The sequence below is a fragment of the Poecilia mexicana genome, unplaced genomic scaffold, assembly GCF_051168715.1.
Source record: "Poecilia mexicana isolate PSO_F unplaced genomic scaffold, ASM5116871v1 scaffold_5, whole genome shotgun sequence".
NCBI classification, from domain to species: Eukaryota; Metazoa; Chordata; class Actinopteri; order Cyprinodontiformes; family Poeciliidae; genus Poecilia; species Poecilia mexicana.
The window spans coordinates 21,597,343-21,741,521 of NW_028263374.1; the positions used below are offsets into that span (position 1 = coordinate 21,597,343).

Genomic DNA, 144,179 nt, shown 5'->3' on the forward strand with positions numbered 1-144,179 from the left:
TGAACCCGTTTGGTCCCACTTGAGTTAAACAAACACTATTAATTACCGCTTTGCTGCTGTCAGTCTGCTCCTCGCTCCTCTTCGCGGCCGCAGCGGAGGAGGCAGCTCTGGTCTGCATGCTTCTGCTGCCCGTGTTACCTGTAAACAAAGCGGCGCCCTTCGTGTATCCTCCGAGCCTTGTGTTTGAGAATTCACCGCCCACTCGGTGCGCGCTTCTGGATAAATTCACAGCCACGGCTGCAACCCGGTCCAAAAGACCCCACTCTGTTATTATCATACAAGCGGACGTGTCCCAGTTCTGGACGGGCTCAGGTTTTCGGTGTGCCCGCTTTGCCTGGAGCCCGCCGGCGGACGCGCTGAGGAAGCGGAGCCGCTGAAACGTGTGGCCTGTCCCGCCTGTCAGCGAGAAGTCCCCCCGTCCGGTTGCTTTGACCAGAAACGAGCCCGGACGTTTGAAAACCTGGTCCAGAGCCGCTGCTGCCAGTCTCTCCGTACGGCACAAAAACATTGTCGGTGCGCCTCCTCAGACGAGTATAGAGTTTCTAGAAAATTAAATAAAGCGAGTTAATCAATCCGAACAACTAATTATGAAAGTGGGTGGCGGTAAACATGCTGCCCTGTGCCCTCTGGTGTCCCCCTTGAGGTCTTCTTGTTGTCCGATTAATGCCGACAGCCAATCCGGACTGACGCGCAACCGCAGATAGTAAAAACATGAGAGAAGGGAGGGGGTATTTAAAGGCATAACCATATTTATCTAATAGAGTTACATCATGATCTGAACATCAAAATGAAAGCAGTTTATGCTACTTTTACGTAATGCAAACACATTTAAATTAGCTCCAGGTGTCCACCATGGCCATTTACTAATTTGAAAGAACTTTAGTACAGTCGGGAAGCATAGTTGTATTTAGATAAAGCCATAAAGCACCATGCAAACAAGGAGAGCAAGCAAACGGCTAAGTAAATATTTAAGGAGTCCATAAGTCATCATTTCTTCGCATCACAGCAGTCATCTATCAGAGTGATCCAGAGGAAGGGTTCTGCATTTAAATGATCCCACATCCGACTTGGTCCGGATCTGGCATTCTGCTGGCACATCTGGCAAACCTCTGGCACGGCAAAATGGATGTCAACCAGACTCGGATCAGATCTGACAATGATGGCACAGTTCACATGAGGCATGCCACACCTGGGCCAGATCTGTCCATTATGGAAGTATGACAATTCATTTTCTCATAAGTCTAAAAGCGGTGAAAATATTATTACCAGGCGAAAGAACTTATAACCAAAAGAATAATATGGCAGGTTTAGCAATATAACATTTGCAATTTAAGTTTAAATTATTGTATTTATTGGCAGCTGTGTTCCATCAGAGATTACAAATCATTTTAGGAAATCAGTTCTTAAACGAAGTTCTACAAAAAAATAAAAATAGAAAAATTATAATCAATATAATAATATTTTTTATTTATTACTCTAGCCGTTGTTTTTTTGTGTATCTAAATTTTATATATGTCTACTGAATGTAAAAATGTTTTTTGTTGTTGTTTTAATTCTAGTGTCTAAAAATAAGAATATTTTTAAATGGAAATGATCGCTGTCTCATACGTGACAAATTGCAGGCTTTAGCTCCGTCTCCATAGTAACGGACTCCTGAGACGATCGCTGAGCCTAACTGTAGCACTCCTTGTGATGACGCACTCCATGTAAAAAGTGCTTTACCTGAGCTAAGGAGGAAACACTTAGTCTTAATTTTTGGACACATGTCCTGTGATGTGATGGAGTTTACTTCCAGTTGTGAAGTAGGAGAGTGGCAGCAACATTTTGTGTGTTTTGCAGCTGGAGGGACTGGTAGGCTTCATAAAAACACGGAATTATGAGAAAATAACATTGTGAGAAAATATCAAAACAACAAAGTGTCTTCCAAATAGATCATTCCTAATCATTCTGCTAAAATAATGAAAACTGGTGTGAAGTACAACAAAGTCAATGTTTTGGAAAGGCCACAATAACCATTGATCACAACCCTATATATATAAAAAAAAACTTAAAGGCAGAGGTGAAATATGAGCCAAGCAGCCTACAAACCTGGGTCAGTTACACCAGGGATGTCAGGAAGGATGGCCCAAATTTCCAGGAAACATTTAGAAGCTTGTGGAAGAAACCCCAAAACGTTTGACCCAAGTCATACGTTTAAAAGGCAGCTTTGTCAAAGGAAATGGATTTAAGCTTGAAGAAGTTTTACAAAAAATTGCTAATATATTTCTTTTGATTATTATTTAGCAACAGGATTTAGCATTTACCAAATTGCAATAAATATGCTATTGGCGTAAAACAAACAAAAAACAAAGTGTTTCTCTTTTTTAATGAGAGACAGTGAGGAAAAAAATGTTATGTATCTTTCTGTAGAATTCACAAAACCACCTGGTTTCAGTTCTCTTGTAGAGATTACTACTTTGAAAATGAAAAATAAAAACATAAAAAAGCAGCTTTTTGAAATAATCATTGTCCAAGCAGACCAAAACATTCGCATGTATTTACTATAAATGATTATGTTGATAGAGGTTGTGTCACGGGGGAAAAAAAGTAGGTGGGAGATCACAAAGTGGATGGTTGTTATCCCTGCACACAGGGATAACAACATGACTTATGACTTACATGACTCATCTCTTTTATGCAGCCTCATTGTCTGCAGTTATCTAAGCTTTGAGATGCAGTGTCTCAATTAGATAAAACTGCAAGGGAATCTACACACAGGATAAGAAATTTAACTGAATGTACAGATCACACAAATCACATTCTGAGGAAGACTTTAGAGAAAACAAACATCTCTTTATGTTCTCCTAATTGTGCAAAACTGACAAGAAGGTTTCCTTTCAAGGAAGTGGTGGGATGGACCAGATCATTTCAGCTCCACAATCTATCACAGTTCACTTCCGTTATTGTTTTTATGTTATCAAAGCATGCCGATGCATGCATAAATACGACAGTTAGTCATGTGATGAGTCTGGTTGGTTTCTCTGACATTTGAAACGTTTGGTAAATTATGCGCATCTGCATGTGAATGATGTGAAAGTCAGAATGAAAAGTGATAGTGAGTAGGAGGTGAGATAAAAAAGGGTGGGTTGTTGGCCAGAAGCTATCAAAAACGTGCCAAAGCAGTGGAGCCCTTAACGTTACTTCAGCAAAGCCACAAAATCAGCTTGTGAGAGGGTTCAAAACTGCTACTAGGTTTAACTATTTCAGGTGGATGAAATGTTAAAAAAATAAATTGTCTCAGAGCAAACAATGTTATTTTATATATAACTGAAACGCTGGAATGAGGATTAGAATTGGGGTTGAAAGGAGGTTTATAATTCATTTTGGATGGATGTTTTGAAGGAGAGTTGAAAATAAGTTTGAGATTAGGTTTGGAAGGAAACAGGGCTACATGTAGCGTGTTCTCCATTGTCAAGTTTCACTCTGGCCCAATAATGTCTCGTCCAATTCTAGCCAAGTTGGGTGTGTATCCACAGGCAAAATGTTTATGGAGAAGAACATGGGGGAGAATGTGGGAATATGAGCAGCCCGTGAGCTGTGGTCAATGCCCCAATGATGTCATTTTGTACAGTTTTCTCAAAATCTCTTGGCATATTTGTTTGCTGCCCGATCCAGTTGACACTCTTCTTTCACTATTGAACAAGACAAGGTATTGTTCATACATACAATACTTTGTCTTTAAGACAAAGTATTGAAGACAATACTCCCCAGTTTTGGCTCCCGACCTGTGAAGAGCACTTCTGAAGCACAACTACACAGGGCCTGCATAATGGCACATTCAGGTTGGGGAGGAGGGCCAGTTCATGTTTTGGGATAGTATTTTTGTTTATTTTTTTCTCAGTTTATAAGTCAGAACCTTAAGAACCTTGTCTTCGAGGCAGTACCTGGGTATATCAATTTGCAGCTTGCCACCTTGCCTACTACTACAGTCTTATCACGGATTGTAAATGGTGATTGAGATGTTGTTGGCGGAAAATCCATGGGTTTATCAATAAATGCGATCAAATCATTTGCATTTCAAAAAACAGGGAAGTACTGTGCAGTGTCGGAAAATAATGCGCAGTAACCATGACTGACACCCCAGTCAAACATGGTCACTGACTATGGTGTTGCAAGGGAGCTCCCTTAGGGACCTTTATAACATTCAATGAAAGCAACCTGCAAGTCGAATGCTGAAGAGAAGTGAGTAGCTGATGCGTCAACATGTGACTTAGAGGGAACCTGACCAAGCATCCATATATGACTAGTAGGGAGTAAGAATGTGTTGTGTAAGAACTGATTAATGCTACGCCAATAGAGAAAGGGCTTTAGTACATTGGAAATGGCCAGTTAAATAATTGTAAATGTCTCAATTTTACCATGTACTGCAATCATGTTTTGAAAATTATATAGACAAAAGTGACCACAGCTTGCACACACTGAGTTGTCGTCAAATGAAAAGAGGCTAACAGTAAATTGAAAGTAAATATTTTGGAGAGAAGAGGCAGGCATGCAGGAAATGGCCGCAGATCAGGAATTGAACCTTAGACAACCACATTGAGGACTATAACCTCTGCACATGTTGCACATTCTGTACCAGCTGATCCACACAGCATCCTCTGCTTGGTAAGACTGTTAACGGTGGGAAGCTCATTTGGTAAAATCCAGACCTAAAAATTACACTTCTAACTATAAAGTTCAACTTTAATAAATCTCCTCACGCATAGCGAAGGCTGATGTTTATAACTGCATTATATTTAGGTTTTTCTCAAGGATAATTTATGCAGTCCACTGTTCTCCAATTTTACCCTCAAGGTTTTATAAGTTCCTCTTTATTTCCCACTGAACTGTGTTATGTGGTCGTAGTCTTGTTAATCCTCTGCCTGGCAGGTTTCATAACTCTTTCAGAGTAACATTCATCCTCATCCAACCTTCTGTTTTTTTTTTTTTCCAATTTTACAGAGTAATAATGTTTAAGATACAAATGTGATAAGGAAAAGAAAACAAAATCTTTCAAAAAACCACATTGTTTGAATAATTTATAAACACCAAACTGCCGAAAAAGTTTATTTATTTATTCTTTTTACTGCCAGTGGTTCATTTCATAACTATTTACTGCAAACAAAAGGGAAATAAGTTCATAACTGTTTATGATGATTCCAGCCTATGAATAATGCATTTAGCTGTTGGCCTAAATGCGCCAGATTTAAAGATGATTGTGGTCATAACATGCTGACACAGGATGGTAGGTCATTGTGGTTGCTCCTCTGTTTTCTTTGGCATGCAATTTCTAAACACCAGCAACCTCATGACGTCTTGAAACAGACAAGTTTACACATGATGTCTGTGCTATACTGTTTACTGTACTAATGAACTCCTTGGTTTGATTTTGGCAATAATACCAGAATTGTTGGGCAGCTAAAATTCCCAGTAAAATGATATATATATATATATATATATATATATATATATATATATATATATATATATATATATATATATATATTTTTTTTTTTTTTTTAATCAAGGGGGAAGATGTGTTAGGTTCAAGTTTTGACCAGATTTCATTTACCAGACGTTTTGGCTAATTTACAGAAAAATAAACTGCTGGACACCGTTCCTATGGGACATTCTTCTACTCTACTAAAACACTGATAATATCAGGAGTTCTTTTTCCTTTGTATCCTTCTTGATCTTGATTTTCTGTTTCAACACAGAACTACAAACATGTCTACTTTCATTTTTGCCTGTTATTTTTGTAGTTGTGCCTAGACAACATGCAAGAAATACAACAGCAGTAAATCCAAGTTACATAAAAACTGTAATTGATTCAACTTCAATCAAATTTTCAAACAACGCCTTCAAAACTAAAAATTGTGGTGCAGTATATTTCTCATACATCATATGTATATATACAAGATACAATTATTTTGTCATTTTCTTTTATAGTTAATAGAATTATGCAATATAAGTATGACTTTTTGGTGCAGCAAAACACACATTCAACCCTATCTCTGATACTCTAGTGCCAGATTAAGTGTCATATTTTATAGAAATGTAGACAGCAGCTCTGCTAACATTAAATTCAAATAGTTCAAAGGAAAAAAATAAAGTCAGGATTACCAAAAATTATTAGAATAGAAAAAAAAACAGCTAAAAAATTTACAGAAAAATAATATTAAAATTTGCAAAAAATAACCAAAATTGATAAACTAGTGCAGAGAAATGTCAGGATGTCTTTCTCAACTAGAATTAACAGTGAGGGGAAATGGAGGGATTTTAATTGAACAACAGTCTGAGTTGGTCAAACTGACAAACGTAGGCGATTTCACAGATATGTAGGAAACACCCAAAGGCCTCTGGCACCTCTGATTTTGGGTCTGGATCTGAAAATGTTCAACGGTGTCTGGTTTCTACCATTGCTTAGTTGTAGGCTTCGCTGCAACACATCTGTGAGCGTTTCTCTGTCTTCTTTCAGCATCCCTCCCTTTATAAAACCCCAATGAATGGTTGGTATGCTTTTGTAACGCTGCTTCTGGATTCAATCCTTGCTTTTCAATGAAGCGGACAGAAGAACCGGGATCAGAGCCAGCTGGCCTGGATTCAGTATTGCTTAGGCACATTAGCAAAGACAGGCAACATGAGGGAGGTTAATGCAGTCCAGAACCCGAGGTTTCAGCACCATTGTTCTCCACTCAGTCTTTATGTTGTGCGTACACTTACTGTCCACTGAGAGGGCTACAGATGAAAGGGGATTTCTCTGTTCATTTGCTCTAACAACATCACAGACTGTAAGCTGATATAGATGTTTGACAAATGAGTTTTTTTTTTCTTCCATTGCTTCCTTTATTCAAATCCTTGAGCTGCCTGAAAGGCCTCTGTTTAATGAGCGTATACTGTCACACTCATTTACAACTAGTGGCAGAAGCACAAAGACTGAAAACAAAAACAGAAATGTTTACACGTGTTGTTTTCAACCATCCATGTCATTTCCCTCTGCAGTCAAACCATCACGATTCTGAGCTATTATTTCTGTACTCATGTTGTAGTAAAACTGATTGGGAGGATCATTTTGGATTTTTTTTTCTCTATAAAGTGTCTTGAGAAAAAAATAGCTGGGAATTGGCAATAGGTAGATTGATAGATGAACTGAATTAAATTGGAATAGAGGATGTTCAGAAAAAAGATGAAAAGAGAAATCATTAAATGAGCGGCCAACGTTTGGCGAAGACCCCAACAGCTGTGTGTAAAGAAAAGAGACCCAATCACTGCTTGTTGCACAACAGAAGACCGTTGTAGAGTGGATAATGCTGGCATCTAAGGGTGAAAACTACAGATATGTTTATAAAAAGTACTATTTATAAATACTATTTTAACCTAATGCTAGAAGAAAACAAATACTATTTTAACCTAATGCTAGAAGAAAACCTAATTGACTTTTTTTTTTACCATTTCAGACACCATTTAAAGTTCTCAAAATATACAATTTATTCAAAATATGTTAATGCAGCCATCAATATATTCCAGGAATTACAAAATCAGTAGTTTTTGTTCACCATTTCATCCTTAAAGACAACAGGGATTACAGGAAAGAACAAGCATTAATTCATGGACAGTTTAACAGATTCTGACCCCTTTCTTCTTATATCGCTTTATAAAGTCAAAACTCAGACTGAGTTTTAAAAAAATAATACGTGTACTCAGTTTAACAGTTTTGAGAAGCTCAAGCGCCATTGTATCTCAGGTGACATACATTTTAGGCAATGATATTCAATCTACAGTCACTAAAAACAAAATTACTTTTAGAACAATCCAATTTTAAAAAAAAAGAAAAGAAGAAGCTTTGTTGAATCAAAAAAAATGATTCAGATTGACTGATTTCTTTTAAAAAACAAACAGGCCTAAAAAATTTAACGTTTTAGATAATCCAAAGAAATCGATCTCAGGTTTGAGGGCCAACTAGGTGCATGCAACAGATTTATAACTACTGGATGACTTAAAAAAAGGGAGCTAGAATGTTTTCTGCATTCCAACCATGAATGTGCACATTGTTTATTAAGACAGGTGACTGTATCAGTTCCCCAACAGCAACAACACAGACATGTAAAGGCAAACCATGAAAACAGTTCCAGGAACACTGACACAAACATATTTAAGCACTCATCTGTACACTTATAGAACACTGTACAGGTAATTATAATGGAGAAAACAAAAGAGCATCATGGGTAAACGTAATAAAAAGGGGTGGCCATGACAGACAAACTAATCCTTAATTCTCCAAACCTTAATGCATTTTGTTTTCAACTCATCAAAGAGTCTTTGGCACAATCGAAACAGAGAGGTTGTAGGAAATCAAAAGGATTAGTCAAGCATGTTTGGAAATACAGTTTCTGAGAAGTAAGTAAGAAGGGTGGTACTATTTTTAAGTTTACTGTGAATATGACCTTTCAACAGCTTTTCATCATTGTGTTGGCAACACACACCGATGTGTGTTCATGAAACCCACATACTTAAACCAATACATATTAGTTCATGTTTCTTTTTAGCAGTTTCATAAATTATAAAAAATAAGCTGAAAATACTTTTTATTTTCAAAAGAACATTATAGAACAAAGATGATAGACATCTGCTTTATTTTGTATCTGAAAAGTCAGGTACAAAACAATCAACTCTATAAAGGTGAAAAATGGAAAAGAGGCGAAATGACCAGCATCTAGTGACATCGCCACCATGTTGACAGTTATTGAACCGTATACAAATAAATCACGCAAAAGAAATTTGGCATTATTTATGGAAATTTAAAAAAAACAAACACTGTTTGGTCTTCCAGTGGTAGCATATATTCATGTACCATCTGATAGATGGATACATGCTTGTTATGTGGAGAAGGGCAAGGACTGTATTTCCAAAAATGCTGCACTATTCCTTTACTTTCACGTCTTATTTTAACTAGAAAGTTGGCATTTTGAATTTGAGCCATTATAGGGAGTTCTAATGACAGCATTGGCTTTTGAAAACTCTTACAGTAATTTACAACAATCTCTAATAACAAAAATACAATAACTGGCAGACAGAGGAGCCACACAATGGCTACCAGAAAAAAAACGATAAAAACAAATAACACTGTTATTCGTTGAGACACAAACAGAACCCCACCCTAACGAGACAAGTTTGTATTTAACAACATGTACAGACGTCGGGCATCGCATCAACTTATGTCTTTTCATCATCTGATTGATTTTTTGTTTCTTTCCGTGTCAAAAGGTGCTCATCTCATACTGCATTCACACTCTCCACATATCCAAATAATAAATACACTCAACTTTAAAGAGCCATAATGTTTTTACACATTAATCTCATAAATAAGGAAATGTACAGCAACCAAGTTTGTTTAAATGATCTATGGGGGTGAGCACAAAGTGGATTATAGAAAATACACAGCATGATCTGTCAGTTGAGGGGTCATATAAGAGGACGGTGAAGTGTAGCCAACATGTTAGTCTGACATTTTTAAACAGTGCAGGTGATTTATGTTTGTTATCCACTGTGAAATACACTTTTTCCATTAGTCAACACTGTTTTCTGGTATTTATTCCCTTTAACAGTTTAAATGCAAACGAGACTTAAAGACGTCATGCTACGTTTCGCTGTTCCTCAACAACCTTCCTTTAACCCTCCAGCAGATTCCTTCCTGCACATTCAGAAATGACAAAAACTAGTGAAAACATCAGAGTGATGCAGCTGAACTGTGAATTTGTCCTGCATGAAAATGTTTGACCTGATAGCAATCAGTTTACTGAAAAAAATAAAAATAAATAACAAAAGGAGCCGTTTCCAGCTCAGTTTGAGGGCGGAACATGCATCATGTTGGGGAATTTCTCTACTCCACTGCATCAAGATTTTTGATATGATTAAAAAAAAAAATGCCCAACCTTGGTGAATCTACCAAAGTACTCAGGCCCATTGAACCAGTTTCTCCTGTACCTCTGAACTTCATCCAAACAACTCAACTTTGCTCTTTTCCTGCTTTGAGCAGGATCTCTCTGACAGCAGGAGAACTTGCACAGAATGGAAGTGCGACTTTTCTGGACCGAGTTTAAAGTGGACAGAGAACAGGATGTCAAAAACAGGATTACTCTTTGTTTTCTTCCTTCCTCTCCTCCTTTCCTCTTTACTTTTTCTGTTTTGTCAACAGTCACATGATCAAGAGGCTACGACACGCAGCAGCAGGTCCGCGCCTTCGGCTGCTCCTCCTCCAAGGGCTGTTTGAATTTGAGGAGGGGAGGATCGCCGCTGGCTGGCGTGTAGTAAACTGCGTTGCCGTTGGAAGAGACCAGTGGCATCCGAGGGTCCTCAGAGTAAAATTTGGCATCAGAGAAGGAGTCTGTGGAGCCGTTGCCAAGGTGGCCGTTGAACAAAGGGTGATTCAACAGTTTGGCTGCTGCCCTCTGCTTCTTTAACTCAGACAACGTCTGAGGGCGCTCCTTCGGCGCAACGTCCTCCTGCGAAGGCTGGGAAGTGACGGCCGTGCCCTGACTGGGCGTCGGTGTGCTGCCGTTGGAGGGCGGTTGAGGTGGCGTGGACGTTGTGGTTGTGATGAGGCCATTCTGTTTGCCACTGCCATCTTTGAGGATGGCGGGTGTCTTGGGCTTGTCTGGCAGCTCCACAGCTACAACAGGCTTTACCTGCAGAATGTCGATAATGGTTACTGTGATCCCTCTGCAGTTTAGTGCCATTTAGTCTATTCACACCCCTTGAGCTTTTTCATATTTCATTTCGTTGCAGCCATAAACATTGCCTGATAGACCAACATAATGATGAGGTGGAAAGACAGAGATATGGTTTTCCACATTTTGTAAAACCAAAGTTGAAAAAAAAATGCTATTTTGTTCTGGACTTGCTTTAATCTAAGCCATTCCTTTGTAGCTCTGACTCTATCTATGGTTGCTGTCCTGCTAAAAGTCAACCTCCTCTCCATATGAAAATCTCCAAATCAAACACAGATGAACATAATTTCCTAATTAGGTTACTTCTGAATGGTTGCACCAGATTTTATTTAGCTGTGTCAGAACAAAGGGGGATAAATGCAAGTGCCCACCACATTTTTCAGATTTTCATGTTTCAAAAATCAACAATTTTTCTTCGGACACAATTATGCACTTGATCTTGTCCAGAGGAAGTCAACTAAAAATACTAGAAATCCATTTTATTATGTATTTTTTTATTTCTACAAGGTACTTATTTTGTAGAAAATGTAGCTATTCATAAAACGTTTTAAAAAGAGACATAAAATACAAATATTTTAAGCGACCATGGTTCATGTTTATTAACATAACATTTTTGCGCACCTTGCAGAAAATTCCCCTTCGGTTCATGACTGAGTATTTTTAGCATGTTTTGTTTTTCCATTGTGGGTTTCCTCCTGTGTGGCTGTTGGAGGAAGTCTTTATCTCTTGACATACCAACAGTCAACCTGACATTTATGACAGATGTTTATCCTTTTTGGCGTTTTAAAATCACTAATTTTAGCATGAGGGAAAAATGCACCACAATAATTAGCTTCTTAGTGGAACAACTTCCCACCTGATTATTCTCCTGATCAGACTCTTTCTCCTTCTCCTCCTCCTCTCTTCCTCCCCTCCACACAATGGCCTCAGTTTCGTACTCCTTGCGACACAAGTTGTGTCTGTCTGACAAACTAGCTCGCCGCACCACTTTTCTGTAAACACAGACGAAGTTACAATAAATAAAATTAAAAAAAAACAAACAGAAAGTCATGCTTATCTTCCATCTAAAATCAAACCCAAACCATGCAGTAGCAGGCTTTAGAACCAGCAGAGGGCAGTACTCACCCACGACTGCCTGCGCTGGAGGTTCTCCTGCACAGTGAGGTCTTGTGTTTGAGCTGAGACTTCATGATGGAGTCATGCTTGTGTTTCAGGTCCAGCAGGATGGCTCTGAACTCCTCATCCTCACACAGATCTTAAGAAGCAAGGATGAAGCACACTGTATGTCAGCTGCATGAGATTAGTTAAGATTAATGCAACAAACAACAAGGAAAAGTGTTAGCGTTCCTTAAAACTTTTAAACCAGTTCCTAGTGTGAATAGATCCTTTATCTAAAGCATAAGGAAGTCCCTGCAGGGATGATTTGTCTTCTTTAACATACCGATGGGTGTCTCCTCTAGGAAGGTCTTAGCACTGAGACTTGCTCCTTGTGACACCAGCAGCTCTGCCACATGCATCTGAAACAACCACCACAGGAGTAAATGCTACTGACGGCTCAATGTGAACACTCATCGTCTTCATGCTTCTTGCTGTGTTTGCTTTACCTGACCCCAGCAGGCTGCCGCATGAAGAGGCTGCCATCCATCAGAGTCCCTCAGGTCCACTCGAGCCCCCGCCTCCAGCAGCAGCAGCTCTGCAGCCTGAACGTAGCCGTTTGCTGCTGCGATGTGGAGCTGCAAAGACGGATTATGGATAATTGTGAAATTTCTGTCAAGTGACTTGGATATGCAGCTGATTTGCTCTGGTGTTTATACATTGTGGAATAAAATCCCACGCACAAAGATTGTTGCAAACTAATCGCTGCAACAGAGTTTTCAATGGACCACCCAAAAAGATATCAAAAGGCTCTATAATCGGTGTTGAGTAAAGCAAAAAAAGTTAAATCAGTTACTGTTAGGAGCTTATCTGTGGTTGTTATGTTTCCTGTTTTGCTGGTTGCTATCAGGGATCACTAAAAGATCCATTGAATTCAAAACTCTTCTCATCAGACATTAAAAAAAAAAACATTTTATAGGCATGCAAAAATGTTCGGAAACGATGTGAAGATTAGATTTCAGCTGAAAATAGGTACAGTAAGTCTGTTGTTTGCTTCATTTAATATCAAAAGTTTGTTCACATGGACGAGTAAAATTTGTTCAAAAATTGAACGGTTGAAAGTCATGCCTGCAAAGAAGAGAATAGTAGGAAGTTGGCATATAATCTCCAGAAGGTTTCCAGTGCTTTTAATACAAATAACATGCGTATTTTCTTTGATGCGCCAAGAGGCTGACCCAAATCTGTTTATTCATTTCAAAACACCAAAAAAAACATGGAAGAATATTAAACTAAACCGTTTGGGTTTTTAAGAGAACTGAATTCAGAATTGGTTTATTTAAGATAACACAATTAAAACATTTTTTTCGGTTTTTCTATTCAGAGTTTGTTGTCCTCTGCAGGTGGCCTCACCTATGCCACCTATGCAGGATCAGCTGGTACTATGGGAACAACATGTAAAGCTGACAGAGACATAAAATCTCTGTTGGTTTGTTTTTGTGTGTGTATAGATGTCATATCTCTGACATACAGACTCACAGATAAAAGTACTTAACATCTTCAAGGGATAAGCAAAGCTGCACTTTAGAGCCCTTTTCTATACACCAGAGGGGGAAAGTCTAATTTGACCTTACAGATCCTGCTTTTGGATTTGCAATGTCTGTACATGGATATGCTAAACCTGTAATAAGACACAATATCAAGAACACACAATGTAATTTAGTCACTACTTGCCAACGTGCATGTAAAATAGAAAATTTAAAAGCAAGTTTTTTCTTTAGACTTTTTATTGTATTTTTGTCCCGAGTATCAACTCAGGCTTAGCTCATTTCAAACCTGCACTGGAGTTATCCTAAATATCCTAAAGCAGCACCTGGTGGTATTGAGAAATACCATGTAGTTGAAAAGGGCAAACAGAAGCATGTGAGGAATGTTGGGGTCATCCAGTTCATGGAGAGCTGATCTCTGTCTGCTTTTAGGAATATTGGCCGATGCAGCGAGCGACTGAGACCTTCTGTTTCAAGGAGGCTTATAGAGAGTTTATTATAATCGGAATGAAAAAACACAGGTGATCTGTTATGAACTGCACAGGAAACAGAGATTTCAGGCTCACAAGAGAAGAGCAGATTAGATTATGTGTGGTAGTCATTATTCTCATCTCATTCACTAGGATTCTTCCTGTTTGAAGGAGGTGGTTCCTCTCCACTGTCACCACATGCTTGCTCAGGCTGAAGGATTACAAAGTGAAAGGCTCAAAGAAATTAGCTGGGCTTCCTTTGGTTTGCTTTACCAACAGGCAATACAAGGATTTGTTGCATAAAATGTAACGTGATCTGATTAAATGACTCAGTTGTTCTGCAATTATTTGGACTGATTTGAGTTGAACTTGTCTGGTAAAGTGCTTTCAGATGACCTTTAGTGTGAATTAGCTTTTCATAAATGATTGATGTAAATTATGCTTTTAGTGGAAAAAAGAAGTTAATATTTTAAAATATGCTCTGAAAAATAGCAAATGCAGTCTGCCATTTTCTTTTCTCCTGCTTAATTTTACTTCTTGCACAGAAAAGTTAAAACTTGCTGAATATCCACAATCCATAATTTCTGCTGGGTGTGTAGCACTTACCCAAAGATTAAGGGTTACCTTGATTCATGTTTGTAAAGTAGTGATCTAACCCTGTAATTTTGATTCGTAATCAGAAAATGGTTTATAGAAGTGGAAATGCATTCATGGATCTCTATTTTACACTTAATCAGCATCATTTATTCACAAATCTATTGAGTGCAGAGTGATTCTGCACATGAAAGCCAGTTAGCAGGTCCCAGTGATCATTAATGGTTACATAAAATAACTTAATAAAGTCTTTGTGGCTCCACAAGGAGCCCTGAAAAATCTTTAAATATCTCAAGCTGTTTAGTGTTTAAGGAGTTGCCAAGAATGTGGAATTGCCTCAAATCTAATAATCAACAAGATAACATGTTTGTTATGCTGGCATGGGTGGATACGAAAGTGCTCTAATTAGCATCAAAAGGTCTTACAAGTGTAAGCCTTTTCCAGCATCCTTTGAATTGTAAAACGCAGTAGTTTTTCTGCCCAAAGAAAACAAGATTCAGATTAATACTGCTCATATGGTGGACTCCAAACAAAACAGAAATGTCGCCCTCGGGTTGCCACCAAATGTTCCTCTGCAGCTATTCTAGTCTTTCCAAAAGGTTTTGAGTGTCTATGTATGAATTTTTGGACAATTTTCTTTAAGAGCATTTGTGAAGTCAGACACTGATGTTGGATGAGAAGGTATGACTTGCAGTCTCTGCACTAATTCATCCAAAAGGTCCTCTGTCGAGTTGAGATTAGGACTCTGGGCGGACCAGTCAAAGTCCTCCGCGCCACACTGGAACATCCATGTCTTTGTGGAAGTTCATCCTTGTTTTAGCCATGTCAGACCACAAGACATGAACATCACTACTGCTTAAAAACAATCAACACAAAATGTATTTCACTGAAGAGCAAAAGATTACCGTTACATAACATCGTAACCATTTTCCGTTTTTTCTCCCGTCTTTCCTGCCAGTGATTTTAATAAGGTATGCTCCATTTTGCTTCATCATGCTCAAAAAAGATTAATAGGATGCAAGGCAAAGGGATGAGGAGGTCCAACAGACAATCTGTAGTAAGTATACAAAGCTTAACAAGGTTATTTCGGGATACTACCTTACTTCGCTATTTCCACCCAGTGATCCGTCACCATGTTTCCACATCGCAGCTAAATCCCTGATACGTAATGAAGACTTTATTTAAGTCCCTGACATTACATCCCTCTTAGGAAATTAAACGTAGATGATTCTTTTCATGCCCTTTTCAGTGCATCACTGCACTGATCTGCTATGTTGGGGAAGCAGTTAATTCAGTGCACCTCTTAATACTGAAAAACTGATTTAATGAGTAAATAAAGCTTTTTCAGTCTTTATGTCAGAGCACACTTTCTGTAAATGGCTGAGCTAGCAGAACGAGTACTGTCAAACTCTGTTCCAAAGAATCTGTAAGTTATTAATACACATAACAAGAATGTGAGCAAAAATGGCCAGTTTTATAATACATTAACATTAATTTGTTTTATGCTGAATTGAAATGGTCTTACATTGATTATTGACATGCATAGCTTTTTAATGCACCAATTATTGCTTCAAGCTTCTTTATATTGCTGATGTTCACCACAAGATAACCAGTGTATCTGTAGAGGATTTCAAATCTCAGCTGATTCGCCTTAAGAAGGTTTTAATGAGCCTCTAATGCCTGATTAGCTCGGAAGGTTTTACAGCCTCCTGAGGCAACGCTGTTGAGAATATAATCTTGAAAAGGTTAACACGTAAAGAAGAAATTCACAGAATATTTATACGTATTTTTCTAATCGTCTCTCTGTTGAAGTCCTGTGTGGAGAACTCAATTTGCGTCGGCAACCAAATGATTCACATTTTCTTCAAAACGACAGATTTACAGATCTGTTTTTTGGTTGTACTTCAGACAGTCTTTGCTTTGCTTATTTTATTTTTTTGCTTGGTGCTTATTGGACTATCAGTGTTAGGGAACTTGGATGTGTAACAGCATTAAAGTACAAAGTAAATGTAAAGAAAAAATAGTCTGAACAAAAGCTTAGGACAAAATGTCTGCTCTAACAGAGGTATAGCTGCACAATATTAGGAAACATATTTATGGGTTGATGATGTCAGTTACTATTATCCCATCTCACTCTTCTTTTCCTAGAAAGATCCATTTCAAAGAGAAACCCTCACAGCCAACCTGTTATGCCTTTGAGCAACTTCTTACCAGTGTGGCTCCCTGAGAGTCCTGTTGGTTGACCTCGTCTCCTACTCTCATCATCTCCTGGATGTCTCCCATCATCTTCCTCTCTGTGGACGCCCGTGTCTCATTGATCATCTCCTGAGTGATGCCTGTGCAAATTGCAAACAGAAGCATGCTTAATAAAACCAGGAAAATGTTACCCTCCAAGCACAGCAGCTATGATTGGCAGTAACATGTTTTTAAATTAACACAGGATGTTTCTGCAAGCATAAGAAATTGCTCCAGGCCAAATTAAACTGATTTAAAGAGACAGCAACACGCTCTACTTTTTAATGTGGTGCAGGGATGATGGCATAAATGAGTAAACTGTTTACAAAGAGAGGATAATATGAAAAAAAAAAGGCTTTTAGTTTGAATATTCAAACAAGATTTTACTTTAAGACATGGGTGCATTATTGCCTTTCATTGGGGAAGTGTATGGAAGACAAACCTGCCTAAAATAGCATTCGCTCCAGAAATAAAAAGCAGAAGCCAACAGGTGTCACCTGACCATGCATAGTTTACTGTCAGGGTCTCAGCTCTATGACCTTTTCCATGACACGGACTTGCAGAAGCCCATCCACTCATCTGAGGATCCACCTTCCTACCGAACGGATTTAAAGATAACCCTCTAGTTTATTTCACACTCTTGGCTGCAGCAGGAACCCGCATAAGACTCAGTGAGTGATTGTGAGGAAAGCTTGACTGAATTCACAATCGGAGTCTCAGCGAGAGAAGCATATAAATCAGTGCTTTTTGTTGGTTTCATGTTCCCTCACATTTTTCTTCTTTTGTATTTTCACTTGTACTTGAATTGAAATCTTTCTCTTTAGTAATGTCACAAATTCTGCATACCTGTTGAGTGATTTGGCCTTTATGAGCCACAGCTTGAAGAAAAGAGAAATCTTTTCACTCAAGTAATAAAAGAGGAAACTAAATTCAAGGACGAATAATGAAAACACAGCGGCTTATAAAAGAAATCTGGTTTTTGTTCCTCATGGAATGAGATTGTTGTAAATACATCTACATGATGGGAGAAAATATTTGGATTTTGCCTTTGATTTTGGTCCAACAGTTTCCACTACATCCACAGTCTGCAAAAAACAAAAACTCTGCACTGACAATCTGACTATAGTTGTATACAATCAGGCTTTTTATTGAAAAATTATAATATTTTGGTTAATTATCTTGTTAAAGATTCAATATATATTTCATTCACATTGGTACCACTTCTTCCCAGTTTACCTAAATGATGCACAAATATCACAGTGGAATCACCTAAACTTATATACCAATATATCAATACTCTGTTGGCACCGAAGAAGATTCGCTCACCTCATCATGCTGAGTGCTTTAACTGTCAGCAGTCCGACCGTTTTCTAATTAATTCAGCAGGGTTCTTATACACCAGATGGTGAAGCAATCAATACATTTGGACAAAAAAACAAACAAACAAAAAAAAAAAAAGGTGTCAGACAATAAGTAACTCTCTCTATCCTTGTGCTGTAGCACAATGTAAATGTTAAATCCTTCACTGAGACAAAGATGGACTATGCAAAATGACGGCCAACTTTAAATCATGCACACATTACATAGATTTGATTTGGCTGAATTTGATCCATATCTTCGAGCTTAGATAAAAGTAACACAACCTTACAGGGTAAGATAAGAAAACAGTGTGACAGTACATTAAATATAATGTATACATATGTGCAAGCAGTCCAGTGCCAGGAGTGAAACATTACTGCTATGAGACTCACAACACTTGAAAAATACGATCTGATAGCACTGCTGCCTTGCAGCCAGAAGGTCCTGGGTTTTAATCTTGGACTGGTATCGTTTTGCATAGAGTCTGCATGTTCTCCATGTGCATGCATGGGTTCTGTCCTTGTACTGTGGCTTCCTCCCACAGTCCAAAAATCATGACTATTAGAGCAACTGGTCTCTCTAAGTTGACACACTTGGGGATCAGTGTGTGTGTGCATGGTTGTGGCTCTTTATTGCTCTGTGATGGACTGGTGACCTATCCTGAATGCCTCTCGCCCAATGACTGTTGGATGTAGGCACAACCCACAACCCTGCAAGGATAAACGATATAGACAGTTGGGTGGACAGTTATGTGGTCAAGCACTTTGGTGGAAAACCCCGTAAGAGATCCAGTAACTATTGTCAGCCCATATTGTGTCTCAAACATAAGATACATGTCTTTACAGCTACACATCTTTTGTGTATTTGATAAAAATGTGACTTGTTGATGCCAGATAAAATTTAATTGAGGAAGAACCAAACCACTCAAGTTGTTTGTGTTGTGGCCGGTCAAAAGGACTATGTCTTCCTCGCAAACAGGTAGAGAGATTGCCTCATTATCACTGCGACTCATTGCAGATCATCTCTTCTCTACAGGGGGAGGATCAAGGCAGAGTCGGATCAGTCGATGCTGCATATTAAGCGCTCTGTGTGTTGGGGACAGGCTGTGTGTGTCTGCCTGTCCCCGCAGTGTCTCTGTAGATAGAAGTCTTATTCCCCACCGCTGTGCAGAGAACATTACAAGAGCAATTAGCAGAGCTGGACTCCCTTTGATCAGTGTAATAATCATTCTTCTCACCTACTGTACCGCTATCTGCATTCTGCAGCTCCACTGATCCTTTTGTACGCTGAGAAGCTCATTTTCGAGTGTGTGTTCACCCTCTTCAGACCCCCAGTTTGTTTGTACTTCCATCACTGGCTCCAAACCAGGATCTAGCCAACACAAGGTGGCATCATGTGCCCCATTTATACGGTTAACAGAAAACCAAAGCTATTAACCTTGCTCTTGTTTGCAAGACAGAGCTTATCATAACAGAGTTTTTCTTGACCTTTAATTATCTGAGGGAATATGAAGAAGATTTATGATGCTCCAGCATCCTCCTGCCTCCACACAGTGATGTTTAGCACCAACCAGCCCAGTGATTCATTTACTTGGATGCTGAAGGGCACCTTTGCATCCTTTACAAGCATGCAAACAAGCTAAACAACTTCCCACAGACCTAAATATATTAAGTCATGGTAAAAAAGAAAGTACACTCTATTTATTTTGAGTGTATCCAGGGGTTTTCCCCAAAAATTTTTAATTATGTTTTGGTGAAGTCTGAGATGTGCAGTTCTGCACACTTGGTTTTGGATTTTAATAATATCAAAGCCTAGAGAAGATCCGATAATTTATACATTAAAAGCACAGAACTGACAGAGGGATGACATCTCTTTTTAGTATGACTGTATATCACATAAAAGACACTGGTGTTAGAAAATGAGCAAAAAAAGGAGCCGAGGTTCAAAGAAAAACTGAAAAATCTTTAAAAAGCTTGAGGATTACATGAAAATCTCATTTCCTGGAGGCAGTATACAGTATAAAGAAGTTCAAGGTAGCTTGCTTTTCACCCATAGAAGTAACTGACATTCAGTCTCAAAGTTTATGTCCTTGGTGGCCTTCATTGGTTTAATTTAAATTTCAGTGTAGAAGCACATGAAACGTTAAGCTTTCATCACTTTGCAATGTCAACTAAGATGGTCCTTTCCACCTCTTTTCAGAGCAAACCAACATGTTTCCCTTCAGATTTTAGCAGTCCGCTCTGGAGATGTGATTCCTGCCACATTTCTTACAGTTCTAATCATTGTGTGTGTGAATAAATAAATTTGGGTCTCTGTTTGTGGCAGTCTAAGTTGATTTAATTTTTTTAATTACTGCTATACATATGTGCTTTATGCAAGTGCAGTATGAAAGCCAGATTATAGTATTCAAATGCACTTAGGGAGAAGGACCTCGCAGGTTTGGCTACAAGTTCACCTGGCTTGATGAAAGTAAAATTGAAGTGTTTAGCTATAATAACCATCATCACATTTGGAGGGAAGAGGGAGATTCTTACAACCCAAGAACATTATAATGTGTGAGCATTTTGCTGCAGGGATGGCAGCAAAACAGTCAGTAAAACTCAATCAGACCAGTTCTCTCTGGAGGAACAGGACAAAATTCCAGAAAAGAAACACAATATCCAAAACATCTCGCCCAAGTCATATATAAAGGATATTCTTTCTTTACATCACCACCTCCAAAGGTTCCTCAGTCGTCCCCAGAACAGAACCAGCCTTCTTTACCAAGCTGCTGAGCATTTTTAAGTCCCTGGTTCTACTGCTGCTGCTCTAACAGATGATAGCAGAAGATATTACACTCTCCACAACAGACTTATAGAAGGCATGCAGCATCTTGCTGCAGACATGGAAGGATCTAAGCTTACCAAGAAGTAAAGTCTGCTCCATCTCTAAGACAACTTGTTGCATATCCACTCCGGTCCGTTTTCCAAGTGAACACCAAAGTATTTATACTCCTCCACCAACTTTCCATGATGGAAATGGAGCTCGACATACTCATGTTCCTGAAATCTACAGTCATCTCCTTTGTTTTGTTCACATTTAAAATAAGGTGATTGTTCCCACACCATGCCACAGAGTGCGCCACCAACTCTCTGTAGTCAGCTTCTTGATAATTTCTGACAGACCTGATGAATGCAGAGTCATCTGAGTATTTCTACAGATCACAGGAATCTGTTTTGTACCGGACGTCTGACATATACAGCGTGAAAAGGAATGATGGGAGTACAGTCCCCTGTGACGCTCCTGCATTTCTGACAACCTGCTTCATTTATTAACCACCAGACATTGTGGCATCGTGGGAATTAATATAATCCTAGCTAATGCAAAACAGGAAATGCTTAATCTGATTTAATGTTGGTAAGAAAAAGGTTATGTGTCTTTAGATGTAGTTTACATAAATATCTAGCAATAGAAAAATAAGAATTCCTGACAGACAATCTCAAAATGTATTGCCCTTCAAGCACTAAGATTCCTCTGTTACAACAATGCTTGTAAAGGTCAAATATCCAAATATCTTCAAGTCAGTTTGTGGAGAAAGACAAAGACATTCAGAGATCCTCTTTGGAAGAGGAAACACTTTTCCCTCACGCCCTATTACTGCAGTAAATACAACACAACGCCATATCCTGTTTACACAAACTCCACATTTGCAAGTATTGAAAAAAAAAATTATTCAGTGTTTACTGGACTTTAAAGGCCAACTATTTCCTGGCGGGTGGCAGGAACTTCCTGCAATCTCCGTTCCTCCAGCAGATGCTCCTCGTTCTGGTCAAGTCCAGCAAGCAACCCAATGGGCTTATTTTTGCTCATTAAACTTGCAAAACTCAGCCAGATTGCTAATATATCTACAAAAATGCTAATCTGCTCTTCCAGTGGATTATATTTCAGCAAATAACATGCATCCAGTCTTAAATGCAAAAAAAAAAAATCACTGCCAACAAGATTTTCTTCCTTTACCAGCTGTAGTCACACATGGCAGTCTGTAAATGTCACTATTTACCCAAGAATAAACTAAAACATTGACAAGCCCTTATGTGGATTTTACTCCAAGCTAAATACAGCCATATCTCGCCAAAGCACATATTTGAAACACATCACACGCCCCCACTCCTTCATTCTTGCTGATCTGCAGTCTGTTTTGTCAGCACTGCTCTCCTTGAGCTCTCTCTCACTAATATCACAGACAAACTGCGCCGGCTGCAGCTGTTTACTGTGCCGCAGCATGAATATACAGCCTCCTAATCTGCATCCCATCGAGAGAGAGAGAGAGAGACAGAACACGTGAGCAGTGAATATATTAGGAGTTTACCCAGAGAGCTGGTCCTAAATCTGAGCGAGACTCTTAAAAGCTGAGTGTGGTCTCAACTCTGCTGCTGGTTTTCTCTGCAATATGTACCTGTGCAGCCCAGAGCAGGAGGAGTGTAAAAATTACTTCAAGCTGCAACACATGCTGACTGCGTCCTGTATAAATTGCAGATTTTTATATATATATATCTATATATATTATATATATATATATATATATATATATAGATATATATATATATTTATATATATATATATATAGATATATATATATATATATATATATATATATATATATATATATATATATATATATATATATATATATATATATATATATATATATATATATATATATATATATATATATAAACATGAATAAAGAGTAAGTAACTGATGGGAAAAAAGGAAAAACAAAATTAAAGGAAGTAATTTAACTTCAAAGTATAATAAAAAACAAGGCGGATGTTGGAGATAACATCAACAGTCTAAACATTTTCCATTTGAGTACTGTTTTGAAGTCTTCTGAAAGTTACAGAAAAATATTTTCCATCAGAGATATTTAAACTTGTTTAAAATCATTAAGGCTATTTCAACATCTCCTACTGGGTGTTTTCTGCAGACTCCATCTTTGGGGATTAACGGCTCCCTTCAGATTATAGCTCTGTGATAAATACAAGCACACACACTTTCTTCATGGCACACTATTGGAGGCATATGGTAATTACACACGGGGGATATTAAAATGAATCAACTCACATCGATACACGGATGGTGTGAACGCTTTAAATAGAGCCACTATGAAGAGAAACAGTTTTGGGGATTTGATCTTCATGCAGATGTTTTCACATTTTTACATCAATAAAAGTTGATCCATTGCATAATGAGATACTTGACACTTTATTTAGAAGCATGATCCACTCACATGCTGTGAATATGAAAGGACATCAATAATTTAGCTTTACCAGTATTTTAGAATTTTTAATATGCAACGTTTTCAAATTCGTTTTGTCCTTTTTTGATTTAATCCCTATATCTTTTGACTGTTCTTTAATTCTTGTATCTCTCCATTTCTATTTATGTGTTTCTGCAAATTACTCAATATTAGTTCATTTGTTTCCAGCCATTGTTTCAGGGATAACAAGACTATGTATCATTCTTCTTATAAAAAGCCTTGAAGTTGTTTAGTACTAAGGTTTAAGTTATTTAGTAAAAAATCTAGGTTTTTAATCCTATTCCCCAAAGATAAATAACTATACTTAATTACAAATCTGCAGTGATGGTATGAGAGACTTTTTATCCAGTATTTTTAAGCTTATTCCTTCCTTCTGTTGGAATGACCTTACAGCAAAGTTATTTAATTTTTTAAATCTTTTTCATAATTTTAACGTCATTTTCTTTCCTTCTGTCTTTCTATTTTCTTTGAACTTAAAACTGCTTAGAGTAGAAATTACACAAACCAAAGAAAATAGAAGACATCATCTCAGTATTTAATATTACTTCAGCAATAAGAGGATTAGTTGATGAATTATTGCAGTTAAAAAAAAAATTAGTAAGATCATCCTAAACATTAAAATTATGGTATTTTACACGATTACATAATCCTGTGCAGTCTATTCAAACCACTAATTCTAGCCAGACTCAAAAATGAGTCTCTGCTTCAGATTCTCCATCTTTTTTTCATTTCCACGCCCTACCTCTGTTGGCCATGGCCGTCTCTATGATGTCCAGCGTCGGGTCGTCCTCACACAGGTCATAGGGCATGTTTCCGTCTGAGTTGACTGCCAGAAGATCTGCACCACTGTAGGAAATGAGCAGATGAATATTTAAACCAATATATAATATTCATTTGCAAAATATACTGTGTGGATTAAACACTAAAAACGGTTTAATATATTAATGAAAGCTTCAGCTGTGATAAACGTTCTCCACAGGTGAGTTAAAAAATGCTGAAAGCTCATCGTCACACTGACCTAAAAAGTAAGAAAAGAAATAATTTGATGACAAAAATTATATTAAATAACATCAATAATATAAATACATACATACATACATACAATGATAAAACAGATATTTGCTCAGTAGTCATATATAAGCTTTATTACAGCTTTCCGTCTTCATAAACAGAAACAATGTGGGTGTGATTAGTTTACTCTCATTTCTCTGATGTTACTTTTTGTGCCTGTGCATATCTTGACGTTATATCTTCATTAAGCTGTAATTAAAGCCTAATAAAAGCCATCTCATTAAGTCCTGATTAAAAATGTCAACGTGTGAGTCACACTATCCCGGCCATTCACGGTTAATTTAGCTGACGAAGACAGGAGCTTGTGTCAGCGCTACTGGATTATTAAAAGCATTTTCATAATAAAGATGGACGGCAAGTCAATCAGTGACTGTTCTTCTATGACATCATGTCCAAGGACAGGACAGAACTCATCGATATATATGGCAAGTGTGTCCTCTTTTGTTTTGTTTTTTTTAAATACAAATCACACACTTCTGCCACAAATTGATCCTTTTATTTTGTGTGTTGGTCTCCTTTTTCATGAATATCCTATTTTTCATCACGTTATTAAAGTGGGATTGCAATTTCCTCCACTGCTAGATGCATTACCATCCATGTTGGTACCATACACTGGCTCCACAGTGAAGCCAGTGTAATTTTTTTAGACAGAAAATTGTCCTTTTTCCTACAAGGAAGTCACGGGAAATCAATTCAGGCTCCAAAAAATTGCTTTTTTGTTATCCACAGCTGCATATAAACCTAAAAACACACAAGCCTAAAAATGTACCAGTGCTGATATTTTCTTCGTGGGCCTTGTGAATCCCGGCCTTCCCTTACAGCAATTATTGCTTCTGCAAGTTCAGATTCAAACTGATTAAAAATCTCTTTGGATTTTCTCTTCCACTTGAAGACATAAAACTAGTAATGGGTGACACTAACCCAAGATGTTGTTATTGAATTTATTGCAAACACAATAAAAGTAATGATTAAAAAAAAAAAAGCTTCACAAAATCTGATCTAAAATAAAACTCACCTATTATCAAACAGTAATGTAGCTCAACTGCCAAACAGCAATTACTTACAGCTACATTAAACCAATACAGAAAAATAATAATAATCCGATTCCTACGGTCAGTTTTGGAGGTTATTGAGTTTTTTTTTTTGTTAGAATCAGAAGATGATTCATTCTTATTACAATTTTTTTATTTCAAAGCAATTATAACTGATGCAATAACTGCGCATCCCGAGCAGAAACCTAATGTGTAAATCCCTGAAGCTACCTACATTCACTATATCTAGTAAGTATTCACCTCCGTATACCTCCTTATCTTGTTGCTGCTCTGTCATGTGTATCTTAGTTCCTTGTTGCTATTGTGGCTCACACACCTGGCTCATTCGAAAGTCAGGATTCCTACATAGATTCCAAAAGCATCGTTGTTGTGCGATTTTTCTTCTGTATTTGAGCTCAAATCAGGCACCTTTCCTGTATTTTACTGGTGGTTGAGGGGCTTCTCCAGTATGTACCCTTTGTAGGCTGAGCTGGAGAAGCCCTCCGACTGCAGAGATAGCCCAGTTAAATCACTTTGCACATTCAGCAAGATATATCTGGCACTCATGCATGAAAACAGCTGAGCTCAATGCATGTAAGGAAAAGATTTTCTTTAACCCTTTAAGTATGATGATCATCTTCAACCATAGGAGTTATTAAACATTTATAATATTTGTTTAAAGGTGTTGATGCTTTAACTTATTTCAAGTATTACATATTATTAAAGACTCAATATCTGGAGTAGAGGACATTTTATTCATGTCAAAAAAATTGCAAAACGTTATTTTTAGACCCTTTAACTGAACAAGTTGTTTTCCTTTATATACTCTTAAAATTATTAGCTGTGTATTGGAAAAACATTTGAAATTTTCTAACGTCTGATCATCTTAATCACCCACAAGATTGAGATGCAGCGATTAGGCTTTTCCCTGCTCATTACAATTTATGATTGTGCTGATGTTTATGGACTGAAAATTGTGGACTTTTTATTTTGATACATTTAATGAATTTGGAATATATATATATATATATATATATATATATATATATATATATATATATATATTTTTTTTTTTTTTTTTTTTTTTTTTTTTTTCAGCTACTGATCTGCCAAATAATGGTCATAGCCAATCAAGGGAAAATTGGCCCGTTTTGATCTTTGGCTGGTTTCTCTAATTATTAGTTAAGGCCTTAAGTCCTACATTTACTTCTTTATGACAATTTACATTTGCAACCATATCTAGCTCAACCACAGATTGGGGTTTTCATGTCATCAGAGAGTTTGTGTAATGCATTTCCACTTATTCAGCTTTTTCAACACAATTAATTTAAACTACAACAGTAAGGGTCCAACTTAAAGGATCTGGAGGAAACATTTCTGGACATCAGTGGAGTTGTGCTTTTTTTTCCCTCTGACATAACATCCATTGAACTGAGGTTTCTACATGACTCACTGTGCGATGAGTATTTTGACAAGTCCTGCGTGGCCACAGGTCGCAGCAGCGTGCAGCGGCGTCCACAGTTCGTTGTCCTGAGCGTTGACGTTTGCTCCACGGTCCAACAGCAGCTTCACCATCTCTTCATAGTTGTCTATGCAACACTGTGTGGGGAAAAAGGAGGAATAGATATTCCTGTCAGATCGCTGATTAATGCAAGAACAGTTATTTAAGGATTTAGCATGTCAGAATAAAATTTAGGGTAGTGGAAAGTTGCATTATTTTTCAACATTTATCATCACATTATTTCCCCTTGGATATTTTACATCAATATTGAGAGGCTGAAGAACAGCGGGAAGGAGAAAATATGTTTGAAGCTGCTGTTTTTATTGAGTCACGTCTTAACTTGACGTGAAAACTGCTGTGCTTATCTGAGAAAAACTTTCACATCTGTGTGGCACAGACGAAGACCGACCAAAACAACAGTCAGGCAGCGTTTCTTCACAAGACTTTTAGTGGCATATTGCTGGGTGAAAAACTGGGAACACATTAAGCCAAGCTGGAGACACTATTCCTACACATCAGCCATTGTGTGGGCTGCTTCCTGGATCCCAGACAAAACTGGAAAAGCACCCAGAACTCACACCCATCCACAGAAACAGACAGACAAAGGCATGGAGGGGGAGGAAGCCTTGTTAAGCTGGGTGTGAGTGAGAGGCTGGGAGGAGATGTTTCCATGAAAACTGCCAGGCAAACTGTTGTTTTCTTCTACATCGGAGCCAGTTGATGCGAGCGTGGCCCAGTCAAGCCACCGAGCAAAGACTGAGGCAGGAAAACAAGAAAATAAGAGGCTGCAAAAAGCAGCAGTGAAGGATGAGATTACTGTGTCACAGAAGGGCCAGAGCCAGGCATGATATGAACACTCAAAGGTTCAAAATAAAAAGCTTTCTAGAGGTCTCTGTTGTCATCATCGTAACATCTTCAGTCGATGCGACTGATGTGATCTCCCTACGCTCTGTGCTAAGATGAAGTAAGACATTCGTCACAACAAAATGCTAAGAGAAACGGCTGACAATCCTGATATAAACCATGAAAGATTTCAGTGAAGATTGAGACGGAACTGAGAATGGAAAAAAAAAAGAGAAAAAATGTTAGTGGGTAAAAACAAAATACTGACAACCCCTCATAATACAAACATATCCATGAATGGGAAAGCGTAGCTGCATTAAAGTAAATGGTGACAGAATACTTTATTTTTGATTATTTTGGTTTTTTACATCTATGAACGTTGCGTAAAATGTGGCACAGACATTTAATTTAATAAATGCATAACTTTCTTTTTTAATCTAATAGGTGAAGAAGGCCTTGTTTTGAGTTGCAGGTAGCAGCAAAAGGTAGATCTACAAAGAACTGACTCATCTTTTCTCTTATAAAACAGCAAAGAATAACCCTTCATGTTGTTTAAGTTGTGATGTCCTATCACATAAAATCACAACAAAATACATTGAATTTTAGTGTGAAGATTTTCAGAGATAGAAAATATCTATATTAATGAGTTACAACATTTAATTTCTCTTTGGGATTAATAAACTATTTTTGAATTTGAATTTAAGTCCTGGCTATAAACTAAAGATGACTTCATAATTTTATCAAGATGAAGAAGTGTAATAGTTAAAGACAGGTGTTGAAAGGAGAAGACAGTAAAACTAATATGATCATTAATCTATTTAACATGTGCATTGCCCTCAGTTGTTCTGCAGCCTCTGGAAGGAACAGCAGCAGCATTTCATATGCTCATCATAAAACTCCTTTGGTGCAGAGAGTGGATGCTTCGTTTTACAAGGTTTTTACACAGAAGATGAGCTGTGGTGCAATCTCCAGAGGCTTGTCATGTCTGAGAAGTGGTAACAGTAGAAAAAAGAAAAATAAAACACAAAAGAGGAACAAAAATATTTTAAAAATTGCAGACACGGATAGACACATGAACATCGCCAGGGGGAATGCATAGAACAAGCTTGTATTATGAGTCAGATGTAAAAGATTCAAGAGGAATGTTTGGCTCAGACCATTTCCTTCTGCTCTAAAACAAAAAAAAATCACCTCTTTTCAGGGCAACTTTTGCTGCACCTGTGACCTCTGCTGTCCTACGCTCATATAAAACTGTGTCCACCTGAAACAACACTCAGCAGAAACGGTGCCATGCTCGTTCAAAGCTACTCGCACAGAGCATTTATAATTTGAAGATGTGGTGGGTGACGAACACGTCCAACACAAGCAAAGGAATGAAGTGACTGAGAGAAAAGAGACATGACAAACGACTGACTGACATGTTTCCTCTAAGCAACACATTTCCTCGGGTGTCGATGTAAATAACAACTTAAGAGTTTCTATTTTAACCCCCGAAACTGCAAAAAAGTCATATCAAAACAAAAGTCTGAGACGCTAAACTGTCTGAGAGGAACCATGACGCAGCTTCATTTGAAGTCTGTGTTGAGAATGCAAATTTCAACATAAACTTTACATGCAAGATCTCCACATTCTTAACCTCGTAGTGGTCTCTGGTTATAGATCGAAAAAAGAAAATCATAGATACAAATGTCTGAAATTAGTTTCCTCTGCAGTGGGTTTTTTGTTAGCTTTTTTTTTTTTTAAATCTTCATGTAAAAAAACAACAACTGGAAAATGAAAAAAAAAAAAAAAAAAACAGCTCATCATTCTTCTACAGCAAATGTTGTAATTTCATGCCATTTTGAAATGCTGAGCTTTGTCACTCAACTTTTATCAGCAATGGAAATCCAGACTTCTACTCAGAGCTACATGACATTATTTACTGAATATTCTGAGATCGGCATGATAAAAATAAAAAAAAGAGCAGGAAGACCACATCTGTGTGCATTCAGAAGCAGAACTGGCGGTTTAAATATGTCGACTGCTTCCTGCGCTCACGGCGGAAAGAAAAACCAGGTTCAAAGCAGACGAGAATGAGTCACGCATTTCCTTATTTCAGCATTTTAGTGTGGTCGTCTGATGCTGTTTAACTGGCAATTTCGCAAATTCATAACAAGCAAACACAATCACACTGTGGTCATGTAGTATTCTCAACGCTAAAACATAATACAACCTGGAAAGCATCACAAAAAGAGAAGAACAAGACTTTCAACAAGAACCGCAAAAAAAAAAACAAAGGATTTCAACACCCTCAGAGTCCAGCCTACCGCTTTTGCATGAAAGATATTATCAAAAACAACCTAGAAATTTGCAACCCACTCGTCAGTTAAAAATCTAGGTTAATCTCTTTCTGAAAAAACCCGAAAACCCCGGCCCACCTGCTTGCTAAATGCTAGGATTATTGCTTAGTTTTTCTACAAGAAGAAAAAAGGACTCCAATCTACAAACTTGCAAGAAAAAGGGAAGGAAATAATCTGCAATTCATGTAAAGTACTGACAAAGGGATGGAAGAGTGGTCCAAACAAAAGCTCAGATTATCCCAGTGTGGCTGGAAAACAGCAGCATCAGTCTTGGCGGGTGTCATCAGTGGGCAGAGAGGACGGCGAGGAGCAGGCTGACGAGGAAACAAGGCTGACATTTGGAGTTTTAAATGACTAAAATTGGTTTGAGGCCAACGCCGAGATGGCTGAAAGCAACAAGGACCGCACTAAAGCTGAAATAGTGATGCTTTAAGAGGCACAGGGCCAGGTGAGAAAGCTTACAGCCCAGACTGAAATGAGCTTAAATGGACTTTAAATTTTACCCGAGCTTAATAAGCGAGTACAAATCACTAAGAGTGATGGGAATCTAAGGTTCGTCTGCTGGTAGAGAAGACATAAGAAGGCCAGATTGTTAAATTGAACAGTGACAAGCAGCTGAAACACCAGAGGAAGAGTTTACCTGAACTCGAGGGCAATTTGAGCCAACCCTGCAATGTTGTTTGTCTGTCTGTAAGAAAAAAAACGCCTCTCTGAAGAATGAAGGCACAGATTTACGGCGTCTTTAGTGATTCACACTCTTTCTATGTGAACAATTTAAATATGAACATAAATTTTGCCGTATTTTGTGGGATTTTATGCTACACACCAATACAATGTGGTGCAAAAGTGCAAAAGTAAATGGAAAATAGGTAGAAGATTTTAAAAGTTTAAAGAAAATAAAGTCTGAAAAGTGTGAAGTGCATTGCTCTTCAGCAGCCTAAACTCTGATCCCCTTTTACATTACATGTGTCAAACTCAAGGCTGCCTTCAAGATAACAGTTATGTACTTAAATATGAAAGTGCTTGTTACACTTCATATTTTCAATTGTAAAATAATGAAACCCATAATTTCCTATTCATTACAGTCATGCAATAATTTGCTCTACCATTTTATATGAGAGGGATCGCAAGTCAAGACTTCAGAAGATGACGCTGCAAAGCTTGTGGGTCTGAGTCCTCAAACGCCGGAGTAACACAGAGCAGAATTACTGATGAAAAGACCAAAACCACACAGGAAAACAGAGGGAAAACTTCACAGCTCAACATGATCAAACTCTGCAGATGATCCATTACGGCCTGTGGAGTCTGTCATGTCTGCATGAATATTTCAGCACTAAAATTGCAGAAATGAATGCTTTCAAGCATGGCTCCAACAGTGATGTTCTGGGTCACCGTGCACACGCAGCCACACCGGGGTCACACACACACACACACGCAGCAAAATACAAGAGATTACAGCCGCATAACAGCCGGGTCGCTAAAATATAGGACAACATGAGGCAGGTGAATTTAGGAGCAGGAACTGACAAAAGAAAACTGCTACTGGATTAAATGTTCATGTTTACTCAGATTATCCTTCTGATTTAAAAAGTGGAACATGTCACAAATGAATCCAGCGCTGAACAGAACTGCATTAAACTCAACTTAGTTGGACTGTTTTCTTATAACCAAACTGTTTCACTGAACTTGTTTCATATCTTTGTCAAAAGCCCACAGACAGTTATATTTTGAAAAATAAAAGCAAATCAGCGATTTATTTAAGTCTGGACATGAGATGCTTTTGCATGACCCTAACCAGGCATGTCATGCACAAAACACTCTAGCATGGATGAAACCTGTAATTAGTTAAAATAATTCTGCAAAGAACATGTGGGCCAAAACGGAAAAGAACAAACTTTGCAGGTGTTGCTGCTTCTCAGTTTGGCCTATTAAGTTTAACGGTCTATTACTCTTTCACAAAGAACCAGGTGGATTTGGATTGTTTCCTTCTGTTACAAATTAAATCAACATTTTAAAACTGCATTTTGTTATTTCTCGTGGTAATTTTGTGCGGCATTGAAATTTCAAACCGTTGCTGACTTTTTAAACTCAAATCACACAATAGACCCTTTTTAAACATGGAGTTAGGGTAAAAAGGAACAGTAAACCGGGACATGAATACTAATTTTGGGGCTTAGTCTCGAATGTGCATCGTGGATGATTTCCAGCAGCATTAATCCTGCTTTGCTGGTGGCCTTTAAAATAACCACGACACAAATAATCCATCACATTATTTTGACTAGAGAGGCATTCATGTGGCTTTGGAAAAATGCTGAGGAGTTTTTATTTCTGATTGCTTGAATTGTATACTGTGTGTGTGTGTTGTGGCACATGCTGTGACCCTGGAAGCCATGTTTTTTTATTAATGTCTCATATCAGAGAGGTGAGAGCAGGCCTGGATAGATATGACAAACCATCTAAAGAAATAGATCCTGCACCTTTCGTCATTTATGTCACCTTTTGGTGATCACATTATTCCTCATGTTCTGGGGACCCAAAACTGTTCACACAAGCAGAGTGTGAAAGGTTTTCTTTATGGATATGTCCTGAAACTTCAGGAAGTGAATCCAAATGTCCTTTGCATTTGGTGCTCTCTGGACAATATATGTGTGGCAGTTACTGTGAAATTTACGTTTTAAAAGGGTCAAATCTTGAACCCGGTGTGGAGTCAAGCCCATCCAAACAGCGTATAATCAGGAACATTGGAAGCTGAAAGGTCATTCCGATCTCGTGGCCGCGTTTAAAACAGCAGCCTCACCAGTGGTGACTGATGGACTTCAATTTTCTCTTCTGCTGTTCACTCCCGGCTGGAGTGTGAATATTAGGCTTTGCACAGCCAGAGGGGAAAAGAGATATGACTGTGCCAGCTCAGGCAGAGCGAAAAGGATGGAACCAAATGAGAAGGGAGGGATGGAGACGGGATAGAAAGCAATCAACATTTCTCCTTCAGAGATCTTTAAGATAAAGAACCATTCCTGTGAAAGTCAGACACTCTATTAAAAATTAAGCTAAATCCATCTAGCATTTAGATCTTATGCTTCAAGCCTCGCTGGTATTTGACATTTTAGCCTAAGTGGAACAAACAGAACGGTTCCCCCTGTAATAGAAGCATCTTCATGCACATCCAGCAGCTTCACAGGAAATAAAGTGTTTTTTTTCCGGCTGCTGGATTTTGAGGAATCGGCTCGGATGCTGTGTAATAGCTTCTCCCAGACAGGCGCCATTTTTCAGTTTTCAGATGGAAACGTAAATGTTTGTTTCCTGACTGAAGCATTAATTCGGAAGAGAAGGAAGCTCTGATTATAATACCATTAATGATTTTAGTTAGCCTGAAAAATAGGCCTGATGTCATTGATCAATTTTCTACATCAAAATGAACACATTTTTCCAATAATGAACTCATTTCTTCAGAATTAAAAATTACTTTTCAGGAACAGAAACCCTGAACACTTCTTTCTACATGAAACCATCCCTTTTACTTTAATGTCAAGTTAGTTTGGGGGAGTTTTTCCCCCAAACTAACCGACTGAGTTGAGTAAAGCTGTTGGATGCAGGTAAAGTTAGCTAAAAGATGACTAGCTAGCTAATATCAATACATCAACTTAAGCTTAACAAGTAGCCTGTAGGCTACCGATGTTGTTGTCTATGTTCAGCTACATACATTAATTTTGCCCCCAAAAGAGCCCCCCCCCCCGAAACACATCATTGAACCTAACAGCTATTTGTAATCCATAGGGGGGTCCCAGAAAAATGTTTGGAAACCACTGGGGGTCCCAGGAGAAAAAGTTTGGGAGCCACTGGTTTAAACAGTGTGAATTCAGGGCTCTTTAGGGTGAAAGAGGAGCACCAACAAAGCATTTTAAGTAACTACAAATATAAATCTGTGCCTATGCTGTGTTTTATGTGTTTTTTTATACGCATCAAGACTCCAAAATCAGTTTCAAAAGGAGAAAAAAGGGGTGGAACAGATGGACACAGCTGATCTTACCTGATGCAGAGCAGTGAGACCGTCTTCGTTACAGAGATCTGGACTCACATTGTTCCTCAGTAGGTAGCGAACTGATGGGAAAAAAAAAAAGAGACAAAGAAACAGAAATAAATATTCAGAAAGCTTGTGACAGGCCTCCACTTAACCTATTATTACCTGTAGCATTGTCAATAAATCTGTATCATCTATTATTGTGCATCGCCTAAGTTATACCCCCTGTCAAGATGCTTCCAATCTAAGCTCAGAAGTATAAATGAAAGGTTGAGGTAAAGGGGAGGACTGGTGAGGTAGTCTGATGATGCAAAGGATCAGAGTGTCTGTTGGGCTCCCAATCCGACAGATAAAATCGTCAAACTGGGTCCTAATTTTAAAAAAATACACAGCGTGTCAATCTGCACATATGACGGATAAAGAGTCTCATCTGTTTCCATTACGCACACACTCAAATAAAAACACATATAAAAACTGTTTGAACCAAGTCACATAAAGGATATGAGCAAAGTAACACAGGAAACAACAAAAATACTCAAGATGGTGTTATTTTCACGGTCACCATAAGCACATTGTCGTTTTGGTTGCCTTTCGAGTTGAACTGAAATATATTTTCATGTCAGATTAACGTATGAAGACAGGACTGATTTGTGTTTCCTGCAGAAAACCACTGATTCAATCTGAAATGACTCAGAGGAGAAACCCTGGGTAGAGAAAACAGTACTGATTGGAGAGTTTATAGTTGCTGGATGAAGGGTAATCAGTGAAACCAACAGATGACAGTAAAATTTCCAACTTCCTTCTCTGTATTTATGTAGAACACTTTTTGCAGAGATTAAAAGATCAAAAAGCACAGAAACACTTAAAACAACAAATTAATTTGAGCTCTGACATTCATTCTGGCAAAAATCCCCACAATAATAGCAAATTAAGTTCTTAGAAAAGTAATCATAATACGAATATACATTTTTTGACCCCTAATGAAGGAACCAAGACCCACTTTTGAGTTGGTCTCGTTTCACTCCGGACCAAAGCGGATCAAAGGACTTTCCTGGTGTGAATGCCCCCCTAAGCATAACACTGTTTTCAATTTTTACTTGGATTTCTGGCTGATAACCAGCACAGAAAGCCTGATTAACAAGATCATGTTGGCAAAAAAGTTCTGTGCAAATAAACCAGCTTCCTTAAAAACCAACACTGCATACAGGTGTTAAGTTTTAAGTTTATTATTACAAGAATAGAATCAATGATATTTCTTTATTTTCACAATACGAGCAATATTCCATACTTGTATGTTTTTACTTGGATATTTTCTCCTTTTCTTGTTTTTGTAAATTAAACAAAACCATCGTATTGCCCTGCGATGGATTGTCGACCTGTCCACGGACTCTGCCTCTTGCTCGTTGCTGCTGGCGACAGGCACCAGCGTGTTGGATAATGGAAGACTAGATGACAATTAAACACTTCAAAACACTTTAAAACACCCTGATGAGACCAGATGATTTATACAGAAAAACTAGGACTCACTTTCTCTTTCTTGTTATTGTAAATTTGACAAATTCACTGGGTTCTTTTCACTTGAAAAATTCTCACAGGGAGCATTTTTCATACCGTCAATACTCAGTACTCCGTAAAATTAGTTGAGGTTTATTTTCCAACACTTTCATAGATTCCCTGATTTCTGATGATTCCTTGGTTCCTCTTCTCTTCAATATTCGGCTGTAAGCGAGCTCAGCTCTTTCATTACTCTTGTCGTTTCAAAAATTATTTCAGAATACAAACAATAACCCAGGAACATTGCACTTGCGGTAAGCCACTTATGGTTAATGAATTGCTATATTGACTGTGAAATTATGCTTTTGAGTTTTATGGTGTAAAACTGTTTTCCTTTTATATCATTGCTCTTTTGTGCTATGATACGGTACGAGATGCATGTAGTCTTTTGGCAGATTTCAATCGATTTTCAATCAACTTACAGACAAATAAAGGGGAAATAAAAAAAACATGAATTAGGCTTTCTATAATCAGTAACAATGAAGAAAAAAAAACTCCATAAGTTTGAAAATGTGTTATTTAAGCTCACAATAGAAACAATCTTCCTTTTCCTCTCCTTCAGGTCCTCTCCAAGGACCTTTCATTAAGATTAACTTTGAAAAAGCCCATATTAAGTCTCTTTAATAGGTTTAAATTAATAATAGTATGGACAAAAAACTACACACTGTTAAATATGACTGAGGACTTGATTCTCATGCAGTAAAGCTGAAGGACAAAATGAGCAGCTGTTATCAACCAGAGGCTTTCAGAGGCTGAATCCTGCGTCTGCTAGACCTTGATTAGGCTTTTTTCAAACTTTACTGTTAAAGCTCTCTTACTGCATTTTTTTTTTCCATTTTGTTAGAACATCTCCAGTATATTTCCACTATGACTCGCACAGCAGCTCAGCAGCAATCAGCCGTCTTTAAAATATGAGGTCGAACCAAACAAAATGAGCTGCTGCTGCAGCGGCTGTTGGTGGCTACACGCACTCTCTTGAGCGTCAAGGAGGAGACAGCGAACTATTACAGAAATGGGCTCAAGGTTCTGGAGTGAGCGATCGGTCTGGCAGCATCGGGTAAGTGTCACACATCATCTCTGCAGTGCTGTTTTTGTAAGTGTACAAATCTCAGGGGAGCTGCCAACATCGCCTCTGCGGCTGACATCTCCACATCCCCAGAGATCTATTGCCATCAAGTTTGTTTTCCTTAAAGGCCTTGATTACCTCCCCTCAGAGAGAATAAGACTGCATTTAAATTTATTTTAGGCTAACCTAACATGCATGTGAAGCCTCTTCGACACACATGACAAAATGGGTGAGATGCATGTGAGGTTATCTTGCTTGTTGAAATTACTTATTGTGAGTGTGTGCATGTGTGGTTATTAAATATTTGCACTTGTGTTGAATGGGAGACTGATCAAACATCTGGCCATGCTCTCACCTACTGACCGCTGCTAATGAGAGATTAAATGAGATTTAATTTGTTAATGCTTGCATAAAAATTTGTGTAGATAATACCACATGTTGCTACGTAAAGAGATGAACGTTGGCCACACGTAGTTTTATTTATGAAAATACTGACGAGATAAAAAGTTGAGATGAAACACAAAGACAACACTTCTTTTAGATGCTGAAAAAACCCTGAGGCAAAAATGCAAAAGAAACGTAGTGTTAGAAATGTATTGATGATTCTTATTTACCAGCTCAGCTGGAGAAACCATAAATAATAAACTCTCTCTTTTTCTATATTGTTAACAAGCTGATCATGTATTTACTTTAGCATAAATCCTTGTTACTTTTCTTCTTTTGGCAAATATCACAGTTCAATGCAGTTCTCCTGCTATCCACATGCTGACATGCCCTTGAGCAAAATCCTTAACTTCTGATGGATGCTGAGCACTCTGCGAGGTAGCATCTCCCATTAAAAGTTGTTTGTTTTGGCAATTTACCGAGGCAAAAGGAAACTGTGTCTGTACAAATTTATTATTTACTGCGCTCATGAGTTGCAGTCTGTGTATCGAATCCAAAACCGTCACAGGAGGATTTCAGGAGCACATCAAAAGTTTCTTTGTTCCTCCCTTGAAGCATTTCATGTTCATACACAGTTTAGCTGATCAGAGACTGGATTAAGGTGGAGACTTGCTCTACAAAGAAGTAAATCTTCCAGTTTAACATTACCAGTACACAAATTAATTCAGAGCCAATTTTCCGACTAATACCAGATTCTTCATTGCTTAATGTTTTGCACATTGAGAAGTCAATGTTGCAGGAAGAAGAAGGCTTAAATCCCAGCTGGTGTGTGGAATTTGCGTGTTTTCGTTCTGCATCCCGTTTTCTCCCACACTGCAGTGACATGTATGTTATAAATATTTTTTACAGAATTTCAGGGGGGTTTTTTATGTTTAGCAATGCATAACAAAATAGACTCTGCTTCCCCACGACAGAGTGGGGAAGCAGAGTTGATAAACTGTGATATTACAAATAAAGAAGACAACAACAATTTTATGGAAAAAAAAAAAAACTCAAACTGGCCAAAAACTTAAAAATTTTTTTTCTAATTTTAATTCAGCTGTAAAGTTGTGCTTTTTGTGGATATAAAAAATTACTTAGATAAAAGTTATCACAAATTGCACAGAAATGGAAATGTGCATCTATGTGCAGTAACAGTAAATGTTCCTTTCACTTAAGCTGGAGTGAAACCAACTCCTGATGCATTGAGCTTTACACTTTACAAAATGTACCCAGACAAATGTTCTTTTCCTTGCAGCTGCAAAACCCAAACTCCTCCACCGGGTCACCAGACAGAGAACATGTCTACATGGTCCTTAAGTCTAGTGGCAGAGTGCTTTTCACCACTGCACATGGTTATTTGCATTGTACTTGACAAAGTACGGTAGGCATTTTCCTGAGCTAATCTGAAGGCAACACTAAATTTGGACACCTGCAGCTATGGAAAGTTGCAAACTTCTACACACTTTGAACAGATCTCACTTATTTTACATGTTAATTTATGTTGTTGAGTTGCTGTCTTTCCAAAATGCTTCCACTTGGTTATAATCTCACCAACAGTTTACTATGCATTGTTTAATTGCATTGTCTAACTGGACCTTTTTCAAAAATGGAGTCCTATCACAGTACCACGCTGAGATTCACTGAGCTCCTGAGAGCAAATGTTAGCAGAAGCAGTCTAAAATCTCCAGGGCCTGGATTTTATGCACCTATGGCCAGAGAAGTGAGTGGTAAACTTCAACCCAGTGATTTAAACTGGCGGCGTAATATTTTTTTTCTGCAAGATAAAAGCGGTGTCTTCACAGTGAACATGATTGGTTTCTTTGTGCCAATACTGAAATAAATGCAATACTGCTGAATTGCATTGTCAGTGAAAGTATGACCATTGGTGCAGCAGCTAAGATGAAATGTGCCTGAGTTGTGTCGTAATAAGCATCTTTTGGTGCTGGTTGTGAGGGGAGAGGCGGGTAGCAGAGGGGAGACGATGTGAGGAGGAGACCACCGCAGTGATGAGCAAAACAGCCTCAGGAAAAATACTGAGTTTTACAAATATATTTTCTTATTGTTCTCTTTTCTCTTAATATTCATGATTTTTCCTGGTTTCTGTCCTTTAATGAATGTTTTATGTTGGGCCTCAATTTTTTAGCTGTGAGGCAGAGCAAACATATGATTAAATTTATTTTTAGCTTGTCTGCCAATGCATCCTTTTACCCTCCTGACAAACAAAAATGATTTCTGTAAAAACCCTTCTAATGAGCTTATTAAATAAAGGAACAATATATAATCCACTTTAAGAGTTGTGCTATATTACTGAAGGTATTTTTAGCTCTAACTTGGTTTATTAAGATGATGGTATTTTACAGAAATGAGGATGAGCAATTATTGTATTATTTTTTGCTATTTAAGAACAAATATAATAACACTGAGAAGTGGATGTTTAGTCTGCAGCAATGTGTAGCTGAAACAACATCAAAATTGCAATCATAAAAGCCAGAACTCAAGGTTACACAGCAGAACATTGAATTATAACGCGTTGATCAATGTTTTTCCTTCACCTATAATCAGATTAGCTGCGACAGAGATGACTGAACTTCACAATGACATTAAAATTAGTTGATAATATCTAGACAGATGACCTCTGAGAGGTGGATGTTATACACATGCATAAAACTCCTCCAACACAATCCCTAACTGATCGACCACTGAAACATCGACATGTAAGCAACAACAAACAAAATCTTTAATTAGTTTCTGCAGCAGGTTGGGTGCACAAACCAAATCTCTACAATTACAATTAGAAGTTTTACTGAACTGCAGCAGAGCAGCAACATAAAGCAAGTAACCCAGTCCATGGGGAAAACCTTGTGCAGCGCCGTCATTGACGTCCTATAAATGTGTGAACGGAAACAGTTTACACCAGCAGAACCACACTGCTGAAGTCAGACAGTTGGCTAATATAAGTTTACATTTCAAACACCTTTTTTCTCTTACTCCAGCATGTCGCCAATCCACTGAAATACTCTGCAGAGCAACGGTGACAGTTGTGAGCTAAAATGACTGAGACGTCAGCTGGAGTAAGATGCTTGGTGCTCCAAGTATTGGCTGCTTTGTAGACAAGACTTCCATAATTGAAAATTATGTTTAAATATTTCTAAATAACATTTGTTTTATTTTATTTTTTTTGCTATATTATGTTCTACTACTACAGAAAAACATCTGACATTGGATTATTTTCAAGTAGCTCTCAAGCTAACCTTTCATGTTAGCTTGAAAGGTTTCATGTTACCTTTTCAAGCTAACATGAAACACAGTAAGAAAATGTTCTACTTTTCCAGATAAGATGGTCCTTTACACTCTTTCACAATAAACCTATTTCAGGTTTGGCTGTAGAGGTCAGTGTGTGTCAGAAAAAACAGAAAAGGATATAAGGACACACACAGAAGGAAGAATGAATAGATGGATGAGAGGTACGACAAGAAGAAAGGACAGAAAGAATGGAGAAAGTGAAGTAAAAAGAACTTAAGGAAGAAAAGACATTATGGAGACACAAAAATGTAAAGAAATAAGAACACAAGGTAAGAGAGGTGGAAAAAAGAGGGGTGGAAATACACAAACAAGGAATCAAGGTAGGACAGCAGAATATGAGGTCAAAAAAGGAGGAAAACACACAAAGATGAATAAAAGTAAAGGGATAAGGAAGAGTGAGACAGGAAGAAAGCAAAGAAGAGAGGAAGGGCATGGAAATCAACAGGGAAGAAAGGACAAAAGGAAGGAAAAAATTAAGGAAGGACAGGAAGGGCACAAATGAAGAAACTATGAAGGAGGGAAGGGCAAAAAATGGAATGATACAACAAAGGAAGAATGAAAGGAAGGGCGCAATACTTAGACAATAAAACAGGGAATAAAGTCTAAAAATAGAACATGCTTTCCATGCTCTTATTTTCATTTCTCCTTATTTTCCCAGTCCTGGAACATGATGGAATTAAATTCCAGACTTTAAACAAGCTCTGTAGCACGAATGCAAAAAGTTAAACTTTTCATATAACTTTGCTTCTCTGATGGATTCTGATGTACTGGAAGAGAAAAACCGAGTTGGCAGCATGCAGCAGGAACATGATTCCTATCTGATCCAACACCCAGAGGGATGGAACAACAAAAAAAACAAGAATAAATAAAAAAGAAATCATCAAAATGCAATCCATAGCGACCATGGTTCACCATGGCGACTATCTTCCACCCTACAATCCAGAAGCACAACACTGCAGAAATGTTGTGCACGCCTTCCTGGGCAGGTCCTGTATGCTCTTATCAGGGGAGGAGGTGGATCTGGATGAGATGCTTCCCAAAAGATAAAAGGTACATCAACAAATAATGACGCAGGAAAAGAAGCCCTCCCTTTCCTTCCTGTTATCTTACTGAGCTTCTACAGCGACATCTGTTTGCGCGTTCAGCTGTGTGCTGGAGATGAACCCTCGCATTAATCGGGTCATAACTTCTCAGAGTGCTGATTACTGATAAGACCTTATTAACAAACTGTCCTGTAGGCTCTGAGATCAAACAACGGTCATGATAGTTTACAAATAATACATTTATAAAATCTTCTTTTTTAAATCAGTAAATGTATAAAATTCAACTAAGTATGAATGCCAAGAGAAAACAGGATGTAAAAAAAAAAAAAAGGAAAATCAGTGAGATGATTCTGAGCAACAGAGGAAGACAGAAGATATTGTGAAGAAAACCAAAAAGAAATGAAAAAAAGTCTGGAAACATCCTTCAATAAATGGATGGGTCACCAGTCAATCACATCTGTAAGTGTAAGGTTTGGCAGATAACTGGAGAGTGGTCTCAAAAAGATTTTTTTTTTCTAGATTAACTGAAGCTGAATCTTTTCTCTACTCTCCAGTAAAAGATTTGAGTGTTCAGTGAAGATAATAGCAGGGATCGTATCTCCTGTATTTGGCTAAGAACCCTGACTGAAATAGATTCTCTTGAAAGCTTTACACTCACTGATCCCTGATAACAGAGTATTGAAGGTACAGGAACAGTGTATCCCAAAAGAAGACATGATCTTCTACTTTGGATTTCCTAATGAAATAATTTGATTTCACTTTTGTTTTCCTGTCCTCTATAAATCCATTACATAATATCTAAAAGAGGCAATTATTTCTAAGTCTTCACATGGTTTTCATGAGAAATTCATTCCACTAATTCAACTCGACCATCCTGTTTTGGAGCTGCCTGTAATGCATCGCCAGCAACCACAATGGGAGGCAGTAAATGCATTAACGCTGCCTTCAATTTGGAAGTTGAAATACGAATTGCTAATTGTTCTGGTGGCTAGTTGCTATCAGCAGCAAAAACAGATAATATGCTGTACAGTATTTCTCCTCACAATCTAAGTTAAAACACAAAAATACTGTTGACTGGTAATATCTTAGGAAACAATCAGCACCACTGGTCATAAGAGTTTTAGAAGTGTTAATAAATGGATTATTTTGGCCATTTCCATTAACTCTTATTGTGTTTTGTAACTTTGGATGCTAAACTTGGGATAGCTTGGTGAAAAAAACGATTTCTCCAAGGTTTGAAATAGGTAGCTGTTATCACAAGGAGACGGTAACGGACCAAATAATGAAGAAAGCCACCAGAGATTGTGCGCACATGTTGCTAAGAGACAGTGTTGTTAACAGGTGGCATAATTTTAGCTATTTTACATCATTCCACTTTTATCTATCATTTAATTAATTTAATTCTAAATTGCTAACTATGTTTACAATTTATCTGAATATTTGTGTAAAATAATTTTTTTTTTAAAAAAGCAAGATATTTTGAAAGAAATGTTGGTTTGGAGAGCTTTTTTTCTTTCTATCTGAAAATTTCCAATTTACTAAAGTTATCTTTTTATAAAATTTGACATTTGTTTGATTATGAAACACTTTTTATTAGTCCATCCTACAGTGTTGGTAAATCTGAGATTTTTAATTTATTTCTTAAAAGTTTTAAAATTTCCTTCAGTATTCAAGCCTGGGGCAGTGATAATTAATTATCAAAAACATTGTTTTCCTTCTTGATGACACAACAGATAAATTGCTGTATTCATTCATTTCTTCCAATATAAAAATATAAGAAGAATTTTTCTCCCACTGTGACCCTGAACTGATGTGGAGCTGATGTCCTGCAGGTTTATTTTACACTCTCTCTCTCTTTCTTTTTGGTCCTAACCAGGTGGTTAAAAATTGTGCTTTTGCTGCTTCAGCTTCAGAGTCCAACATTTTGTTCTCGAGGGTCAGAGCCTTCCACCTGCATGAAAGGAGCTGCAGCAGCTCTTCATCTTCTGCAGGAATCTGATGTCTGGGTTTATTTACTTTAAGAAGCGAGACTCTGTAGCTGGAGCTTCCACAGTTTGAAAGTTTTTTTCCTATTATATCGTTCAGTATATTAAAAAGTTGCCATTTTCAGCTGGATGTCTGCTTTCAAGTTAAAATAGCCTTTCTAAGATAACTTGGTGTTCCTTTGGCTTATTTTCAGACTCATTTACATTTGAAAAACACATCAAAGAAAAAAAAATTGCCCCAATTATGCCGTTCACATTTTAAATGTATTTTTTCTTTTTATTCCTGGCAGTTTTTTTTTTAGCCAAGAAGCTCGCCTAATGTGCTTTTGGCAGCATAATAAATCGGTTCAAACAATTTTACTACAATTTACTGCAAACAGGAAAAGGCTGATCCACTGCACACAATGATCAGTTCCCACAAAAGAGACATGTTATTCTTGGAACAAACAAATAGCCCTAAACAATGTCCGTGCAGCGTAGCTTCTCTTAAGGCAAGGTGGCCCTCTCTGCATTCCCATCAGCTGTGCAGAAAGTAGGCCGCGCTGCACGTACATGCACCGAGTTGGAGCTAAATGACATTGGTTTTAGTAGGACGAAAGCAGAGGAAGATAGTTGGTATAATTAGCAGGCGTTATAATTATCACCCACATGATAAGCCATCAGGAGGCTTTAATTGTAGTCCTAACATATGTAGTTGGACGGATGCATGGGAAAGAGAAACTAAATAATTTAAGAAGCAGCAATGCAATACAGTAGGATTTTATTAGGTTACTGTGTGCAAATTATCTCTGGAAAAACACAAACGTGAAATAATTTGAGGCTCCAATAACACTGTGCATCCACAGATAAACCTAAATTACTACAATCTTAGTTGTAATTATTTGTACTAATAATTACATTTGTTTGTAATATTTTTGGTTCTACTTAATCTGTCCACTTATTTATTTATTTTTTTTAATCAGTGGACAAAATCTGCATCTGGGAGGTGATGATCAGAAAGTAGTGCCTCGGATGAGTGGAATTAATGTATTAAAGAACTTTAAACTTAACAACTGTGTCTTTTACATGAACTGGAACTGAGCACAGCTTCCCTGGCATCATTAAATGGAGATCTACGAAGGAGGGAAGGACAGATGTAAACTGATAAACTTTGAGCAAATTTTAACTTCGTAATGCAGAAAATGACATTTACTCATAAAGGTAAGAGTGTATTGTTTCTTACAACTTAAGGTATTAGGCTGGCATACGGTTGAAAGCCAGTATTTGCATACACTGCATAAAAAGACACATTACCTTTATTTTGTCATTAAATCAGTTTAAATGTTTCCTGCTTAGGTCAGTGAAGATTCCAAAATTTCTATTTTCTATATGCAAGAAAGTATTACGAGAAAAAGCATGTTGCATATGAGCAGTAGTTTGCAGTTGTGCCATGAGTTTGCTTTATCAAGTGATTTCATTTTGCAGGGTTGTTTTATTGTATGCTATTTTTTTTATAAGGGCAACTTTTGAGATGGTCTAGCTGGATTTGCGATGCTCACTTTAAAATATTAACTTTGTGTCCTTAAACAAGAAATATTTACTTTCTGCTCAATTATTTTCACATGTTGCACACCAGTGTTGCATAATCCTGACATCACCTTGCTGAACTTGAGTGAAGGGGTAACACCTGTGGTCATCATATCACAACACGCAGTGCCAACAACCATGACTGGTTTGTGGTAACGTCTCATTTAGTTCGCTCTAAAATGAGGAGGTACAAGATCTTAATTTTTGATGCCTTCTTAATCAAGAATTATATTTCGGGCAGCGTTTGGCCACTTGAAGAGATTAGCCACTTTTGAAATGACAAATGCACTTAAACACTTGTAGGGGCAAACGTGCCACTGAAGGGTAAGGGCTTTTGGGAGGCCGTTTATTTTTGGGGATTGTTGTTTTGCATTGATTGACGGCTCCTCGGGGTGTAACCAGCTGTTCATCACAGCTTAGCCACTGTTGTCTTTGCACTGCTTAGATTTGTGGGTTTGAATTACCAAGTAAAGGTGGCAGGAAGTCTGTGAGTGTGTGTGAGTGTGTGTGTGTTTCAGCATCTGAGTTTCTTACCTAATATACTCTCTTACTCTGTGGTTCATAGTTTTACATTTTGTTTCAGGGCCTTAGTGAATAACATCCTTGCAAAAGCTGCTAAGGTTTTAATACTTAAAGAAAAAAAACTAACTTTTTAGAGTTTTATCATTTTGAAATTTGCAGCAGTCCCTTTCTAGTCTGTCACAGTCTAATCCTTATTGGATAATCCTGAATGGTTCGGCGGGATTTATAGCTAAGGGCTGTTCAATCACTAAGAGCAGGTGGACAGACTTTGGAAGATGTTACGGGTGCTTTAAAAACGGGGGGAGAGCAGCAGGGTGCTGAACAAGCATTTGGGAGATTGGCAGCAGGGGATCAACCCACGACGCACGCTGACATGCCTTCGGCAGGCCAGCGCCAGGCAGGAGGGCTTCAATCACAGTCACTGATAAGATGGAGCCCTGCTGGTAGATTTATCCACCACTTGCTTAATGTGGCCCCATTTCAACTAATGTTTTCCTCTTCTAATGTTTCTTCTTCCTACTCATTATCAATAAATCAGGATTCTTTGGAAGTTGAGTGGCATTAAAACAAGAATCTCTTTATCTTCTGTTACATTAAGTATGTTAAAACTGACCTGACCTCAGTCAAAATGTGATAAGATAGTAAGATATGTTTATTTAGGGGGTTTTTCACGCACTGTAAAATGACTCATGGCAGCCATGAAGTTTAGGTTTAAATAAATCTTTAAAAGTGATGGAGAGTTTCTCAGGCGTTTCTGATTTTAATTTATGAAAGTGGGGTTTTTCAGGAAAAAAAAAATAACCTTGGTTCTGTCGGACCTTTTACTGAACTAAATAAGAAGTCATGTTGCACAGTTTGTGACAGCTGAGTGGCTCGGAGCCACGGCTGCACAGACCTCTCCGTGTCTGCCTCAGTTACCATGGAAATAGGAGTTAACTCAAGAGTCAGGGTTTTCCCAGGAGAGATAACCGATGTGAAAGAGACAAGGTGATGGAGAACTCAGAAAGCCCCTGTGCAAGGCACCACTTGTGAGAAAATGGCTCACTGAAGTAGCAAGTAAACAATGGAGTAATAATTATGCCAACGATAAAAAAAAAGACGCTGAAGTGAGCAGATTGAAAAGAAGGATTGGATGAAAATAAGACATGCAAATTAAATTGCAGTGAAGACAAAGGCCCAGTGGAGGAGGGACCGTCAGTGGCATGCTCACGCTAAACAAATAACTCTTTGTTGCTTTGATATAATGAGAACACGTGTTCAGATATGAAACTAAATAAGCCAACATTCTGATAATTCTTCGCTCTAGCGCATCCGGTTCTGCTAATTGACTCAGCCAGCCACTGACGCCATCTCCCAAACATCTAACCTCCTAGCAGCACTGGACATACTACCCAGCAATCAATCATGCTGCTTCCACTGTTACGTTTTTACTTTTCCACAGGACTGTCGAGTCCAAATTACAACTATGAGTCATTTCTCTAAAGAAAAAGCATCGGCTGGGAGGAGACAGCAGTGCCGGGCTGTGCCGGGTGAAGCGATTAACCCTGGGGGGGCTGGGTCTCATGAGAGTGAACAGAAATCTCTGAGGCTGAGGGGCAAAGGAGAACAGCAAAACGAGAAAAAGTTGAGTTCTGCTGAGCCAAAGGCTGACAAGAAAGCTCCCTTAATCACACAGGATTGGGAGGAAGGAAAGGACAGGTCGAAAAAGGAGGAGAGAAGCAGCAGCTTTATAACACTACTCATGACAGGAGGGAACGATCAAACCCCCTAATCAAGGCAGAATTTGACAACCCACACAAGGTTATCTGTCATTGTTGCAGCCCTACTCGAGAGCATGAAATGCAAAATCCCACTTAAGTAATCAAGCTCCAGGAATGTAACATCAAATCAATAGTGATGATAAGGACGATGATAAAGAGGGAAGAAAGGGTGTAAAAGCATCGGTGAAGGAGTCGTGATTTGGCTTTATGTGAATAATTATGTGTGAAAAAAAAAAAAACCCACAAGAGCTCATCCAAATTAAATCATTTGTGAGTTAAACAGACATCGGTTTGGTCAGTGTGTTCACCAGCAGGTTCAGCTCAACCTGCAACCATCTTACGACTTATAGTGCCATGATTAAATAAAGAGTCTTTACAGGTTTCAATTAAATACTTTGACTAATCAAAATACATTTTTATGTCAAACAATAATAACCCGAGTAGACATAAAAAGCAGTTTTTAAATTATTTAAAAACAGAAAAAAAGCTAGTGCTTTATTAAATCCTGACTTAATGGTGATTAACCAATTATTTTATACCAATTTCACAACAATGACCGACTCCACAGAATAGAAATCACTTAAACAGAAACAGTCTGACAACATGAAGTTTGCTAAAAGATCTCAAAAAGCAACACGTCATCGCCAGACATACAAAAAATGCTAGAAAAAAACAACTAGCATCAATCAATCGTAAAAGGGCTACAAAGCCGTCTCTAAGATGGCTGCCGTTATTTGTGGATAATGGAAGTCATTATACACAAATTGAGAAAACATGGAACAGTGGAGAGCCTTCTCAGGAGTGCCTGGCCACAAAAAGAAGCTATGCACTAGCTCTAGTAAGTTATGAAATAATTAGGTTTAAAGGGTAGTTACTGTTCACCCAGAGCTAAGTTAATAAAGCTACTTTTAGTTTAAATTAAAATTATGTTTGATAAAATGTATTTGATCATCTGAAACTTTGAAGTCTGACAAGAAAAACAAATTAAGAAATCTATACCAGGGTAAAGAGCATTTTATACTTCCCTCAAACTAATTAATAGCAATTATTAGGTAACAGAAAAGTTAATTGTTAATAAAGAATCAGTGAATTTCCTCTGAACTATCAGAATTTATTTTTCCTTCTTCATAAAAGGCTTAAACCACTAAGAACAGTGAGAATGATGTCTTTAAGTCCATCAGCCAACAGCCATCACTCTGATAGTTGATTCTGAAGTTTAGTAAGTGCCAAATTAAGGAAAATGACTTGTACATTCATGCAAAAACCTGTAGCACTTTTGTTTTCACATTCACACGTTGTATTGCTTAAAACATGCAATTGGTCGAAGCAGAAATCAGCAGCTCCAGAACTCAAAAGAAACCTGGAAATCAGCATTGGCAGGAAAGAGCCTGATCAGTGCATTTCTAACAAAGCTAAGGAGCATTTGCAGCTCAGATCCCCACAGATCACTGCTCAGCCTTGTTGTCATTTGTCTTACAACACATGACCCAGCTTACACAGCGGCTGTAAGGGGTCACGCCAGCTTAGTCAGACATGTGAGCAAACAACCTCATGCTGTGGATCAGCAGTTAATTCATACTAAAGGAAAATCTCACTCCACAGGCTTTAGAAAGTCGCTGCTATCCAAGATGGGTCAAATAAAGTCTGATGTGTTTGTGCTTCAACAAACAAGTCAATTTTAAGTTTACTGATCCAGGTAAGTTAAAGTACATTGAAAAAACTCAGATCCGTGATGAAATTCTTCTTCCATGGAGGCCGATTGAGATGATTCTTTTCAGCCATTTGTTCAAATCTAGTTGTGTTATGTTTTGTGTCGAGGCTTCCTCCTTTTTCGCTGCTTTTCAGTTGAGTCCTTGCACCTGAGCATTGTTTTGAGTAAAAAGGCTTTTAGGTTGTTAACCGACTTATCTTTGACCTATGAATTACTCAAGAATAGAAGAAAAATAAACCCTCAAGGATTAACCAGTGTGGCCTGAACTAACAGCAAACTCTACAAGTAAAAACTTTTAAATTAAACTTCAAGGCAAACTTCGATTTGCAAAGCATAAATAAATGTTTAGCTGAGAACTTACGACAGATGCCTGCAAACCTCGACACATAGAAGCAATGTTGTAAATGAGAGGAAGTCAAAACTCCTTCACAACAGCGAGAAGTAAATGATTATATTAATCAATTATGTAATTTACGTTAAAAATGATTCTGCAAGCAAAGAGTGTAGAATATGCCTGATTTAAACAGTTTTGCAACTTGAAAAGACCAACATTATGTATTTTACCATCCTTTCCAATTCCTGTTCATCCCAGGAAGACAATAAAAAGAATGTAATAAGTGAGGCGTATCTCCAGACTTCTAGACAATCCTGTAGATTTATAGATGTGTAAAATGAGCCTGTGTATTACCAACCGGATCAGAGGGCTTTACATCAGATCCAGAGTTTACAGGGTTTAAAGGCACTGAAAAGGAGGAGATGGATGACAGAATCTGAGCATCTTTATAGGCTGATAAATGTGGTTCAAAAGTTTATCCTTTTATATCCGTGAGTGACGTATCTGAACTTAACTTCTCCTTTTTTGACTCACTCCATCATTATCACTATAATCAAACAGATCAGACACATTGATGTTGCAACACAGCGACCTACATCATCATGGCAGAGACCCGTTTATCTTTCAATGCCAGACCTGTGAGCAGCTCCGTTTCATGTTTTGGAGCTCATTTCTCTTTCATCGTGACACGATAAAGACATCGTTCCAGCAACACACTAAGAGACTTTATTACAGGTAGACAACACGGGATACTTCTCTGTGATTCGTCTCATTACTTTTACAGATCATTTACTTAATAAATCCACTAACAAGAGCAGAAGAATAGAAGAGGAGTCTGAAACTACCTTTGAAATGAGAACTGGAAGTGACAGGAAGCTGCAAATGCATCTATCTGGCAACAGAAACAAAAAAATTTATCTTTGCTATTCGGTGTTGCGTAGTTGCATTTTAAAATCAATATATGCAACAAGTCTAAGCCAAAATAAGTTGTTTTGAAACTGAACAGCGTCAGTGAGGCATATAATCCATTTTTATCAGGGTGTTATGAACTCTATTATAATGTATGGGATGCTTCTGCACAAGTTAAAGCCAAGCTGATGCAAATGAACTTCTCTTTTCAGGACATTTCTGAGCAAGGTGTTCTTCGAAAGGAACAAAAGCTTCTGCTTGCGTGTCCTTCATCAGTCTGAAGAGCTGCGTTCTGGCAGCAGGTAGCAGCAGAGCAAGTCGTAATAAAAATGCATTTCAAAAAGGATGAACAGTTTTCTGTAAAAGCTCTAGCAATCATTTAACATAGGAATTGTGAAGTTTATCTAACTGGTGAGATATGCCTCTTTTTTTAAAAAAACTTTTGCAACTTTAATTTTTTTTTTTTTTTTTTTTTTTTTAAGTCAACTACTAGGATGGTCTAAAACAATTTTTCCCCAAAGTGACAACTAAGCATTTCGCATCAGTGCTTCATATAAAAGCAAATAATGGACAAAAAGAAGAGATGTACCGCATACACCGATAAAAAAATAAAACTAGATATGCGATTTGCAGCATGATACATAACCTCAATGCCACCACCTGGTATTAAATCAGGGTTAATGTTATGTTATATCTTTAAATATGATACCCAAACATTACATAAAGACGCTGAGACCAACTTTCAAACCACGGATACAGAAATAGGGTACGAATCAGAAAAGAAGGGTAATATTTATGAGGATTTCAATGGGATTCCAAAGAATAAGGGAGTTTTCATCTGAGCAGTACGGACAGGAGTTTTTAAACCACACTTCTCTCTCACACAGAAAAGGTCACTAACTGTGCAGAGTTTATGAAAAAGATCCAATTAAATTTCTCAGATTTTCATTCCGTTTTGTTACTGCCTCGGTGAAGGATGTTTGTGACATTTTTCCACTGGTATTTGAAATGAGAAGTGAAGATAAACCACTGTGCGACATGTTTTAACATGAATCTGAAAGCTGACGTTAAAATCAGCAGAGGAGTATAAACATAAGACGAGATGGTCTGTGTTTTGGTGATGAATTTCCCCCGTGCTCTGTGCACTCCTTCTCGTCTTTCACTTTTGCAAGACTTTTTGATGCCATTCTGCTGCTGCCATATGCCTGGGAGCAGCTAAGCCTATTTTAGGCCTCTGAGGAGAAGCCCTGACCACTCTAATAAGACAGAAGAAGAAGACAAAAGCTCCTCTGAGACCTAATTTGCACGCAAATAAGAAAAAAAAATTAGAGTGAACCACACGAGTACTTTCCCTGTGGGAGGTGATACACACTTGTGGAGTATTTTTTTTTTTTTCGTATCTACGGTTGTATTTTTATGGTGATGATATGGCAGGAAAAAAAAATACAGAGAAAAACCAAAAGTGAAAAGCCACACGTCTAAAACTGGAATGTGGATTTTAAGGGCGGCTTCTCGGGCTGCAAAGTTAGAAGTTATGAAGTTTCAGTGGGGGGCATAAGTGGTAATTAGACTGCAGGGTGTTGTCCTTGAGAGTGGGTGGTTAAATGGAGAGAAGGGTGGGAAGAGGACAGAGCTGCAAAACAAAGAGAGTTCAACGAGAGGCACGTCTGGAAGATGTGTGGAGTCACATAACAATGAGGATACTTCAAATGTCCAAACAGTCACTCCTTAAAAAGGTTCTTCACTGGTCTACTGATTCTGCTTGCCTTGCTTATTCATAGCATTGCAGCTACAAACACTGCAGATAAACTTGTAAATACAGCTGCAAGTGTCATTTATGCTTCACAGTTTTGGACATCTATACTGCCTTATAATATTCTTCACAGAATATTATTCTTTCTGAGAATCTTTGTGAGACTGAAGGGAAAGCATGAAGATAATTTTTAAAATATTTTCACAGATTCTAAACGGGACATTGATCTGTACTTTGACTAGGCCATTCTTACACACGAATTAAGCTTTGATCTAAACCTTTCATCTGGAGCTCTGCATTCTTGTTTACTGCTATGCTGTCTTCCCTGCATCATGATACGACCACCACCATGTTTCACAGTTGGGACGGTGCGTTCAGAGGTCAGCTTTGCATGTAGAAACTATCAACTTTCACCTAATTTCATCTATTTCAGCATCTCTGCAAATTTCTGCAAGGCTTGTTGGGAATGTTAAACACGACTTTCTTCGGCTTTCTTTCAACAATCATCTTCTAGTTCTTCCGTTAAACACAGATTTGTGAATGACGAATAATCGATGTGACAACACATTCTCTCTCCAGAGCTGTAGATCTCCTGAGCTCCTCCAGAGTTTGGGTTGATTCGTCAATTAAAACTCTACTTTCCTGGTCTGCTAGTTTAGATGGATGCCGATGTCTGGGTAAGAACGCAGCTGTGCCATAATCTATCCTCAGACGGGAAGATGGGACTCTGTGATGTTCAACACCTGGGTTATTGTTTTCTAACCTCATCCTGCTTCAGTCTTCTCCACAACTTTATCCCTGACAGACCTGCTTCGTTCATTAATCTTCATGATTCTGTTTGTTTTCTGACGTTCTGCAGCAAAGCTCTGAGGCCTTCGGAGAACAGCTTTATTTATACCGACATTGAAACACACAAAGGTGGATGTTGCCTGAAATCAGAAAAACAATACATTAAAGTTTGTAGTCGTCATATGACAAAATGTGAAAATGTTAAAATTATTGTTTTTTAGACATTTAGATATATTTTATCTGGAATTTTTCTGTTTTGTCATTTAAGAATTTAACGCGTCTGGTCTTCAGTTTTCATCTCAGGGATTAAACCACAACAGAAGGACTAAAGTAAAGCTTTGTTGTCCTCATTTGAATAGAAGAAGGTGTGTCCAAGAGTTCTTTGCAGCTTTACAGTAGCAGCATTAATGCTCACTTAAAGCTGTTGCCCACAAAGGATTATAAAGATTAGAAATGTTTCTTCTGAGCAAACATTATCTCCATATTTTTCCTGCCTCACACAAATGTTTATGATGGTTGGTCTACAGGAAAACAAGTCATAAATGTTTAGTTCTTCGCAATAATCAGCCATGAAGATTCACAGAAATTACAGAAGCATTGTAAGACCCTGCTCTGCTAATGGACACTTTGGGAAGCAGGAAGTGAAAGTGCTGTTCACCATCTCTACTTTCACCACCCACTAAACCTCCGCTAATCACCACAAAGAGTCAGCTGCATCCAAACCTGATGATGATGAACGGCAGCTGAATAAATGTCTGTTTTCTTCTTAAAGGCGTAGTGACCATGTGAACTTCATCACACAAGCTGCTGAAATAGCAACCTGCTTTTAAAGCGAGGGCATTAGCTCAGTCGATACTGCGTCTTTGTTGCTGACTGTCCACCCTGACCCCGCTGCTCTTCAGTGGGACGGCGGAGAAATCCCATCAGACTCAATGGCCTGACAGCCACACAGAGAGAGGCCGGGGTGATTCACAGTAATTTCACAGCCATCAGCCCTCGACGCTGTGAGGGGGCGCAGGGTTGAGGAGGCCGGGGGACAGAGAAATGGTCTCTGACATCCCTGCTGCACCTCCATCAAGCTATTTTCTTCCTCTTCTCTGCTGTGTTACTCTTAACTAGCAACAACAGACCAAAAATATTTACATCTCTGACGGATTTATGTCTAGATTCCTCTTATAATTTCACCAACCTTTGTCTCCTGACTGCAAATAATATTGACATGTTGGGATTAGGGCGACGGCAAGGAGGCTTTCTCCCTCAACTTGGAGTTAATCACCAAAGATAAATGATCAAATTACCTGTAGACGAAAAAAACTGGCCATAAATAGGGTTAGATAGCTCCAATGCTAATAAAGGTTGTTGTAAAATGTTTGTAAAATCTTTTTACACTCTACTGAGAGACATCTGTTCAATCTTCCACCAGAAACAAAATTCTGGGTCAAATGAAATTCATTTAAATTTACATTTGCCATAAATAATTGTGGTATGACATTCCCTGGGGAAAATATGGAACTACTCATCAAGATGGTCGGTTATTTTACTTTGTAGCAAAATGTCTTGTAGCACAGATAATACACTAACTTATTACATCTAACAACTGAAAAATCTATCTTTAGTAAAAGATAAATATTAAAGTTAACATAGCTCAGAGCAAATTAAGGGAAAAATGTGATATCAACCTTTAATTTGCATTTCTAAAACAAATATCTGCACTAGTCTATATTTGTATATTTCTACAGCGTTTCTGTTAAAGAAGCAGGGAAGATGGCGACCAAAACTTTAAAGGAAATCTAGGGGATAATGACATTTTGTTATGTCACCAGCTTGAGGCAGGTTTGTTGATTAATTTGTTTCTCAGGATGTCACATTATGAGTGTGCAGTAATAAACGCACAAAGAACTCTCTAGAGTGCAATAATGGTTGGCTAATATATTCCAAGCGTTGCAAACTTGCATTTCTCACAGCAGAAGATGCTCACATTGGACACAAATGGCATTGGCCAAAATACAACAAGGTCACAGAGTTTAGGAAAGATAGACGCCATCAACCAATTTTCTGATATAGTGCAGTCCCACCAATAAATATGAATGCTACTTCATAGTGTGAGGCAAGTCTAAAAAAGTCTGAAAGTTTAGCCATAGAATAAAGAAAAATATCTGACATATACTCCTCAGAAAGTAGTCTATATTTCTGCCTGAGCTGGAGATGCAATCTAAAAAAAAATGAACTCAGAAGAACATATGAACCCCTCGGAGCATTTTCTGATGGAAACCTGAGTAGTTTGGACAACATGCAGCTCTTTCAACAAGGACTCAGCCTAAACCAACACGTTGCAGAGCAGCAGTAGCCAAATCTGTCGTCTCATCAGCTATTTAAAGAAATCTGTGAGATTGGGTTATTAAATTCAGTTTGCACCGTTTAAGCAAACTGAACATAAAGCTCACAGTCACAGTATTTGCCTGACCACTTTAAAATCACGTACCTACAGATATGTTTTTTTTTTTTTTTGTTTGTTTGTTTGGTTTGGACAGAGCAGAGCATGGTTTTAATGTAATTTAGAAAGAATATGTTCAGGGAAATTAATAACACATATTTTCTGAGGCCAAAGCAACTCAGCTGATTCTGTCATTTTAATTAGTCCAGATCAAGTACGATTCCAGTAAAATAAATTCAAAAACCTTCTATTCAATAGGACTAAACATGTTGAGAACGATTACTTTGAGCTCCTTCCACCCTCTGCTGACCTAATCTTACAGAATCTCAGTGCGCTTGGCGTGGTACTATCAATTCATAAGACCTGCTGTCAAGAAAACACGGACAGCAGTGGCATGTGGTGTCTCACCTGATTTACTCTCCAATCTCACCTGAATGGAAAATATCACACAGACACTATGGTTCTTCTCCTAACTCATCCAAATGTCTCTGAAAGGCGGATAAAAATGTTGCCGAAAACAAGAATTTGAAGAATAACACAAACACCTGGTAGTGGTACTTTGAGCCTGAAATAAGGAATATGCATGATGTAGTTATTGCTTTGTTTTATGGTCCGGTTGCAAACAAACACACGAACTTGAGTTTGTGTACATATTGTTTGAAATATACGTCTCCTCTCTGGCTGGAGAGTTTACTCCCAGAGCTCCCAGAGCGGAAGTACTAATGACAGGAAAAACAAACACACACACACACACACACACACACACACACACACACACACAGAGAGAAACACACACAGAGAAACACACACATCCATTAAATACGCACCACTACACAGATTCAGTTTTTAACACTTTTAGCTGTTTTAATGCTGTGCAACTCAGAAGTTCACAACAAACAGCAAGTGATTCAATTATGAAGAATGCATACCAAAAACCAGCATTATGTCAACACTGAGAGCAAAGGGAGGAAGTGGAGAATTACAGGAAGCAACCCGTCTACTCCTCCAAATCACAGATTAAATGTGAGTCTCCTTCTGCGTCTCATCTCATTATAGCCTCAGTACAGTCAGCCCCAGGTCGGTGTCTCAACCTCTCTGTTTTGTTTACATTTGACTAAACACCCTGAAGATGCCATCTGCTGCAGCACGTGGGCTTTTAAAACTTTTTATTTGGAGACGTGTTGTACTTTAATGACATTTTAACCGTGCAGAAATGAATGTTTAAATATTTATTAGCTTCTCTCTTTTTCTTTTACTTCTTGATCTCTTTACAAAAACTGGAATTGTGTCTTTTTGATTTCCATCCTTCATAAGTATCTTTTCTCTGCTTATAAGTCACTCTTTGAACACAAACTTTCCAAAAAGTTTGATTTTCTTTTAAATGGGTGAGTGTTATATAATTTCCAAACACACAATGACACAGCACAATCAAGTTACCTTAAGTTGTGTTAAAAATGCTGTTTATATCAAACATAGCCTTAAAGAAACTTGACCTTGCAATTTAAGGCCTTGAAATTGAGCTTCTGTCTCTTTCTCCAGCTCTTTCTGACACTCCACATTCAGCGCTTCATCACAACACTGCTCCTCCATTATGCTGTTTACAACCATTCTTAGGAGCGCTGAACTGAGAGGAAGTTTGTATGATAAACTCAGCAGCAACGCAGATCAACCAGGTGTTTGTTAATTGCTGCTGCTGCTGCTAGTCTGGAGGAGCTGAGAGGAGAGGGCGAAGGGCAGGGATGATCTGTGAGGCAGAAGCTTAGCTTGGAAACTGCAGCTCTGAGGAGAAACTTTGGATAAGCACCCCTGAATGGTTGCCATGGAGATTCAAGGATTTTGCAAACATCCACAAAAGAATCAAAGCAACACTCCAGGTATGAGGGAATAACATTATAACATGAAATAAAGCACTTTAAATATGTTTTTTTTGGCACCAGTGGCCTTTTGGAGCTATTGACATTTTGAAGAGAGAGAGAGAAACAGAGGGCAGCTGAGTCAAGGACTGTAGCACCTATATATGGGGCACATGCTCCACCTTCTACACCACCAACACACAATGGCTTTTTTTTTACTTAAAAAAAAAATGTCTGAACACATTCCCACAGTAATCCCTTTAACTACTATTTTGTTTTCCTTTCTTTACATAACCCTAACTGAAATCATGAACAAATGAAACGTCGTTTCTGTTGTGAAGCATTTCTGTTAAACTGGTCGGCCCGCCATGCACAGACTGCGGGAGCAGCACAGCGTGTGGAGACACGACGCCTGATCGAGCATTTGGGGACCAGAGGGAATGAGAGGGAAGATTATCAGGCTCCCGAACCAGCCAGCTGCCACTGGAGCTGTGTGGGCAACACTACATCCTGCCTGTCTCCCTTCTGCTTTTTATCTCCATGCCTCTTTCATGGTCACCCTCATTAAACAGCAGCGGTAGCAGACGTTTTTGTGCCCAGGCACTGCCAGCAGGAAGGAGAACTGACAAAAGCTTCTGTGTGTCAAACGTGCAAAAAACAGAGCCAAGACATCTACTCTCGATGTGTGTCAAGTGTGAAAATGAAGAGTCACGTGCATGACGTCGAAAAGTAACTTTGTTTAAATATGCAGGATATACTGCTTGTACAATATTCACTTCCAGTTTAAGGTTTCATGAGAAGTTTGAAACCACTAATAAAGAGGTTAACTCGAAGTTGTTTGAGGCAGATGAAACTGCAGTTCATGAAAAATGGCAACAAAGCTTAGAAGTAAGAATAGTGAGCAAAGCTTTAAGACTGAGAAAAATATTACACAAAGTGAAAAATAATAAGATCCCTGTACAGGATCTGGATAGATGCCCTGCCCAAATTCACATGAAAACCCTTAAAAGCTAGTATGAAACAGTGCTAAAAAGAAAGTTCACCCTAGGGTTGTTTTCCACAGCTCTCTTAAGGTTCTGAGCACAGCATTTCATCAGGTTATAGTCTGGACTTTGACTAGGCCATTGCAACACGTTGATTCGTTTAGTTGGTTTTTTTTTGCATTTGGTTGTAGATTTACTGCTGAGTGAGATCATTGTTCTATTTCATGTGCAACTTTCATTCCCTCCCCCCCTGTGTTCGACAGTACGAGGTGTTTGGTTTTTATCTTAGCACCTCATCTATTCAGGCTCGACTTCACAAAACCTAAATTATACTTCTCTCTAAATTGTTTTTAGAGAGAAGTTTTCTCCCAGCAGCATTTTCACTTCCATAAGGTTATAAATCTGCAAAAGATTTTCTCAGTAATCTGTTTACATCGACTGTAAAACAAGTAAAACTCAGTGACCGATGAACACAAAATGATTCAAAACACACAGTGTGTGTTTATTTATGTTCATTTAGCTGCGACGTCTACCACAACACGTTTCTCAAAACAAAACTAATTCTATTCATTTGGCCAGTGCTGTATGTTGGACCAAAGTTAAACTATGATAAAATATGACCTTCCTATGTATTTTTAAAAAATTTGTAAAAAATAATGTAGCAACTTTAAAGGGCGTGTTAGTCTGTCCTTTCATGAAAGAGTGCCTTTTAAAGCTCTCTGATGAGCTAAATGCTTTGAAATCATCTTCCTTTGGTTTTCCATGTGGCGATAATCCCTAAAAAGCTGCGCCTACATCTAAATGTTTCCCTACTTGGAAGTGGACATAGATTATTAATTACCCTTCTGTGCTTTTTCCAGGCCAAACTGAAGACTCAGAGGAAAGTTGGAGCTGATAGGCTAAAAGCCCTAAAGTGACTTTGTGTGAATTGCACCCAGCAGAGCAGCCCAACAACACTCTTTAAATGTTCCCTAAAGCATTTCCAAAAATCAATCCGACACCACAACTCCAGTAACAAACAACAACAGGGTCTCTACCGCAAACGGCATTTCACATTCCTAGGCTGATGTGCGTGTTTCTACAAGTAAATGCCGTCTGTCCTGTTATTATAATTATTACGTAAATAACGGAGCCTCGCGGTGGCTTTTAAATCTGTTGAGACAGTTTGCAAACAGAAAGGATAATAGTGCCACTGCAGGCTGGTTTTGTTGTGATTAAAAGAGATCAAACCACTTTCAGGTTAAAATGACATTAAATTAGATGTCATATATGAAAGATAGCAGCATGTTATCATTTAGGCATCACAGACTGGCTGCCAAGGCATCGTGGGACAGTCTCTACTGGAGGAAAACAATTATTATCTCCAAACAGAGGGGGATTTTTTAATTAAAAGACTGGCAGAGTTTCATCTCAGTGTGACAACTCCATTATTCTCACAATGATAAAGCGGACTTGTGGCAGAACAAATTTCCAGAAGCGTTTTCAGCGTGCAAGCTGAGCTAATTGTTTTCCTGACATTTTGATACCTCTGAGATGAACAAGGTGCTCAGTTCAGGAACAAAACATGACGGGGCATTTTAACACGAGAGGCACTGACAGACCTGCTGTTGACTGGAACTGGGTGATTTTCAGATCGATAACCAGGTAACAAAAACGTGATTTTTTTTTTTTTTTCCAATCAGTGAATGAATCATACAAGAACATTTCCATAAGAACTAACACTCTTAAATCTTTGGCTGTCATTGCAGAAAGAAGAAAATCCTAAAGTTAATTATTTTGAGCAACAGTGAGAGGTTTAAAAATGAAGATATTTAAATGTTATAGCATGTACTGCAGACATGCTACAACACCTTTATATTCTGTAAATAATGAGCAGACAAAATTCTCAGGTTCTCTTCAGATCCTGCAGTGTAGTAAAGGGAACTGCTTCATCAATATATTTCTCTAATTATAATTTAATTGTAATTTCTAATTAGTTAAATCAGCTCTTCTTTAATATCCATGAGCATTACATTGGTGAAGACTGGCCTGAATTTTGCACATTTCCGTATTTTTATTCTGTTTGTAAAAATAAAAAAAATAGAAGTTCCAGTGATTTGTCTGATGACTAAACCAGATGATATTTTAAAACTCACACAGTTTAAAACTCTCATATAATATAAATGATTAAAGACCCACTTACAGTAGAAGAATAAAAAATTATAAATGATGTAAGCTATAGTTCTTCATTTAAAAAAAATGCATTATAATGTCTATTAATTTCTGTAATTTACAACATCAGTTACCTTCATCGGGATCGTTCCTGGCTGAAGCCTCCAGAAGAGCCACGCTAGCAGCGAAGGACACCCGTCTCTTGGACTCTGACTGCTGAAGGCTGTTCAAATTACGACTCTTCTTGTCAGCCTTCCTCTTCTTGTTCTGCATCTCCTTCTCGTACACGGCCCACCTCTTCAGCTGCTGGGTACGGCGCTTCTGAGCCGCCCGCAGCCTCTCCAGACTGGGCACCTTGTCCAGCTGCTGCAGCTCCTGGATCAGCTCCAGGTGGTTGGCCATGCCGCCGGGTGGGATGGATAGCAGCGGCAGCGGCGGATGATGAGGATAGTGATGGTAGAGGGGGGGAGTTGCTGGGAAGGTAGGATTCTAGCGAGGTCTACACCTTCGGCTATGGCCTCCTCCCTTTATCCTCATCATCATCCTTTCATCACCAGTAAACGACCTGAGAGAGCAGACAGAGAGAGAAAAAGTGTTGTTAGATGTCACCCAGAGAATGTTCATAAATAACTGAGATACGCCATCTTGTAAGAGTATTCAAGCTGCTTGAACTTTTTCAAAGTTTGTCATGTCACAACCACAAACTTCGTTGGATTTCACAGGAGTTTCAAGTGATAGGCCAACTCAAAATAATACAGAATTACAAACCAAAACAAAAGCAACAGATGGTTTTATTTTTTTCCCCCAGTAATAGTCTGGAAAGTGTGGCATGCATTAGCTTTTCAGCCCCTTTGAGTTTAACCTCTTTCACTTAAATTTCAGCAGGAGGTCCTCCACGGTATGCCCCCAGTAGCTTTGCATTTCTAGACCCTCAAGTTCAGACGGAGTGGGTCTGTGTGCATACATTTTCAGGAAATGCAGCATATTTTAACTGGGGCATGAATATGTATCTATCTAAATCATTGTATCTCTGGCTCTATGCCTTTTTTTGATTTTCTTGCTGAAATTTGGACCTACTCTATTTCACCACAGGCAGGGCGTGTTCAAGGATTTGTCCAGTCAGTTTTCTGTTAGTCATGTGTTATACGATGAGGAAAATTGCATCTTTATTTTCTTTCAATGAGGTAATTTCCTTTGAACTTAGATATGTGGAGCCCAAGACTCACGGCTGTGAAATTTTAACAGATTGTCCCAACGTCTTGGCATGAAAGCGACTGGTCGCACTGGTTGTGATAAGGGGTGTTGGACTGATGCTATATACAAATGTACACCACACTTTTCAGATTGTTAATTGTAAATAAATGTTAAATTGTTTTCTCACTTATTGAAAGTCTACCTGCAAAACTATGGATGAAAAAGAAAGAAATATGGTTTCAGGGGGGGAAAAATATCCCTTTCACAACAAAAAAGAAAAATTCTTCATCTTTATTACTAAACTGATCACTGATGGCTACTACAAATTTTTGTTCACTTTGCGAGCTTTTACGGATCTGTCAGCTATTCTTCATCATGGTTAACCGCTTCCCTAGAGCTGAAAGCACAACACAGAGAAAAAATTATAACCGGGGGGGAAGAGTGCTACGCCGAGGAGCAGAAGAGCCACAGAGGAGATTGTTTATTTTTCTAATTCAGAATAATAGTTTTCCATCCTCTTTGACAGTAAGTCCACTAAAGTGTTTCTGGCAAGTGAGAGCTTCAAGGGAGGCTGGAGAGAGCTCAATCAAACTACATGGAGGAAAGTAAACATCTGAAATATGAAGCCATAAGACTAAACAAAACGCCCCTTACCGATCACAAATGCCGAAATCACTATTGTAGAAAAGCTGATGAACATTTCCTCAAGTCTGCAGCCGCTCAGTAATGAAAACCACCCAGTTCTCCAGTATTCAGAGACAAAATGTTTCACAAAGCCACCAATAACTGCCTCCAGTCTGCCGTCAGACTCATGTTTCCTCTAGACCTCATACCTAACTGCTAAAAACATGGACAGGAAACACGCTGAACAATCACTTCCTACAGCATAATTTTCAGTTGTGGGGGTAACGGCGCACAAAGTCTATGTCAGGTTTCTTTTCTAAACTGAATCTACGGTAAAAACACTCAAAACTTCCACAAATTAAACTAAAACTTAAAGTTGTTTTCAGGGTCAAGATGTGAGAATGTCCTTGATTTTTTCTAACATAACTTAATGTTCAAATAACTCAGAGAGACACAAAAGCTTTTATGCAACAAATGTATTTGACATTGCAAATGATTCATAAGGACCTGGGTCACAACCTGAAGGCCAAACACATGAGGATTAGCAGCAGGGTCTCAAATTATTTCTGCTTCAATTTGAAACGTAAGCTTTGAGCAGAAATACCATCGAGTACACAAACTGCAAATGCAGATAAACAACCACCTGGACAATTTTTATTTCTACAAGAAATAAAAAATAATAATTACATCTGGTTTAAGTAGGTACAGTATTTTTTCCTGGTTAATTGAACTACTTTGTTGTTTGTTATGCATGAGATGCAAAAGCTGATAAAAAATAAACTTACTATTTAAATAGCTTGGATTCTGACTGGACTTGTGCAACTAACAGTCATTTCAGCTTACTGGTGATGTTTAAATCACTTGTAGAGAATATTTTAATCAAATTAAAGGAACTTCAATTTGAACGTGTTTGGCAATGAAAAAAGAATTACATATTAGCCAGTATTTTGAGGGCATTGATATTACTCTGTTGTTTTGCCATAGTAAAACAGTATTAGTTTAATAAAACTGAGATCTTGTGTTCTTTTTTTTTCAAAGATCTTTGTTTTCTGCAGCTGGAAAACAAGCCAACATTCTTGTAAGTTAGGAAAGTGTAGGAGCCTTCTTTCAGCCAGCTACTTAGCAATGTGCAGGAACAGATGTGAGAATGGATTTTTTTGTGAAAAGGCCCGTGACTTCAGCACTTTATCTTGCATAAACAATATGAAAATGTATGTGTAAGTGAAAAAAAACCACTTGAAATCTCTATAAACTTTTAAAAAAAGAAATTGGGAAATTAATTAAAGGAGATGAAAGAATAAAAACTGCTAACGTCAAGCAACGACATCCTAAAATGCTTTTATTTACTTCTCTGCGTTGTCCTTCCCTTTAACATCATCTTCTCGCTCTAGTATTATTAAATCCTATAAAGACCCTGCACTGATTTTGAGAGCATTGCACACTCTTTCAAGACATTACCTGAATTCATAAATAGTTATTTTCCTTTTTGTGCTCTCATCCATTCTGCAGCATAAAAACAGACTCTTGAGCCTATCTTAATGCTCCATTAGCGCTAAAGAGGAAAAGCACCATGCTGAGTGAAATAGACTGTTTGGAAGATGATGTTTGGTGCAGAGAAAAGGTCACATACATGCTCTGCACCTGAATTCACCTGGAGCATATTCCATGCTTAATCAGAGAAAATGAGAAGCACACAGCAGAGAAAATGTTTCTCTTATATTGTTCAAGAACAAAGAACAAATTGCTTTGAGGTGAAGTTCTAAATCTTTGATGTAAATTAGAAAATGTAGGGCTCAAAAAGACAGATATTCTTCAATGGTCTATGCTGGGAGCATTTTAAAACCCCACTGACTTTAAATGAGCTTGCCTAACAATAAAAAAAAAAGTCTCTGAATGAGTGCCAATGCATTATTGTGATTTATGAATAATGCAGAAAATGCAGACAAATAAATTTCTGTGACTCAAACCTGCTGATGTCGATAAAAACACGCCACATAAGATGATTTATTTTATTTTATTTGAAGAGGTTAAAATTTTCACCGCTGCAGACAAAGTGAGTTAACTTCAGGCAGGATGAGTGACGAACAAGGAGGCGGTCAGTGTTTGCTATAACTGTCTTTGATGGTCAAAACCATCAATGCTGGGAATTCAAAAACCAGGAGCGACTGCTGATCGAATCAGAGGGAATCAGAGCAGAGGTAATGATGTTACTCACACACAAACACACAAGTGAAAGTGAAGCCAGAGCCACAAAAAAAAAAGAATGAAAGACACAAACAGACCCATACAGACGAATAGCTTGAGCAATAATCCGATGCTGATGTTCAAAATCAGTTGTCATCGTTGGAATCAAAATGGGTTTTTTTTCCCCATCATTGGTAGCTAACAAACAAGTATCAACTTCCTACAGGAATGAATACTGACATGCGGTCATCATTTATTCAAAGAAGCTGACTTTAATGAAGGAAATGCTTAAATAAAAAATCATGTGCTAAAATTTCAAGAGATCAAAGTGTTCAGACCAAATTCAAGAAGATGCTCTTAGTTAGCATTTCTGTGCTGAACTTTATGCTAAGTAGAGGAAACACTGAAGAAACGATCTGCCTGCTCCTTTGTCTGGTTTATGTGGTTGGTAACATGATAAAGGTGTTTAGCAGGAAAGACAAAGGTTCCTTGAATGTTACATTTTGCTGTTTCTGTTTTTGTGATATTGCTTCACTTTGCCAAAGAATTATTCACTTTTTTTCTTTTCTTTTTATTTCATATCATAATATACGTATTTTCGGGACTATAAGCCGCACCTGGCTATAAGCCGCAGATATCTCTGCCGCGCCAGGTTTTCCACAACGATGCAGCAGCAGCAGAGGGGGGCGGACACCCAAAATTTGAGTCATAACAGGTGAATTGAATATCACATTTATTACGGTTGAAAAAGAAAAAGCTGCCAAGTTTAGATTTAGCTGAACTGATTATGAGGGCATATGAGTTTGAAGATAAAAATCTCCTTACTGTCTGCTACTAGCATGTGCTAAATGAAAATGGGCGTTTTCTTCTTCTCCTTCTTCTTCTTCTGCTTCTTTAGATTTCAACGGCAGCTTGCATCCATTATTTCCATTATTGTTGCACTACTGCCATCTATTGGATCCTAATATCTATACCTCAAATTCTCATAAAGATACCAGAATTATTTAAAAAACAAAAAAATCTTCTTTTTCCCCTCAATGCTATTTAACTGATCAACAATATTTTCAAATTTCAATTCCCTATTAAAACCTAATTCCGTTTTAATGGGCAATTTCTTCTTTTATTTCTTGACTTCCAATGATTTACTTCCTGCTAAAGAGCCCCCTGGTGGTTGAAGAAAAATCCACATATAAGCCGCACTGGAGTATAAGCCGCATGGTTCAAAGCGTAGGAAAAAAGTAGTGGCTTATAGTCCGGAAAATACAGTATATATCCAATATTTCACCGCACTGGATTGTTGTGAGGACTAAAAAACAAAAATCACTTGCTGATATCACAACAAATGTTTGGTTCCTTTTTAATTTCTACATAAACAGAACAAAATAGCAGAACTACTCAGTAGATTAAGGATGATCAATATGTCAAACACCTACCGTCACCTAATCACGGTTTTAATACAACTTCAGTCAATAAAAAAAAGAATTCAAGCCAACGAACGTTGTAGAACAGATTTAAAATTAAAGTAAAGTAAAATTCAAATTAATCATTATTGAACTATCAATATGCACAACACTACGATTCCAAAAGGATGATTAAATGTAATAAAGTCTGATGGTAAGCAAAAAAAAAATAGGAAAGCAGTGAACCAACACCTTCTACCTACAAAATATCTAATATACTTTTGCAATATTAAACCGGACCCAATTTTGTGTTCCAGGTTTATTTGCTACCGTTGCTTCCAAGCTTTAAAAACCTGATGAACTATCTGAAGACTACCCACACATTTGAAACCTAAGAGTGTAGGACGACTAACAAAGTTTTCCAAGAACAACAGATTTCTTTTTTTTTTTTCCAACATTAACCTCCTTCCATCTGGCAAACTAAACATTGTGTAACCACACAGCGGCAGACAAAGAGCTGAAGTAAACAGCAGTGTGATCGCATGCTGCGCCATGGGGAGTAAAAAGAAATTTCCATTTGATGACTCGACTGATGGGCCCACATGCTGATATGCTGCTTTGTTTCCGTTAGATTAAAACCAGGTGAGGAGTTAAATTTAGACAGCGCAGCTTTGTTTCCCCTGCAGGTAAAACAAGAATTCAGGAAATAATTTGTAAATTCAGAAGCAGTTTATCTCGCCACTGGCTCTTTAAAAGTGCTTCAAAAAAGACGCGAGAGAATGAAAAACCTGACATGATGTCATGGCAAGAGGCAAAGACGAGCTTTTTGATGTTATGTAAAACAGGGGAGCTGTAGGTAACTGTAAGCCCTGCAGCGACAGCACAGCCGTTACCCGCGGCAAAGGCAGCAAATCACAGATTGACCTCAATCAGCTCCCTGGCTGCAGCCATGAACGTTCCCATGCACTCACTTTGCGTTTCATATTATTACGTAAAAGCCCAAACCTAAATGCAATGCTGATTATCCTCCAAAAAAAAGCAGGCCAGACCATGGGCACAAAGCTGCTGCTATCAGTAAACAGTTCCTGCTCAAAGAAACCTCAGAAAAACAGTTGCTGGGCATTTTTAATGGCTGTTTTGTTTAATCTGGCTTCATAAATTGGCAGCTGCAGGACACAAAGCTTTGCTGTGATCACAAGGTCAACCAGAAGGCAAACATCGCTACGGACAATAATGAATGTTAACATAGTAAAAGTGAAAAGCTCCTCTACATCTTTTCCCATTTTCTTTCCCATTTATTGTGTCTTTGACATTTATTGGCACCCATAAAAGTAGCGTCTATTTAAGTGGCATAATATCCCAAAAGTAAAAGTAAGAAAACTCCTACCTATAATTTAAGCTCAATGAAGAAAATAAATTACACAATAGGATATACTTTTTTAACAAAGTACCATAAAATCACTGAAATTTTTTAATATGCATCTTAGTAGATCAGAGAACACTCACATAGTGTGTTTTTCACTTCCTGGTTTCCTGGTGTATAAATATGACACAAAGGCCTATTTTTGTTAGACACTGTTCAAAATGGGAAAGCCAGGAGAACATGCCATTCATGTCAGGGTACAAGTTAGCTTATGGGAGAGTGTAGGCAGGAAGACAAAGTCTTATCCAAAGCTCACCTTTGGAGAAATACAGTGTCTTGGCATCACAAGTTCTCCATAGCAACCATTAGACTCCATCAACGTGCCAACCTGTTGTTTAGCAGCCTATTCTGTGCTTCCATCTCCATAAGCATGTCAAGTTTTCTACATTAACTGGAACAGCATACAGTAGGTACTTCAGGACAGGTGTAAGGCTGAGCGTTTGAGTGAATACTCTGCAACACAATCAAAGAAATGGCTCATTACCAGCATGGTAGCATGATAACACACTGAGTAGGTAATCAAGCGTTACTGCAGCTGTGCTGAAGCGTCTTAAACAAGCACTGCATGCTCTTGAGGACTCGAGACCAGCATAAAGCAAAATATGAACATATGGAAATGTGGAGAAAATCCCTGGATATTTAAAATCAAAATCTGGTGTGTTCTGTCACCATCAAGTCTTTCAAGAGGATAGTGAAAAACAACACAAATGTGATTCATCATAGATAAAATCAGCCATCTTTCATGGCCGTCTCCGTCTCCTCATCTATATCCTCACATGAGAGGTGATCTGAGAAGAAGAAAGCATGTGAGAGGAAGCAGGATGCTGGACAATTAAGAGACTGTGGAAAGAGGAATGATCAAACATGCCTTTCTCCATATGCCTTAACTTTAAAAAATAAAATAAGACTGAGCACTGTCTTATTTGCAAATGTATTAACAGCACCAACAATTGTGGCACCGGTTATTCTATAAATAGAAAGTTTTTTTTTTCTTTTGTTTTTTTTTCTTTCCCACTGAATTAATTTACTCAAATTAAAGTTTTTTGGGGGTTTTTTTTGGTTTTTTTCCAGAAGTTTTCAGGGAGAAATCATGCTCTTGCAGTAAAAGATGAATTTCTTTGAAGACCTTTCACCAGGGGACCACTAATTGTGGAGGTTGCTGTATATTTTTGTCTCAGCTATAATTGACCTGCCGGTTAAGTCTGCCTGTTTCTCCAAGATTAAAACTGTAAAAAGAAAGTCTATTGTGAAACAGAGACAGGCCCCTAAACACACAGTGAATGCAACATTTCCAAGCCGGTGTTTTCTTCCACTCATAGAGCTTTTTATTGTAGCTAAATTTGCTGATTGATGAAACTGAAGAAAACACAGCAGATTACAGAGGCTCATGAAGCATTATGATCCATTTTTATCTCACTGACAATTATACAGAATGAGTTTTCACTTAAATGACGGCCAGCCATTGCTTGTCCGTTAGACTAAGACTATGATATTGAAACTTAAAACAGTAAGTGCATGAGGGCGTCTTTACTTTTACATTTTTTATATTTCCACACATCAGCTAAAGTCAAATTGATCCAGACTTTCCATCTACATAAATATGATTTCACACGGACGTTAATAAACTATAGAAACATAGATAATAGCCTTGAGTGCGTCAAAACACTGATGAGCATTAAAGCACCACAGGATTTCCTGTAAACCTCTTACGAACACTAACTGCCCGGCTAAAATTCGGTCCACTCTGTGCTGTTTTAGTGATCCTATTAGTCTTGAGAACAGAAAAATAAACCCGATGAGGTCATTAAATCTATTCAAAGTATCCAGGATTGAAAAGAGCTTGTTCTAAATCTTGTTCTAATAAAACCTTTTGATTTATAATCAGCAGAAGCTGCTTTTAAAAGTGCTCAGTATGTTTATAGTTAATACTGATCAAGTTTCATTAGTATTGGCTGGGGATGCACAAAAAAAGAAAACATATCACAGTGCAATTTTAGTTTGGGAGCAGGAATCAAGGATAGTAAGTCCATAGCACACAAATTAAATACTCCTTAGAGATTTGGTGACCCCAGCAAGTTACTATTTACTGCGTTTCTCTAACAGCAAGCATGAAAAACTGCAACGCTGTCTGTGTGTTGGAAAGATAAATGTGAGTCTTCATCCAGTGTTAATCGTTACAGTTACAGTTGTTTTTAGCTCTTTAATTATTGCTTTCACCGTACATGTGTGCAATTTAAAGCAAGTAGCAATTTTCTTGTAGTCATCCTGTGAAGATCAGCAAATTCCACATTTACTACAATTTCCTAAAGAGAAACGGCCCTGAGAGCAATGTCATGCGTATAACAGAGGAGACAGAAGGTAATTAATAGCTAAAAGATCCAAGGATCTCTAATAAGTAAAATATAAATTAGAAAACTTCAGCTTTCTTTCATTTATGGAAATTGGTACATGCCAGTAAGTGTGGCAACTAGTTATTCCTTATAAAACAATTAGCATTTAATTGATCAACTGTTGGATTTTTCTACATTTTTGAAGTGTTCAATTAATCTCCTACTTTGGGGTACCAATACAAGTAGGCAGTGCTGAAATAATGACTGAAAATGGATGCTTTTCAGTTTCTCATCTTTTATTTTGGTTTCAGGTGTGCATCTTTATGATAAAACCTTTGGGGTCAAACTTTGTTTCTCAGGATGAACCTGAAGCCACAACAACTATGACTGACTCTACCATGGACTGTGAGCTAAAAGAAAATTATAGTAAAACATAAAAATTAACAAAAACAAAATATTATTGTTGTATGAGAATATTTGGGCATGTTAGGCATAATCGTTGAAATACATTTTTTCCAAGTTGGCATTTTCTTTAGAAAAATGCCTGAGTAATCTTGTCAGTTCATGAAGAGACAATGGTAATAACATGTTGAAAAGCACCACAATTGTAGGGGTTTGGATTAAAATGTCTAACCGGGAAAACACAAATAAGCAAGACATTTCAAATCGGATGCATCTTGAATGCATCAGATGCATCCTGAATGCAGCATCATGTACTTTTAGTGTTTCTGAAGTGTTTCTGAAGGCAGCTGCATTCAGAAACACTTTTCAAGATGTTCTGTGTGAGCTGTGGTCAAAAAGTATATTAATTTTCACATAAACATCCTCCTTAACATCTGAAAAAAGAAACGCTTTCTAAAGACATTTCTCTGAAAGGGGAAATTGCTTCCTGACTCCAAAAACACCATCAGCGTTAGAGAACAATGGAGAGAGCAACAGAGTAAAAGGTAAAAGGTCATCTTACTGCATATTTATCAAATTATAAGAACATATCTTTTCAAAATAACTTTCAAATTGCTTCAAATGGAGCCCATATCTTTACCGACTCTCCATTCAGTCACTTCTATCCCATTAAGAATGTATGACATCATTTTATAATGTTTTCTTACTGAACTTTCTTCTGACTGTGATAAAGAGCCATGAAGTGGAAAAGCTGACCTTTTGGTTAACGCAAACTGCAGAAACATGCTGCTGCCAAACTAAAACTACTCCCCTCATGGAGGCTGTGACCCCGTCAATCAGCAGCTGCTCATGAAGAAAGCTGAGAACAGAAGGCAGCATGTGTCTGTGTTATGTTCTCAGGATGTTCTGCCCTACATCTTGATAAATATGGCATTTCTCAAGCAATAACATGGAGGATTAGCTTGACAGACTACAACTGAAACTGAGATTAGGATGACTACTACAGTGTCACGTTGGTTTCTGACTTCAATGAAAGGTTTTAAAAAGATATAGCAGTATTTTCCATCATACAGTTCTTACCGTTTAAAGTTTTCGAATGCCAGATAAATGCTATATTTCTCTAGCATTGCCTCTCCCCCTGCTTGTTATTGTGCACTGCTGATCAGCTGGTTGAAAGAAGGATAGTACAGTTTTCACTAAGTTAAAAGAGACACAAACTGAGTTGTTTAGAAATATTTCCATAAAATCACCATCGTGACCTGGAAACTGAGGGAGCATCATAATTAAGTGTTGTTTCATAACTTACCATAAAGCAGCCAACTGCAGGCTTGCTACTAGATATGTAACAGTATAGGTTTTATGAAAATGTGTAAATAAAATAATAAATAATAAATATGCAAAACATAGGTAAGTTGGTTCACTAACAGACAAGCAAACTGTAAACGTAATTATCAAAATCACTGTTATGATCAGTAGTAGTAATAGCCATAGCAGTAATCATTTTATGCTGTATTTACAACCAAATTTGATACTTGCTCTTTATTAAGTGAGGTCACGGATAAATTAGTCTGCAGGCTGAACCCAGAGAGAACCAAGCATTCATCCAGCATGTTTATATGAGTGAAAATAGAATGAAGATATTGTAAGCAATTTTACAGTCTTAATAATGTGTTTTCTGAGGTTCATAGGGCAGAATATTCATGCCCAAAGCTGTTATTGCAAAGGCATCTATAAAGCAAAGTGGAAAAAACTGTGACTAATCAAAAAAGCTCTGCAATGTTTTTATTTCTTGCATGGTGGACTGGAAATTCACATCTCGGTCAAAGTGATGCATGACTATAAAAAAAAATAAAAATACCACACATCACTCAAATTCTTACTCGTTTACTATATTTGTTTTTAGTTCAAATATAGTTGTTTTTTTCTTTTTGTCTGAATTAACCAAGTCTAAAATATCAGAGGTATTTTGCCCTCTCAGGTCTACAGAGACCAGTCCACATGTTTAGATTTAAAACCAAACATGGTGAAATTATTTCCATGAGGCTGCCGAGCGCTGATATCAGCTTTGCCACAAACCATTGTTGTTTTTAAATACCTTACTTTTTCTTGAGAATTTACTGTTTTATCTTATATTTTAAAATACTATTTAAACTTTGGATAGCCTGTGTTCTACACATGAACTCTGATATCTTTGTTTATTTGACTCTCTGAGCAGCTTGAATAAACTCTGATTAAACAGAAAGAGTAAACTGCAAAAAACAAAGATATGTTTTTTAATAATCCAATATCAATAATTTCCATGATGAGAAAATTTGAAAATATCTTAAAGGATTCCATTTTGAATTTAAAAAAAAAAGCACAGAAATGGCTGTCAAGTTCTGTAAAGTGGTGTTCTGTAAAGTTAACACAACAAAATATAAAAAACAACAAAATAATTTTTTTTTTTAAAAAAAACACACACACACACACAAACACCAGCTGCTCTCTGCATCAATATTAATGTTAGTAACACTGTGTGACATTTAGCGGTGAAGAGGCGTGTGCTGTGTCAGGACGCTCCGTGTGCAGAAACAGAAGCCTCCACTGTTGCAGACAACGGCTTTGTGTGTCCAACAGTGCATGTTTCTGTCTGTTTTATCTACATGCCTGTCTATTCATGATAGTTGTACAAACTCGTGTATGTCATTACAAAATGTAACTGCAGTGTGTCTGTTTGCAGACTCAGCAAAATTACAGGAAGCAGAGACAAACTGTGACGTCTTCTCATGATGCGTGTGCCCCCTGAATCTCTGGGCCCCTTGTTCCAGGTCAGCACTAATGGCTACAGGTCGTATTAGTTCATTTATTCACTGCACTAATGCCACAAGCTGATTGTAAATCCCACCAAGACCACTCACTGAGAGAGTTACAGCTGTCACACAAATGATGCACACAATCCTTCACTCTACAGATATGCAACTTCCTGCTGGCTCTCTTAAAACAAACGCATGGACTTTTGTCTGGACTGTATTATGGAAGACAATTTTCCTCTCAGTCACACTAAAAAATAAGAAATGCAAAATTGGATTTGTGCAAGGACTCAATGTGAAATTGAGGCGTTATATCAACTCTTTACAGCAGCTCTGGGGGAAAAAACAATGAGATTATTTCATGAAGCCATTAGCATGGAAAGAGCACTATCCAATTTCATTTTAAGAATGAGCAGGATAGACTCTCAGAAAAAAAATCACATAGCTTGGCTGAACCTAGTTGGACCACAAATACTTTCAGAAAGCTATGTCTGCTTTCATTCATGAGCCCTAAAACACAGCAACATGCACCAAACATAACAAAATATGCAGAAATCGAGACTGTGCAGTCATTTCTGCGGCAGATAACAGTATTTTGCTGATAAATCCAGCACCATACAATCACAGACATGCAGCATTTTCCTAACGGCTCGTGGAAATTGAGAATTTGCAATCAACACAAAAGGGCTAACCTTTTACAGGGAAGTAATCCGTATTAATCGAAAGAATAATGCAGTCTGCAGACTGGGCCTTTGCAGAATTTAAGTATCCATCCTCTTTGTTTATCATCTCACACCTAAAATGCTGAGAGAGGAAAGCTGTAGGATCTCACAATAAAAGAGGGTGCAGTGTTGTTTATTTAAAATTTTCTCTAAAGCTTTAAGATATTTAAAGCTTTTTTATATAACTGTGCAGTCATTTCATAACATCATGACATTTCCACACAAACTAATTTGTCCAAAGTACACAGAATATGCTTCATCAGTAGCAGTAAATTGTTATTAGTTCTGACTGAGTAATTCAGTCAACTGCCTGATGATTTCTTTTTTTTTTTTATAAGTTGAACTATGCAGACATAAGACATAATTTGGTCTGCTTGTATTTAGACTTATTCAATTATTCTTACCCATAAACATTTTAAAATGTCACAGAAAAACAAAGGTCAATGCGTTTGATATTTTCCATCCATGCTCCCCTTGAAATCATCATGATGCCATCAATACCATAAATGAGTGTGGAGATGGAGATCATTTTGGTTTTATATTCCCAACGTTTTTTCTAAGTACAGATGCTCCCAACTGTGCTGTTGATCTCTGCAACTCCTCTGCTTCTCTAATTAATGCTAACTTTGCTTGGCCTGTATATGTAGGTGGAAAGAAGCGTTCATTGGTTTGCAGTTGTGCCACACTGTTATATAGAGATCAAATTTCACACATGTAGACTCTGTTTTCTACTAGGTGATTTCTGAAGGCAATTAGTGGCATTGGATTACAAGGGGCTGAATGCATAGCACTTTTTTCACATTTTCAATGCATCACATTAGGTATTGCTTTTCTTCCAATTCGCAATTATGCACACCTTTTTTTGAATCCATCGCAAAAAAGTTCCTGATGTAATGTATTGAAAGAATGACTGTAAAGTTGTAAAATGTTATGAAGTTAAAATGCGGTGTTACATGAAGTTTTGGATATTAAATAAAGAACTCTGAAGAGCATGCTCTTTCCTCAACAAAATCATAAAAACAAAGCCGCTTGATTAAAAGCTGCCACAGGTTGACATATTATGACCTTCTCATAATGTTCCATTTAAGCATTGTTAAAATAATTGACAATAAGCGTAACTTTTTATTATTAAAGTGTGACACCATCCTCTAAACTTTCGTGACCTTATCTTTTTAATAACTTAAGTTTCACCCTGCTGCCTCATTATCACATACAACCAATTATCTTGAATCTTCCAGCTGGTGCTGAAAAAGCTTGCACAAATATCTGGAGACGCAACGCGTGGTCATTAGAACAGGAAGGACTTGGTTCTAGCTGTTAAGACTCAGATTTTGACCTTTCTGACCGCTGCGTTCATTAGCCGAAACACGACCCCCAGACGTGTCAAGCTGAAGCCTCTGAAGTCAAGCTGACACAAAGCAAGTCTGTGTTCAGAGAGCAAAACAGCTGCACAAAAATCACACCTTCAGCACAAAGGTAGGTACCATTTCTGCATCACTGGTCCTGTGTTTGTGGTTTACAAAACAGTGTCACCGAGTGGGTTTGTCATTAGTCGATATGTATTCCATGCACACCATACACAAAATCCTTTCCCAAGCAACAGCAGCAACAGATTTTTCCTCTTTCACGAAAACAAAATACCGATTAAAATCATCTCAACCAGTCGCAAAGGAGAGAATAGGGACAATGTAGCTGCTGTGTGAACACGTGGCAGAAAAGCTAAGCAGAGCTGATTCAGCCACAAACCCCTACAGAAAATGCTCAAACAAGCGACGCTGCATTGCACTGCATCCTCCTAACAAGCCGGCTGCATGAAGCTGGTGGTTAAACGTCAAAAGGTCCATTTAGATTTCAGTCGGTATGATTGGTTTGGATGAATGATTGAACTCACAAATATCAGAAAACTGATTCCCTCTTAATCTTAAATCCATCAGAGTCAAAAAAGACTAATAATCTGAACTGCTCAAAATTTGACCTCAGCATCTAGAGAACAGTGGTCACACATTATGATGCAACCACCTCCATGTTTTAGTATTGGTTTCAGAAAAACATACTGCATCTTTTGCTGTTGTGCCCAAAAGTTGAAGTTTGATTTGATCTGTATAATTAGGATGTGATGGTAGTCATAGTAACCGTTTCAAAATTTTTGTCTTAGTATATGCATGATGTTTTAGGTACTGCCTAAAGTTGGGTGAGTTGATGAATCTGATTTTGTTTTTTTGTTTTCTTCAAGAAAATAGTTTGATACTTAAAAAATAAATAAATAAATAAAGTGCTGCTATTGGTAGCAGAAGTTAAGAACCGTGTAAATTCACAACACAGCGGGCAAAAGAGAGAGTTGATTAGTTGCAGGTTTCTGTGTCGAGGTTCTATTATGACTTGAACAAACAAAAATGCCTGGCCAAGGCCGGAGATCACTTCAGTGAAATTTATTATGCTTTTCTTCAGGTGAACAAAGAGGAGAGGTGCAGAATATATACAAATGACATCCAAGACAACAGGTTAAAAACAAACAGCAGAACCGTCAGTGCAAGAGTCCAACAGCTTCAGGGTGACTTCTCAGGAGTCCAATCACACACCGACTCCCTGTGGCGCAGAGTCCTGGTTTTAAAGCCACAGGCTCCGCCCACAGGAAGACCAAACAAGCAGAAAATACTAAACTCAACTCTAACTCAAGTAAACTCTTAAAGTATACAAAGTAATAATAATAATAGTAATACTGAGAAAAAAGAAATATAAATAAATAAACTTGTGATCAGAAATACAATACTCAATTTAAAATAAGTTCGTGGTTGTGTGTTTGTGTGTGCAAAAGCCCTCAGTTTAGTCTCGTTTTTTGACATTTTTGTCATGTTTAAATTATGACAGAAATGTCATTTTTGTCCTAAACATATTAAATAAAAATCTTTATCAGCACAATTTGAATTGTTGTGCCTTCCCTCATACTGATCGCAATCCTGCGAAATTTAAAAACACATCAGAATATCAAAAGTACTCCTGGAGCTGCCAAGCCTCCTTTCGTTCATCCTTTCTTTGCTTTAACTTCTTTATCCCTCTCTCTGTAAGCGTCCTCTAAGAGGACGTTTTTATTCTGTCTGGATTACTTGTCCTACTTGGCGCTGGGCGTCCTGGTGGGGCGAGAATTTATTTCCTCTGGTGGAGTCTTGATTTAAAGCGCTCAGGTCAACTTGATTCTGGGTCATCATCTCCCTTGTTGTAGCGATTCAGGGCGTAGGCTGCCTGCACGCTGCGTATCGAGAAAAGCAAGGTGCTCTGTCACCAATGGGATGCCATTACTGACCAGCTGCCAAGGAGAGCTAAAGCGATCAAATGATTACGCGTTAAAGCCCATAAGTATTTCAGCTTTAAAAATATGAGGGAAGAAGCTCAACTCTGTCATATTAACTTAAAAAGTACACAAGCTGACATAAGCTGTTTACCACATGCTTGAAGTTACTAAGGCTGTAATCTCGAATGTGTCGTTCTCTACCAGGACTCATCCGACAAGGCCTACTGACCAACATAAGTGAGCTAAATTTTAAACCTTGCAGATCCAAACTTACACTAATGCAGAGTGGATTTCTCCATGTTTGCAAACACAAACAGCATAAATCCTCACTTCATGAACTCAAGTTTGAGGTCAAGTCTTTACTATCACTGCCGTTGTTGGATAAAGTGCTTTGTTGCCCGAGTTCGGTATTTAAAACACATCATCAGTCTTTGACATTATTCTACGTGGCTTTGAAATTCATGCTTTTAAGGTGGCATTGTAATGGATTTTCCAGTCACACAGTGCCATTTTATAGAACCATCAAGTAGTTATGTTGCTTTCCGCTGTTATAAAAATGCTGTCATGGTCAAATATAGCTTTGAAATTTTACTTTGGCTAGACGGCTTGAAATTGGGCCTCTGTTTCTATAAGAAGCTCCTGCTCTTCCTTTGCCATCAGCATGTCGTCGCAACATTTCTCTATTAAGCCTTTTACAACCATTTTTATGATCATTGGAATGAAAAGTAGTTAGTATGATGAGCTCTGTACATTTGCAGGTGTTTGCTACTTTCTAATTGTTTTGGATAGCACAACTGCAAATAAAAGTTGCAAAAGTTCTGAAATATGTCCTTTAAATGTGAGAAAATATAAATTGATATGCAACATCATGGCAGTAGTAACGCACCCTGCTGTGACTCAGTGGGACACTGCGAATTTTCTTCTCAATAGATATGCATGCTTTACGATATGGAGGCACATCACAAGCAGAACACATGTTTTAAATATATAAAAGGACTTTGTGATCCAAATAGTCTTCACATTTAGACACATGTGACGTAACTTTTTCCATTCAGAATCATGGCAAGATTGACAGCACCTTAAAGAATCCATCCATATTTAGCTTGGTTTGTTTGTAACTAAATATAAAAGCAACGTAGATTCCAACCTATTGAGAAAATACCAAACAAACCAAGACAGCTCTGCATTTTGTGCCTGTGAGGGTTTAACAGCTCTCTCTTCAGGACAAGCACAGGTGTCACCAGCCATTAACTCAAACAGGCCTCCAGAAACACTCTAAAGAGGCACTGAAATAACAGCTCAAATTATCATATGCCTCCAGTAATGGCCCATCTGCTGAATGATGGAGGAACATAAATGTTTAGGTGGCTGAATGATAAAAGCGGCCAATAAAATCTGCTAAACTCTGAACGTCCCATAATGTCAGGTGGCTGCCACTGCAGTGGGCGATGCGCAAGAAACTGCTCTCAGTCTGCTGTTGGGCGTTAATAAACCACTAGAGTGCTACATTTCTAAATTCTTCCATCAAACTGATTTGATCTGCCACATCCATCTAGTCAAGCTGGAAATAAGATGGCTTCAAGCAAATAAATACATTGAAAGCATTTGGAAGAGGGTAATCTAACTGAAGAGTGTGCGTTACAACAATAAATGTAAAGTTGCAGCAATCAAAATCAACAACATAATTTTTTTTTTTTCTTTTGCAATGTAAATTCAAATGACTAGTGATTGGATACATCCCCATCACTGATTCTGCTGAGTATCAGTGGGTGTGTGAGGAAAATGTGGCAAAATCAGTAAAAACATTACATGACCCAAAACACACCAGTAAATCCACCACAGACTGGCTGATAATTCAGAAATGGAAACTCCAGGGCAGAGTCAAAGCCCAGATTTTGATCTCATTAAGCTGCTGTGGGGCGACTTGAAGCAAGTAAAACATGCAAGAAACACTTTAAACATCTCACAGCTGAAGGTTTTGAGGAGGGCAAAATTCCTTTGACGGATGTCGGCACCTCAGTGAATTTATTTCACCCAAATGGGGATAAAACAAGCTTTTAAAGAATTAGGGTGTCATTAGTTTTTCCTCAAACAGATTTTTATTGTAATCTTGTTTTAAAGAGTGTAACAAGGTAATCTTCAACCCTTTCATGCATGAATTATGATCTTTTGTGTCAGAATTTTTTTCCATTTATTTATTTTTTATTATTTTCTTAAGGCATAAAAAGAAGGTATTTTTTTAGGTGATAAATTGTAATTTTCTCCAAATACAAAATTGTTATTTGAAAAATACATCAGTAGTATTGTTCTTAAGGGGTTATCTGATGTCACAATATTTTTTTAACCTGCAAGAGTAGTCTACAGTAGAAGGAGGGACCGGGTCAGTCGGCATGCTTTTTTGTCTGTCGGTCATATTGGATTTAACAGAACTAATGTCTTGCATTTGCAACTGATGGCCAGTAGTTGATAGTGTATTTTATGATGAATTAGTGTCCAATTTTATATGCATTTATAACATAAAAATTCACAAGAAGCACAAGAAAATGGCTTTTAGATAGCTGTCTGCTGTAGTAACCACTATGCATGAAAGGGTTAAAATTAAAAGTCATTGGACTTTTTTTCCTGGCATATCAATTCATTTTTGAGCATTTTGTATCAAAGAACAGAATATAAAATTTAGATTTGTTTTTCCCACATGTATGTACAAATATAGTTTATAAGAGATTATAATGATAAGGTTATCAGGCTAAAATTACAAAAGGGAAAGGATCCTTTGAAAATCTTACGCATACCCATTACAAATATGATTACATCCAAGTTGTATAATTATGTTCAATAATAGTATACATCCAAGCTGGTTGATCAGGTTTTAATGGCTTAATCAATATATAGCAGGTCAATGGAGTGTTCAAATCCCGCTGGTCACATTGTCGCTCAGCTTGTGTGTCATTTATCGATGATCTTTGAGCTTTACAGTCTCCCGTAACCTCAAACTGAATTTATGATGCTGAGATCAGATTGATGTAGAAATGGTTCACTTTTTATCTGAAATGTTTCGTTTTTCCTCTGAATTCTGGTTTACATATTTGCAAAATTTGTTTATCAAGTTGTAGAAATTTTGCTCCAAAGAAACATATTGCTAGCAAAAACCAAGAGAATGATAGGAAGTTCAGTGACTTGTAGAGTCTATTCTCATACAGAACTACAAACATTAGATTACCCTTTTCTTTTTGAATAATGTGTCAAACAAAACAAAGATGTGATTTAAAATAGGAAGTAATACCAGGATTAGTCTTAGGCAGAATTTAAACAAGCTCTAACAAGCTTTGATAACCCATCTGCAAATATCCTTTTGAACACGGCATTATCCAGCTTTTTTTTTTTCTACTCTGCTTGAAGTCTTTTCCAAACAAAAGAAATGGCCAGAAGCCACATATAGTTTGCAAACATTGCATGCAGAAGCATACATGCATTTGATTAATGTATCTGAGGAAATACAAACATTTCTGTTTACCAGTGTGGGGTAGTGGAGTTGTTTAGTTTCCGCTGTAGAAATGAGAGGCGAGCATAAACTCAATGGAAAGCACGCGGTATTTCTGCTGTCAAACAGTAAAGGTAATCTGATTATGACTTTTGAATATAATTTAAATTCTGCAAACGTCCATAATTGTGGTGGAAAATTGTCATTTTGAAATGTGAATGAACATAATGTAGGAATATTCCTGTAAGATGACAATATGCTAATGCAGACCATTAAACCAACAAGCAATTATTTGACTATTTTTAACTATCATTGTTCCCTTTTCTGTACTTTGAGCAATAATGAATCATCCTGAAGGAACAATATTGTTGCAGTTTTGAAAGTAATGTCATTAGATTAGTGCAAACCACAACTAGGAATGCTTAATGCAACAGCTAACTGGTGCCAGTCAGCAGACCACTAATAGTCTATTTTTTTCTGCATACGTTTTAGGGCTTTTAGTGGCCAATATTAAATTAACCCACTGTTTTAATTCACATTCCTTAACCTTTGAAGGAATTGAAGAAGTGCTTGGTGACAAATGAAATATGTCAAAACTACAATGATAACGGACAAGGCCAGTACTACAAGAGTTTTCATAACTCATATTTCTGAAATGAAGTGTGATAATTGTGGTTAACAAATGCAGTTTAGCAGACACTGAGAGCAAAAAAAATGACTTTTTACTTTTAAATGTAACATTTGCTGGACTTTAGCAGCAAATATTAATTTGCTTTCAATTCATGGCTTATTTGAAAATAAGCCTTTTCAAAGAAGCCACAGAAAGGTTTATTTCATGGCCTTCTCATGGTCATGAAATAAGCCATTACTTATTTCATGGCTTAAATAAGTCATGAAATAAAAACATATATATATTTTCTTCATCTGAGATAGGAATGTAATGTGGTTTTCCCCTGAAAATGTGCACCACTTTGAATATTCAAACCCAGGGGACTAAGAAAATATCAGGGAAAGTTTTTAAAACGTAAGTTTTTAAGACTTGCAGTGAGTTCAAAACACCAATATTCTCTCTGAAGAACAGAAATGTGATATTTAAATCAGTTTTTTTCTTTTTTAAACATGTAGCATTTCTACCCAAGAGAAACGTTTGTTGCACTGAACACATTAAATTAATCTAAGACATGGTCTTTATCTATCTATCTATCTATCTATAACATCCCACTTGTTCTGTTTCCTCGAGAGTTGCTATTTTTTTTATTTTGTTGCACTTTATTTATACGCAATGACAATAACAGGAATTCTAATTCTACATGTCAACGAAAATAAACTTCAAATGCAATTATTCCTAGCTAATAACCATTTATTGCTCCTACACATAATGCACCCATGCTCAGTCTTAAAAGTATTAGAGTTGTTTTCATCTCTGAACTCATGTCCAATAAAAAAAAAATACTTTCATTTTCATTTTATTCAACCTGTAATTAATCAAGTAGGATTTGCAACTAAAAACAGCAAGTTAGCACAACGCAACCAAGAAAAAAATGCATAAACAGTAAGAAATAAAGTGTGAACATGGTCTGCTGACAAAAGTTAGCCTCTTTCTAAACTCTTCTGACAGCACAAGTAGCTATAAAATAGTATCCTGTTTTATTGTCTTATCACTGCCCTTTATCACTACATAGTGAGTAAAATTATTTTATTTCCTTCTTATAAACAAGTGTGATAACACCAGTCATTTGATCAGCTGTGTTTTCCTTTGACTTCCTTCACCAGCAACTAACAGATATGCCCCTCTAAAACAAGCCTTCATTATTATTCGCTTAAAAAACTTTAAAGATGTCCAGTAATCAAATAGGAACATTATAAACTTTCTGAATTGTACATCTTTAAATGTAATATATTCCACAAACATATTATGAAGAACATTGAATTTTTTTTCATTAAATGAATCAAAATCAATAACGTCAAAACGTTTGTCTGATAAACAGCACCATGTACTTTTTTTCAGTTTAATAAAATCAGGCTGAGGCCCATGCTTTGACTCATAAATGGAGATAATTATGTAACTCATCCATCTTGAGCACACATTTCTTTCATATTTATGTGTCATAATCCTTAAAGAACTGAATCAGTCAAAATCGATATAAGCCAGGAAAAGCCTGATCAGTGCGTCTGTCAGCTGTGTCTCATGCTCTATGTAAACAGCTGTGCTCAAACACAAATGACACACTGAATTAGCAGCTTAAGTCTTCAGATCTGAATCCAGCTCTCTGCATTCCTGCTTTAGAGTCCATTAGGCTAACTCTAAGGAAATATAATTTACTTCCTCTCTGCAGCCGTCATGTTTTGACAAAGATTCATGGCTTGGCGTTGGCCAAAAACCGGTTAATTATTCGTCTCATGCTACTTTGGTATATGTGGGCTCCATTTGCTTATCGTCGTCTTTCTTCTTTGCTTTGCTGTCGTTCCTTTTATTCTTGTGCTACTTTAAAAAAAAATGTACACCTTTTATTTCATCTGCCCCCACATGTCTATTGCTTTCTGTTGCATCAGTAGAACAGCATGCATTTCTGAGGGGGTTTACAAAGGAAAAGACAAAGGTTTAAAGCCTTTAAAATGACATCCAGCGCTTCCACAGTTGAACCTTTCTCAGGAAGACATCCCACTGATCTTCTGTCCCTTTAATTGGACAGTTTAACGTGTGAGCAGGAAAAAACTGGACCAGTGTGGCGTCTCTGGACAGTGGCAGAAGAGCATGTGGCAAGGCCTGCTGCGCTGTTCCTGTCCTGGGTGGAGCCATTTGTCAATCTGCTTCAGACCAACCAGAGAGTCATGTTTATGTTAGACGTATCTGTTTATTTTTTCAAAGGGTTTGACCACAACACGCCTTGGCCCAGAGGGTCCACGCTCTCCCTCAGAATCAGCCAATTGAGTCACTTGAGGAAAACAAAAGGTTTTATCTCATTCCATGTTTCCTATTTTCCTCTGAATGGTTACTGCTCATCTTTTTGTAGCCATTGCACTACTCGACGTATTTGGAGAGCTCTCCCAACGTTGAGTCATTTCACTGCCTAATGATGGTTTGAGTCCTCAGCTAAGACCCAGTCAGACTAAACAAGGCTTAAACACAGCCAGCCTGCAGTAAGTGTCACTTCTAATCCACTGCGAAACCAAGAAGTCTGCACACTCATTCCTCCACCATCCCGGTGTCTGCAGGCATGAACAGAGCAAGAGTAGGAGCTGAGCGTGCCAATTTCTCATTTCAGTTCTCAGAAAAACAAAGATGCATTTGTTACTTTCAAAGAGGCAAAGGTCGAAGCAATGCATGAGATTATACTGTGGATTTGCAGTCTGTTATTCCCATCTGAGCAGCATGATTCTCCTGAATGAGCATAATCTGACTGAGTTCAAAGAGTTACGATCTTGATATTGCAATTTTGCTCTACTCAGTATGGATGCTTTTGCTGAAATAATATCTGATCGACTTTATAATTCTACAATCCATCGTAGAGAAAGAAGGAAAGTAGCAGTCACGAGGGGTGCTACCATGATGATGATGTTGACAGCAGGCTATTGAACTCCTCTGGGATGGGAGATCAGATATTTGTGTATCAGATTAGGATTGGTGGAGCTTGGAAGTCAGGGTCAACGTATTTTGGCTCTTTGTGTTGCCTCGGCCCACCATTGAGCATTGTTTGCAGTGTGTGTTGTAGGAGGCTGCTGCCATCCGAGACTGCAGCAACCACAAGTAGCATGTTTGGTCTGAAACAAAAGCCCCATTTTGGATCTGAACACCAAGTGATTTCACTTGCAGAATGTTTTTTTTTAGGAAATAAAACTTAATTTTCCATGGTTAACCTCTCATTTATAAAAGTCTGTCCAAAGAAAAATGATGGTGCAAAGAGGAGTAAAGCCACATTAAAGAAGGAGAAAGCCTCAAGTGTGTTGATGTATAATCTGCATAGGTGGTAATCTTCCAACAGGAAGTGCAAAAATGACTGACCACATAAAGAATACAGCGAAAACATTTAAGTAAAATTGCTCTCCTGCCACAAATAAATTTCTAACTTTTGAAAGTTAGAAACGTTACCCGTCATTAAAAGTCAGCAAACAATTTCCAGCTTGATCTATTTGTGATGCATTTTCTGTTCCTCTAATGCAGCCAAAAAACATTTCCTTTACAACTGAAAAATCTACAAGCACTTCTGACCTCCTCTAAAAACATTTAGAACTATCTATTTTATTAGTTCAAACACCAAATATACCTTAAAATGTTAGCACTACCACAGCAGGTAACACCTACAGTCTGCTCTTCGGGGTACAGCCAATCAGCACCAACGGAAATTAATAGTGCTCATTTACCCTGCAGTTAAAAAAATAAAACTTTAGATATTGTCTACAAAACAGTCAGCAAATTTGCAATTTTCTTTATGAATAACTTGGAGTTACGTTCCACAGAAAAAAAATCTGAATACTGAAAAAGGTTCAGTATTCAGATAGTTGCATCCAGTCAAAGGATGCAACAATCTGATTAAAACCGAATAAAAGTAGAAACAATCAACAAAACTAGAAATCTGCAGCAGATTTCTAGTTTTGTAAAGCTTTGACCTGCTGATACCAACTTTAGCAGTTTCCTTTCCTTTCCCTTTATGAACTGCAATATAATAAACAGTCATGATCCTACTATTAGAAGTTATTAGTGATGTATGAGGAGGAGAGGTGATGTTATCCGGCATGACTGTAAAAGAGTGAGTATCTGTATTAAAAGAAAAATTAAGGTCAGGCACATTTTGTTTAAAACACCTCGATAAGCTAGCTTTATATTGTTTCTTAAGAGGGGCTACAATGTCAAGAATGGTTTCCTTTAAGGAGTCCAATGCCGTCAATCTTGTTTAAAAATGTTGACATGCATTTTACAGAGGTCCTTTAAACAGGACAAAAATAAAGTGGACCAAATTTGTGTGGGACTAAAACCAAAGTACTGAAAAAATAACCACAGGTCTGTATTTATGGTCTGCCTGCACATTTTTTTTTTCTTTTTTTCAGATCAAAGCAGAAACCTCCACGGATACAGGAAGAGTGTGTATAGATGTAAACACTGATACCCTATAAAACATGTTTGCTTTCAACAGGAAACGTACACACGAATGTGTTCCCAATCATAAAAATTTGAAAGGTTCCTAGACGTAAAACAAGATTTGGGAAGCAGCTGTCAAAGACCAGGACTCAGCAGCACAACAGAGCTTTCATGGTTAACAGTGTGCATCTGTGAGGGGTGTGTGCAAGGGGAAAGCAAGCATTGAGTGAAGCTTAAAAATGGGGCAAATGGCAAACACGCAGGAGCTTCTTAGCTCAAACACGGAGTATACACGGTGTACAAAAAAGCAGCATCATGAGAGCACAAACCACAAAAAAACCTTACAGACACACACACATTGCAACAGCGGCCTCGGCACAGCCAGGCACAACCAGGCAATGAAGCATGCGGTCAGTGTTATACCAATGCGTGCATGGTGCAGACAGTGAGGCAAGACAGAGAAAAGCTAACATTAAAGGGCCCATCTCTATCAAAAAGCGCACACAGAGACACAACACACTCAGTCCTGGATGAATTTTGCCTTTGAAGCTCAACAGCTGTGTTCATCTAGATAAGAGGCAGTCTGCTCATCAGGAGAAGAGAGCCATAATGCACATGGATTTAAATAGAAATTATACTAAAAGCAGCTTGAATACAATGCTTGAGAAAGTTTTCTTCTGTATTTATAATAAATGTAGTAACACCAAGCTAAGCCAGACTGTCTGTCCTCTACACAATGTGAGGAAAAAACTTTTTTCAATCCCCCCACGGTCAAACACCTTCCTGAACAAAGACTGCAAGCCACAATCTCCATGAAGTCACTTCCTCTTCACTACCTCGCTTCGCTGACTCCCACTGGTGGCCCACTCTCTCCAGCAGACACACACAGTGAGCTGTACACACAGCGCCAGGTCAGCATGAAACCCTTTGATGCACTGAGGACAATGATTATGCATGAATCAAAGTTTCATTTTTGCCATAATTGGAGACCCACCAAGTTTTGCACGGATGTGAGTATGCAAAAATGGAGGTTGACATAGAGCTGATGCATACTCTTGTAAGACAAACAGTTTCATGTTAAGTATGCTGAGGTTGGGATTTTACAGATTTCCTGCACTCTAAGCTGCAACTCTTAAGACTTTCCAAGTCTGCATATTTAGAAAAGAAAAAGCAACAGTAAGCAATGGGCTCATGAAGTGAACCTTTGCTTTATAGAATATTAGGCAGATGGTGACAAGAGACTGAATATAATTCAATCTACCCTGGACAGGGATGTGGAGCTGGAAATCCAAGTGAACCACCAATTAGAGACAAGTGTCAGACACTCTTCTCAGCTGAGCAGCTCAGGGAGTGCAGCAGAGCATCAAAAATCACTCGAGGCAAATTTAGGGCCGTTTTTAGAAACTCACTGTATGGGTAACTTTGCTGTAGGAAAGCTAACAGCTCTATTACTGTTATATTTGATGCTGTTTGATAGAGGCAACATTACTACCCTGTGAACCTAGATGTAAGGTGAATATCCATAGATTGCACCATCCAAGGTGCTTGGTGAACTCAAGAGAAGAGCAAGACTGAAGGTCTAGAACAAGTTCTTCACCTTTTGAGCATCAATCTGCTTGGGATCACAGACCTGCCATCATTGTTTGGTAAAAACAACTGACTTAAAATACAAGGAGGTTAGTCAAAAGTAAAAACAAAAATGTCCCTTTTTATATGAAGTATGTAAATATCTGGTTTTCAGACAAGAAGGGATTACTTGGTAAAATTAGTAATTTCTCAGATTTGGTTAAAAAACAAAACAGAAAGTGGTCAGACAGACTCCCAAGAAGCCAACAGCAGCACTGAAGAAGCTGGAAAAGATCCTAAATTCAGATTAAGTCATGCATGTGACAACAAACATATATATATTCTTTTAAATCAGAATTAGAGATTCTCCCAAAAGCTTTAGGGAGAATTGTGAGATGCAACTGAACTTGAACAACTCTAAAAGGTGTGTCTGTTTGTACAACACTCCATCATCATAACAATCCCAAATCCACAGAGAAGCAATGACTTCCTGCCAATTTCCCACCAAAAACTCTTCAGGTGGAGGGATTTTATTTTCTCAGCAGCCCAGTGAGACGAAGCATAAATCCAAATCAACAATGAAATAGCTTCTACAGAAGAAAATTATAGTTTGATGAAGGCTTAGTCTGACTCTAGAAGTAAATCCAGCAGAGAATCTTTCAGGTCTGCTGAAAAAGACAGTCGGTATGAAATGTCCTCCAATTTTGGCAGATTAAGATGTTTTGCAATGAAAAGTTAGAAATATTACTGATTAAAGATCTGGCAAGCACAAAGACTGCTACATGAAAACATTGCAGACATACACAAATTAAAGAAATCAAACAATAACTTTGATGGTTTGAATAAACCATCAAAGTTAAAGACAAATTAACCATATCAGAAATTACCAAGATGTGCATTTTTGGATCCTCTTAGGCCTTAGTAACTGTCCTGAGATTTTCCTGTCTCTGTACTAACACCCCAGATTAGCAAATCTGTGCCTCATCGCTGTCTCTAATCAGATTGCTGATCTACTATAATCTCTTTTCAATAGCGAGCAAACATATTGGTTGCAGGCCCTGCTTACAAAAGACTTATTTAGCAGCAGGAGGTCAAGGAAAAGATTTTGCAATTCCTACAAAGGAACAAACAAATGTTTGTGCACTTATTTTCACTTCTTTAACTAGCCTGTTAAACATCCAGTCGCATTCAAAGTGTTCAAAGACAGGCCAATGTCTTTTGCTGTGTCTCCACGGATACTTCTGTTTCAATATTTTATAAGTACAGCCAAATCACCATGTTGGAATAATTTAACATCACTACGGCTACAAAACTACAGAGAATATATTACGAAGGCAGCTTATCAGTGAAGAGGGAGTAGTGAAGGAGAGCAGTGGGGCTCCTCAGAGATCAGAGGCTGCTCACTCAGACACTCAGAGGAATCTAATTCTGTCATTACAAAATAGTTTAGAAAGACTAATGATTTACAGCTTTAAATATCACAGCAGTCTGGAGGAGAGACTCGGTCTAAACGGTGCTACAAAAAGATATTAAGATTCTATTTTAATGTTAAGTTTTGAAAAAGTGTGAAAAATAATAGATAGCTAGTTTGAATCCATTTCGGAAAGACTGAATCAGGGATTAAATGACTTGGAGAAAGAAAGTCACCACCAGCACAATATCAATTTCAGTTTTCATGCACAAGCATGCATTCATTTTGTGAATGTTGCCACAACCCCTCAAAACCACAGGAGGATCTTTAAAAACGGTCCCTGAGTTAAAAACCGTATGCACTCTTACCAAATCTAAATGCCTGAGGAATTATGCTGCTCTATTTTAGCTTAAAGTCAGGGCCTGCATAGTGGTCAAAATAATTATCTGATGATTTTTCTCTTAATACAAAAATACCTGAATAGGCATGCAAATTTATAAAATCCAAAATGATTTAACAAACATTTTCACATTATTCACAAACAATTACTTTAATAACAGATATGAACATGTTTAGAAAAATAAAGGCGATTGATCTACTAAAGGTTTCCTGTGGTGTCCCACAAGGTTTTGTTCTGCCCCCAAAACTTTTTATTTTTTGCATAAGAGATTCATGTAGAGTACCTACTGCTCTAAGTGTCCCTATTTGCTGAAGACATATTATGTTGTTTGGGTGAAAGGATGAAACAGCTTTTGTGTGGACCAGCAGGAGAACTGATAGTTTTAAAGGAATTGTTTGAATAATTAAAGTTTAATTATAGAAAACACAGTTTCTAATAATTAGTAATGGTTAGATAAAATTTCATTCTTATGATTAATTAATTAATGAATACAATAAAATTTAAACCAATTTCCCAACTTTATTTTTACGCAGGACAAGATCTGCTTCAACATTAGCTTGCATTTCAGACATATGCAGTGTTCAAGCTAAAATGACAAATGGTTTATTTTGTTGCCTTTGCAATTAGACCCTCATATATCAAAGTCATAGGTGCACTGAAAACAGACCATACAGCAAATAAACTGAAACCCTTGAGCGTGAAAACACGAAGCACATTTCTGACAGCAGAAAAAGATTAATGCAGCCGTAAACCATCAGTCTTCATGCATTGTGATGCGAGTCTGTGGGACATTTCAGGTATGTTTGCATGCATCAATGCCAATCATCGGTGCAACACACTCGCTCAGCAAATATGCTGGCAGACTGCACGCCTCTTTCTCCAACAAGAACCAACAGCTGGTGCAGATGCTAAGAGAAATTACAGGGGGAGCAATGAGAACGGCTTAATGCATCAAAGATTTAAAAGGCCACCAAAGCCAGGAAGGCCTGCCACCTGTCTTAACTAAATCTACATCAAGGGGAACAGTAAGCTCAGGATGTTCCATGGATGCTGGAGAGTGAACAGAGAACAGAGCAAGATACAGAAGTTCACTACTTAAAAGACAATCAGAAGAACTTGCAGTACTCAAAGAATTATGTTGCAAGTTCTGAAAATGTTAACATTTTTCATTCAGCAGGAACAGGCAACCAATGATTTAAAAGGTATAAACAATTAAATATCAGATTCATTATTTCAAACAAATTTCCTGCTTTGATTCAGTTTTCCAACTGGTAAGGGGGTAAGCTGGATAAGGAAATTTCACTTAGCCCTAGAAATGCTGCTCTACAGCAATGTTTTCACGATGACAGGATAATTAGAGCAATCTACTTCCCACCCACAGTTGCACAACTTCTGTTATTCAAAGACCAACTGGATTTAAGTTTGCATGCAACAACATCAAATAAACTTCAAAAGCAACCATTCCAGCACTGCTGCAAGAATCTTTGATTTAAGGCAAATAAAAAAAAAACAAAAGTCCAACAGTTATATGTATAATTTCTAAAAGAAAAAAAAAATGTTTTGATCAGTGAAAACCTCCACAGATTGGATGCAATCGCTAAAAAAAACTAAAGAATGTCTTCCTATATTGAGATCACACAGAAAGTTCAACTTAAAAATAAAGATTTTTGAAAGAGGTCAAAATAAATTTCTAGATTAAATGCTCCCTTTTTAATGGCTGTCCTTTAAGTAACGGAAAAAATGACTTTGCACAGCAACAAATGGCAGTAGGAACATTTTATAGGGCATTGTTCGGCTTTATGGTCAACTAAAATGTGAAATAAAAAGGGCAATGTTACAGACATTAAATCATCCATTCATTTAGCTTTAACCACTGCTCCTAAAACTGAAATCAGTCCTATAGTGATTTTGCTGAAATGGCTGCCTGTAGTTTCTCACTGCATTTAAACCGTTTTTTATTGAGCCTATATTAAGTTTAAATAGCTCCTACAGCACTGAAGTTGGATGTCTGAGGTTTTCATGACATAACCTGCATGTCATAGCTCTGTCAGGTTGGACCGTTAAGAGGCATGCTTAGGGTTGCTGCTTTGTAGAGTGGTAAAACTACTTACCAGAGTCCTGAGGGTACACCATCACACCGTAAAAAAGAACACTTTCCGTTCTTTACACGTTGGTTTTCAAGCTTGTTTGTCTAACGTCTTGTTTTTAGAAACAAACTGATGCAAATGTCTTTCATTTAAAGACATGCAGCGATAAAACGCAGCCAAAAAGGGTCCGTCACACAAACCAGTCAGACATAGACACTTATCCTCTGCAGAGGAAGTTAGCTCTTTGTGATGATGCACAGTGCGAGTGCCTTTTTCATTTGATGTGTAGGTAGATGCTGTTTTCTTCGGAAACGTTTCTGTTGAATCTTTATTTCAAGGAAATCAAAACGCTAAACCCTACGATGTTCAACCATGTGTCGCAAGAGCAGAAACGTTAGACACAACTAACCATTAGAAATTAGGTAGAAAGACACTGAAGGTCATGTTGATAGATATTGACAGACTTAAACTCTTCACTCAATTTATGTCAGTATTTGTAGCCGTAGCTGAAGCATTTCAGTCACTAAGATGTAGATTAGGATAGACAGAAAATACAAGAACTATCCATCCAGATGGTCAAATATGTTATTGGCAAAGCAGTGGTTCAATGCACAGCACATGAGATATAATAAAGTACCAAAAACATGGATGAAACTAGTTGTTTGTGTCCATTGTGATATTCCACACACTCACACTGCAATGATAGTTGTGATTCAGTAAATGCTTGGCTCTAATTATTCTGTTTAAGAAAAAAAAAACTGAATGCAAAACAATAAGCAAATTGTACAGCAGCTACTTAGAAAATGTAGTTTGGAGTCCATCAGAAAATAAGAAGATTACAGGATTACTTCCATTTAAGCATTGAAGTAGAACTGTATAGATTATCAAATATCAATATCACAATCACAAAGGAGAGTTTGGATGTGCCATGTACACTTAGCATTTTCAAATCAGTGCATCCTTAGTTTGCATGCCTTAAATATGTTTCAGCAGTTTGAAAGCTCTCCGACTTTCAAAAGCAACGATTAAAACAACAACAAATCCAGATTCTAACAAACCAAGATCTTGATGCTTAGTGGCAATACAGTGATGATAGAAACAAAAGAGCAAAATGAGGGAAATGTGGGCTAAATGCAACCAATTTCATCGTCACATTAAACACCCTGCAGCCCTAAATAATCTTTCTCAGATTTGTATTAAACTTGAAAAAAGTATGAGATTGCAAGACGCTGGCTTATTTATACACAGAATATAAAGAGTAAGAATTTGGACATTTTTACTACTATTATTTTAGCATTTGACCAGCTGATCACCAATCAGAGGCGGCCAAAGGGGGGATTGCTCGATATGATTGGTGCTTCTCATACTATTTTGAATTTACAGTAGCTTTTAACGGCTAGCTTTTTATTCCACATAATAAAGTTTGAAACAAAAAAAAAAATAACATAGCTTAAAGTAGTAAAAAGATAACACTAGCAATTACATTCAACTACAAGCGTTTGTCCCGACTGCTCCTCCGCGGAAGAGTTGAAGTTTAAAACCAAACAAAACAAACATCCAGTTGATGAGCGGCCAGCATCTTAAAAAGTGAACTATCTGCGCAGCTCCGAACATTTCAAACAGCGTTTACCCGTCCCAGCAATCCAGAGCCCCACAGCATCAGGGAAATACTGTAGTTGTTGCAGACAGAGCCATGTGTAACAGTACAGTGGCGTAGTGGCCGTATGAAGGAGGAGATGTAAGAGCCGCTCTGCTAATCTCAGACCGTGCCGCTGAATGTAACAGGCTGCGGAAGCGGCGCTTTTCTCCGGCTTAACTACAGGTTGATAAACCGTTTGTTTACCCACGAAGGGCGACAAAGTGAGCTGTCCGAAACTGTTTCCAACAAGCCGGACATGCCTCCCTCTTCCAGCCTGCCTTCCTCTAGAGAGAAAGGGGGGGAAACCCACAGCTTCTTCCCTCAGTTATAACCGGTCCGGAGCTCACCCCCTTGAAAAAAAACAAAAAAAACAAAACTGGCAGCATGTTTGAATTTCTGCACTCACCTCAGTCCGGGTGAAGATGTTCACATTGGACGGGCCGAAAGGACGGCGGTATCCAACAGGGTTAAACTTGTCCCGTTAGAGAAGACACGGCATTGCTGGCACAAAAAAAAAAAAAAAAAAAAAAAAAAAAGAAGCTCAGAGTGTGTGTGTGTGTGTGTGCGTGTCTGCAGGGTCGCTGCCTCTCCTCGTTTCAAGTCACTCCTAGGGGGCGGGGTTGAGAGGGAGGAGGAGACTGAGGAGCGGCTGCAGCTCCAGAGACAGGCAGGAGCGCACCTAGCGGGGCCACACACCCCTCCGGGAGACCCAGAAAGGAAAAAAAAAAAACTCACACAGTCGTTTTTCTAATTACTTCTATGTGTTTAGGTTTGAAATTAAAACAATGATAATTACAAAAACCCATTTATACTGACAGGATGAAATTTTTAACAATAGCTACCGTCAGAGTGATTACATTTTCATCGACCTGGGTGTTTTTTCTGAGTTTTGGGATTGGAAACAAAACTATTGATGTGTTTAATGCTGCATCCCATTTATCTCAGAAGTTGAATCCCAGAGCAACATTCCAGTTAACTTAGGCAGAGAAGTCGGGATTCCAACATGGTGACATCTAATTTGCCATTGTTACAAGCACCATTTTTAAGCTACTTCTACATGCAAACACCACTTTTCAATCATACAGTTTAGAGCTGCAGGCGCTCTAAACATGTAGCACTGATTTTAGACGCACTCTTACAAGTGTGTGTCGTGAAATAAATTCTGTTGTTGATGTGAAGAGCAGACACACTAGGTCTTAAAGTTGGCGTTTGGAAAATTCTCAGACTTTCCAAGTGAGTAGTTTGACTTCAGGGAAGGTGTTCCAGTTGACTTGTTTGAGTCAGAAGTCAAATTTCCTAAGTTCCTACTACAAATTGAATGTAGCTGACTGACCACTGCTTTCACAGCAGTGTCTGGAGAGAGGTGTGTGTGTGTGTTTACTCTGAAAGTCAAAGTCAGGGGGAGTTTGTGAAATTTACAGATATTTAATAAGCAAAGCCTGAAAAATGTGACTGTGCCTTCTTTCTTACAAATCTTGAATTTGAGGGGTTTTTTTTTATTTGTGCCTTGTAAAATATGCCATAGAAAACCATAAAATATTACTTTGACTGCAGGAGATACTCTATCTCTCACCACAGATGACTGTAAAAAAATACATGGGTGATTTCATCTCTTTTGCACTTAAAGTGATCAGACTGCATGTAAAGTTTAGAGAGCCTCAGACAGTTAGAAATGTGTGGATTATGGAATTTCCTCAAATATAGCTACTCAAACCGTGTGCTATTAAGAACAGCTGTATATCTATCAAGATAGGAAGCAGAGTAGCATCATATAGTTTAATAAAGATAAATTTGGGGACTGGAGGATGTTGGAATGGCCTCATTGGGGTGTTCAAGGTGTTTTTCCAACTATTAACTGATATGTTCTGACTTTAAGTTCAAATGGAACATATGAGAAGAAAACAACGTTAGCTTGACGCCAAGAGTGTTGCAAAACATTTTAATAAGTAACTACTGGCTGGAGAACCCTCTGGTTAACTCCTCCCTGGCATGCCACAGATAGCAGGATGCAGCTGTTGTGATTGTTGGGAAATCAAACTGCTGTCAGTTTGATGTGCCGGTATAAAGTTTGCAATTCTGTTGTTGATTTTATTTTATTTTTCTTAAAGACGGTTTACCATCAAACCAATTACAGCAATTAAATGCATCAAACTGGTTGTTGTAAAGGAAAATAGGGCAATTTGTAGTACTGGGAAATGTTCTCCCACTTTTAGAGCTGTCCTTTTACTTATATATCCATTTTTCTTTATAAGTATTTTATTTTAAACAGAATTTCCGCCATTTGCATTGTATTAATGGTAACACATCAAACACTCATCAGTCTATAGATCACGTATAAAATCATATATGGCTCAGCTGTGTTTTTTATTTAAAGATAATGTTTTTTGGGGGGATAGTAAATGTACTTATTTCATTGATACCTTACAAAGTAAGCAGAGAAAATCACAGATATGCTGCTAAAACTTCAGATGGCGTAGTTTAATTTACTTTAATTTCGGCTGTAAATTTCTTACAGTAAGTCCATCTGGTAATACTCCAAGGCTTAACAGTCCAGACATGCCTTCTGCTAAGATGAAGTTTTCATTGGAAAGAATGATCTTTGATCTACAAAGAATAAAATTTTTATACTCTGTGAGGCGGCATAACTGGCCTCTTCCTTCCTTTCTCTTCTGATTATTAATCATTTAGTGACTTCATGCAGCTCCGTAGAGGCGAATATGTCAGAAGTGTCTGTCTGAGGACTTAATGAAGGTCATGAAAAGACTTTGAAGGACAACTGCACAATGTCAGATATTTATGAATCTCAGGCTCAGAAAATTAAAAATGAGCATTTTATTCAGCAAACAGAAAAATTAACAACAAAGTTCTCCCATCCCTCACTGTGTGAGTTAAGGTGTAGGTAGGTCAGCTGTAACCGTTGATGGAGTAACATGATTGTTCATATGTGTTCACCATTTCCTCCTAAACCCAATTCCCAAGGTCCCAGAGCAGTTGGAAGTGGTCTGCAGATTCAAGACTTTATTTCCTACATATTTCATGGGTTTGCACTTGGCCCACTTCTGTCCAGAAGCAGGAAATATTTAGTTTATGTCAGCATAAAAATTTGAAGTAGAAGATATTTATTTGAGATTTTTTTTATTTATTAAATCCTAAACAGAAGTCATATAGCTTTGCTTTGTTTTCCTTGAACACCACAGAATAATTGGAGAAAAGTGGGAATAATGGGTATAAATAATATAATGTGCTCATTTTTCAAACTAGTTACCTTCCTAGTGTTGTTTCACCCCATTATTTTTTATCAATATCCTGTGATTAACTGATCATTTCACTCCAATGATCCGACTCATTTTCATCTTCCCAGAAAGAAAGTAACTATTTTTAAGAAATAATAATATCTCCCTAAATCTTAAGGATGGTTGATTCTGCTCCTGCTCATGTGCTTGGTCAAAATCACCACAAAGTTATTAAATGATCGGGAACATATTCGACACTTGAGATAAAAAGTTTCCACAATGCTGCAGAACTTCTGTTTCAGGTGCTTTTTTAGAAGAGATTAACTTTAATTAATGAACTTTAATTCTGTGATAACTTTAACTTTAATCCTATGATACACATCTGTGTATGTAAACGTACACAGACATTTATTATAGATTGACTGCAGTTCCAGTGGAGTAGTTTCATCTCAGCACATGTATGTTTGAAGTCAATTTTTGCAGTAGTAAATGGTTGGGAGGTAAACTTGTTTAAACTATCTATCTAGTATTAGGCAGTGTTTACATCACCTTTCATTTGACTCAACTGTAAAACACTTTCCTCAACCTAATGTTTTATTTTTAATGTTATAATATAAAGTAATTTGACTAAGCATTGGTATTTATGCATTGCACTGCTAAACATTCTGATGCCAACAATTTTTATAGGTTTTTTTATTAGTGAGCAGCGTGATGGATGGATGGGCCATAAACTACAGTACTGACATGCATTAATAATTTCCCTTTTTCCCAAATGGGCATTGGCCCTGGTTTAGTGAAATATGTTGGTGATTTAAAATGTTAAGGCGTCATCATACGGCATGTCTTACATACCCAGTGAACAAATGGCCACTTTTCTGTTTTCACTACGCAACACTAAAAGCTCCCTTTGTTGAGAGACCTCGACTTCTTTTCTTCTTTAATAAATATTTTGATCTAGGAATAAATATTCAGTCTGTCTTCCCACATGCAGTTTTATAGACAATTGTATTGAAGTATTTTATTAGCATTAGGTCGAGAATCAAAATTGTTTTTGAGTTTCTTTGCCGTTTGTGTAGATTTAATAGTTTAAGTCATTGTTTTGTTAAGTTACATTCTACTTAGGGGGTCTCTTCTTTTCTGCGTTCTGTGTGTTTATTTTTGTTCAGATTCTGTTTTTTCAGCTCCCCATTCTTCACATCTTTCTCTATTTATAGATAGAGCCCCATCTAATTCCCACTCTGTGCATGGAGTCACAAAGTTTTTCTGAGAGAATATTTATGTTAGATTCAACATAAATGTAATTTAAAACCACTCACTCATTTTTCTCAATCTTGGTTACTTAACACTTAAGCCAGGTCTCAAAATCCAGACCCCAAGGGTCTGTGTCCTGTAACTTTTAAATGTGATCCTGGTCCAACACACCAGAATCAGACGACTAAATCACTTCCTCTTCAGCCCAGTTCAATGGTTTCCTGCTGGTGCTTTAATTACTCGATTCAGTTATGTTGCGGCACAGACACGTTCAGTAGCTGCAAGACGCCAGCTCCTGGGGACTGGACTTTGAGACCCTTTCTGTGTACTAGCACCTGCACTTCAAGTTATTTAAATGCCTGAATTTCACTGATGTTTCACCTAAAGCTCTTGTCAGGTGGGAATAAGTCTGTCTACATATGTAAGATGGCACAATCTGGAGCTTTATATGGTCAACAAGTGAAAGGAACTAATAATTTTAAGAAGAACTCAGATCCTTATGGTTCTACCTTTGTCAGAAACTCCTCAATGGAGACTGTTGAATACTGGGATCATTCAGGACTTCATCTTTGGACTTCAGTAACTTTGCCAAAATAATAATAATAATAATTAAAAAAAAAAACAGCAGGGAATGTATTTTCTGAAGCTGCTGAAAATTCAACCTGAAAAATTAAATTATTGTGCACTTTTCAGCAGCCATCATTGAGTCCATCCCATCCTCATCCATCACTGTCTAGTCTACTGCTGCAAATGTCAAAGATAAAAGGATGCTGTAGTTTAGCTGGATCCAGTCTGCATTTCTTATGGGACTTGTAACTAAGACTTTACGACAGCAAGGAAAGATTGAGGTTGATCCCCCACTACATGGGAAGAGCTGCTTGATCTTCACTGATAAGAGGCTGAGGAACCAAAACTACACAGCCTGGGAGAAACCTAAGTTTTAGTTTGTTTGTTTGTTTGTTTTCAGGGTGTTTTTGTTGTTGTTGTTTTTTTATTGCAATTTTTAACAGTGTATTTGACCCTCAAGGCAAAAATTTTACTTTTTTTAAAATTCAGGCTATATTATAATATCATTCATAGCTTCATTCAAAAAGCTATGAATGATATTTTTATTTTATTATGTGCAGAAATTCTGAATGCATATATGTGTATATTTACATTTGATTATGCATTATGAAAATGTTGGCACTATACCTTTGCTGTTTTTCTGCACCATCCACCAAAAGGAAGTCATACGGCTGGAAACCGTGACTTTGTATTTTGAACTTATTTATAAAGCTGGAAAAGGAAAAAAAAGGAAAAGACAAGAAAAGAAAAGACAAATAACACAATTAATTTTCATAATGAAAAACACAAACTAGGCAACCTCCTCAGATATGGGCTGTGTGAGCTTGATTGGATCAGGTGTAACTGATGACCAGCAATCACCTCCATGTTTTACCAACCTTATTCTTATGGGTTTGTGTCGAATATAAAAGCATGTACAAACATGATATACAAACATGTATATGTTTTCTCATCAGTCAGCCAGATTATGTAACCAAACATAAAAAAAAAACAGATTTTAATTTGAAAATATAGCTAAAATGTTGTACATCATAATTCATTACAACCAAAAATGCAGGTCGTACCAACAAGATTTTTGAGCCCAGTTCTTCACAACAATCAAAATAAACAACTAATTTAATCATAATAAACATAACAGCTTCTGTTTTATGTGAGAAAGCACTTTTCTGCTTTATATACTTTAAGAGCACATTAGTGTCTGAGCAGTAAAGATGCAAATTTGACAGCTGCAAATGGCACACTTTGTCATTTAGCTCCAATGGGGGGACTATTTTCTGCAGGCAGAAGAGTTTTTTTTTTTTTTAGTCGAGAGGCTTCAACACTTAACTGTGAATGTGCCAAACTGAGTGTGCCTGGAGAATAGTTGATTTCTCTTGTGGTTATATTTGTCATTTATCCAGGCAAAAGTTTCATCAAAATCAAAATATTATTTTTTAAAAGAGACCTAAACAGTAATAAATTAAAAAGAAACCTGCAACAAATAAAGTACAAAAATGCACCTGCAAAAAATAAAAATAGCCTGAATGAAAAAAGAATAAACTGAGATTCAAATTATCCAGTAAAATTCACAGAATAATCTCCAGCAATAATCATAATCATCAAAGTAACAACAAATATCCTCCCTGTAAATGTTCAAATATTATTTGTTCATAGAGATGGAAATTTGAAACTTCTCCAGGGAGAGATACCTTCTAAAAACCCTTCTCTCCATATAAACTTGAAACATTTCTGTATATGAAATAAAATAATAATATTGAGCCTAGAAATAAAGCCATGCTCAAATATGACCCAGTTCAAACTGCATGACAAAAACACAATATTGACTTTACAGGCAGGTGGATAAACTTCAATTAACTGTCCTCTCGAGTTTACATCTACAATGAGTTTAAGTATTTAAATATCTGAATAAGGAGGTTTATGCATTGTGTATATTGGTACACAAATTGGCTTAAATACATATATCTGTATTTCTATGTGGTTGTGAGAAAATGTTAATGAAAGTGTACAGGATTAAACAAGCATTTGCTTTATGCTGCTGCTGTTTTGGACTTGATTTTATAATTATTTACATATACATGCAGTTTACTCTATGAACTGCACATCTCTGAATTAAAACTTTATCAATTTATCAAGAATTTATTTCCTATAAGGCTGCACAGTAAGTGACTTTAATACCTCGACTCATTTAGCTGTCAAAAATAATTTTATTAAAGACATTCTGTATATTTTCCTGAGCACAGAGATCTCAGTATGACACTATACTGTGAGTATTTTCTGTAGAAATGTCAGTATTTTGCTGGCATACAAAGATAGACATGCAGGTAGATATAAGACTGTGTAACAGTATAAAAGCTTAAACTTCAAATGAGCAGCAGAGCTGGAGAATTGCTCTTCTTCACTACCTGCAGGCTGTATGTATTCAGTGTGTGCCTCATTCAGATTCTGCCACTTAAAGAGTGTTTCAGTGCCTCTTCATCGTGTCACAGAGGCAGTGATTATCCATGTACGGCGAGTCACGCTGCGAGGAACAACATTGCATCTCTGGAGAATATTTTAGTTTTTATTCTCCTTAGAAATGTTTTACTGTAAACCATATTATGCTGTGATTTTTTTTCTTACTAAAACCAGCCTTCCATTTTTGCTGTGCTTCCTGTGCAGATAATACAATGACTTAAAATATATCACTATGAACAGATTTTGATCATTAATATCAAAAGTATTTGCAGACTACTAAGATTCTCGCCTTTTTACGTCAGTGTTCAAAAACGTAGCAATACACTTTCAAAAGTTTGTGCACTGAATTATCTTTGGGAATAATATCAAACTTTAGATGGAGTTTGGGTTGTTCCAGTGCAACTTCTTCAATAAAGCTTTGAGAACCTACCCCGCTGCTGAGTGGGAGAAATTATTTTACAGAAAAAAGTTGTCTTCATAAAGTGGAAAATGATCTCTATGAGTTCATCCAACTGGCTATATATATATATATATATATATATATATATATATATATATATATATATATATATATATATATATATATATATATATATATATATATATGTAATTTTTTATGTATACATATATGTATATATATACATATGTATATGTGTGTGTGCGTTTTAACCTATCTTTCTATGCAGTGTAACCAGCACAAAGTGAGGGCATGACTCTCTCTGCTGGAGTTATGGTGAAATTACACACAGAAAATTTTACATTTTGTTTGTTTGCTTTGTTAAACTCGACCCAGGTCGTCTGTTCATGTCATTTAAAAGTACGATGCAGATGATGCTATTGTGTTTTTTCTGTCTGATCTGGCGATTCTAACATTTGAAGCCCTGTCTTTATTCTTTTTTTTTTTTTCATAAAAACTACAAACCAAGGTTTAGACATCAACTGCACGATACACACTGAGACAGAAGAGGGCGCAAGTGTGACGTTACAACACAGTACCAAAAATTGTAAAGTTGTACTGATTATTAAAGTGTGTCCCCCAGTTTTTGCCTAACAACAACTGAGCAGTAGCTTGAGTAACCTGCTGGACAAAAGAAAGAACCTAGAAATTAGAATATACAGCAGACTGTAGCTAAATGCTAAAAACTTTTACATTTAGCCTTTACTTTAGCATGAGCCACGTTTAATATGAATTGCATTCACAGCTGGGGAGTTGAAAATATTAGAGCATAAAAACTGTTTATCAAATTCAAATCTTTGTAATTTTAGGAGCAGCTAAATGAAGGAGAAGAGTTGATGTATTTTCTATTTTCAGAAAAATGCCAATAAATCATCTTTCAAAAACATTTTCTGTTTAACCTTACCATGTCTTAAAATACATGGTTTTAGGTGTTCTCCCCCTCGTATGTATTATCTTAAAGATTTCACATTAAAATAAAAAGAAAATAAGGCTTTAGAAAGGAACTCTGTGTACTAATGAGACTTCATGAGTTCATAGAAACATTCTAAATTCTATTGGACACTGATGTATTCTTTTCTACGTCACTGTGAAATCATATAATTCCCCTTTCAAATGTCAACACACCCCGAGCTGCTGAGTTCACATGCCACCAGTGCACTTTGTGCCCTGTTCAAATCAGGGTTTAATCCCATTGCAGGATATTACTCTGAATGAAAAAAAAAAAAAAGATTTAGTTAAATATAGCAAGGATTGTTTGCGCAACTTGAATAGCATCCATTGTGTGCATATTTATGTAAGCACCCTTCTCCTGGTAAACCTCTTGCTTGTAAACTTTCAGCTTCAAAAGAATCCAAAGTGAAAGCTGTTAGAGATTTTTGCCTGGATGCATTTATTTCTGCCCTGCAATTTACAGTGAGGCAGTGATGAATAATTCATGTTTCTGAACAAAAAGTAGCTTTTATTACCTGTTGTCAGGTTGTTGCAGCATTCAAAAAAATATTTCCCAACCATAAACATTTGCAAGAATTACCTCAAATAAATGATCTGATGCAAACTCAAGGATAACTTAATGAGTTTTTATGAACTGTACCTAATTCAACTAAACTTTACCACAAAGCAGCAGGAGCCCTTTTGTGGTCCCTGAGCAAATAAGAAAACAAGGATTCACGTGCTATAATCACGTGAGACAGAGTGAGCAAGATGACAGATGTCTGGACCATTTCCTGGATTGACTGGTGTAAAACTGAGGACTTTATGGAATTTAAAAATCCAACTTAAAGCACACGTAATTGAACATTAGCAATTTCGCAGCACCGCAAATGACCCACTATTTTCCTGATAGTGACATATCAGTGATTTATTGAGTTTTAGAACTTGGCTGTTAAAGAGCCTGACTATGAGCACAGGTTGAATGGAATATTTGTGGTAGGTTTTCAGTCAGCTGCCATCTTTGTTTTATGATGACACATGTCAGAACATTCCAGCGCATACACAGATGTAAACCAGTGAGCTGCAACAGTAAAGCTACATATTACCAACCAAGTGGTTAACCAAGAGATTAACCCCACACACTTGATCTCTCCTTGTTGTTTTCTCAATGGTTTCAATCCCACATTGTGCCATCTATTACATCTTACAGAAGTGCCTCCCTGCAGGGGATGCAATCATCTGCAGGCATGTTCTCCACTTCCATGGCAACACACAGTTGTCGTAGGAGGGAATGCAAGCTGAGAGCCATGGCAAGCTAAGTTATAATATATTAGTAAAAAAAAAAAAAAGGCTTGTCTGAGCAAAGAAATAATGCCCAACTAAATCGCATTATCTGTGAGATTTGAGTATTTTTATTATATTTCATAAGAGAAATAAACTGAAATGTAGCTGTCACAAGTGCATGTGAGATAAATAGTTCCTTTAGTGAGATGAAATAAAAGGAGGTTGGGATGAGTGGTCATGCCCCTTCATAAGTTTGGTGAAGGGGCAACATAAATATAACACTCAGTTCTTTCTGTTCAGAATGAACCATTTAGTTTTCTGGAGAACATGAAAGTGCATTAGCATGTTTCAGTTCAGATATCCCGAATGTAAGTCTTACTACAAGTGAGGATTTTCTTCTCATTCTTGTAAACTGAGCTTCTTGCTTCAGATATCAAGGACATTTTTAATCTATCAACACCAGATTTGTCAAATTTACCAGAAGAAATTTCAATTTTGTATGTCTACAAATTATAAGTTAGATATTCAAAATGAACATATTTTTCAGATGTTTTCATTGGCATTTAAAGCCAAGCAACATTGATTCTTGTTTTCTGAAGTGAAAGCCTAATATGCCACTAGACGTCATTTGTACCAAGAATAATAACATGTTAGGTGCCTGAAATATTGATGTTGAGTACAGGAAATAGTATTCAGGGTATCTGAAATTGTTTTGAATTTAACTTAAAACAATGAAGCAGGAGTGCCTGGAATTCTGACTGGAAATAACTAATATATTTTGGAAACAGTTTCATTTTTGCTATCTGAAATGGTCATCAGGGATGCCATAGTTGTGTGATTATATGCTACACTGGCCTGCCATATAGATTTTCAGGAGGCGTAGCAAAAAGGAACCTCTTGAGGGTCAGTGGGATGAAACAATGGCAGGAAAAGAGTGGGATGCTTTTCTGGCCTTCTGTGATCTTTACTTGTTGAGTTATTTTTTGTATGCCTATCTCAAACACACACATACATGAACTGTAGCTAACAAGACCCTCTGTGAGAAGGCTGTGACAACAAAAACAGGATGTCAGAGGGAATTTATCTGTCCAGGAGGAATCTCTTTCCACCCAACAGCTGCAAACAGTTACAATGCCTACGAGGTACTGAAGAGTCACTCTGAGCTTTGCAGTATGTTAGGAATGAGATGTCTGCCCAACAGGCATCACAGGTGCATGAACATGTTTCCGTGATGATGAATGATATACTCATTGAAGAAGTGAAACAAATTCCAGGGCACACTACTCTCTGACTCAAATGGAAACACATCTCAGTGCCTATTATTTTTGTGTGAGGTAATGAACACCCAAGTTCAGGATATTTTACATTTTGTCTCTATTTGTGTTCTAGTTGACAATAGTCTAGTGGTCTCACCTTTATCCAACATCAGCATTTGTCAACTCCAGTTCTTGACTTGAGTCATAAATCTCTCATGACTAAAACATGAATTATGCTTTATATATATATATATATATATATATATATATATATATATATATATATATATATATATATATATATATATATAAGTACATCAAAGAAACATTAGCCTCAGTGTGAATCGGACGTAGGTATGCATTGTTTGAAGATAATATGTCGTTGATCATTAGCAAACTCGTAAGTCAGACAAAATGTTAATAACATGCACTTGATTCAAAGCTACTGTGAATTGTACTATTATCATTTTATCTTTACATGCAACACAAAGACACAGCTCTACACTGATGCATTGAATTCAACATACTGTTTGCAAATCTTCTAACCACCGTCCTGTTATATTATCAGTAGTAGTACTACATGAGAGATTTCTGCAAGGCAAAGCAGTTATATACCACTGTATCATCAAAGGTCATGCAAATGTTTTCATTTTACAGTGAAATGCTCAAGCCTTGTAGCCACAGAGATAATAATATCAGGGCTTAATTTGCTTAAACTATATGGTACCTGATCTACTAACATATCTTCAGTGTGATAAATTTCCGGTCAGACGGCTGACACCAACAGAATCCGTTCTTCAGAGTCTACTGCATAAAGCAGCACAGATTAATGTAAAATGAATTAGACGTAAAGCTTTACCAGTGAATCTTGATCACACACATACATGAGGAAAAGGGAAAAAAAACTGAATAAATGAAGTAAAAGTTTAATTGACCAAATGTTTTATGCATGAGGAGAACATGCAAACTCCATGCAGAATGAACCATGATTCAAACCAAAGACCTTCTTGCTGCAAGGCAAACAGTGCATCCAACTATTCCATTGTAAAACCATATAATAACTTTTATTTAATTTTAGGTGTTAAATGATTTCAAATATGAAGAAAGCTGAAAATACTTCAGTATGGTTGTTTTTGGCATTTTATTCTTTCTGCTCTCTTTTTGATTCGCAGCTCCTCATCCACTGTGTGACATTCATCAGCTTAAATTAAAATGACACTGAAACACTAGCCAAAGCATTACTTTTGATGCACTGGTCTATTTGGTTATTTTGGATTAATGATGGTCTTTTCTACTCTCAGACTAATACAAATAAATTACTCAGAACACATTTTAGCCAGGTTAGGTTTATATAATTTTTAATTTTACAAATTAAAAATTGTAAACATATTGGCAACTATTTGTATTCACTTCCATGTGTTTAACCCCATCCAACCTCAGAACAACACTAGCTTCCCTGTCCTTGGTTTATGTCCCCACAACATGATGCTGCCACCACATGATTCGCTTTAGCTCATCTGACTCATTCACACCTTTGCTCTTTGCTTGCTGTGTACTCTAAATGAATTGTGAAGAACTAATGATGACTTTTTTCTTCTTCTTCTTGACACTCATTATAACGGCAAGTGGCGTTTGTAGGGGAAAAAAGAGAAAGAAAACGCATCAATTTAATTTATTTAAGTTTATTTATTTATATTTTGCCAGACTGTGGTGCAGGCTTCATTACAGTGCTAACAAGTAAAAAAAATATATATTTTTTGTTTAGTGTTTTAACCGCACGCAACAAAATTAGTAAATTAACAGAATACTGCTATGGACCCAGCCAGCATACCCATGTGGGCCCCATATGGGAAAAAAGAGGGCTGCCAATATGGGCCCCAAATGGGTTTGTCCACGGGTTCCATGGTGGCCCCACATGGGTTTGCCCAGGTAGATTTAAATGGGTGCTGACTGGGTTTTCAGTGGGACCCAGATGGGTAACTTACATGAGGCCCATCTGGGCCCCACTTGGGAGCTTTCATGAATTTTTACCTGGGCCCCAACTGGGGCTAAACTGGGCTAGAATATGGGTACCAAGTGGGTTTGTCCACGGGTTCCATGGTGGCCCCACATGGGTTTGCCCAGGTAATTTAATTGGGTGCTGACTGGGTTTTGAGTGGGGCCCAGATGGGTAACTTACATGAGGCCCATCTGGGCCCCACTTGGGAGCTTTCATGAATTTTTACCTGGGCCCCAACTGGGTCTAAACTGGGCTAGAATATGGGTACCAAGTGGGTTTGTCCACGGGTTCCATGGTGGCCCCATATGGGTTTGCCCAGGTAATTTAATTGGGTGCTGACTGGGTTTTGAGTGGGGCCCAGATGGGTAACTTACATGAGGCCCATCTGGGCCCCACTTGGGAGCTTTCATGAATTTTTACCTGGGCCCCAACTGGGTCTAAACTGGGCTAAAATATGGGCACCAAGTGGGTTTGTCCGCGGGTTCCATGGTGGCCCCACATGGGTTTGCCCAGGTAATTTAATTGGGTGCTGACTGGGTTTTGAGTGGGGCCCAGATGGGTAACTTACATGAGGCCCATCTGGGCCCCACTTGGGAGCTTTGATTAATTTTTACCTGGGCCCCAACTGGGTCTAAACTGGGCTAGAATATGGGCACCAAGTGGGTTTGTCCACGGGTTCCATGGTGGCCCCATATGGGTTTGCCCAGGTAGATTTAAATGGCTGCTGACTGGGTTTTCAGTGGGGCCCACATGGGTAACTTACATGAGGCCCATTTTGGCCCCACTTGGGAGCTTTCATTTTTACCTGGGCCCCAACTGGGGCTAAACTGGGCTAGAATATGGGTACCAAGTGGGTTTGTCCACGGGTTCCATGGTGGCCCCACATGGGTTTGCCCAGGTAATTTAATTGGGTGCTGACTGGGTTTTGAGTGGGGCCCAGATGGGTAACTTACATGAGGCCCATCTGGGCCCCACTTGGGAGCTTTCATGAATTTTTACCTGGGCCCCAACTGGGTCTAAACTGGGCTAGAATATGGGTACCAAGTGGGTTTGTCCACGGGTTCCATGGTGGCCCCATATGGGTTTGCCCAGGTAATTTAATTGGGTGCTGACTGGGTTTTGAGTGGGGCCCAGATGGGTAACTTACATGAGGCCCATCTGGGCCCCACTTGGGAGCTTTCATGAATTTTTACCTGGGCCCCAACTGGGTCTAAACTGGGCTAAAATATGGGCACCAAGTGGGTTTGTCCGCGGGTTCCATGGTGGCCCCACATGGGTTTGCCCAGGTAATTTAATTGGGTGCTGACTGGGTTTTGAGTGGGGCCCAGATGGGTAACTTACATGAGGCCCATCTGGGCCCCACTTGGGAGCTTTGATTAATTTTTACCTGGGCCCCAACTGGGTCTAAACTGGGCTAGAATATGGGCACCAAGTGGGTTTGTCCACGGGTTCCGTGGTGGCCCCATATGGGTTTGCCCAGGTAGATTTAAATGGCTGCTGACTGGGTTTTCAGTGGGGCCCACATGGGTAACTTACATGAGGCCCATTTTGGCCCCACTTGGGAGCTTTCATGAATTTTTACCTGGGCCCCAACTGGGGCTAAACTGGGCTAGAATATGGGTACCAAGTGGGTTTGTCCACGGGTTCCATGGTGGCCCCACATGGGTTTGCCCAGGTAATTTAATTGGGTGCTGACTGGGTTTTGAGTGGGGCCCAGATGGGTAACTTACATGAGGCCCATCTGGGCCCCACTTGGGAGCTTTCATGAATTTTTACCTGGGCCCCAACTGGGTCTAAACTGGGCTAGAATATGGGCACCAAGTGGGTTTGTCCACGGGTTCCATGGTGGCCCCATATGGGTTTGCCCAGGTAGATTTAAATGGCTGCTGACTGGGTTTTCAGTGGGGCCCACATGGGTAACTTACATGAGGCCCATTTTGGCCCCACTTGGGAGCTTTCATTTTTACCTGGGCCCCAACTGGGGCTAAACTGGGCTAGAATATGGGTACCAAGTGGGTTTGTCCACGGGTTCCATGGTGGCCCCATATGGGTTTGCCCAGGTAGATTTAAATGGCTGCTGACTGGGTTTTCAGTGGGGCCCAGATGCCTCATTCCTGTAGGAACAATGGGGTCTTTCTCACCTAACCTGAAAGTGAATTACATTAATAGATATACAATCTTAATCAACAAACCAAAGTATTAAAATGCTTTAGCACAAAACCTGCATTAAAAAAAAAAGAGATGAAAAATGTCTTTTGGTCAAGGTTTTTATTTGGTAATTTAAAATATTGTCAGTTTTTTTTAACTCGTCAATTATAAGAACTTTATTAACACAGAGCAAATGATGCCACAAGAAATGCACTGGTAAAAGAAATCTACAAAATTATTCATATTGCAGATTTGAAAATAACAAACTAGTTTAATATAACAAATGTATAAAAATAGATCTATATGTAGATATATAATTATCTATGTAACTAGATTTCTAGCTATGTAAATATATATTTATCTCTATATATATAGATCTATATATCTAGATAGTTATATTTCTACATCTCGTTATCTAGATAACTATGCATCTAGTTATGTAAATATGTATAGATACATACATGTATATAGATCTATATCTAGATATGCAACTATATAGATAGATCTGTACATCTATATATAAATACATATAAATATATATCAACACACACACACACCTACATAGCTCTTTCACACTACATTTTTGTCAAATATTTTTAATAACCTATATGCCACACTTGAAAGCTCTCATACATCATTGTAACTGTCCATCTTGGAACCTGCCCACCTGAGTCTGAGCTGGCTGCCTCCCTAGTCGCTCTAACTTTTCTATTTCCACCTCTGTCCGGGGCTCCAGTAACCCACTTCGAGTGCCTTTTCCGTATCTTTGTGTGATTCCGTGGATGGATCCATTTCTTTTAAGTGCCCCTAAAAAACAAGCAAAGGTAGAAATTGCATTAGTGTTTTACTTTTAGTACAATGTAACATTAATGAAATGTGCATCTCTTCCCCTTCAAGGGGCAGAAATGCTTGCAGGGATCTGCCAAAATCAAAGCACTCTCGAGTCATTATTATTATGTAGATAGAGGTGTGCAGATCGATCAGCAATCATAAGCGGTTAATTTCCGTGAAAATGTGTTTGATTGGTGATCGCTGATCACGGCCTCTTGTTGCAGATCACCTGTATCTCATTCGCAGCCTGTGTGTGCAGCTGATCTACTCTTTCCGTCACACTGCGCACTTTTTAATTTTGCCAGATAACATGTTATCATTTATGCCTAAAGTGAAAAAATAACAGCCAATCCAGATGATCGGCAGCGATGGGCCCCATGGGTGATCGGTATCAGAATTGGAAGCAAAAAACCTGATCGGAGCATCCCTAGTACACACACTATATTCTTATTGTAAATTTAAAATATATTAATGTATATAAATCAACTACTGACATAAAGGTTCTATCATGGTCTTGTATATTTTGTTAATACTGTTTGAAATGCAAACAATATTACCTTCAAATTTTGTCAGCAATCAAATCTTTAAGTTCTTGAGAGCACAGTGAAAGAATACTATGTGAATTAAACCAAAAATTGAAGTCTCAGTTTTTAATCTAAAAAAAAAAAAAAAAAAAGATTACTAAAAATGAACAAAAGGCATAAGACAACCAAAATTAACAAATGTTCAAGAAAAAAAGTGAATATAAAAACTGATCTTTACCATACAAAACATCAGAGACGCAGGTCCCGGAACTTGTTTCCTATGTCGGCCAAACAGGTTGAACTGGAGGGCCAATTCAGGGGACATGAGGAATCACACAGCTTGTTGTACTGCATCATCTAAGGACCCTCCTCCTATTTCTGCAACCATGACAACCTTAAGTATAATGACAATTACAAGACAACATTTTAAAATCAGGACGCATGATACATTTAGTTTTTATTAATTGATTTGTTATTGTTTCACACATATATAGCTTATAAGCTTACTTTTATACATGGACAAAATGCCAATTGTTAATGTCTGTATCAATTTAAGTCAATAAATTTTGAAGGATTAGAAGGAAAAAGTAAAGCAAGGAGAACCAAATGGGTAAAAGAACTGAGAGCAGCTCAAATGACAACCAGGGAGAAAGAAGATCTAGAGCAGTGGTTCTTAGCCTTTTTTGAGGTACCGAACCCCCCAGTTTCATATGCGCATTCACCGAACCCCGCTTCCCCCCTCCTTGCCCCATCCCTGTGCTCCTCCGCAGCACTGATTGGCTAAGCAATGTAACGTGATCCTCTGCAGCAAATGATGGCAAAGCGGCGCATCACGACTTTACACAAGTTTTTTTCCCTCCGCGGCAGAGGCTCCGCCGAACCCCTAGGGTTCGATCGAACCCAGGTTAAGAACCACTGATCTAGAGTTGTGTGTTACAGAAGTCCCTGTTCCACGTTACCTTCTACGTCGCTTTTCTGGAATATCATTATCTGTTTGAAGATCTGATGTCACTTCTGCCCTTGCAAGCCTTCTTCACGCTTCTCCATAGTAGTCTGTAGAAAATAAATTTTTTAAAAAGTATTAAAACATTGGTAAATCTAAAGCTCCCATTTGCATTGACCAAACAAATGGCTAGTTGAGACCTAAACACCCACTTGTCATGTTTTTTTGCAGTGAAACGATGACAGAATAACACGCTTTAAAATGTCACTTACACAATAAAACAAACATGATTTTAAAATATTTACTACTATGCCTTCATTCTATTTAGAAAAAAGCTTTTATGCCAAATATACTGAAACCACATGGGCCCCATTTCGTGTTGCCCATTTCTGTCCCATTCTCAGTTAGCCCACAATAATGCTGAATACAGTCTACATTTAGCCCAAATGGGCTGACAATATGGGTCCCATTTTAGGTTAAACATATGGGCCTCGTGTAGTTAGCCCAGACAAAACCCATGCCCATCCATCATTACCTATCTAGCCCACAACGACACGATTCAATGCAGTTTCATGAAAGAAAAAAAAAATTAAAAATGCACAATTAATGGATCCCAGCTATGCATGCTGGCTTAATTGGCTGCGAGAAAGATTGTTAAAAACCCATGTACACAGAATGAAAGCGAAGTAGTTACTCTTTATAAATAATGTAAGTGGTTTTATCGTGTCAAGGTACTTTAAAAGCAACCTCCGCTAGCAACGTAGATTCATTAGTGAACCGATTTATTCTGCCGCGTTGGCGCTCAAATTTACCGGTGAATGGCGCCGCAGCGTATTTGAAAATGATCTGGCCCAGAACAGTTTGAAATCGCTCTGCATCCAAATATTCTTACCTCAATAATGGCAGATGACTTATTGTGTGTGTTTTACAATATTAAAAAAATCACCTAAAAGAAAAACAAACAAAAAAAAGAAGAAACAACTAATTAGGTCTTTCGGGGTACTCCGGTCATCCGAACCATTACGAGCAACAAATGTTTTAACTAACGATTTAAAATCTCTCCCTAAAATTTGACACAATACAGACAAAACAGACAGAAGTGTACTTACAGATTCTTCAGGGAACCTGCAGACTCCACGCCAACGGACTGATGGGACTACGTTTGATTTTGAAACCGCATATCCATCCGCCGTTAACAATTGTACGTTCTCCAAGAAACACGAGATTAATTTTGAGAGTAATACATCGGTTTAACAAATGTAAAACCGATGTAGCACTCGCAAATTTTCTCAATAAAAATAAATAAATATAGTCGTCCTTATTCAAATGTGTTTTGGAACTACTTTCTTTAGTGGATGTGTAAAGTGTCTACTTCAATTCACCAACCTTTATTGGCAACGGTGCCAGAGAAAAAATGAACAAAAAGGTTAAAAAGATTATTGAAAAAAGATTAAAAGATATAAAAATAATAATTAATAGAAATATTTAGTTTTTTTATTTTATTTATGCTGACAACTTGGAAAATGTTTACAGATGAAAAAACAGATGCTAAAAATTTTACTCTTGTCTTTCTCACTTGAGTTTTGTTTGAATTCATTTTCTAAACATTTTGTAATATTTTTCACGATGATCTGATCTGAACTATTTCTCCAAATAAGAATTAAGTCCTTCTGTGAAAAAGCTGCAATGAACACTTTGGATGTCTGAACATCCTATTGATAATAAAATAAAATTAAATTACATTTAAAAAAAGAAGCAAGGACAAAAGTCCACTACTACCTATTTTGAGTGAGCAGCAGAAGATTATGCATATTTAAAACAGATAATGTCACAAAAATGTTAGGACATCTGGACTGTTCTAGTGTAAAATAATAAAAAGAAAAAATGCTAGGACTTCAAAGTGTAGCTTGAACAATACTGAACTGGTTTAAAAAATAAAGCATTGAAGCATATTTTGGTCTTCTGGAAGCCTAGTGTAATGTCGGTGTTAGTAAATGAGCCAGACAAAGAAATCATGTAGTGAGCATGGTTCAAATACAATACCTCTTTATGACCTCCAAGATGAGGTAACCATCCAAGGAGAGCTTTTCATTTTGTAGAAAGCTTATACAATTGCTTCAACAATTTACCTTTTATCAGCTCCAATACAGGCCAACTGAGTAACAATTTCCTTAGCTAAAGGCCATCAATCTGACATCTCATAATTTTTTTCAAAGTTTTTATAATCTTGCTCTTGCAGCTTTTGCTTTTGACATATAGTGAAAATTTTAAAAGTGACAGGGTAACCACATTGTCTAATCAGATTTTTTTTTAAATTTTCCCATTACCCCACATGAAAAAGGATTAAGGTCTACATTTTCCTACCCAGGTCTAACCCAAGTATGGTCAGCCCATGCTTATGTCATGTGGGTTCAATGTGGTCAGCCCACATGGGCTTCCCATGTTGGGCCCATGATACTGAAACTACATGGGCACGACATAGTGTTGCCCATATTTGCCCCATCCCCAGTTAGCCCACATAAAAATGGAATGGGGCCTACATATGTATGCCCAGGCCCAACCCATGTACAGTCAGCCCGTGCTTATGTCATGTGGGTTCAATGCAGTCAGCCCATGTGGGCCCCACATAGTGTTGCCCATTTTTGCCCCATCCCCAGTTAGCCCACATAAAAAGGAATGGGGCCTACATACACATGCCCAGGTCCAACCCATGTACGGTCAGCCCATACTTATCTCATGTGGGTTCAATGTGGTCAGCCCACATGGGCTTCCCATGTTGGGCCCATGATACTGAAACTACATGGGCACGACATAGTGTTGCCCATTTTTGCCCCATCCCCAGTTAGCCCACATAAAAATGGAATGGGGCCTACATATGTATGCCCAGGCCCAACCCATGTACAGTCAGCCCGTGCTTATGTCATGTGGGTTCAATGCAGTCAGCCCATGTGGGTCCCACATATTGTTGCCCACTTCTGCCCCATCCCCAGTTAGCCCACATGAAAAAGGAATGGGGCCTACATACGCATGCCCAGGTCCAACCCATGTACGGTCAGCCCATACTTATCTCATGTGGGTTCAATGTGGTCAACCCACATGGGTTTCCCATGTTGGGCCCGTGATACTGAAACTAGATGGGCCCCACATATTGTTGCCCACTTCTGCCCCATCCCCAGTTAGCCCACATGAAAAAGGAATGGGGCCTACATACGCATGCCCAGGTCCAACCCATGTACGGTCAGCCCATACTTATCTCATGTGGGTTCAATGTGGTCAACCCACATAGGTTTCCCATGTTGGGCCCATGATACTGAAACTACATGGGCCCCACATAGTGTTGCCCACTTCTTCCCCATCCCCAGTTAGCCCACATAAAAAAGGAATGGGGCCTACATACGCATGCCCAGGTCCAACCCATGTACGGTCAGCCCATACTTATCACATGTGGGTTCAATGTGGTCAGCCAACATGGGCTTCCCATGTTGGGCCCGTGATACTGGAACTACATGGGCCCCACATAGTGTTGCCCACTTCTTCCCCATCCCCAGTTAGCCCACATAAAAAAGGAATGGGGCCTACATACGCATGCCCAGGTCCAACCCATGTACGGTCAGCCCATACTTATCACATGTGGGTTCAATGTGGTCAGCCCACATGGGCTTCCCATGTTGGGCCCGTGATACTGGAACTACATGGGCCCCACATAGTGTTGCCCACTTCTGCCCCATCCCCAGTTAGCCCACATAAAAAAGGTATGGGGCCTACATACGCATGCCCAGGTCCAACCCATGTACAGTCAGCCCATATTTATCTCATGTGGGTTCAATGTGGTCAGCCCACATGGGTTTCCCATGTTGGGCCCATGATACTGAAACTAGATGGGCCCCACATAGTGTTGCCCACTTCTGCCCCATCCCCAGTTAGCCCACATGAAAAAGGAATGGGGCCTACATATGCATGCCCAGGTCCAACCCATGTACGGTCAGCCCATACTTATCTCATGTGGGTTCAATGTGGTCAACCCACATGGGTTTCCGATGTTGGGCCCATGATACTGAAACTACATGGGCCCCACATAGTGTTGCCCACTTCTTCCCCATCCCCAGTTAGCCCACATAAAAAAGGAATGGGGCCTACATACGCATGCCCAGGTCCAACCCATGTACGGTCAGCCCATACTTATCACATGTGGGTTCCATGTGGTCAGCCCACATGGGCTTCCCATGTTGGGCCCGTGATACTGGAACTACATGGGCCCCACATAGTGTTGCCCACTTCTGCCCCATCCCCAGTTAGCCCACATAAAAAAGGTATGGGGCCTACATACGCATGCCCAGGTCCAACCCATGTACAGTCAGCCCATATTTATCTCATGTGGGTTCAATGTGGTCAGCCCACATGGGTTTCCCATGTTGGGCCCATGATACTGAAACTAGATGGGCCCCACATAGTGTTGCCCACTTCTGCCCCATCCCCAGTTAGCCCACATGAAAAAGGAATGGGGCCTACATATGCATGCCCAGGTCCAACCCATGTACGGTCAGCCCATACTTATCTCATGTGGGTTCAATGTGGTCAACCCACATGGGTTTCCGATGTTGGGCCCATGATACTGAAACTACATGGGCCCCACATAGTGTTGCCCACTTCTTCCCCATCCCCAGTTAGCCCACATAAAAAAGGAATGGGGCCTACATACGCATGCCCAGGTCCAACCCATGTACGGTCAGCCCATATTTATCTCATGTGGGTTCAATGTGGTCAGCCCACATGGGTTTCCCATGTTGGGCCCATGATACTGAAACTAGATGGGCCCCACATAGTGTTGCCCACTTCTGCCCCATCCCCAGTTAGCCCACATGAAAAAGGAATGGGGCCTACATATGCATGCCCAGGTCCAACCCATGTACGGTCAGCCCATACTAATCTCATGTGGGTTCAATGTGGTCAACCCACATGGGTTTCCCATGTTGGGCCCATGATACTGAAACTACATGGGCCCCACATAGTGTTGCCCACTTCTGCCCCATCCCCAGTTAGCCCACATAAAAAAGGAATGGGGCCTACATACGCATGCCCAGGTCCAACCCATGTACGGTCAGCCCATACTTATCACATGTGGGTTCAATGTGGTCAGCCCACATGGGCTTCCCATGTTGGGCCTGTGATACTGGAACTAGATGGGCCCCACATAGTGTTGCCCACTTCTGCCCCATCCCCAGTTAGCCCACATGAAAAAGGAATGGGGCCTACATATGCATGCCCAGGTCCAACCCATGTACAGTCAGCCCATACTTATCTCATGTGGGTTCAATGTGGTCAGCCCACATGGGTTTCCCATGTTGGGCCCATGATACTGAAACTACATGGGCCCCACATAGTGTTGCCCACTTCTGCCCCATCCCCAGTTAGCCCACATAAAAAAGGAATGGGGCCTACATACGCATGCCCAGGTCCAACCCATGTACGGTCAGCCCATACTTATCACATGTGGGTTCAATGTGGTCAGCCCACATGGGTTTCCCATGTTGGGCCCATGATACTGAAACTACATGGGCCCCACATAGTGTTGCCCACTTCTGCCCCATTCACAGTTAGCCCACATTAATGCTGAATGGGGCCCATATGTTTAGCCCTAATGGGCCAGCCCAAGTGGGTCCCATTTTAGGTTACCATATCGGTCCCATTCAGTTAGCCCAGATAAAACCCATGCCCACTCATAACCCATGTAGCCCACATCAAACCCAAGTGGGGCCCACCTATGCATGCTGGCTGGGGGAGCCCGGCGTTCTGAGTGACGTCAGACGTAAAGGCGAGAAGGATCAGGAGATGTTAGTGGAGAGCAGAAAGCTTTCTCATCTCATCTCACTTCCATCTGGCTGCTGTCACGGCTCTCTGCAGGACTCGTCTCTGCTGTTAAACCTCATGGAAAACGTTTCACTTCACGCTCAGTCGAGCCTTCACTCACCGTTTGAGAGGACGGTGTTTTTCCATGTAAGTAAGCTGCCATGTTGACGTTTCTTATAGTTCTCAATGTGTTTTAGCATACATTTTTCATAGTTAAGTTATTATTTCAAAGTTGCATGTTGTTCTGTTAGTTGTTGGCAGTTTAAGATGGACTAAATATTTTTGTTGTTGGGCTAATTTTACCGTTTTGCATTGTACTGCTCTGTAGGCGTTTGTGGTTGCTAGGATGTAAGGATTTGTTGCTAGGGGCGTTTTTTGCGCCTGCACGTGCATCTTTACAGGAGCGAGAGGGTTCAGCGGCAGAATAAAATGCTGATATTATATTTGACTAATAAATTGAACTCTCTAAAATTAGTATATTTCCTATGGCTTTTTTTTAATATATGCAAGGAAAGCAACTTTTAAGTATCCTATTTTTTTCTTAATATTTTTCAATTATCTTTTGTTTTATTTTGAAGGTAGTAGGTAAGCATGTTTTGATGCTCCAAAAGGACAATGTCTGTGTCCTTTTTCCCAGTGCTTTCAGTATATTTTAATTTTAGCTTCCTTTATTTTGTAACTTAACTGTGATCTGATTCTACACCTGTGCTGTATAAAGTTATCACTTCTAAACTGCTTTAAAACTGAGTGGTTTTAGGTCCCAGACTTTGGCCACTTAGAACCCATTACACAGGCTGGTTCATGTTGCAAGAAATATTATTGCTAGTAAATTAACGGAGTGCTTTCCAGACATTTCACTAGCAAAATGTCATTGTAATCTACTACTATGACTAATTGTACACATGGTTAATGAACTAAAAAAAAGGGCATAATAACACCATCAATAAATTTAGCAACCACAAGACTATGGATATTCATTTTGACTATTTTTAAGTAGTTATAAATGGCTGCAATGATGGCATGCTGTTAGGAGTAATTTTAAAATTAAATTGGTCATTTCTTGACCCACACTTGTTACACTAAGTATAGGAACCATTAAATTAGAAAACTCCTATTTGTTTTTAAAAACCATTAGTGTATCTGAACAGAGAGGCCAAAGGGTGTGTGCTTCAAAAACGAAACAACAAAAGTCAACGCAAATCACTGAGTTGTTGTAATCTACTTTAACTCCATATGGCACGAGAGGAGAAGGTTTCCCAACTGTCATTAGTACCTTAAGCCCAGCAAAGGTCAGTCAGGCAACTTCTGCGATACTTCTGTGAAGGTATTTACGTGGACACAGTTGTTTTTGTTTTGATTGACGCAAGGGGCAATCTGTTTGCAGAAGAGAGACACATTGACTAATCCATCTGTTAGTTGGCCTTTTTGACGTGGACAGTATGGCTTACCAGGGCATAATGAGGGAGGTAGTTTTCGGGGCAGCCCAAACACTTCACAATTTAAAAAAAAAAATATCACCCAGTTGTATCCCAAATAATTTTTACAATGTTTCTTCACAAATCCTGTCAATTGGGAGTAGATGGTGTTAGTACAGTTAGTAGCTAATTTTGCAGCTTCATTTCACAAGGTATTTGAACTGATAATCTTTAGTTTATATTTACAAAATATTTGTTCTAAAGTGTTGAATTTGGGCAAAAATCCAAGCAGGAATAAGGCTATCTCATACTTAACACTGCCAATATTGTTCAATATTGCTAATTTGATGATGTGCCAGTGGTGGAGAAACAACCTAACATTATAGGAAAACTTCAACATTTTTTTCTTTAGACTACATTTAGATGGGAAAGGTGTGGGTTGAAAATGTATTGACTTACCTAAAATTTTAAAAACTAAAGACTCCTTAGGTTCCTTGTAAAGATTCTTGATAGACATGGAAAAAAGTAGGGTAAATTACATAATATTGTTTTGCAAAACAGAAAATGGTACTACTGAAATAAGTAATTCCAAAAATATGCAAACATTCACAATCAAAGTCAGGAAGTGGGTTGCCTTTATCTCTAAACATATTGAAATGAAAACTTTTAACTGAGCAAATTTAGAAAACAATAGTGGAAGAGAGTCGCAAGTAGCATAAAATAATGCGATACTAAGACTACTTCAAAATTAGGAGACGAAGCAAAATCAAAACATAATTAAAGCATTGAGAATACAAGATTTCAGAGCTTGCTTTTTTAGGTGTAAAGGCATTTAAAGGGTGTTGACAGATGACTTTTAGAGTTTGTGGAAGAATGTAATGAAAGAGATATGTTTCGAGGAAGTTATTATTGTCTTGATCGGTAACGAGCGATTGGGCTACACACACCTGATCTTGTTCCAATTGTTTGTTGATATTACCATGGAAGTGTAAGATTACAAGAGAACATGCTCATCCACTGTTTATTTGCATGACTTTATTGTTAAATTATAAGTTGTTAGAATATAACACAGGAATAAAACTCAACACTAAAAATAGAGGAAATTCCTAATCAAGTGTTGAGACAGGAGCTGATGCCATCAGACCAGAGGTAGTTACTATCTAAACCAACCTGGCCGGAATAACTTTGTCATAAGACCAGAAATCCAAACTGTAACTGAGAACAAGATATTTAATCTGTCTTTGTTTGAAAGACATTAACCACAGGTGACAGTGTTTGATGGCACTTAGCAAAATGAAGTAAAATAAAATGTTGGGCTTCATGTTGCAACATGCAAAATGTAGAATCGATTTGTTTATATGAACCAAGTTTCTCTTCATTACAGTTCCCCTCTGTGCTTCCAGAACAAGTTCAACTACTTTGCCTGGATGAATGAATCAATGTGCAAAACTTTACTGTCGTAAAAAATTATCCAAGGACACACGCACATCATTGTGGGCGTGTTCAAGAAAATAACTTCCTGCAACTGAGTGTTATCTTCGAGTACGTATGCTTTAGAAACGTCTTGTGCTTGTCATCAAGAGTCTCATACTCATGACTCAGGAATTCACAACATTCAATTTTCTAATATTTTCTGTTTGCTTTGGCTGTCAGATGAAAAGCTTTCTTGTTCAATCAGTTCAATTCACTTTATAATCTCATTTCTCATATTTTATCTGTTTCAGTGAGTTTTTTTATATTTGTGAGTGAGCATGTACTGTACACTGATGTGTAAACAAGCAATTTGCATAAAAAGTGGCATTTGGTCATCATTCTCACTGTGTCACCATTCACTTGTTAATCAGACCATCTGGAGGTGTTCAGCCATCCTCTTAATATGATGCATTACTGCTGTAGTTTGGTACATGTATTGAAACCTGTTTTTAAGAATAAAACACATAGTTACTGACCCAAATCACAAAAATAAAAAGCATAGAATTGGCAATGAAAATAATCTTTAAGAATTATTTGCCTTGTTACAGATATTTGATTTAGCTTTTTTTTCTGCCATACTAAGATTTTTCACATCATCACATTTTATTTCATAGGACCACCAGACTAAATTTAAAAAAGCTGTTTTCAAATTCAAATTTTATTTATTAAGCAAATAAAGACAGCCAAAATAACCTGACCCAGTAAGCTGCTTGCTAAGGCAAGGCTAAGAGAAACAAAATCATCAACTTCTATAAGTCAGGTAAGGGTTACATATCCATTTCTAAGACTTTTGGGCTCCTGTAAACCAAAGTGAGAGAAATGATCCATTAATGGAGAACCCAGTAGTAGGAATTCACAGGAGTGCCTATCTTAACAAAATAATCCAATAATGCACTGACGACTTATTCAGGAGGTCACAAAAGAATCCAGAACATCTAATGCCCTCCAAACCTCACCTGCTTTATCTAGGGTCGGTCTTCATTATTCAAAAACAAAGGCAGACCAGGCAAAATGACACCAATAGGAGAACAGCTAAAATAACTACTGACCAAAAACAACACAACACCTCTGATTGGTTCTGGAAAAGGTTTTGTAGGGGTCTCTTCAACCTGATTGGGATGCCACTGCATGATTTTTTCAATGTGGTTGAAGAAAAATAACTCAGTAAACAGTTGGCCTAAATTCTTTCAGGCTGAGGTAAAGTATTTACTGCAAATTACTGTAAATAATAGTGTTGAGAGTCGTAAGTAGCAGCAGTTGTTGCTGCCAACAGCGGCACTAACCAGTTATTAGTTTTATAAGGCTATTACTCTTTCACATAGGGACAGGTTGGTTTGGATAGCTATTTTCACCCTGTGTTTTGACCTTCAGTTAATGAAATCATTGTTAGAAAACCTTTTTCTATATTTCCTCAGTTTATATTTGTCCAATAATGCAACTTATTTGGTGTTCTTAAAAACAGCTCAAACAGCAAAGTTGACAGAAAAGTCATTTTTCAGGCCATTTTTTTGTCTTCTTATGGTCACATCCTTCCAGTTCTTGAACCATACTATAGTTATCTTTGATATCATTGATTTTTTTCTGTGATCTCTATTGCTTCCCTTCCCTTTAATCCCACAAAGGCCCTGCTTGCCAAGAGGTGGATGAGCAGGGCCACGAGACCGAGCGAGCTGTCACATGCCATCTGCAGGGTCACGTGAGGATGTGCCCTCACGTTCTACACTCTACTTTCCCTCTGAACGTCTTTGTGAGCTAAGAAGGATTGTCAGACAAGGGCAGGAGGGGCCTGCCAGGGCAGAAATGACAGTCAGAGAAAATCCAATAAAAAAGGGAAAAAATGTTTTGGACATTTGTGAAAGGCGAGAAAATAGCATATCTTGATGTAGTACAATTAAAAATGAACACTTAGTTTAAAATACACTGGAATTTTGACTAATAAAGGAGGCTACTTCTACCTGTAGCTGACCAGTACTACTTAAACACAGACAGAAACAAGATATTGCAAATAAAATGGGGATTTGTCAAATTGATTGATTCGGCCTGGCCCTTAGGTGAAGTAAGTAGCAAATTAGTTTAGGCTGAAGGACCTGGTGAGGATGGCAGTGTTCCAAGAGGCATCCTTGTGGTCCATATAATCTGTCCTGATCTGGTCATTAGAAAGTACCAAGATGACAAACAGGTTTATCAGTCTTACCAGATGTCTCTCAGTTTGCAGCAGAGATGGTATGATATTGATGGTTGTAAAAAAAAAAATCACCTAGAATTTAAAAGTGGTCTGAGTGACTGATGACTTATTTAACTTTGTAGAGCAAAGACGAACATGGTGCAACACCTTCCACCTCTCGTTGTGTACTGCCAGCCAACCAGGTAAAATAAGGTTACAACCAAACATATTTGGCTCTTTGGAAACACCTAACACTGGTATTAATTAATGTTATTTTAAAACTACAATGGCAAGTTTTGAACTCCATTTCTATTAAGTAGGTATAGCGAGCTACCTGAACAGACATTCTGGCTAATTACAATACAAGCAGTTACATCATTTTACACATATTTTTAAAAATGTTTGGTGATGAAACTGGAATTTTTGTTCAGGGTTATCCTGGCAGAAACTCACACTGACTTATGCATGGAGTTAGCATTTAACATTTGAAATGATGCAATGTTTTGTGTTAGGAGGGGGCATTCATCGTATCATTTATTGTGATAAATTTCTCAGCATGATAAATTTTTTTTTCTGAACAGTAGTATTTGTGACTATTATTGCTGTGTCATTTGGTCAGTCATAAAGTTACCTAAAAAAGAAGTATTACCACTTTTATGTTTATCTCAATAATACAATAAAATATCATGAAATGATTAGCTTGTCATGAATATTGACCTGAATTTACAAAACGATGTTTTTAGAGGAATGTTTTGTTTTTGTTTTTTTCATTCATATCCCTATTATATCCTGTTCTAGGCATATGTCTATGTTCACAGCCAAAGAGTGAGAAGCAGGTTCATCCTGAGCAGCGAGCTACTTCATTTCAGGGCCAACTCAGACAAGCAAGAGTGAACACAAATACATTCTTTACAAAGGGGAATTCTAGAGTCAGTAATAACATAACAAATGTCTTAAGGCTGAAGAAAGCCGTACTACAGGAAATGTACCAGGTAAACATTCAAAATCACAGAAAGACCCCAGCTGAGATCTGAACCCTGAACATGTCAGGTTTAAATCAACAGTGCCTCCATGCAGCCCTCTATCACTTATAGCTTGAAATGACTTCAAACACTAAAGAGTAGCAGGGACGTAAAAGAGGAGTGTCACAATTCACTGTGTTTGTATTAAACTATATAAGTGAATGCATCAGTAAGAAGTGGGCTGTATATTAAACCCCAGAAATACATTTAAAAATAACACCTAACACCTCTTATTTACAACAGAAAATCAATAGGTTATTTTATTAACAGTATAAATAATTGTGGCTTATTTCATTACACAATGTCATTTGTACCATTTTTGGCCTATAGACTAATAGTTCAATACAGTTATAAAAATTTGCTCCCTGTGCAGAATGTGATAGTTTTGTCAGTCTGCTCTTTCTAGAGTAACTCACGCTGATGTTAGCTAGCTATTTTCTTGGGATATTGGCTCAGATAGAGATCACGTGATGTGCTGTTTAATAAACAAAATGCTGGTAGCCCACTAACTGCAGTTTTTAAATGGCGGTATCATACTGAGAGTGATGCGCTGTACTCCTTTAGTTTTTTTCAGGAAATCTGAAATTTTTTATGAACAACCAAATGCTTTTTTATTCGTAAGAAAAGAAAGTGTTGGAGTCTTCATTTACCCATCTGACAGGCAATGCCCAGCAACAAGCGCAGCTACACTATGCTTCCAACACCTGGAGAAAGCTCCAATCATGTCAGCACTTTTTTTGGCATCTCATTAAAAGCACTTTAATTGTGATAACATATTTGGTATGTTTTACCTCTTTTTTTTTTTTACTTAGAAGTACCCCGACACTGGCAACTGGCTTGGATATAGAAATATTTGTTATACACATTCCTCTTGATGAAGCATAGAGCTGGAAATACATAAGTAGTCTGGAAAAACAGAAAAGAGGTTCATAAAGGGTTACTACTCTCTGTTCGATCTACTGAATTTCCGTCCCGGCTATCAGTCATCGATTATTTCCCTCTGTTTGTCCTTGCGCATCATCAAGTCAGCTACTTAGTTTTTCTCCCTTTTCTAGCACCCCTTGTAGACCTCCTTTCCTGCTTCAGGATATGATGTAGTGACGTTCCTGCCAGCACAAGCAGACTGTCCTTGTTCTAAAGTGTTTGCACATAGAAGAGATTACAAGGAAACAGCTTGCCAAGGGCAGGCAGCTGCTGTTTCCTCCAGTTTTCAACAATCTGGGGGGACAACTGCAGGATGCCATGGGGAAAAAGTGGCTCGGCGGCTCTGCTGCTGCTCGCAGGGAAAACCCTCTGGCGGGCAAAAGCCAGGTAGGATGAGGCATTTGTGGTCTAACAACCAGGTTTAGATTAGGAATTACTTGGACAGGGCTTCGGTTTGATGGTCCCTGTTATTAATGTTAGAAAAACTATTTTTTGGAGGGAACCTTTATTAAAGTATATGTAAAACTGCTTCCATGTTTCTGATCCATAAAAAAATCAGTCACTCTGTGTTTGTGGTTCTGCATAATTGACCGGAGCATACATATGCTGTCAAGAGTTAAGGATAAACATTTTGTTAATCTTGTTTGTGTAGCCTTAATTGTTACATTCTCTGAAAATTAAGAGGCTTTGTTTGGATTTCATCCACCAAGCTTAGTCTGCTGGACAAGCTGCTTTTGCACGTTGTTTATAGCAGTCCCTGAAATTAGCTGTTTGTTGTGGTTACCTTTTGTTATTCCTTACTGCTCCAAGTATGAAGATGGACAGCGTTATGCATATCCATTCTTCTCTGGGTGCCTGGCTTCCTGTTGATTCTTTGTGTTTCTGCAAGGTCCATTCAACTAGAAACAATCCCAAACACCCTGACATTTTCAGTAGTCCGTTTTTTTTTTAGTTGGCGCGGAACATGTGCTTTGTTTTGTGGCTCATGTCGATATAGATTTATATGTTAGTTTAATTTGCTGCCTGAAGTTTAGCTCAGTGTTGTTCTGTCTTTATTTGTTACAGCTCTTACAGAAGAGTTTCAAAAGTTTAAAATATCTGGCATGTTTGGCATTCATGTGCATTTTTTTCTCTTGAGTCAACACCTTGTAGAACCACCTGTGACTGGCTGGATGTTTGGAATATTATTTACAAAAAATTTCAAGCTCATTAAAACAGAATGAAAGATGTCTGTGAATGGCAAGTTTAAGTCAATTGACTTAAATTGATATAAACCCCTTCCACTGCAAACGTAACACGGTAGCTGTATATTTAAGGGCGTTGTCTGATTTGAAGGTTAACCTCTGCCCCAGTCTTAAGTTTTTTGCGTCCATTAAGAGTTTTCCACTGGGTTGACCTTCTGTTCTGCTCCACCCATCTTTTTATTTACTTTGGTCAGCTTCTCTGTCCCAGGATAAGAAAACACTGTCACCAGCATGATGCTGCCACCACCACCATGTTTCACGATGGAGATGATGCGTAGTCCCCATTGTAGGGGTGTGCTATGTCTCCTAAGATGGTTTGGTGCCATGTTTAAACTGGACCTTTTGTTTTAACAATAGTTTTCATTTGACACATTTTTGTAAAAATACAGAGTTCATCAATAATAGTTCTCTTTAAGTGGTTCTTTGTATTGAACAGTGTAATGTTCAGAGTTTGGGCTGTTGTTTTATAACATATCTGCTTATAAAATTTTATCATATCTAGCTGGTGTGTTTTAGACTTCATGTTAGTGTTTGTTCTGTAATGTTCTCAACTGAAGTCAGAGACATTAAGAGAACAGCTGTGTCTATGCTGAGATTATATTAGAGACCGTATTTGCTTATTAGTTGACTTCTGTAGGCCTTTGAATGTATTGGATTTGATTTTGTGATAAAATCTTAATACAAACTGAATGAAAGATCCAACAAAATCATGGTGTGTAATTACACCATGACATAGAGGAGTAAAATGGAAATGTCCTGGTGCACTTTTCAGTTTTTTATTTGTAAAAGTTTTGAAACCAGGTAGTAGTTTTTCCCCTCACAACTGCTTCCTACTTTTTTGTTGGCCTTCCACATAAAATGTCAATAAAACATTTTAAAATCAATTTATTTATTTATAATGCTTAATTATTTATATCTCTATTTATATTATTTATTCTCCACACCACAGTGAAATATAAGAACACAAAAAGTACAGTATGATTACCAATTTAAAAACTAAAAATAATCCAGTGGAATCAGCTGTTTCAGTTTCAAGCTCTATTATAGCATATTTCAGACAGGGGGTGTATCAGAGTGAAGGTCACATTTGTGACAACATGTGAAAGTGTGAAGGTTACATTATGAATAATTTTACAAGGTACTGTTGTTCCAGACAGGACTGAACAAAAATAAAGCACATACATTTTACACTATTTATCTTATAAATAGTGTAAAATGGAAAGAACAAATAACAGGTCTTTATCTGAGTTGGTAGGAATGCTTGTCTGCTGACAAGCCCATCTAGGGACAAGTGCTGCAAGTTAGCTTTTGCTATAAGCACTGTGATGCAAACATGGGACTGCTGTTCTGTTCAGTTTGCCTATGTCGATGTGTTTCTAATAAACCTAAATTAAATTAACCAAGTGTTGGGGTCATGGGTCTCTTACATTTCTGTTTTGGGGTTTAGAAGCTTAAATCTTTGTAAATCCCTGGTACAGATAACATACCTGACTTTATCTGAGGTCTGTGTCTCCGGAATATTTCCCCATGTTTTCAGTTTCTGCTTAAAAGGTGTTTGTTTACTAACATCAGAAAATTTTGAGCAGTAATACTAAGAATGGAAAATAACAGATAAGTGAAAAGTCAGTGGTTTGGTGATGTTACAGGGAACAGCGGTTTTCTCTCAGGCAAAGTTGACAGACCTGTAGCACTTGTGGAACTTGAGAAACTTTAACGTACCTCTAACGGCTTCATAGTTGTTCACATACTTCACCTGGACACTCTGCAACCTTGGAGACATTTTTCAGTTGTTTATTTAGTTTCAGGTATGAGATTGAGCAAGGATATTTGTCATGACATCATAGACTTAGTACATTTTGTGACTGTCTACATATAAGGTAACAGTTTGATTTAACTCATACCACGGTTAGCTGTCACCTTTTAGGTATGTGGATTGTTAATGCTGATTAGACTTTTTTTTTTTTTTTTTAGAATACTTTATTTTGGATTTTTAGTAATAACATCAGAAGTATTAACTGACAGGACAAAATTGGTTCACACCTGATTAGACATTTCTCAATGAAAGCTATAAAATTATTAAAAGGTTTTTGTTCATTCCTCTGACTTCATCTTTTGATCTTCTTGTTTAATACAACAGATAACATAAAGTAAGGCATTGTTCCCTTGATGAATGAGCTCATGAAAAGCTGTCGCTGAGAAAGACTAAAAACCTTCTTGAAATGCCAAACATTAAGTCTGTCAGCTTTCATTCTTGTTTTGAGATAGTTTGTGGTCATTAGAGTGAAACAAGGCTCGTCTTTGTTGTGCTCCAGTCACAGAGTTTACAGGGAGGCAAGTTACAGATTCCAGTTTGAACCAGAGAGCGAACCAGAGAAGGCGTGTCTCCACTCAAAGTGGCAGGGGGAAGGGACAGGTGTGAATGTTTTCATAGTAGGAGCCTCGTCACTCGCCCTAATGCATTCCAGCCTGCATCACTTCAGCTCAAAGGAACTCCTCAAACCACTGACAGACGTAGATCACTCTCACATGGTGCCCGGTCAGTGACGCTGGATAAAGCTAGATTTTGTACAGAGATCGTAATTCCCGGATTGCTTTGGCCGTGTGGACATGGGAGGCAGAGAGAAGGTAGTGCTGAGCAGAATGGAGCCCAAGATGCATTTTTCACACTTCAGGTTAAATACTTTCAAGCTTCGGCTAGACCATAACCCTACGTGTGAAAAAAAGCGCATGAAGAAGACAAGCAGCAAAAAAAAAGCCAGGTGGGTGTTCTAAGGAGAGTTATTGCTGGAGAATGTTTCTGGAGAAATGTATACATGTTTGGTTTGGTGAATCTCTGTTATACAAGTGAAGTTGCATAGATGGTAGCTGGAATGATGTGTCATGAAGCAAAAGAAGTGCAACATGAGAAGAAAGCCCAGCTGTAATGTTCAAAATTTAAATTGTGTGCTCCGTTTTATCCAGTCATTTACTTAAATAGATGTCAAGTTGTTGTTACATAATGGCTTCAGAGGTTATTAAAGAAATATTATGATCCAAGTGTTAAAACTAAAACTTCTTTGGTGGTGGGGGATGTTGTTATTTTTGTACCTACTTTTTTATGCATATTAGTCTTATATTCTTATTCAAATATCACAAGCTCTACTTTATAGCTTATCTTAATCTTTTGTGCTGTTGATTTCTGTTTTCTTTTATATGCTAGGAATATACTCTACTTTTAGCCTGACTATTGCAGGAATCATGATAAAAGTTGAGAAAACACTTATTAACAGTGTCATTTAAATCTAGATTTAATTTTGGATTATAATTACTTATGACTATGTGTCTAACAATTTAATTATGCAAGCATGCATGTTATTTAAGTGTAAAGAATATGACTGCGTTTCTGCTGGTCATCCTTACTAATTGTAAAGAGAACAATAGTGTCTAAAAATAGCACTATTTTTAGTGCTATTTAGCTGGAATGATTTTTTTTTTTTTAAATTGAAGTTACGAACGTAATATAGATTTATTTTTTAAAAAAGAGGTAAACAGAGACATTTTCCTTTGAATTAATTTATTTTAATGCCATGATTGTTGATTAATTTAATTAACAATCATAGCATTACAAAATTAATAGTTCTTGAAATAATTACTTAAATTAACTAGATGGGTCAGTGTAATTGCTACAAATCCGGTTCATGAAAACTGCATCATGTTTGGACTGACTTTAAATGTTGCTAAACAAAACCTGTTATTTTTTATCTTCTTGTAGATTGAACTGTGGGGATTTTTTTTATCATAGTTATGACTAAACTTTCTCTTTGGCTGAAAAAGTTTAAATCTGCTTATTGCTGGTAGAAAATCATAGTAATTAGCATTTTCTCAAAACTGAGAGGTTTGTAATGCAATCATAGCGGCCAATGCAATGTCTGCAGGTCGTTTTTATTAATGAGGACTTCTGAAGCCTTACTGCTAAAAGTTAATCAAGGTTGAGTATCTTCTGCACTTTAATTGTGCTTCTTAAGCTGCAAATCTGATTGCTATTTTAGGTTTAGTCACTTTTAGTCAGCTCAGTGTGAGGGGAGATTATAAATCATGGAAAAAGGGTGTTTTAATTGGCTGATGAGATAAAACCCTGCTCAAAATGTAACTATATAATAGTCAATTTACTGGATTGACTGACTTCCTAATAACTTCAGTTTAAAGTAAAGGAAAAATAACTGCTTTTTGGTTTTACTAGAAAATAGCCTTCTTTATTATATATAAAGTAGGCTTACCATTGTTATTTCTTTTTGACTATTCATCATTACTTTGATATCTAACAAACGTTTTATTGAAATTTAAATTCTGTTGAAACTCAACCTTCCCCCCTCCATTTCTGCCACCATGAAACTGGTCTAACTAACTTGATTGCATCTTGCTTTGGGTCACTTGCAGCTAGTATTTTCATGCATGCGGATCCTCCTAAGAATACAATAGAGAAAGCATGCCAGTTATTTTCTGCCTCTCATTCCAGACGAAGCTATAATTGCTTTGCTTCTCAGAAACCCTATGGTTTGGACTGTTGCCTGAGATTTGCTGAATCAAAGGGTGCCTGACTGAGCGGCGCATCAGCAGAGTGAATCAGCAGAACGTTTCCTGTGTCTGATCAGGAGGTCACATTTTAACGCCTGGGAGTCTGCCCAATTGTTGGTGGGGTGCTTTTGAAAGGACCCTTACTTGAGCAGTGCATTTGTTAAAACAGGAAACTTTCAAGCAGATTGTGTGTCTACAAATCCTAATTACAGGTTTCAGCTATTGGAGCTTCTGTTGTCGGGAAATATGTGTGTAAGATGGAAGGGTGTGACCTTAAGGAAGGCGATTTCATGTTGTTACAGTGACATCTAGTGGATTTTTTGTGGTACTTTTCCTCCAAGCCACATTTTGCAAGAACAATAGAGACCCCCCTTTGTGTCCGCTCTCGCCATCTCTCTCCTCTCGCCGCTCCTACCTTTTGTCTCTCCATCTTTCTGGTCTCTCCAGGCTAATCCATCTTCTCTTCTCCGCCTCTATCTCTTTCATTTCCCTTGTGTTTTTATGTGCCTTTGTGTCTCAGCTCATTTGTTTGCATGCATGCGTGTGACTTCTTTACGTGTGTGTATGTCTGCACCAGAGATCCCAGCCCCACCGAGATGAGCGTGGAGCCCTGGGCCAGCCCGCAGGACCAAGCAGCCGCTGAGCACGCTCGCAGCAAAAACTCACCACCAGCACAGGAGCAGGAGCAGCCGGATAAACTGTGCCTGGAATCGTTCTGGAGCGAGGTTGAGACCATCCGACAGGGGTGTGGCGAGGCGGATCTCGACCCCACCAGGAGAGACTCCAGACAGTCAGAAGGTAATCACTGTGATTCTGCTGCAGTCTCCTTAAGGGTTGAGAGAAAGAGGAGAAGCAGGATTTTTTTTTTTATTTGTCAGCGTTGTAACGAAATAGTCTTTCTGAGATCCACTGAGCATCCATATTGTGCATTTACCATGGCAACGAAACAGGATGTTTGCCTCATATCAGTGATGAACACCATCAAACACACTGAAGAAAAGGAGCATTTGAGCAGAGGACAAACAGCCAGACACAAATGCTGATTTAATTCATGTAAATTTATTTTATCTATTCAAATGGTTAGACCCATTTTTTTGGCTTTCAGTTTACTCTTTTGATGTTATGTTTTTATTGATTACTACTAAGTTAACATACTGCACAAAAACACTGTTAGTATTTTAATTGAGGCTAAACTACTTTGTGTAGACCAGTGTTTCTCAACCCTGGTCCTCAGCGCCCCCCTGCTCTGCATGTTTTAGATGGGCCTCTATTCCAGAACAGCTGATTCAAATGATTGCATGACCATCAAGTACTGCAGAAGCCCGTTAATCACCCAGAGATACAATTCAGGTGTGTGGCAGAAGGGAAATACCTAAAACATGCAGGACAGGGGGGCGGTGAGGACCAGGGTTGAGAAACACTGGTATAGACTGTATTTAGAGTTCAAGACAGCTTCCTTTTTACATATTACTAGTTTCAAAGAATCCATGAACAGTTTGATGCTGGATTCTTAAATTATTTTGCAAAAAGACAAACCAGTTTACCAAGATTTGAATTTAAATTGATTAATTTCAGTTAACTTATAAAGCTCTAAGGTATAATACAAACCAGTGAAATAAGGTGTATAATGCTAATTGGTCAAGTTGTCTAAGGAACTTATCCTGTTGCATAATGTGTGCTCATTTAAACTGTTACATTCTCAAAAGAACTAACAGTTTTATGCTGTTTCAGTAGTTTTCAATGCTTTTAGAATGAGGTGCTGGAAACACTTTTTTCATACTTACAAGATAATTGGCTGTTTATCTGTATTTTGATATCGCAAACATAGACATGTCCTGGTTTAGAAACGATGGGAGTGCCAACAATCACTCCTATAAGGTTTTGAAACTGTAGGTGGGTATGATTGGGATGTAAGCCACCAACTGGAGGTTGTCTAGCCAAGCAGAGAGTCAACAAATTAACCAGCTAATATTGGCTTTATTTACGTTACTCTTTACAGAGAAAAATGACAGAAAGGTGTAATTTTCTGTACTGTAAGTGTGTTTATTTGAAAATGAATACTACTTTTAGCAGGAGTTTGTACTATATTTTTGCTTAACTCAAACATGTCTTTTAAATAACATTATAATAGTTAGAATCAGTATGTTGTATTATTCATGCAGCATCAGGATTAATAGTTGCATGTCTGTTTGAAATAAAAGCAGTTAAATTGTTTTCTGGAATCTTACGCTGTACCCTGCCTGATGTTCTGCATGCTCAAACATTTCTTCATCCCCCTCATTTCCATTTCTTTTGGAACATATTTACATCGCCATGCCTTCTTGGTCTTCGTGTCTTAGAGGGGGAACAGGAGGAGCAGTGGCTGGCCGATGCTGGCTTATCGACCCTTATCAGCGAGGACAGCGAGGATGTAGACAAGGCCGTGCTGCTCTCCACTCTGACCCGGACGCAGGCGGAAGCTGTTCAGCGTCGCCTGGATTCCTACACGTTATCCCGTCGCAAAAAGAACAAGCTGCCGCCCAGAGACGTTCGGGACATCTTCAGCTCCCCCATCGCTCAGGTAGCAACGCAGAGAGCATCGCACAGCTGAAATGTTTTTTTTTTCTTTTTACTTATTCTGTGCTCCATAATATAACACTCACACTGATTTATGAGATGTCTATTTTCAGCATTACTATGAAAAGTATGACATCAAAGCTTTTAGCCTGTTTGTGTCAGAGGCAGTAACACAAAAAACAAGCTGAAAAGAAATTATGCATCTAATTTTAGCATTAATTGAGAACCATCAGAGACTTTTTATTCCAGTGTTTTGTTCTGTACACCAAGACTGACCTATAACAATAAAGGCAAATCGCATGTAAAGGCCACTCTTTGTCCTCGGGGCTTTCTGTTCGACAGAGGGGACAGGAACCAGGTTCCTCAGATCATTGTCAGGGCTTTATCAAAGGAAACACCCTGTATTCCTGTGTGCATTTACTTCCCTGCAGCAAACCAAGTAATACAGAGTTGATATTTAAAACTGTGGATGAAGGATTTTTGTAGTAAGTCAAACCTCTGTCCCTCCAGGCCCTGCTGCCAGAGTCTCAGAACAGCAAAGACCTTCCTCAGAAGAGTATGGCATCAGTTGCCAAAATGCCTTTCTCAGGTAAGAACAATTATAATCAGTTGAAGGGGAAAAAAAGAAGATATATAATCCTTTCAAAAGGATGTGCCACACGTCTTACAAATTATCTTGAGCTTCCTGAAACATTTCAATGAGCTTAAGGTCTTCTGATTTTACTGGTTCAGATTAATCCATGTTTAACCTTTCAAAGTGTTGTGCCCCTGTGATGGGCAAAAAATCCTTTAATTATTATATAATCAATTCATTATAAAAAAATGACTGACATATAGTCAGGACACATAAGTGTCTATCTACTTCCTTATCTCGTACACTTTGTTGTTCTGTATGCTGAATTTTCCTTCCTTGTACTCCCTTGCATCGCACATGCATTCTGAGTATTTTTCCTTTAAGACATTACTGCAGCAGACTTCCTTCACTAAAATAATAAAGCAACATGTTTGTGTGTTTAGCAGTGTCACCGGAGCATCAGCGGGCTGCCCCTAAGGAGGAATTCCTCATCACTGACATTGCTTACTGTGAACAAGCCGTGATTTTCATTAAACAGGCCAATTTTCCACTGAACAACATCCCATACAGGAAAGAAGACGGCACCCTGCCTGTGAGCTTGCTTTTAATATTTTTTTGTAATCCTTTTTTTTGTTTGGTTTTTGTTTAAGGAAGTCTTTTTAAAATGCCATTTCCGTCTGGAAAGTTTACCTGCCACAATTAAATGTAAGAAAAACAAATACTTTAAAGTAAAATGTCAACTGGAAACTGTGACTTGTACCTAATGGCTTTTCGCCAGACTGAGACCTGTGTTTTGAAAGAAACTATTTAAAAAGTAAATAACTTCAGCACATTATACCATTATGTACTACTGCACTGTTTTCACTGGCTCTATAACTGGATTTTCCAGTGAAAATCCAGTTTTAAAATCATTAAAAGGCTAAATGTATAACATCAGAATGGGACTTTTAAAGCAAGTTTATGCAAATTGATTTAATTTATTAAGTGTATGTTTGAGCTTTTTTAAGTTAATGTTTGGTTGGGAGAGCTACTATTTTTGTGCTTAGTGTTAATATATCAACATTTTAAAATTTAAACTCAGTCAGAATTTCTACTATGTCAAAAACCTATAGTTTAAGATTTGTATGTTCTAGTTTACTTCAAAATCTTTTTGTGTCTGTTTAGCTAAACTAGAACTCACTAGTCGCTACTAAACGTATTGAAGAATTGTATTTATTTTTACAGAAATTACTCTGGGCTACAGTCCCAGCTTGGATGAATGGGATTTTGAGTCATAAAGGGTTTAAATTCTTATGCAAATTTGACAATAATATTCACAAATATTGCTACAAGTCATTTTTAATCCACTCCTGGTCAGGATTAGATAATGAGGTTAAGATCTTAAGAAATTAGCGGAAAACAAAGGAAGGGTTGTTGCGTCAGAGTCCAGCGGATTTATGTTTTTCTGTTTCAGGCTAAATAGATTTCCTCTGAGTAAGAGCCGAGTTGTGGGCTTTGGTGAACTGATGGTGCTTAATATGACTGGAATCCTCTCTTCTTGTCATTTCTTATTTTTTATGCATTGTTTATGCTTCCTCTGTCTCAATTTTTCTTTTTCTTTCTTTGCGTCCACTGTAATGTCCATAGCGGGTGATCTGCCCTAAGTGCCGCCTCGGAGTGACTCGTATTCAAGATCTCTCCCACGCTGACATGAAGAAGGTTCGTCAGTTGGCTCTCATCGACATGACGGCGCTGTGCGACCTCTTGGAGCTGGAGGTTAAAAGGCACAAGACTGGGAAAAGGAAAATCGCAGGTGTGACAGCTCTGCTGAATTAAATGCTCACAAGAAACAAACATCGAAACTGACTCTATAGATAGGATTTATCCTCTTTGTTTAAAGATAAAAGCTTAGTTAGAAATGTGTCTACTTTTAGTGAAGTTAGTTACTAAATATGGAAAATAATAATATATCAGAGAAAATCCAGCTCACTCTTCTCTTCTGTTGTTTTGGACTGAGGTTTTGTGTACGAACCATGGGCGTAGGTTTGGGTAGGGACGGTAGGGACATGTCCCGACCAATATTCACGGGATATGAAAAAGTCCCGACCAATTTTTGCCATATTGGCTCAAAGAACGTGGATCTACGATCTTTGATTAGCAGCAACAGGCGGTGCGCGGAACGGAAGCTTCTTAGTTTGACATTTATTGAGCCTCCGAGACCGTGTCGGAACGGTGCTGTCGGGGTGGGGGGAGGGGGAGTCAGTTGAATCGTCGGACGTTCTTTGATTAGCTGCAAAAGGCGGCGGCTAGCTGGGCACACGCGTCTCCTTCTGAGTCTCCGAGACCATGTCGCCACCAAAAAAGAAAAGGACAGACATTAGAAGTTATTTCGCTACGCCGGCTGTAAGTACAGTGAGTGGACCCATAAGTTAGATATCTATCACGCAACGCATTTGTTGTAAAGTCCGGTGTTTAGTAAGGTCAGCACTGAATGTGAGGTAGAATAGGTCTGTTAATGGGCTCTTTGCACCTCAGCTTCCGCGTTCGGGGTAAAGCGGCTCGATTGTTTCCGATCCAATACAAATATCATTTACATTAGGTGCTTGCAGGGCTTGGCCAAGGTTAGTACATCGATCCGAAGCTCCAACAAGTCACCTGGAGAAAGGTTTTAAGATGTTCGCCTCGTTATACATTCACTGACATGAAGGTGAGTTTTACTTAAACTTTGTGGCTAACATTAACGTTAGCTTATGCTAGTAGGCAATATTCTCGGACATTGTTCTTGTAAAATGTGCTATTTAAGTATCTAAACATTCTAACGGACAATGTATTTATCTTATTTTCAATATATTATGTGTGTTTATTGTCGTTAGTGTCACAGACTAACGGGGAGGTTACGGTTCGGACTTTTTACTTCCGAAGCCTGACGGAGCTCAACAAGCCTCATAGCTTGACAGTAGCGCAGCTCTGGTGACAGAGATCTGGTTCAGCTGTTCAGGTTCAAAGTTGCTGCTTTTAGAAAAATATGACCGTGTTGCTTCATGTCTCCGTGTTATTTCGTTTTATTACCTTTGCATGTTTCTTGTTCAGAGCTCAGATAGGACGGTGTTTACAGCAGGATGTACAGGCGGATCAGTTGCTCGGCTGTCTGGCTCTGGTCTGCTCTCTCGTTCCCATAAACTCTTTCAGGCTGAATATAGAAGTGATTCCATGGAAATAACTCAGGGAGGCTCCTTTATTTACCATCCGTATCCCCGGTAGTTTTAGGCTGATCCGGAGTGAAGTGAAGGCTGCAAACTTTGCTGTGCGGCGGTAGCTGGTAGCGACAGATATTTACAAGCCAGGATCGCTTGGAAATTAACGAAAACTTAAAAGCCCATTATATTAGGAAGACACCAATGTTAATAGTATTGTTTTTTTTTGCATCTGAAATACGACTTGGTCTTTTCTACCAGTCATGGTAACTCAAAGCGGAAAAAAGTGAGCCGCATTAGCTCCTGGAGATGTGACGTCAACGCCTTAGGTGCAAAGAGCCCATTATGTAATATTTTTTCACATAGGATGCTCAGACAGCAGAGCAAGGGGCAGAGCAGAACGATGGAGAGGTGGCTGGAGCTTCAGGGCTCCAGGTGAGGTGTTAGTTCTCAGATATGAAATATACTGTGAAATTATCTCAGTAAATATGGCATTTGAAGTGTTAGTCTTAAATTAAGTTAAGCTAGTGTGAATACAAACCAGGTTATGCTTTGTTTGCTCTATAGGAAGCAGTCAGTGTGAGTGCCAAAATGTTCGGTGCTCTTGTCTTGGGCATTTCACTGTGCTGCCGGGGGGCGGGGGGGTGTCAAGGTCCCCACCAAGGTCCCCACCAAAACCTAGACCAAACCTACGCCCTTGGTACGAACCTCACGTTTGATGTTTCAATCTGTTACAGAGAGCACGCTGTTTGGGGTACCGCTGTCCATGCTGCTGGAAACCGATCAGAAAATCAGACCAAACACCTCAATTCCTCTCTTCCTGCACACGGTATGTGTCTGTCTACTGCTCACGCATAACTACGCTTTTCCCTTTGTTGCTTTGTAAATTAATAATTTTGGAAGCAATTTGCCTGTACTGGCACACAAATGAACCAGAAAACTTTAAAAATCCGAGCACTTAGTGGTTTGACCACACCCTGTCTGTAGAGGCAGTTACTGACTCTGACCAGCAGAGGTGAGCAGGAGAGTCGCAGATTTTGATGTCTGGTTCTGCTTTTTGTGCAGCTGCTGTCGTTTCTGGAGAAGAAAGGAGTCGATTCAGAGGGGATCCTGCGGGTTCCAGGATCTCAGTCCAGGATAAAGGTACCAGTTCTCACCCATTCAAAATGAAGTGACCCTCATGCTCGTCAGAATACTGATTATTTCTGTGAAATGTCAAAAATGCTTAAATGTCAATTGGTTTTTCAAAGATTAACTACACCTGACATTTACCGTAACAAGGCCCAGTAAGACAGTATCAATTATACTTTTTTTTTAGCAGCCGCAGCCAAGTGGCCCTTTACTATCCTGTACTTATTTTCTTCATTTTAATACAGCAGTTAAATGAGACCAGCCACCAGAGGGCGCCAGTTGGCACTAAATCACTGAAAGAGAGAATAACCAAGAAAGACTGATAACCTAAAAGTGTATTTGCAAACAATGCTGTCTTTGAGACTTTTATTAGATATAAAATTTTTCATTTGTACTACACAGCATCGACTAAGCTCAAAATCTGATATTGTCCCTGTTTGAAGACTACTCTTTATCACAAATACATAAAAATAATGTAGTATTCCAGTTAACTAAAGTTCTCAAAACTAGATATTAAAAGACAGTTTTTATAGGACATTATAAGAGAAATCAAATAAGGCGGTGAACTTTTTTTCTATTAAAAGCAATTAAACCAAAAATGGCAAAGACGCATTGCAAGACATAACTTTACCTACACTTCTCTGTTTATTTTCATATTTGATGTTTTATGATGCTGATGTCACTCGCTGTCTGCAGCTGCTGCAGCAGAATCTGGAGGCCAATTTTTACAGGAGCCGTTTCAACTGGGATGAAGTGAGTCCAAATGATGCTGCTGCCCTCCTGAAGAAGTTCATCCGAGAGCTTCCTGACCCGCTGCTCACTGCAGAATACCTCAACACCTTCAGCGCCGTCAGAGGTCAGTGGGCTTTAATCGGCAGATCTAACTGGGTCTGTTGCATATTTGTAATCCCTGTTATGTTCCTTTTAAGATGGTGAACAGTACCAGAAAAAGTAAACACTTGACATTGTATTTGATAGTATCTCATATGTTGCTGTATAATATAATGATATGCAATATTTCTTCTTTCTCTTACCCGCACAATAATCTGATGGCCACATTTCCTGACTTCTGGTCTGGGTTTTTGTAATCACTTGCGTCTCCTTTATTGGGATGGCGATCCTTTGTGGTCCTTATCTTTTCTGTTTCAGCTTAGAAATCAATCTTAAGATGAACAAGTTGATATCTTTAAAATACATCCAGTTCACCACAAATACAAAAATGCACAGCATCTTCAAAATTCAGCTTTTTTCACAGGGGTTTGACTCTATTAATAAAAACAAAACAAAAAAACTGATTAATATTAATTTCATCTGACTGATGGCAGCTGAGCTGTGGTTTGTAAGCAGGATCAGTGCAAGTGATAAATGACTCATGACCACAGAGACATAAGCTAACAATCCTAATGGCTACTGGTCACAATGCCATTAATCTCTGGACATCCCATTACTCTTAGTCAAACACAGAGGAAATGAGCAGTGTGTGTGTGTGTGTGTGTGTGTCTTTGTCTTTCTTACCTTGTTGTTTTGTTCTCCAGACATCACAGAACTGAGGCAGAAACTGCACATGTTGAACCTGCTCATCCTGCTGCTCCCTGAGCCCAACAGGAGCACACTGAAGGTAAACACATCACAACTCCTCCTGAAGACTTTGATTGATGGCTTCACAAAGAAAAACACATAACATTTGTTCATTCAAGTGTCGTTCTTTTGAGATATTAGTTTGGTGCTGTCACAACATCTAGCTTGACAGACAGGGAGATGAGTCTGGAGAGGTATAGACAAAGTAAATAGAGTTAAGGAGCTTTATTCTATTTCAGGACTTTATTTCACTTGTGTGAAAGATTAATCCATCCATTTAAATTGTTTTTGTACTAGTAAAAATCTGCAGTGCGACATACATTTGTAACATCTCAGTATTAAACAAAAATATAGCAATTACCTGTTTTCCTGATATTGCTCTGACCTACCCTCCTTTTGACATTTGATAACTTGTAAAGTTCTTAATTTGAACGTTGCGTTTGCAGCAATAATAGTGTCTGTAGTGAGTAAAACACTCTCAATGTTCCTTTTAGTCAATGACCCCAATGTGAACTTTTAACAGTAAATAGTAAGTATGTTGGCTGTAACCCACTGCAGTGTTTTTGACGGAAACATGACCCATTTAACCAAAGCATGTTTCATGTCTCTGTTTTAAATGCTCTCCTCTGTTATATAATGTTCCACATCTGTCGTGACCAGCTTTTACTAATCCAGCTGCGTGGTCAAGTCTACGTATAGCAAATGAGAGGAGCACAAAAGCCACCTGCACCAACTACTTCAACTCCACTTGAAGCAGCTGAAAATAACTTGTGCCTTAACAAACCAGTTTAGCAGAGTTGATAGGATTCCTTCTCATAAACAGTTCACTGTAACATCATCCCTGCCTCATTTAATTGGGCTCATTTATGTTTCGTTTCTGCCAGGCCCTGCTGGAGTTCCTCAGTAAGGTGGTCAGCAGAGAGAAGAAGAACAGGATGAACCTGTGGGCCGTGGCAACCATCATGGCTCCCAATCTCTTCCTCCATAAGGCCGTCCCGAGTCGACTGACGGATGGGGCAGAGAAAGGACAGGCGGAGAAAGCAGCTGATGTGATGAGGCTTCTCATTCGTTACCAAGACCTCCTCTGGACGGTGAGAAGAATTATTTACATTAGCCATGACACGCCAGTTGTCCGGTGTGAATCTACACCAACTTATAGTTTGTAATAGGATTCTAAATGCTACAAGCTGTTTGAAAGCTTACAATTCTGGAGAAAATTTTTAGTTTATATTTGGCATTTTATTTCACTTTCATATAACTAGGAATATCCTATATATTAACAGAAACCTGTTTCTGCAGCTCATGGGAGGCAGTTTGTCAATAACCTTCCTCAGAGTAGAAGTGTGCTGTCATCTGCATAAAGAAGCACTTTTTCTGTAAATTTCTTCTCTACATTATTAGTAAAAGTGGAAAATAAAATGGAGCCTTGGATTAAGCCTAGGTGGACTTCTTTTTAAATGTAGAGGGTTGTTTGGGTGTTTGTAATCTTCATACAGTGTTTATTTGTAGGAATGCTGATTCATGTTGCCCGTCTCTCCTCAGGTTCCAAACTTCCTCATGAGCCAGGTGCGTCGGCTAAATGAGAACAGTAACCGGCGCTATCAGTTCAAGAACCTGCTGAGAAAGATCCAGCCGGACAGCAGAGAAAAACCAGAGAAAAACTCAGAGGTGAGCTTGTTCAGCAGCTCTGTTGATTTTAAAACATTGTATAACCACTGGAAACCCTTACAACGTTTAGGTTGTTCTCCAATGTTCCATCCAAACTAAATATTTGTTTCTGTTCTTTAGCCACGTCGCACTATAAAAATCCAGGTGGGAGATTTGGTGAACGGCACGATGGAGTTCCAGCTCAACATTAACTGCAGAACCTCGGACCTGCTCGCCCAGTTTTACCGCCAGTTCCTCCGCAGCCCGGAAAATGGAAAGGGGAAAATGCGAAGGTGTGAGACTTATTCACGTTTTAAATTACACTCTCAAGTCATCGAGCTTTGACACATGAGATAGAATCTAAATCTTCCTGCTAAGATTTAGATTATTTTTGTGTCAATATCATGTCTGATGTTTTCTGTAAGAATTTAACTTGTACGCATTATATAACGCTTTACATAATTGTTTCCTGTTAACAGAAACGGCTCAGTGGGATACCCAGACTGCGCCCTGTATGAAGTAGGAGGGAATATTGGTGAGTTGTTTTTTTTTTTTATGCTTGTTTTTCTCTTAAGAGCAACGATGGCATTTGCTTGTCTTTCTGCTCACTGAACTGATGAGAGTTACAAGGTGAACTGTTCAGGAGATAAAGAGACATGAAGTGTGCATCTGCAGTCATCAGAGCAGATAAATGCTTATAGGCATGTCTGTGCAGTCCCATTAGTGTTATCTGTGCAGCAGAGAGGATTTTTTGTCAGTTTTATTGCATTAGAAAAATCTTTAAATTGTATTGTTTGGACTCACATGAAAGATAAAATGAGTTTAGGTCTTTTTTGTTACTGAAGATTTTAAATCTACAATGTAAATTAAATTTTCCATAGTAGTGACGGTTCTGCTATCTGCAAATTCAGACAGCTATGAAGTTTGCTGTAAACTCTAATTTGCGGTTAAGTGTAGTTTTGTGTGTATCTACAGGAGAGCACTGTTTGGACACCGAGACGCATCTCTTGGACCTGTACAACAGTAACCCTGGAGGTGAATGGGTCATCAAAACGAAGCCCAACGGAGGCAGAGGGCAGTGACACGGAGCCTGCTGGACAACTGATGGACAGATCGAGGAACAGATTTCAGAGGAGAGATGAAGATCTCTTCTTAAAGGCTCCTCACAGCCCCTGCTCTTCCTCTGAGCAACAAGCAGGAAGGGGGACAGATGGAGCCGACAGAAGCATTTATCTGCCTGGAGCAGAGTTGAGAAATTCTGATCCCTGCTTTTTGTCTCCCTCTTTGCTTTTTTTGCTCCGTCTTCTCCTCCTCCTTCCTCTCTTTGGACGATCATTTCATTGGTTGCTGCACTGCTGCAAGCAAAAAGCTGCTAACATGACTCATTACTTCAAGCGGAGAACCTGCTGCACAGAAAACAAAACGGAACAGCGAAGAGACGGAGGGAGTAGCCGGACAGTTGGCTTTGACGTATTTTCTCTGAAGCAGTCGTCTCCAGCTACAAGCGAACAGATGGGGATGCAGGGAACCTCTGGCTATCCTGAGCCCTCCACTCGCCTCGACTTCACCTCATACCAGCTTCTGCTCCACATACACGTTTTTGTGGTTTTACTCCAAAGGGAATACAAGGATTTAGGGGTTTTCTGTATATATTTTAAACAAAAACATGACCCAGGTAACCAAGATGTGTTAGTATTTAGTTAAGGTAAATGTTTTAAAGAAAAGCAGAACAAAAAAATCTTCCAGCAGATGGAGGTAAAATTTTACAAAAAACAAACAATGCCTTTATTACTAGAGATGCACAATTTTTCTTCAGTCGGCTATTATCAGTGAACTGCAGGTCAAATACTGGGAAATCAGATTATTTCCCCTCCATTTCATTTAATGCACCAAACTAAGGACTTTGTCTAGATCCTAAATACAGTATTAAAAGTGATTCAAACTGAATTCGGTAGATCAGATATCAGAGAAATTTGAAAATTGGTATTGGCCAGGAAAAGTCTGACTGGTGCATCTCTACTGTATTAATTGACTTTATTGTTCTGCTTCTGCAAGAAGGGTAATAATAATTCAAATCATGTCAGAGAATTAAGAGATCCCTTCAGTATTGCCTGTCGTTGTTCATGATTTAGAAACAGAAAACCCCTGTGTCTTTATTTCCTCATGCCAAACAGGATGAGAAAATGCTAAAGATGGAGGGCAGAAGAAGATAACTATGAAATGTTCTTAAGAATCATCCAGATCAATTAGTTAATTAGCCTCATCGATCACTTGTGTTTCTCAGCTACTTTGTTGATCCGTGGCATTCAAAGAGAGGAACTGACTGAACTGACACCTTTTATCCATGAAGCTGGCTCAACTTTGGACCTAAAAATGATTTTGCCTCATCGACGTGTTTGGTGACAGATTTTGCACCTCAAAAGGGAGTCGTTAAGGACAAGCTGAAGCTGGTCTTCATTTGTCATTTTTGACTACATGAATGAAGGAAAACGGTGCCGAAGTGACTCTTAAGGCACACTGACACTATTATAATTATGAATTTTATTTATATGATTGTAACACAGTTGTTGCTTCGTTGTGAGTGTTGTGTTAGATAGATACTTGAGGAAAGCTGGTCCAGACTCAGTATGGGATCTTTCATACTTTTTAAACAGATCTCTTTAAAGCTGTAAGTTGAATGCTTTTCCTGTGTAAATGTGCCGTGATGAGAAGCAGGACTGTCGCTTCTTGAAGCTTTTCCAAACACACACGAGCACCAGATGAATGTTTTAACATTTTGTGCCGATCGTCAGAAGGTAATTGTTTTTTGCAGCCGGAGCCATGTTGTGGCGCCGCGGCCATTTTGTACGGGGAGAGTGTCTCTCAGGCTGCACTCGATAAACGTGGTAGTGACAGCAGGCCCCTGCACCAAAATCCATCAACGCCCTCTGCTCCATCTCTGTCAGCTCCCCATAATGGGCCATAATGACGGCATCAGAAACGCACAGAGGAATCGCATCTCTCTGATAAAGCAGAGGGTAATAAATGGGTGCTATAAATTCTTCCCCCTACATGGACTCAACAACAGCACTCTGTTTGCGTGTGTGTGTGTGTGTGTGTGTGTGTGTGTGTGATGGGCTTCATTACACATGTCCAACGGACCAGTCGCCCAGTCTGCACAGGCACAGTTCGTCGCTTCGGCACAAAGCTAACTGATGGGACGGCCTTCTGCTGAACGGCATGAACAGACCACAAAGTGGTGTCACCTCTTCTCAGTACAGGAAACTCTTTTTGTCTTTGTATATACATGAATGTGTGCGCGTGTGTGTGTGTGTATGAAAGAAGCTCTGAGACAGTATTATTAGCAGAAAATTGAATGAACTTCTTGCCGATTTCTGGTGTAAATCCTAGACGTCAGCCAGCAGACGTCCGAATGTATATTTAAGCTCTTAACAATGTTTTTAACTTGTCTGTGAAAATACTTTTCTGTAGAAAGGAAAAACTTTTGAAAACTGTTCGATTTTTGGCAATAAACGTGAGCCTAACGCTGTGCTAAGCATGATTTATTTTTTCATTATGAGTGGAGGGGTATGGTGGGAAGATATCAGGAAAAGCCTCATTCATCAACCGTTTGCATTTGTACCTCCAGAGAAAGCAGAAAAACATGCATGTGTGAAAACAAAGGAGATTTAGAGTGAAGTATTGGTTTATTCTGCTTCTCTAATCAATAGAGAAATTAACCTTGTAATGTGTTTGCGGGTGGAGCAGCCAGAGCTGCTCAGGTCTCTGATTAATCATCAGGAGAGCTCCTGGAAAAAGAACATTTGTGACCAACTGCTTCATCAACTTTGATTATTCAAGGTCTCAGGCTGTCCATGCATGAGCCAGGAAGACAAAAGAACCAAAATGATTGTGTCATTCCGCTTTATCCTTACAAAGCCTGAACTCTTCCGCAGTTTTAGTGGCCCTGTAAGTTTTACATATAAAATAAACAATATCTTCAGGCGTTTATTTTACAGATGTGTTCATGTTCTCCCTCCTTGTGTGCTGCGTTCTTTCTTTTTGCCTTATTGAAAGCAAACCAAATTGCATCCAGCTCCTGCAGCCAGCCTGCCAGACGCAGCCCCCTTCGGCCTGCTGCAGATTTAAATTACTGTAATCAGCGGATGAATAGCAATCAGCAGCCTTGTATGAACTGCTGGCAGAACGCCTGACCCCCGGCTCTCTCCACCAATCAGACAGCAGCATCCCATTCATAGCTAATCACCACGTGCGTTGATAGCTTCACCACTTACCTACCTCACATGTGACGGAGGAAGCTCTTCTTCTCTGTCTTTTTGTGTCGTTGCTGACCGGATTGATGGGGGGATAACGTTTAGAGAAGAAGCTCCTTCCTGAGGTGGCAGAGTGCGGTCTCCGAGGAAAAGAGTTCAAGTCTTTATAGTTTCCTTCTCCAATTTTGAATGTTTCGTTTCTATGTTTTTTTTTTTGTTTTGTTTTTTTTTCTGGTAATACTCTCAAAGTTTTAACACGGGCAGTTGCACAGGGCGCCATTAGGGGGTTGGGTGGTCACATGGGCAAGTATTAAATAAAAAGGTTTTTATTGCATTTTTCATGTGCAGTCAGTCAGGAGTTATCATGTGTTGGCATTAGAGTGAGCAGGTTACCAGGCTAGGCTGCACAGCAGCTCCCCCCTCCCACATTGGAGAGGATTTCC

At 38.3% G+C, this 144,179-nt stretch overlaps 3 protein-coding genes and 1 long non-coding RNA gene across 6 annotated transcripts in view; 1 reads left to right on the forward strand and 3 right to left on the reverse strand.

Annotated features, from left to right (window-relative positions):
* Window positions 1–687, reverse strand: part of mims2 (mitochondrial inner membrane scaffold 2) — a 9,453-nt gene extending 8,766 nt beyond the window's left edge. The window contains exon 1 of the mRNA XM_014997652.2: window positions 47–687. Coding sequence (XP_014853138.1) covers window positions 47–508 — 462 coding nt within the window. The 5' untranslated portion in view covers window positions 509–687. The remainder of the gene's footprint in view (window positions 1–46) is intronic.
* A 6,794-nt stretch (window positions 688–7,481) lies between these two features.
* On the reverse strand, window positions 7,482–93,110 carry ppp1r16b (protein phosphatase 1, regulatory subunit 16B). 2 transcript variants are annotated; one of them, XM_014997650.2, is made up of 11 exons: window positions 92,711–93,110; window positions 60,421–60,851; window positions 34,154–34,224; window positions 26,897–27,042; window positions 24,084–24,187; window positions 16,660–16,784; window positions 12,350–12,478; window positions 12,187–12,262; window positions 11,871–12,000; window positions 11,602–11,737; window positions 7,482–10,703 (listed from the first exon to the last, which is right to left on the reverse strand). In XM_014997650.2, exons 2-11 carry the CDS (start codon window positions 60,686–60,688, stop codon window positions 10,230–10,232), a joined length of 1,659 nt encoding a protein of 552 aa, XP_014853136.2. In that variant the 5' UTR covers window positions 60,689–60,851; window positions 92,711–93,110; the 3' UTR covers window positions 7,482–10,229. The 2 variants fall into 2 exon arrangements, with proteins under 2 accessions (XP_014853136.2, XP_087861867.1); XM_088005741.1 differs by lacking the exon at window positions 92,711–93,110 and adding an exon at window positions 62,135–62,291.
* Window positions 93,111–107,988: 14,878 nt separating this feature from the next.
* LOC148159706 (uncharacterized) lies at window positions 107,989–111,128 on the reverse strand. Its single transcript, XR_015762881.1, has 4 exons — window positions 111,074–111,128; window positions 110,198–110,291; window positions 109,477–109,632; window positions 107,989–108,690 (listed from the first exon to the last, which is right to left on the reverse strand). It is a non-coding gene; the product is annotated as an uncharacterized LOC148159706 (long non-coding RNA).
* Window positions 111,129–125,977: 14,849 nt separating this feature from the next.
* Window positions 125,978–143,012, forward strand: arhgap40 (Rho GTPase activating protein 40). 2 transcript variants are annotated; one of them, XM_014997644.2, is made up of 15 exons: window positions 125,978–127,029; window positions 129,402–129,622; window positions 131,164–131,384; window positions 131,891–131,969; window positions 132,401–132,546; window positions 133,581–133,746; window positions 135,865–135,956; window positions 136,193–136,270; window positions 136,955–137,114; window positions 137,794–137,876; window positions 138,721–138,927; window positions 139,379–139,504; window positions 139,625–139,776; window positions 139,963–140,018; window positions 140,459–143,012. In XM_014997644.2, exons 1-15 carry the CDS (start codon window positions 126,878–126,880, stop codon window positions 140,563–140,565), a joined length of 2,046 nt encoding a protein of 681 aa, XP_014853130.2. In that variant the 5' UTR covers window positions 125,978–126,877; the 3' UTR covers window positions 140,566–143,012. The 2 variants fall into 2 exon arrangements, with proteins under 2 accessions (XP_014853130.2, XP_014853129.2); XM_014997643.2 differs by having other exon boundaries at window positions 125,983–127,029; window positions 132,398–132,546.
* Window positions 143,013–144,179: the final 1,167 nt, after the last annotated feature.

Coding starts and splice junctions, on each gene's coding strand:
- ppp1r16b (XM_014997650.2), bottom strand. CDS start 60,688: ATGGCCAACCACCTGGAGCTGATCCAGGAGCTGCAGCAGCTGGACAAG. Junction 16,785..24,083: donor GACGGCCATGGCCAACAGAG/GTAGGGCGTGGA, acceptor CAATTTGCACAG/GCATCACTCAGGAGATGATC. Junction 12,263..12,349: donor CGGCAGCCTGCTGGGGTCAG/GTAAAGCAAACA, acceptor TGGTTGTTTCAG/ATGCATGTGGCAGAGCTGCT.
- arhgap40 (XM_014997643.2), top strand. CDS start 126,878: ATGGGAGGCAGAGAGAAGGTAGTGCTGAGCAGAATGGAGCCCAAGATG. Junction 132,547..133,580: donor AAGAAGACGGCACCCTGCCT/GTGAGCTTGCTT, acceptor TAATGTCCATAG/CGGGTGATCTGCCCTAAGTG. Junction 133,747..135,864: donor TGGGAAAAGGAAAATCGCAG/GTGTGACAGCTC, acceptor AATCTGTTACAG/AGAGCACGCTGTTTGGGGTA.